Source organism: Panthera pardus, unplaced genomic scaffold (genome assembly GCF_024362965.1).
Source record: "Panthera pardus isolate Hobbes unplaced genomic scaffold, ASM2436296v1 HiC_scaffold_16, whole genome shotgun sequence".
Lineage (NCBI taxonomy): Eukaryota > Metazoa > Chordata > Mammalia > Carnivora > Felidae > Panthera > Panthera pardus.
Window position 1 is genome coordinate 21,692,630 of NW_026526721.1, and position 144,179 is coordinate 21,836,808.

A 144,179-nucleotide genomic window follows, 5' to 3' on the forward strand; every position below is an offset into this window, starting at 1 on the left:
GAACTTCCCTATCTACAGCTGCTAATATTATTATCACTTTCAAAGAAAAACATTATTGCTAATAAAATGATCCGTTGGTTTACACAAAGGTAGCAATGAGTTGTTGATCACCTCACAAGCAAATTAGTTATTGATCAATTCTGTTTAAAAAAAATCACATAACTCTCTTGCATTTTTTTTCTTTATAATCTGCTTTTTACCATAGAATAAAAATTATGAAAATATCTACCTTTGTGGAAAATAACTACTTATTGTCTTATATTTTAATTTGTCTAGTTTTATAAGAAGATTAACTATAGGACAGATAAACACAGGAAATATTTGAGACTGAGTCCATTTTAAGAAATGTCCTAATTATAATGCTGATGCCAATCAGTGCTCATTTGAATGGAATTAAATTAATCCAGATTGCAGTGGTAATTAAGTCCCTTGTCAGTACCTATTGAGACTACAGAACCTTTGCCTTCCCACCATAAACATATTAAGTTGGATCAGGAAACATTAGTTCTAAAAGAAAAAAGGAGGGTTTGAACATGCACTGAAAGAACAACAAACGAGATATTAACCCTACCTAATATTTTCAACTAAGTGTAAATCATCTAGCATTATATAATTTACTTTACGCACATCTGATTTCAAACAATAATGGAGGCATTTGATATGCAATAAATCACTTATAAAACAAGAGATATCAGAACTTCAGTAGTCTATAGGAGAGCTCAGTGAAATCTTAATTCTGTACGCAAAGGCCATCTTAGCTGGAGGATGGGTATTTAAAATCTCAACTGTTGTTCATAATAAGACATAGCTTGTGTTCTAAGCTACTTTTTGATCTTAATGCTTCATCTTGTTATAAAGCTAAACTATTTTAACTCTGTCAGAGGTTGTTTTCTCTTTGAACCTAATCCAGTACATGGATCATCCTAGCCGTCCCCCACTGCTTGACTATAATCAACCTGTCAACATAAAGAAACAGCTCCCACCATCCACCATCCATTTATGTATTTTTCAGTCCTCACTGCATATGTACAGGCATGTTAGAATTATTACAACTTATTCCTGTGAAAAAAGATTTTACCAAGTAGAGTACAGTTGTTTACATTCCCTTTTGTTTAGTATTAAAATAAACAATGTAGGGGCACCTGGCTGGCTCAGTCTGTGGAACCTATAACTCTTGATTTCAGGGTTGTAAATTCAAGCCGCACATTGGGTGTAGAGTTTTTTAAAAAATTAAATCAAATTAAAAGTAAGCAATATTTTCCAAAGTTAGTTAGGTCAGCACCATTCTCTCCCATCACCTTCAATGGGGTTCTTACGTATTTGTAATATATTGATTCTGTTATACAGTCTGCATTCTATTGAGATCCTTCTCTATCCTGGATATTTTTTTTAGATATGCAGAAAGTTCAGTGGGCTTTAACAAATGCTTAGTATCTTGGATCCACACGACAGTGCCCTATATAGGCCATTCTTTTTATTCACAGTGGTTATGTTGAGTAAAGTCACTGTGAACACTGAAGTTTTGCATATTGAGCTATTGTTTCTAGGAGGAATTAAGGGTGAGGTTTCAATATTTTGGTCACAATATTTTTTTAACCAATCAATACATACCTTTTCCAAATGTGTGTTTCTGTTTATAGGCACTGTGTGTGTGTGTGTGTGTGTGTGTGTGTGTATTGTGTGTGTGTGTACATGCGTGCATATGATTCATTGACTTTGAACTCAAAGTCAACAGCATTATAACTCATGTCTGAATGAGCGTTTCTAATACACATATTTAATCTGTAAAGAATAACAAATCCTTTTTTCCTTAGGAACACTAGTAGTATCTCTCACAAAGCAAAAGCTGTACTTTCGTAAAGTTTATCAGTTTTTCTTTCAGATGGTGAATCTGATGTTCTATCTGAAAACTTATATTTTCTCTTATAATTTTTCTATAAAGTTTATATTTTTGAATTTACATCTATGTCTACGGTCCATTTTAAGTTAAATTTTGTGTAAGATGCAGGGATTTAGTTGAGTGTTTTTTATTATTGTTTGCTTCTTGTGCATGTGGACATCAAATTTTTCCAGCATCAGTTATTAAAAAAGGCTATCTTTCTATAATGAATTGTCTTTGTGTCTTGGTCAAATATCCATTCACTTTATTTGGGTTGGCCTATTTTTGTGTTGTCTTGTCCCATTAATGTGTCTTTTCTTTTGCTAATACCACACTCCATTGATTACCATGACTTTATTGAAATCAGGTTATTCTGAGCCCTTTCACTTTGATTTTCTTTTTCACATGATGCTTTAGAAATTTCCTTTTGCTTTAGCCATTCCAGGACCTTTGCCTTTCCACATATTTTTAGAGACAGTTTGCCAATATAGACAGAAAGCTTCCTGGGGTATTGAAATTACATTGAATCTATAGATAAAATTAGGAACAAATGGAATCTTAATATTAAGTTATTTCCTCCATGAAAACAGTCTCTCTCCAACTTTATAGATCTTCTTTAATTTCTTCATCTGTTTTCTAGTTTTCCATAAAAAAAACTTTGTACAAATATTTTGTTAATTGACACCCAAGTACTTTCTTTGATGCTTTTATAAATAGTATTATTTCCTTAATTTCACATTGCAGTCATTCACTGTTGATACATGGGAAAGTGATTGACTTTTATATATTAATCTTGTATGTTAAGATATTACTAAACTTGCTTAACAGTTCCAGCAGATCTGTTGTAGATTCTTAGAGATTTTCTATGTAGACAATGGTGTTGTTTTTGAAAAATGAAGGTTTCATTTCCTTCTTTTGAATCAAAATGGCCATTATTCCCTTTTTGCCTATCGCCCTCGATAGTCCTTCTGGGAAAAAAAAAAAATTAGTGGTGATAATAGAGTAGGACATCCAAATCTTATTCTCAGTCTTAACAAAGAAACATTCATTCTCTCACCGTTAAGTATGCTGTACGTTTTCTTTTTTTCACATGTATCTTTCTATTATAAGTGTATTGCTTTGCCAATGGGGCTGTAATAAAGCAACACGAACTGGGTGGCTTAATCGAAATTTCTTGTCTCACAGATCCAGAGAGTAAAAATTTATAATAAAATGAAAAATATAAAATATATTTTCATTTTTATGAGGGGTCCTCTATAAATATTTTAATTTTAAATATTTTATATTGCATGTTAACTTTTTAAGAGTTTAATTTCTAGAATTTGTTCATTGTTCATTACAACACTATAAATATCTCTTTTGATTTGCAAAAGGTAAACATTTTGACAGTATTTTCTATCAAGGGTTGGCAGTTTGCTGATAATCTCAGATAAGTAATTATAGGAATCATCACATAAAATACAGAATACAAATGAAAGCTAACTAATTATGGCCATAGGCATAGTGTCAGAGAAACTAGTTAAGCTAGAATTGGCATTCCATTAAGTACTAAACTCTGATAAGTGGCATACATGCTTCTTCTATTTAACTTAGAATCATCGTAGTTAAAAAGGATTTATATAAATAAATGGGTTTTGAACAGTTTTAACAAATGTCAAGAAAAGCTGTACCTGTGTTCCAAAGGCAATATGTTTATGAAATGATAAGTATTTTATTTCCAGATCAAAACCTGGGTATCTATCTGCTCAGGAGAAACTGGACTTAGAGCAAAAATTAATTTAAAACATGCACATGGCAGATGTTAGATGGGATATAATTTGGTAATTCACATCTGCCCCTATGCCCCACATTCTGGGTAATTCATTGATCTTTTATATTTTGTATTTGAAACATTCATTATTTAGGGGTGCCTGGGTGGCTCAGTCGGTTGAGCGTCCTACTTCGGCTCAGGTCATGATCTCTCGGTCCGTGAGTTCGAGCCCCACGTGGGGCTCTGTGCTGACAGCTCGGAGCCTGGAGCCTGCTTTGGATTCTGTGTCTGTCTCTCTCTGCCCCTCCCCCACTTGTGCTCCGTCTCTCTATCAAAATTAAATAAAATTTAAAAAACTTTTTTTAAACATAAATCATTTAATATAAAATAATATAAACTGACAGGAAATTAAAGAACAAGAGTACTTACGTCTCAGTGAATTTGAAAAATTACCAAATTCCAACATTCAAAATTACAAGACAGAAATGTTGTTTTTATATATATATACATTTATTTATTTTTGAGAGAAAGAGAGAGAGAGAGAGAGAGAGAGAGAGAGAAAGCACAAGCGGGGTAAGGGCAGAGAGAGAGGGAGACAGAATCCAAAGCAGGCTCCAGGCTCCGAGCTGTCAACTCAGAGCCCGTCGCGGGGCTTGAACTCAGGAACCTGCGAGATCATGACCTGAGCCGAAGTCCGACGTTAACTGACTGAGCCACCCAGGTGCCCCAGAAATGTTTTAAAATAAATATTTTTATAGAAAATAATTTTTTTATGAATACTTTCTGGGGCACCTGGGTGGCTCAGTCAATTAAACATCTGACTCTTGGTTTCGGCTCAGGTCATGATTTTGTGGTTTCATGAGTTTGAGTCCCGCATCAGGCTCTGCTCTGAAAATGCAGCCTGCTTGGGATTCTTTGCTTCTCTCTCTGTCTCTCAAAATAAATAAATAAACTTAAAAAAATAGTTTCTGTAAAAAATGATGTAAAAGTCATTGAAAAGAGATTTCACAACTTTCTATTATATAACAAAGGTTGAAAAAACTGGTTTACGATATGTTCAGTTCACTTCTTGTAAAATAAGGAGGTAGACTAAATATATAATTATTTTCAAAAAGAACATGTGTTTTTTACTGGTAAATGTGCCTCTTTTCACATTACCCGTGTCAGTTAACAGTGTCACCCGCCTCACAATTATTTTAGATCCAGGATTGGAGTGATTATTTCTGGATCAGCCCCCTGAATATTCATCCTCATATAGTCAGCTGTAAGCCTTCTGGATTCATAACCTTCAAAAACTCATCATTTTTGCTTTTTCTGTCTCTCTTGTCTCAAATAGTCTCACTGTGGAAAATCTTTGTATAAAAATATCACCAGGCAATTGAAAATATGAGTCTAACACTGAGAATAGGAAGCAAGCTTAGCTACCTGAAGGAAAAGGAGGCCCATGGTGAGGGCTGTGTACTCTCATGCAAGCCTGGATACTCTACAGGAAGAGATACGGGCACAGAATCCCTTTCTTTACTTTCTTCTTTGTAATCTTTTTATGTTTTTATTTTATTTTTGAGATAGAGAGACAGAATGTAAGTGGGGAAGGAGCATAGAGAGAGGGAGACACAGGATCCGAAGCAGACTCCAGGCTCTGAGCTGTTGGCACAGAACCTAACATGGGGCTCCAACTCACTGACTGTGGGATCATGACCTGAGCTGAAGTTGGACATTTAACTGGCTGAGGCCACGCAGGTGCTCCACACAGAATCCCTTTCTAAGGAGATTATGATGCATATCTGACAATACTAATAAACTCCAAGGATACTAATCATCTATCAAGGTATATATATATATATATATATATATATATATATATATATATATATATTTATATATATATAAAGGGGCACCTGGGTGGCTCAGTCAGTTAAGTGTCCAACTTGCGCTCAGGTCATGATCTCATGGTTCCTGGTTTGAGGCTGGTGTTGGGCTCTGTGCTGACCGCCTGGAGCCTGCTTCAGATTCTGTGTCTCCCTCTCTCTCTATCCCTCAACTGCTCTCACTCTGTCTCTCTCTCAAAAATAAATAAACATTAAAAAAAGATATATACATAAAAATGGATAGCGTTAGCTATATATATCTGTTTACAAATATAACATATATATATATATATATATATAGTATATATGCTAGTAAATTTGAGAACCAAAAATAGTATGTTTCAATGTATATTTAGGTATGATGTGCTTCATAAACCAAGAGGTAAATGTTGCATTATTTTCTCATGACTAACACAAAATTTCATAGTTAATACATTAAAATACAAAAATTCATGAGTGCCCATTTAATGAATGAACATTAAATAAACTACAAATTTACTTATCTCTATTGGTTTAAATAAGTTTCTCTGGAACATAATGCAGATTCTACAGTATAAAGGATAATTGACTGCTTTGTAAATAAAATAAAAAAAGAGAGAGAAAAAACATACAGGGTATTTTTTTCGAGGTCTCTACTCATTTTGCTATATTTGAACCACAGAAAGTAATACAGTTTGTTCCGGGAAATGCATAAGAGTAGAGTGGAGTTTGCAGGCGTTGGGTATATACATCCTAGTTCTCCATGAAAAAAATTGCTTTAGGAAGGTTCCGTAAATCATTTACAGACTTACCTCATTTTTCATTGATCTCTCTCCAAATGTGATGTAAGCTTACTATAACACATTTATTATACAAAATGGAGATATGTGCACACTAATTTGGCCCACATTTATATTGAACCCATGTGGGATCTCACTTTAAATGGAGAAATAATTAGGAGAGTGATTCTTAGAAGAAAAAATTGGTAGCTATTTATTCTGGATTCCTCAAAGTGATTTCTATATTGCTGTAGAACATTGGTTCTCAAAGTTGGTGCCATGGTGAGAATCATTTGTGAAGTTTTTTTAACATACTAATACTCCAGCCACAGTTTGGTCATAAGTATTTTGTAGTTTCCTATATAGTGTCAAGATTTCATAATGCTAATGTGTATAAGTCTTGCCAGAAGTTAATGGGTTGAAGAATTTTAAATGGTGGAAAAAATACATGTCCATATTTTAGAATTTTATTTTTTCCCATATTTTACCATTTTAAATATTTAAGTTATGATATAACATATGCATGTATAAGTGTCAAACACACTTATGTATGCAATATGTCATATCATCTCCTAATGTTATTTTTAATGAAGGTCATGTTTGGGAGATGGACATATTTTATAAGCATTATTAAAGTTATTATTGCTTACTTTCTATTAAATAGCCCCAGTATTCTGTATAAGGATAAATTTATCTCAATATTTATAAAAGTAATTTAGTCCTCATCCATCAAATCTGAGATACACTATTTGCTGTGATGTAAGAATAAGATGGATAAAAAGGAATTATCGCTCTTAGGACTTTTACTTACAAATTCCACTTACTACCCTAGCTCACTTATGCAAATTCATGGCAGCACTGAACTTAAGACATGGGAGCTGTTTGAGTCAAACCCATTTGAAATGTCATTGCTAATCTCTCTCTGTGCCAGTCCTCATCAAGGTTGACCTTCCTGATTGCCTGTTACAGCCTGACATAAATGTAGTGTAACCACCCCAGTGCTATAATTGACCTTTAACTGCAGTCTAGCCATGATCCCTTTCAGTGATCTAATAATTCCATGGTACAAATATCATTCATTTGTTTCAATAATTATTGCTGACACCTTGCATTGCTTGTGTCTCTAAAACAAGCTGAATAAGAACAATGAGTCTTGTATTTCATCCAGAGGGTATTACTGAACTATGATATTTTAAAGCATTATTATAAAATAAATTCTATTTATTTTCTTTTGTGCAAGTAGGGGATAATGGGGAGATATATGAGTGTCGGACTGTACCTTTGGTGTGTGTGGTGAGAGCATTTAACCTAAGATTTTTCCTCTTAAATACTTAAGTGCACAATTCAGTATTGTTAAACTACAGGCACAGTGTGTTGTGTTTCAGATCTCTAGAACTTAATCATGTTGCATAACTGCGACTTTATAATCTTGAATAGCTGGTCCCTGTCAACTACCATTCTACTTTATTTCTAGTTCAGCTATTTTAGATTCCACATATAGGTGAGATCACACAGTATTTGTCTTTCTCTGGTTTATTTCACTTAGCATTTTCACTCAGACTATATGCATGTTGTCACAAATGGCAGGGTTTCTTTCCTTTCTGTGGTTGAATAATATTCCATTGTATATGTGTGTGTGTGTGTGTGTGTGTGTGTATTATATATATATATATATATATATATATATATATATATATACACTACATTTTCTTTCTCCATCGTCCATTGATGAATACTTAGGTTGTTTCTATGTGGTGACTATCATGAAAAATACTGAAATGAAAATGGAAGTGCAAATATCTCTTCAATAATTTTTTCATCTGCATGGTTTTCAGTGTGTCTTTCATATCTTTGGTTAAGTGTATTCCTAAGTATTCTGTCTTTTTTGGATAATATTATACATAGATTTGCTTTCCTAATTTCTTTTTCAGATAGTTCATTGTTATTGTCTAGAAATATCACTGAATTTTGTGTGCTAATTTTATATTCTATAACTTTACTGAATTTGTTGGTTAGTTTTTATATATAAGATCATGACACATAAAAAAAATTGACTTCTTCCTTTATAATTTGGATGCACTTTATTTCTTTTTCTGCACCTAATAGTTATGGCTATTACTTCTAGTACTATGTGAACAGAAGTCTGAGAGTGGGTATCCTTGACTTGCTCCTGATTCTAAAGGAAAAGCTTTCAGGTTTTTGGCATTAAGAATGGTGTTATTTTGTGGTCTTTTGACCTTCTATGTTCCTTCTATACCTAGTCGGAGAGTTTTCTAATAATGAAAGTGTTTTCAACTTTAACTGATTTTTTTGCATCCATTGAGACGTTCATGATTCTTATCCTTTATTAGTGTGATGTATCACATCAGTTAATTTGTGTATGATGAATCATCCTGGCATCCCAGGAATAAATCCCACTTGGTCATGGTGTATGATCACTGTAATGTGCTTTGGAATTAAGTTTGCTAGTATAGTGTTGAGGACTTTTGCATTTCTATTCATGATGATATTGTAATATTGGCCTGCAGTTTTCTTTATTTGTAGTGTCTTTGTCTGCCTTTAGTAGCTGGTTAATGCTAGCTTCATAAAATGATTTTGGAAGCGTTCCCTCCTCTTCAGTTTTTAAGAGTTCAAGAACTATTGGCTTTAATCCTTTAAATATTGGGTAAAATTCACCAGTAAAGCCGAAAGCTCCTGGGCTTCTCTTTGTTAGTGGGGTGGTTTTGATCACTGACTTCATCCTCATACTAGTTGTAGGTCTATTCAAATTTTCTATTTCTTCATGATTTAGTCTTGGTAGCCTGTGTGTTTCTGAGGTTTGCCATTTTTGCTTACCTTTTCAAAAAAAGAATCTTAGTTTCATTGATTTTGGTCTATAGTTTTAGTCTTTATATTGTTTATTTCCACTTTAATCAGGATTGGTTGCAATAAAATTTGCATCAAATTCATGGGATGCCTGGGTCACTCAGTCAGTTAAGCATCCGACTTCTGCTCAGATCATGATCTCACGGTTTGTGAGTTCAAGCCCTGCATCTGTTCGCACAAAGCCAAGAGCCTGCTTCGGATTCTGTGTCTCCCTCTCTCTCTACCCCTCCCCTTCTTGCACTCTTGTCTCTCCATCTCTCTCAAAAGTAAACATTAAAAAAAATTAAATATATATATTTATTTATATATAAATATTTATGTATATTTATATATAAATTTATATATATATTTATATTATTTATATTTATATTTATAGATTTATATTTATACTTATATTATATATTATATTATATATTTATATTATTATATTTATATTATATATATTATAAATTATATTTATATTTGTTTTATATATTTATATATATATTTATATTTATATATACACTGTGCACAGTGTATAACTATGTATAGTGCTATCTCTTAATGCATTTTTAGAGGGAGAATTTAACAACATGTATTATATTAGCTTTTTCTTACCTGTTAAATAATTTAAAAAATATATTTAAGCAACATATTTTATTTGTCCAGTTTTATTGAGGAATAATTGACATACATCATTGTATAAGTTAAAGATGTGAAACATGATGGCTGGGTTTATCTATACTCTGAAATGATTACCACATCTCTATCTTCTCACATAAATATGACAAAACCAAAGAAAGAAAATAAGAAAGAAAAAATCTTGTAATGAGAAATTGTGGGATTTACTCTTAACTTTCCTCTATATCCTACAGCAGTGTTAGATATAGTAATCATGTTGCATAACTGGAAATTTTGGAGTGCCTGGGGGGCTTAGTCAGTTAAGTGTCTGACTCTTGATTTTGGCTCAGGTCATGATCTCAGGGTCATGGGACTGAATCCCACATCAGGCTCCGGAGGCTGCTTAAGATTCTCTTTCTCCCTCTCTTTCTGCCCCTCCCCTGCTCGTGTTCTCTCTCTCTCTTTCAAAAAAGAAAAAGGAAAAAAGAAATAAAAGAAAGAAAGAAAGAAAGAACAAAAAAGAGAAAGAAAGAAAGAAAGAAAGAAAGAAAGAAAGAAAGAAAGAAAAAGAAAGAAAGAACAACAAAGAGAAAGAAAGAAAGAGAGAAAGAAAGAAAGAAAGAAAGAACAACAAAGAGAAAGAAAGAACAACAAAGAGAAAGAAAGAAAGAAAGAGAAAGAAAGAAAGAAACTATATCTTTTGACCACCTTCCTCCAATTCCTCTTCCCTCTACCATCCAACTCTGGTACTATAAGTCTTGATATCTTTTTCCAAGAGTTTGGTTTGTTGTGGTGCTTTTTTGTTTGTTTTAAATTACACGTATCAGTGACTATATGGTATTTGCCTTTCTTTGTCTGACTTATTTCATGTAGCATCAATGCTTTCAAGTTCCATCCATGTTGGTGCAAATGGTAGGATTCCCTTCTTTTTTATGACTGAATAATATTCTGTATACATACCACATCTTCTTTATCCATTCATCCACTGATGGACATGTAGGTTGTTTCCATGTCTTGGCTATTATAAATAATGCTGCTATGAACACGGGGATATAGATATCTTTTATTTCCTTCAATTATCTTCCTAGAAGTGGGATTGCTGGATCATATGATAGTTCTATGCCTAATTCTTGAGGACCTCCATACTGTTTTCCATGGTGGCTGCACCTATTTGCAATAACACCAGCAGTGTGCAAGGGTTGCTTTTTCTCCAGCCAACGTTTGTTATCTCGTGTCTTTTTGATGAGGACCATTCTGAGAGGTGAGAAGTGATACCGCATTGTAGTTTTAATTTTAAGCAACATTTTGTAAAGGAGAAAACAGATTGTTGTTCTACCCTGTGCTAAAATGTGAGTACAGATCTGTCAAAAATTTTTGATGTGTTCACTGTATAGTCTTACATTGTTTCTTAGCAAATATTATCATTTAAATAGCACTCGCATGGTAAACAAAAGTGCCTGATTAAGACTGATTTAAATACTAACATCTAAAATGTAAACAAAGAAAACATGTTTTCTTTATGTAATGTGAGGCATCAATATAGGTATTTAATCAAGCGTTATTAAGGTCCTGTGTAGAATAGCTTATAGACTGTTTGCAAAGCTTAGGGGAAAATTGTGCTACTATCTCACCTAATCAGTGAATTAATTCTGCCGTTTATATCTGGTTATTTGTACTACAGGTTTAATTGACTAGTTTTCTTTTTTTGTCAGTTGTTTTTGAAGACTATAATGCTTTTTAGGAAAAGTGTCCCTAAAAATCTCTTCAGTTTTTTTTTTTAAACCAAAATAAGTACAGCAAACAAATTGGAGCATTGATCAAAGGATTTCCCACACTGCTTCTGTAAAATGTTGATAACTCCTCAGTCACAGGACTATTTTTATGTTTCAACTGGATAATAGCTATAACTCTAAAACAGAATATAAACATTTGTATATTCTTTCCTCGAGAGTGCTTGGGTGTCATCTTACAAGAACACCAGCCAACGGTGGGGGCCAGGAGGCAAGGGTCAGAGAGAGAGAGAGATAAGATCTATTTATATACAGAGATGGCAGCGAATGTGTTTGGTATGTATGATGTCCAATACCTTCTAGAAGTGATTTTCCCGCTGAATCATCTACAACGTCTCTTTACCACTCACCCATCTTCTTGACATTACAACTGAAAGAAATTATGGTGACGCTGTCCCAGACACTTGGGAGCTGATAATAGTGAATATATCATAGGGAAATGAAATGAGATGAGAGAGGTAATTTCCAGAATACCTAGGAAGATGTGGCAGGGGGATAAAGCACTAGCTCTCTCAGTGGCACTCTTAGGATATTTGATGAATATTCCAGGTGAAGAAAACAGATACAGAATATGTTTACTTTTAGTTAAAAACTTGTAACCACAAAAATGACTTTCGCATTCTATTGGGCAAAATAATTGTTACTTGGATGAGCAAAGAATAAAATTGCAGTACCTATTCTGGAAACATGACTTTCCTTTAATCTATTCACAATATCCATTTATTTGATGCCACGACTGCTCACATAATTCAATGTGACCGTAATTTTAGTCATTTCAGATATGGATACATGACATCTGGTTGCCAGGTAAATGCCCATGAAATCATTCTTCCATGCCTTCTTTAAACCATTTATGCAAGTTATCACTTTATACAACTATAAATTTTATGCCCACCTGTGTTCTAAATAAAAATACTATCACTCCATGAAGAATTGTTAGTTTTCAGTTATAACAGTCAGTGCTTGATGTTCAAACTATATGCCAAACCTACTGATAATGAAAATCTGTTTCTCTCTCTCTTTTAATAAATGCTTTCCTATATCAAAAAGCTCTGAATGGTAGTGAATTATAGAATTTCAGTAAAATCTGAAAATGTACTATTTAAAAACCCAGTCTGAAATATGATTCTCCAAAGTTCTTTCCTATTTGGAGTTGTGACGTGTTATATATGAAGATTACTTAACAGAATGTCCAGAATTTAGGAAGTGCTCTATAATATTAGTAATTACTATATATGCTCACCAATGATTGTTGCCCAAAGTTGTTTAGAAACTTTTTTTAATGTGTGTTTATTTTTCAGAGACAAAGAAACAGAGCATGAGTGGGAGAGGGGCAGAGAGAGAGGAAGACACAGAATCCGAAGCAGTCTCCAGGCTCTGCCCAACATGGGAATGGAAACTCCAAGCCGTGGGATCACGACCTGAGCCAGAGACGGACACTTAAACGACTGACCCCCCCCCGGGTGACCCCCAAAGTTGTTTTATATTGGTATGTCCTGTCACAGAGAACTGCATAGAATAATGCTGTTTATAACACAAGTCATGACTCATTATTGGCTCTTGAAGGCAATTTAATGAGTTGCAATCTCTATTTTCAATTTTAAAAAATATGAACTAGAATAGACTCTAATTGGGTAAAATGGAAAATAATGTGTTGCATAAAGTATGGATTTTGTTTCTGAAGTATTTTCTTTCAGACTATATCTCCATATCATAGGTGTGCATGACGTGTGATTACGATGTGTATTATTTTTCTTATTGTGGTCACAAATAGATAAAAGTCTCAAGTCTAAGTAAAATCGTCTAATGAGTTAACCTTAGGAATGTTAGAAATATTTGATATTCTTCCTGAAACTTTAATCTCTTTAAAGTGAAGTTATCTGATTTTATCTTGAAGAAATTTTTTTTTCTAATTAATTGACAATAAAGTGTATATGTCAAGAGAAAGGGAAAGAATTTGAAGACACTTTTTTTTAATGTTCATTTATTTTTGAGATACAGAGTGAACTTTAGTGGGGAAGGCGCAGAGAGAGAGGGGGACAGAGGATCTGAAGTGGGTTCTGTGCTGACAGCAGTGAGACTGACGAGGGCCTCAAAGTCACAAACTGAAATCATGACATAAGCCAAAGTCAGAGGCTCCACCGACTGAGCCATCCAGGTGCCCCTAAGGATACTTTTCACATATTTATTTCTTATTGATTTACTATTTTAAACATGATTATTTTCTTTGCTTTAATTTTTTAATGTTTATTATTTATTTTTGAGAGAGAGAGACAGAGAGACAGAGTGCAAGCAGGGGAGGGGCAAAGAGAGAGGGAGACACAGGATCCAAAGCAGGCTCCCGGCTCTGAGCTGTCAGCACAGAGTCCACCCGATGCAGGTCTCAAACTCACAAACCATGAGATCATGATCTGAACTGAAGTTGGTCGCTTAACTGACTGAGCCACCCAGGTGCCCCAACACATGATCATTTTCAAAAGGACTAAATAAGCATTGGGAAAGAGTGCAGTAGGAATATTCTTAAAACTTCCTGATAATATAAAAACACGCTTTGCAAGTATACATTTTTTCTCCACATTTTGATCATTGAGAATTAGATTTCTATCTGGTTGTTTGAGTTTACGATCTCTGTGAACAACTTTTGCAAGTTTCAAGGTATTTGTCTTAATCCTAACCTACCTTTAAAAGAAATTGTGTTGATGATATAGGAGTATGGAAAAGATAAGGCTCATATTTTTAGGGTCGACTTGACTTTTAGGAGGGATAAACTGTCCTTTTGATTGTCCCAAGTAAATTGAATTATTGCTGTCAAAAAAAGAAAGAAAGAAAGAAAGAAAGAAAGAAAGAAAGAAAGAAAGAAAGATGCAGAAAAGGGTGAGGAAAATAAAGGTTACAAATCAATTAATCTACATTGTAATGTATATAATAAAAATTTGTGAACCCAAAACTTATCTAAAATATAAAGCTTGCTAATTAAAGAAAATGAAAGTTGAAATGACCCATTGGTTCCAAATAACTTAATTTAATATCATTATAAATTATGTAAAATGATGCAACAAATCCAATATCCAACAACATTCAAGCATGCATAGCACCCTTGCCAGGCATGCAACCAATAGGAAATTATGACCCATGTACATGTAAAAAAGAAGAAGTCATTAAACCAAACTAAGAAATGAAGGAGGACAGAAATAGCAGAAAAGGACTTTGAAATAACTCTCTAAACTTGATACTTCTTATGCCCAAGAAGATAGAGTAAACACGAGCATAGGGAGAGCAATAGAAAAACAAAATCTCAAAGGAAACACTGAGTGATTAAAATTATAATATCTGAAGTGAAAACGTCACTGGATGTAAGTCCTAGATTAGACACTACAGATAAAAAGATCAGTGAATTTGAATGTATAGTAATAAAATCTACCCATAATTAAAGACAGAGAAATATAGAGAAACCAGTGACATGTGAGACATATGAGTCAATGGAGTCCCAGGAGAAGTCAGAGAGGAGGAGCTAGAAAAACCTGAAAATTTAATGCTTTCATATATAGAGATAGATAGATAGATAGGTAGATAGATGGATAGATACACAGATTGGTAAAAATTGGTAACTCACAGGTCTAAAACCTCCATGAACCCAAATCATAAAGTACCTAAAGAAAGTTGCTAAGGGCCATGGCAATCAAATTGGGAAAAATAAATATTAAACACTTAAAGACAGAGAAAAATAACACATTAGTTATAGAAGAGGAAAGAATAACAAACGCAAAAAGTAGAGTGCAAGCAAAGCATTGATATTCTTAAAATATTGAAAAAAAAAGATATTGTCAACCTACAATTTGTTAACAGCAGAATATCTATTGAAATCAAGGCAAAAGAAGTACTTTTTTTGGATACAAAGACTGAGATAATGCATGTCTTAGTCTACTCAGTCTATTACAAAATATCATAGCCTAAGGGGATTACACAATAACCGTTTATTTCTTACAGTCCTAGAAGCTTCAAGTCTGAGATAAGGGTGCCAAGCAGGTTCAGGTTCTGAGGTGAACTCATTCTAGCTTATAGACGCTCACCTTCTAGCTGTTTTCTCACATCATGGGGGGATGAGAGAAAGCTCTCTGTTTTGTTTTGTTTTTTCTTATAAGGGCACTAATTACATCATGAGGACCCCATCCTCCTGACCTCATCTAAACCTACTTCCTTCCCCAAAGCCCCATCTCCATCCCATTGGGGGTTAGGGCTTCAACATATGGATTTTCTCGAGACATAATTCAATTCCTAGCTATTCATTATGTACAGACCTTCACTACAATAACTCTATTTCTTTCTCCATAGTAGTTGATTCTGATTGATGCGACCTTCTTTTTATATACTAGTCTCTTTTTGTTCATTTCCAGTATTATCACCTTCGTTGTAGTTATAATCATGATGCTTAATTTATTAAACTCACACTCATCTGTTATATTATACTCAAATCGCATTGACTTTTTTGTTACTGAAACACCATAAGGTGTTCTTACTTATGGCTCCTTTCTCACTGCTGGTGGAAACCGTCTCTCATATCCTGCCATGGCTGACCTACCCGAGTTAATCAGATCATATATATCACTCATATAATCAGATCATCAAATCATCACTACCTCCACTGAGGAGTATTCTTTGTTCCTCATGTCACTCACTCATAGTCACCATATATCCCATTTGTAACAGCTGCTACTATCTGTACTTGTTCATTTACTTGTTCACGTTTTTAGCTTTAGTTATTTTCCCTTCAATGGGTATCAAGGTAATAACTATATTATCTATATTCCTGGCACTCAGAAAAATACCTTGGAAGAAATTGTGGTTACATGATTATTGAGCAAATTTTCTTTTCATTTAGTTTATGTGTGTTTTTGCTTTCTAGATTTGACTCTTTTGTTTCATTCTTTTGTATTTCAGTTGCTTCGACAGCTTTTGAACCATAAATATGGTTGGGTCATCATCATGCATTTTTTTAAAAATTCAAGTTAGTTAACATATCGTGTAGTATTGGTTTCAGGAGTCAAATCTAGTGATTCATCACTTATATGTAACACCCAGTGCTCATCCCAACAAGTGCCCTCCTTAATCCCCATCACCCATCTAGTCCAGCCCCTCACCCACCTCCCCTCCAGAAACATTCAGTTTGTCCTCCATATTTAAGACTCTCTTATAGCTTGCCTTTCTCTGTATTTATCTTTATTTTTCCTTCCCTTCCCCTAGGTTTATCTGTTTTGTTTTTTTAAATTCCACATATGAGTGAAATCATATGATATTTATCTTTCTCTGGTTGAATTATTTCGCTTAGCATAATACACTCTAGTTCCATCCATGTGGTGGCAGATGACAAGATTTCATTCTTTTTGATCACTGAGTAATATTCCATTATGTATATATACCACCTGTTCTTTATTCATTCATCATACATCTTTGAGTACTGAAGTGGGTGGAGTTTACTCTGCCTTTTAGAAAGCCCAACCTGATCCAGTACTCACAGATGTGTATTCATATGCACATACACATGCACACACACACACACACACCCACACACACACACACATACACATACACACTTACACCCATGCATTATTCTGGGATATTACCTCAGCGTCAACTTATTGCAGCTTTCCCTAAACTCCGCTTTACCAAACCATCCCTCACCTCCATTGTAGAAGGTGATTCTTTACGGTCCCTCATAGGTTACTCTGCTCTACATTCCCAGCCACACAAATCACTCTGCAGTTTGTCTCCACACAAAATCATAAGTTCTTGGAGTATGGATCTTCTATTTTCATTTCTTCCTTCTTGTTATTCTTTGCACTTTGCATGTCATAATTAATTAATGTATACCCCATGTATTAAAGTATGCTAAAACTCTATTTTACCATCTCCTGTTTTTGATTATAAGAAAACTGCTTTGGAAAGGAAGGAAGGCGGGAAGGAGGGAGAGAGGAAGGGAATGCTTCAGTGACATCTATCTTCTTCTAAAGATGTATCACATCCTCCTCTACTTATCATCATTGATGCAAATTCCTTACATACAAAACCTCTCTGTTCTTCCTCTCAAGTGTTTACTTATTTTGATTTAAAAAACAAAACCAAAAAACTTCAGGCTTGAATTAAGGTTTTATTTCTTTATTCTGTGGTCATTTAATCATCTATCCAAAATGCAATGTCCCATCCTCTGAATTCTTTCAGTTCTTCTTTCTTTTTTAATATTTATTTATTTATTTATTTATTTACTTTTGAGACAGAGAGGGAGAGTGCAAGCAGGGGAGGGGCAGAGAGAGAGGAAGACAGAGAGTATCCCAACCAGGCTCTGTGCTGATGTGGGAATTGAACCTGAGCCAAAATCAAAAGTTGGACGCTCAACTGACTGAGCCACCCAGGTGCCCCCAGAATTTTTTACATATTAGTATATTATATTTATTTGTGAAAATTGATTGCTTCACGTATAGTTAATTTGTATTTGAAATTCTATTATATATATAAATAATTGACCTTATTTAGGCTGTAAATTGACATTGACATTTTATGTACTCAAGGTAAGATGAAAAAAAATTAAAGGTAATTTTCTAATTTTGTTTGTTCTTTAGAAAGAAATTCTAAAAACATTTAGTGCCCTAGTCTCCTAAACAGAATTACATGATATCTTAATATTCATGTGATTATAACAATGGTTTAATAGAAAAAAAAGATTTCAAATAAAATCCATTTTTTTAAGTTTATTTATTTTTGGGAGAGAGAGAGAGCATGTACAAGAGCGGGGGAAGAGCAGAGAGAAAGGGAGAGAGAGAATCCGAAGCAGGATCCACACTGTCAGAGCAGAGCCTGATGCAGGGCTCAATCTCATGAACTCTGAGATCATGACCTGACCCAAAATCTAGAGTCAGATGCTTAACCAGCTGAGCCACCCAGGTGCCCCTGAAATTCTATTTTTTTAAGTAGTCTTGTTTCAGCAGCTTTTGCTCAGAAATGATTACAATATAAGTGAAACAGCAGGACTTTGTAAAGAAGAAAAGATGTTGGATTTGATAACTTTTAATTCAAATTAGTGACAATTACATCAAAGACTGCATTTCATTGTACTGAAGAGGCCTAGTCCTTTCAAACTATCCATTAAAAAGATTATGTTTAATTAACAAGACTTTTGCTTGTATCAATTTGTAGAGTTTGTTCAAAGCCTTGAAATAAAATTAAAAAAAAAAATATGTATCTGTATGGAATGATCCAGACGGCTGGCTAGTTTGCATCACTTCTGAAATGCTTCAGCTGAACCTATGTAAGTAAGCACTCCTCAGGCTGGAACGAGCATCAAAGGTATTGTGACTCCATCTGTCCAAGTGATATCTTGGTTACAGAAAAACTTCCATCTACATCAGAAATCCATTAACCACTGAGCCTAAACATCAACCAACATAATGGACGGCTGAGTCTGCTTGCACTTGGGGTTGGCTTAGAAGGCTGACTAAGCAAGCATAGGGAACTGAGGGGAGCCAAGACTATGATAAGGTTTTATAACTTAGACAACATAGCCCAGCCAGCAATGGGTGAAGTATTACTTAAAATATAAATTGATTGCCATTTTAACCTCAGAATATAGAATTCCATTCGGTTATGAGTTCTAACAGCTTTACAGCTTTACAGTTATGAGCTAATATAAACCCCACAAAAAGCCTTTGAGGGTAGACACTTTACTATCCCTATGTTACACATAGAGGAACTGAGACCCAGAGATTGGAATTGTTTGGCCCAGTTCACAAAGCTAGATGGTGGAGGTGTTAAGATTTGTTTCCAGACATTCTGGTTCCAAAGACTATGCCCTTAACCTTCTTATAGTACACTCTTTCAAATTAATCATTAGTAAAATGTGTTTGTAAAACAGTGGCAGATTATGTTTCATTTAAAATAAAAGATCAAACAGGACAGGGTACATATATGCAATGTATGCATGCTTTTTATGAGAATGAGCTAAAATTGTAAAGCCTTGAAAATCCAGGACCCTGACACCATATTCTATGTGCGATATGGTAAAGTAGTAGTAAATTTGGCAGATGAGGATTATAGCACAATTGAAATTCAAAATGGTAGTCAGATATTTCCCAAATGTACTGAAGTGAACTGAAGATTCAAAGAAATTGGTCACGCTGAATGATTATTAAGGAGCCATTTGCTGTGAACAATTTAGGATTGGCTATTAGCCAAGGAGTTATGGCATCTGGCTCTGTGTCTCTGGGATAAGACAGACTTGGGTTTGCTTCCCAGGCCAGGCACTTACTATAAGTGTAGGGAAATAATTTTCCCTCTCTTGGCCTGCTTCCTTATATGTATATTGCCAGCAGTATTTACCTCATAGAATGGTTTTTATTACTAAATAAGTGAATGTAAAATGCATAGCTTAAGGCCTGGTACACAATTAACACTCAATAAATGCTAGACATTATTGTGCTTATTAGTTAAAAGTTTTTATTAATCTAGGAGACAACTCGTGTAATGAAATGATAATGTTTAATGATTAATAATCATATTGGTTTGATTCTCTGTGTAATTTTGTATTTGTTTGAATTTAAAGTGCTTCTATACATTTACCCAAGTCTTTTTATATGTACCCAATATATTTTACAGATGGTGTATTTAGTCAAATATCACCAGAAATCAAATATAATGATGACAGACTGAAATTGATGCCAATGAAGAAGTTAGCAGGTGTTAAGGTGACTTTTGAATGTTGACCTCTTTCTTGGAATACTAGCAGCTCAGTATCTACATGCAACCTGCTCACCCTTAAGTCCTGTATTAGTGAGCATTCTCCAGAGAAACAGAACCAACAGAATGTGTATGTAGAAAGATTTATTTTAAAGAATTGGCACAGGCAATTGTGGCGGCTTGGTAAATCCAAAATCTGCAGGGTAGACCAGCAGGCTAGAGACAGACCGAGGGAAGAGTTCCACCAGTCTGAAGAGAGTTTGCTGGCAGAATTCCTTCTGGATCTGGAAGAGTAAATCCACAAACGGATTGAATGAGGCCCACCCATGTTATAGTGGGTAATCTGCTTTATTCAAAGTCTACTTACTTAATGTTAATCTCATCCAAAAAAATACCTTCACAGAAATAACCAGAATGTTTGACCCAAACTTGGAACACAATGGCCAAGCCAAGTGGACACCCAAAATTGACAATCTTAGTCCCCCTTAAAGTGTATAATCTTCTAGTTTTCATTTTTAATGTCATAATGTTACATTGAATACCATGTCTAGATATTCAGGGAGACTTAATTTTTCTTTGCAGTGAGTAATTTTGAGCCACAGCTTCTCATCCAAAAGATATCCTAGTGACCCCAACATTCTCCCAATTCAATAGTTTTAATGATACACAGGGGTAATATTAATTTTTAAAATTTTATATACACATTCATATTCAAATTTATGGATAAATATGGAATCACAATCAGTGTTATTGAGACACACGTTTCACTTAAAGCAGTAACAAAAACAAATCCCAGATAGTATCTTCCAGCATGTATGCAGTAAGTGCATACATGTTACATTTGTTAATAATGAGGATTTAATAATGTAATTGTTCTGTTTTGTTGCATTTTTAGTGAAAGCATTGTGTTCGAGTTGTATTGAAAATATAGTATGTAGAGCACACTAGATAATTTCTTGGATATCAGTGTGTGTGTGTGTGTGTGTGTGTGTGTGTGTGTGTGTGTGTGTTTCTATGTGATTAGAGCAGCAAACAGCATTTCTAGATTTCTATACTAGAGCTTGGTGGTTATTAATTATATCTTAGTTTGTACAATGTGCTCTGACGCTATTATATGTTTTTTATTTTGTATTCAGCCTAGAAATAAATAGTAGACTAGTTCAAAGAGTTAAAGAACTGGAATTTATAAACCTGTCATTTTAACAAAGAGATGAACGCCTATCCAGTTTGTGCCAGACAACGCGCTGGAAAGAAGGTTAATGTGGTAAATAAGAAAAAAAAAATACTGTCTTTCAGAAGTTAGCAATCTTGGAAATTCAGCAAGATTTGGTATACATTACATGCTCTACTTAATATATTCACAAATAGATATATTAAAATTTTGCAGAAAAAAAGCCAACTTTATTACTATGAGAAAGGGTTCCCAGAGGTATGTAACTCTTTGCAAAAGCTTAAATGGTAATTTCCCCAAGATTACAAAGAATTGTATATGTCCAAATGATATAGAGTAACCTGACCTCTTTCAAAAGAGTTAAGTTAGTTTAATGACACTAACTGGTGTGTGTGTATATATGTATAAATGTATATGAATATATGTGCATTATATATATAATGCATGGATATACATACACCATAGAACAAAATCCAACAAGTTTTTGAAAAACTCTCACTCTCTATATGTTACTCTATTTCTGTCTCAGGTCCCCTGGGGGAAGACACAGAACTACTGATATACTCTATTAAATGTAAATGTTGTTCTCTTCTACAGGAAATCCCAAAACTGGGTAAATTCCACCCATGACGATTCTAAAACTTTTATAGGCATTGAAATGCGTCAGGAATTTTTTTTAATCGGATCTGTACGAATTCTGGATGCTCTTGGACAACCAGATAGCTTACAATAACAAATAAGTGAGCACTGAATAAAATTTATTCACAGGTATCCAGGAGGAAAATAACAAACACAAAACTCACTATTATCTATGAAGATGGTAGAGCAGAATGAGAGACTGTATTTAGTACTTTAGACATAGAAAATTGATTTACAGTGAGATTATATTTAAAATTCTGTACTGGTCGTTAAGGTTTTATTCGGCAAATTGCAGATGTAATATTCACTGCTGTGATCCATGCTGGAAGGGAGATAGTGCCAAACCTGCACAGTGGGGTAGATATTCGGATGGTAACCTACATGTCATGCACAATAGAGACCTGGTCTAATACATTGGTGGGTTCTCAATGATAATTATTATAACTGCAATTAAGTACAATACATTGTATTTTATGCAATGTTTCCTTCCCATTCTGTTTCACTCCCTCAGTCTGTCCTCTTTCTCTCTCAAGCACACACACTTCTACACGTGTGTATATACAACCTTACAATCAGGGCAGTTATTTTATTTTACTTTTTAGGGTTTATTTATTTCGTGGGGGATGGAGTGGCAGAGAGAGAGGGAGGTGAGAGAATTTACAGCAGGCTCCTCACTGTCGGCATACAGCCCGATGTGGGGCTCAATCCCATGACTGCAAGATCATGACCTGAGCCGAAATCCAGAGTCAGATGCTGAACTGACTGAACCACCCAGGTGCCCCTGAGAGCAAGCATTGCACTTTTATTTCATTTATTTTTTTTTAAATTAGTATTCATTATGAGGGAGGAAGAGAGTGCAAGCAGGGGAGGGACAGAGAGAGAGAGGGAGAGAGAGGATCCCAGGCAAGTTCTGTGCTGACAGTCTCAAACTCACAAACCAAGAGATCATGACCTGAGCTGAAACCAAAACTCAAACGCCTAACCGACTGAGCCACCCAGGCATCCCCCTGAGAACAAGCATTTTAGAACAAAATATCCAAATTTCATCTTCTGTTTTGCCAAGGCAACATTATCATTGAAAGCCCAGAGATGAGTTTGATGGTGAGTGTTTTTTTTTTTATTTTTTTAATGTTTATTTATTTTTGAGAGAGAGAGAGAGAGGATGTGAGCAGGGGAGAGGCAGAGAGAGAGGGAGACACAGAAACTGAAACAGGCTCCAGGCTCTGAGCTGTCAGCACAGAGCCCGGCGTGGGGCACGAACTCACGAGCTGTGAGATTATGACCTGAACCGATGTCAGATGCTTAACCGACTGAGCCACCAAGGCACCCTGAGGTAAGTTTTTAATACAGCAAATCATATCTTTTTTTACCATCTGGTTTAAAACAGAGGGCTAAATTGATTTTTATTCCCATTTGTATGATCCAGCAAGATTGCCTTTCTGTGTGCCTCAGTTTATATGTGTCTCTGTGTTTAGGTAAACAGTCACACTGCATTATAGTTGGGTGCATATAATACTTATTCACAAAAGTTTCTGTAGCTTCTTGATTGATTTTTTAATTTAATTTTTTTTAAGTTTTTTAATGTTTATTTTTGAAAGAGAAAGAGAGAGAGAGAGAGAGAGAGAGAGAGTGTGTGAGTGGGGGAGGGGCAGAGAGAGGGAGAGAGAGAGAGACAGAATCTGAAGCAGGGTTCAGGCTCTGAGCTGTCAGCACAGAGCCTGATACGGGGCTCGAACCCATGAACCGGGAGATCATGACCTGAGCTGAAGATGGACGCTCAACCGACTGGCTTACCAGGCACCCCGATTTTTTTATTTAAAATTAAAAAGAATTTACAGCATTCTAATTTGGGTGAGATTTACGTAACTCGGTAAATATTGTTGAATGGAATTAAAGCTCATTTACAAAATCAAATGGTTTTATAACTCTTATAAGCATGTCCCACCTGTGTTCATCTTCTTATCTTTGGTAGAACTCTGATGCAATAAGAAAAAATATTTCTTTTAAATAGTGAATTCTATGATTTGTATCTATATTTGCTAAGATAATGCAACCTTCACTCTTTAGAATCCCAACAGGATGGTTCACTAATGAATAATCATTGTGCATTACTATCTAATAAAATGACAATCTAAAACTTACTACAATAACACACGCTATTTGTAACATAATAAAGCCTAATGATGAATATTAGAAAACACATTGGTTTTTATGCAAGAATATTCTGACCTCACTTGTATGCCAAGTAATTCATCATTACAGAATCTGTGTATCCTGCATAAATACTTTTTATTTCTACCACTAATGAAACCTTCCTTTTGAGACCAATTCAACAGGGTAGCAGAATGATAACTGAATTTGAAATTATTGTCCATCTGTTTTACATGTATATAGTAGATTAGAAATTGTTCTTTAACATCCCACATGATTTCTGAAAATTTACCATATAACTTTATATGCCTTCTTTTATTTTTAAGAATCTTTTGAGAATATTAAAACATGAGAGTTTTCATTAAGCACATAAACATTTATGAAGCTTTTCTTTTATATTCTTATTATGAGGGAGTTGGGAATACGAAAACAAAATTAAAATCGAAGATCAAAAGCTTATGACTATTATGGAGGCACCAAAAATAAACAATTTAAACCCACATGTAAATATACATATCTACACATACATACATTGTCAATTGATATGTATATAGATGGCATGCTGGGTAAAGAAAAAAATAAGTAAAAAACTAAACAGTAAAAATAATTAACTAAAAAATCTGCTTGATAAGAGTGAAAGACAAGAGATCTAGAAAAGGAAATACTTGAGCTTACACTTTTTGGGCTAGTTTTCTGATATGGTATGATGTGTAGATAGTATTCAGGAAAGGAGAAGGAAATTAAGTATAAGATTATAGATATAAGTGCTTATTATATAAATATAAGGATCTTAGTATAAAAATGGGTTTTCCTGGACACTCTTCAATGACAAGCTGATAATTGGATTATGAAGCGTCTTGTGTAACATGAGAAGAAATGTTGGCTTTTTACTTATAGACTGTGTGGAAATACAGATGGAGAAACCCATGGATATAGTATATACCCATATGTATATATGAGTGGATTATAAGGTCATATACATTGTTAATATTAGGATAAATATGGTAGTGGTGTGGAAGATGAAATAAATTTGTGTGTGGTGAGTTGTTAGGATGTCACTGAGAAAATATGGTAAAGTCCTGATTTCAGGCAGAAATAATGGGGATAAAGAGTCACACAAAATTTGGGGCGCCTGGGTGGCCCAGTTAGTTAAGCACCTGACCTGAGCTCAGGTCATGATCTTGTGGTTCATGAGTTCAAGTCCCACATTGGGCTCTGTGCTGACAGCTTAGAGCCTGGAGCCTCCTTCAGATTCTGTGTCCCCCTCTCTCTCTGTCCCTCCCCTGCTCACACTGTCTCTTTCTCTCTCAAAAAAATAAATAAATAAATGTTAAAAACAATTAAAAAAAAAAAACAGTTGCACAAAACTTGATAAATGTTAGTTGGGACATCTATCAATACTTGATCATTGAGAAGGGAAAAGGAGAGAAATATGAAGAAAAATTGCAGATCTGTTGATGGGATGCATATCAATGTCTTTCTTTCCTCCAACCTGCTTATTTACTTTCATGTGATTTTCAAATACATAAAGTTAGTCAGCAAGCAAGGTACTTATTTCTGATGATTTAGTCATTGAGTACATTTTGAGGAAACTCAAGTTTTCTATTAGTATATATATATATATATATATATATATATATACACATAAACACACACACACACACACAATCTTGAAAAGGACCAAAAAACCTGATTTTGAGAAAACTGCACCAAAGCATTGTATATGCAATTCTTTATCGTTATTCCTGACATTTGATATGTAATTATTTTGCATAAAAGTGATTTTAAAATTATAGTCAGCCTGTTTTTCTTTTCTTCTCATTGATAAGTATTTAAAACTATGTAAGAGAAGTAGTATTTCCTAGTCAAAGCACTGCCACTGTTGCAATAGTTATGTATTCTTAAATAACAGAGCTTAAGACTTCTTTCCCTTACTATATTAAATAATCTGATTAAGGGGAGCCTGGGTGGCTCTATCGGTTCAGCATCTGACTCTTGATTTCAGCTCAGGTCATGATCTTGGTTCCTGAGTTCGAGCCCCACCTCGGGCTCCGTGCTGACACCATGCAGCCCGCTTGGGATTCCCTTTCTCTTTCTCTCTCTGCCTTTCCCTCACTTGCACTCGCTCTTTCTCTCAAAATTCAAAACAAAACAAAACAAAAACGTTAAAAAAAGAATGTAATTAAGTAATCTATGACATCAATTTTAGGTAACCAATATCATGCTCATTTAAATATTCACATCACAAATTTAGGGAATCAAATTTTCCATGTAAAGTAGGACTAGGACTTAACTATGTCAGAAATAAATATCTGAATAAACTAAAAATGATTTGGAAATGAATATATACGCCAGTTGATCTCAAAATTATTTCCATTACTTAAAAAGAAGTTCAGGAGGAAATTTTCCCTAGGCCCTTTAAATGTGAGACACATATCATTTTCTTTGTGAAATTTGCTCATTCAGTGATTTGAAAAATATGAATAATATATCTTTGGAAGACAGTGTGATAACACAATTAAAAATTTATTGACGTTACTGCCTTTTAACTTTTAACATACATATAAGGAACTAAAATATGAATAGATAACTTTTATCCTAAAATGTCCTATAAAAGAACAGCAGGCTTTTAATCAGAGCACATAACACTTTAAATATTTGAGGTGGAAGGTAGGGGAGAAACCCAAATCAAACTTTTAATGGCCTACTTCATGCAGAGGTCAACTGAATCCAACTGTAAATTAAAAGGGCAAGGCAGCATCATTAGTAACGCTTAAAGATTTCATTTGTTTTTAACTTTCTGAATCAAAAATACATCTTGTTGGCTTTTTGGGAATCTCACAGCAAACAACAACAATAAAAATGACCTTGATGGGTGCAGTGGTCAGGGTGAAGTTACAAGGTATATACAGGATACACTTGTTACTCAGTGCAACAGGGAGTGAATGTATTTTGGGCACCAAATCAGTCACGGAAACAGTGAAGGGGATGCACAGATAGACTCACTTCCAGCAATCACTCTCTAAACCATATTTGCTGCTTCTTTTGCCAGGAGGAAGGACTGCTTTCTGAAATGAGAATATGCCAACAATACAGGTACAGTCTGCAAAACCACCCTTCTTGCTACAGTCCACACTCACAGGATGGCCTCGTGCCCTGCATCTCTCCTCAGTTACCACCAAGTGAATCCAAGTTTCACCCCAGGAGGAAAAACATCACATCCAGCACCCTGGTCGTAAGGGATCTTTGAAATGCAACTCATATTTCCAAACTTAGCAGCCTTACTCTCTGAATACTTTTTTTAGCAGCCATCTTTTGGAAGATATATAAAAGACGACATGCTGAATAAGCCCATTTATATGATCTGCCAAACGGGTCAACTTAAGTCTCCTTTTTAAATGGCTTAAAACATAATTTCCAAAATAATTTACAGAATAAATGCTTTTCCTTAGAGAAAATTAGTTGCCATGATCTGTATTGTTTTTGTATGCTTGCTTTTTCTTTTTTTTTTTTTTTTTTTTTTTTGTGGGGAGGGCGGGGTTTGTTTTGTATTTAGAAATGATAAAATGGCTTTTATACTTTCTTTTGTACCATCTGTGTTTATTGGTAACAGATAATCTCTTCTGGCTTTGGCAGAATACTATTAAAATCAGTGTTCTATATACAGTACCCTATTTTCATCAATTATTTTTCTACACAGTAAAGAACATAAAGAATAAAATGATAAGGAACATCATTCCTTAATATTGATGATCTATTATAAAAATGAAAAAAAAATTGTTTCAGAATATTTTCACAAGATACAGCATAATAATTCCTTGACAAATATTAAAACAAAATGTTACCTTATTTTGTGTATATTCTTTATTCAAGAATAAATTTCAGAATGTTCATGAGATTATTTAAGAGGACCTAAGACCACCACAAACATTTAAACACTGATAAACAATATATTTCTTACAGGAAACTCTTCTGTATTTATACAGAAATATATCATGAGAATTTATTAGTGTGAAATATGAAGGACTTTGCCTTGTGACTTTACCAGAAGAAAAATATAAAATGGCCATAAATATTGTGGTTTGTAACATAAGCTTGAAAACACATTTAGAATGATTGAATTTTAACAAGAATCGCACAAAAGTTAAATGTTAAAAAGAGTTGGGAAAAAAAAAAGAACTTACCATAATGCTGATAACTTTATGTAACTCAAACATTTAAATTATAAATTTCCAAGTTTATAAATCTTAGAACAGTGTCATTGAATCTAGATAATTGTCATCTTTTATCCACTCGTCTTCTGTCTTCTAAGTAAATTTTTGCAAAGAGATGATGCAGATATTTAGCTGTATTATTTCTTGCCACAGAGCATTGATAAGTACACAGTACAAAAGTGCAAAAAACTATTTGTTACCGATTATAGTTACCCCCTTCTATTAACATTCATCATAATAATGACATCAAAAAAGTGTGCATACATTTAAGGCACAAGTATAATGAGACATGTAGACATTGATGTTAGCCTCTTTAATCAAGGCTAATGATTTGTTTAATCTTTTAAACAAAAAAGTTAGCCTCTTTAATCACCAATTCAAATTTTCTTGAGCTCCAAGTGGAGAAAAGTGGCTACATTCTTTTTCCTGCACAAGTATCTTTTAACAATAATGTAGCTGCACTTTAAAAGGTACAGATTGCTTTCTCCTTTTTAAAGTATTGTCTTTAAGATTTCAACATGTTGACATATCTAAGCAATATTTCACATTGCGTCGGGTAGTAGCTCTATTTTCTTAATCTAATTGACATCTCTTTTTCTTGATAGACTATCTTGTATTCTAGACCTGTCAGTCAAAAATGCTTTCATTTTCCATGGTGTACATGATAAAAATTCAAAAATCTGGCGTTTAATGGAGAGTGTAAGTTCAGACCTAACTCTGTAGTGATCAGGTGAAATAAAGGAAGCAGTGGTTTTGGAAACTGAAATTGGAAAGTTAATAGGAATTTTGAACTTTAAATATTTTTTTTGTATTTTTAGTTGGTACATCCTGTAACCTTTGGTTCATCTGTTTATGTTGGATTTGGGAGTAAAATGATAAGCAGGTAGTAAGACGTGGTAAAAATTGCTAGTGAAATGATTTTATGGTTATGACTTTTAGCTATAAAACAATAACAATTTTGCATGATATCAATATTCTCAAATACTTTGTCTTTTTTTTTTAATTTAATTTTAACTACTATGAAGAAGCTTATTAATAAGTTAAAAAATCTGAATGTTAGGTACGGTATGTCTTAATACCACTTAGATGATGCCTGGTGTATTCGTTGAATTTAAAGCTTTTGACATTGTACGTAAGCTTCATAAAATCAAAGGAAGAATGTGTTTCTTTGGTTGTGCTGTGTGCTGTCCCTCTATTATGGCATTGTATATTGTAAATATTTAAAACATGAACACATGCCAGATTGTTACATCCTTTAAGAAAATGGTGACACTTTGAAATTCTAAGAGTGAAACACAACCATTTAGACCTAAATTACAACCTTTTCATATTTCATAGAAAATTATAACTAAGACCATTAGAACTTGTCTTTTCAGGTACCAACTACATGAATGTTTATCAACCCCAAAATATATATTCACAATTCATTTCTTATCTTCTTTTTGGAGGTTTTTTTGTTTTGTTTTGTTTTGTTTTTTTTGTGAATTGACTCAGTACTAATACAGTTATATAAAGAATCTTTTTGGTCTCTGATCTAGAGTATATATAGTTCCTTGGAAAGTAAAACAAAAATGCAAATGTAGAGACTAAAGAGGGTCTAGGGTGATTCTGGAAGTTAGGTCAGAGACTATAACAAAGATTGAATGTCTATCGTGTTGCAGATGTCTTCATTTGGTTTATCTCATTTAGTCTTTAGTACATCCATTTGAAAGATACTGTGCACTGTCTAAATTTCAGGACAAGCAAAGTGAGTATAAGGAACTATTTACAGTCATTTAAATCCACATAAAGATTATTTTAGGAAACTGACCCAACCCACCATGCTAATTGATCAGGCAAATTAGAAATTTAAAAATCTCGGGGTGCCTGGATGGCTCAGTCAGTTAAGCATCCAATTTCGGCTCAGGTCATGATCTCGCAGTTTGTGGGTTTGAGCCCCGTGTCGGGTTCTGTGCTGACAGCTCAGAGCTTGGAGCCTGCTTCGGATTCTGTGGTCTCCCTCTCTCTCTGCCCCTTCTCTGCTCATGCTCTGTCTCTCTCTGTCTCAAAAATAAGTAAAACATTGTTTAAAAAAATTAAAATCTCTTTAAGAAAACTCTTAGAATGGGAAGAATCCCAATCTGGTATCATATCATAAGACAATAAGGACAATACAGAATAATATTGAGATTGCAGTGAGATTTTAGAATGTACTTAAATCTAAAATTAAGACTCAAGCTTTCATTTGTACATAACACATTTAATAGGATTTTTCACTAGAATAGTTTTCCCACAGTAAAGTAGCTCATACATCTTTCAGTAGCCAGCAATATTATTTTTTTAATTTTTTTAATGTTGATTTATTTTTGAGAGAGAGAGACAGACAGAGCATGAGTGGAGGAGAGAGAAAGGAAGACACACTATCTGAAGCAGGTTCCAGGCTCTGAGCTGTCAGCACAGAGCCTGATGCGGGGCTTGAACTCAAACTGTGAGATCATGACCTGAGCTGAAGTCAGACGCTCAACCAACTGAGCCACCCAGGTGCCCCATTAGCCAGCAATATTATTGCATATTATACATATTACAATAATCATTATAGTATATAGTCACTTTCTGGGTATTAGATACTTTGTTAGATATTTTACTTTTCGTTGTGTTCATTTCCAACCTCTCTAAAAGGGAAGTTATTACCAATATTTTACAGATGTAAATGCTGATGGTTAGAGAGGTTAAAATATCATACGTAGTTTTCTCCATTTCTGGAGGAACTGGAACTTAATCCAAGTATATTTAGTCATAACATCTATGCATTTTTTCAGGTCCTTTTTTTTTTAAATTAAATTTTTTAAAAATGTTTATTTTTTGAGAGAGACAGAGACAGAATGTGAGCTGGGGAGGGGCAGAGAGTAAGACAAAGACTCCAAAGCCAGCTCCAGGGTCTGAGTTGTCAGCACAGAGCTCAACACAGGGCTCAAACTCACGTACCACTAGATCATGACCTGAGCCAAAGTCAGAGGCTTAACGACTGAGCCACCTAGGCGCCCCTTTTCATGTCCTTTCTAGAGTATCTCTGAAAACTGAAGGAAACTACGAGATTGAGTGACAAAAACAAATTTTACTGCTCAGCTCTAGTTGACTCAGGACGAAAAATAAACTGCGAAAGAAAGAAAAAATGATTTCACTCAAGTGGAATCTAAAAACAAGACAAATGAAAAAACAAGCAAACAAAAAGTAGAATCAGACCTGTAAATACAGAGAAGAAACCAATGGTTGCCAGAGGGGAGGTTGGCAAAATGGATGAAGGAGGGCAGGAGACGCAAGCTTCCAGTTACACAAGGAGTTAAGTCACAGGAATAAAGGGCAGAGCATGGGGGATACAGCTGAGGATATTGTAACAGGTTGCATGGGACAGAGAGTAGCTACCCTTGCAGTCAGCAGGGCAAAACAAATAGAGAAATTGAATCACCCTGTGTACACTTGAAACTAATGTAACATTGTGTGTCAACTATACTCAAACAAAATAATAATAATAATAATAATAATAATAATAAAAGGAAACATGAATGAAAAGAGTCACTTAAAAAACAATTTCTAAAGACCGGCTGTAAAAGATTGTGCTTATATTTAATAATACCGCATTGTATGTAATAATTCGTTAAAAAGGGTAATGTCATGTTAAATTTTCTTGCCACAAATAAAGGAAAAGAAAAAAAGATAATAGTTGAAAACGAAGTATGGTCAAGCATTAATGAAAATGTTGCATCTTATATTTAAATACTGTTAAGTCTTTATGTGATTACCTTGTTAAAACTCGACTTTTTGTCTATACAGAAAGATAATATTGTTTCATTATAAGCTAACTGTTCAATCTCCTTTTATATTTATTTTTAGGGGAAAAAAAGTTTGTATTTAAAAATAGGCAATGTATTAATCTTGGGTTGTATTGCATTTCCATTCACAGTAGTCACACTTCAATATATACAATGGATATTGATTTTCAAATAAAGTACTACAGGTAAGAATAATGTCACATGTCCTAGGAATAGAATAAAGAAATTTTAAAAGTATAAGATACTTTAATGTATTAGAATTTGTATGTGGATCAAAAGCTACTTTGGTCACCAGAAAGTAGCAAAAGTTAAATCATGTTCATGAATGCAAATCAATTAATATAGGTGTCCAAAATCATAATGTCAGATCATTCATAATATTGGTTGCAAATATAAGAACAAACTTAAAATTAGCTACTTTGTGTAGCCTGTGTTAGTAATTTTGGATCCATTTATCCATTCGATTTTTATTTTTTTAACTTATTATTATTATTATTATTTTATTTTATTTTTTCAGAGAGAGAGCAGAGGGCAGAGAGAAAAGGGGACAGATGATCCATAGCTAGCTCCGCACAGATAGCAGACAGCCCAATGAGGGGATCGAACTCACGAACCACGACACCTGGTCTTTTGTCTCCTTGGTAAACTTATTCCTAGGTATTTTATTCTTTTCTATGCATTTATAAAGATTTTTTTAAAATATTTACTCATTTTTGAGAGAGGGGGAGAGAGAGAGAGAGAGAGAGAGACAGAGCACTAGCAGGAGAGGGGCTGGGAGAGAAGGAGACACAGATTCCAAAGCAGGCTCCAGGCTCTGAGCTGTCAGTACAGAGCCCAACATGAGGCTTAAATTCACAAACCATGAGATCATGACCTGAGTCCAAAGTCACACGTTCAACCAACTGAACCACCCAGGTGCCCTTATTGGGAGTTTTTTGATTAGTAATTAAATTTTGTGCTTGGTGATTGGTTTGTCCAGATTTTCTATTTCTTCTTGATCCAATCTTTGAAGATTGTATGTTTTGAGGAATTTATTCACTCTTCTAGGTTTTACAGTTTTTTGGCATATAATTTTTCGTAGTAATCCATTGTATTTCTGTAGTGTTGGTTGTCACTTCTTCCTTATTTTTGATTTCAGTCTAATTTTTCTTAATGAGTCTGGCTGACGGTCTATCAATTTTGGTTATCTTTTCAAAGAAAAAGCTCTTACTTTCATTGATCTTTTCTAATTTTTTTTGTTATCCGTTTATATCTTCTATGATCTGAATTATTGCTACTAATGATAGTAGAATTATTCTTCTATTCTGTGGGCTCTCTCTGTTCTTTTTCTAGTTCATTTAGGTGTAGGGTTGGATTGTTTGAAATTTTTTTTCTTAAAGTAAGCCTGTATTACTGTAAAATTTTCTCTTAGAACCACTTTTATGTGTCCCAAAGATTTTGAATTATTGTGTTTCCATTTTCCATTGTATCCAGGTATTTTTTAATTTTCTTTTGATTTCTCCATTGACTCATTATTTATGGAGCAGCATGTTGTTTAGCCTCTTATGGATATGTTTTTTCTATTTTTTCTTATAATTTATTTCCCATTTCATATTATTATCATAAGAAAAAATGCTATCTTCTTAAATTTATTGAAACTTATTTTGTGGACTAACGTGATTTATCTTGGAAAATGTTCCATTTTCAATTGAAAAGATAGAATGTTCCATCTAGTTGAGGATGGAATGTTCTATGTGTTAAATCCATCTGGTGTAATGTACTGTTCAAACCCACTTTTTTCTTATTAATTTTCTGGCTGGATAATCCATCCATTGATGTAAGTGGGGAGTTAAAGCCCTTACTATTTTGTAATACTGTCAAATTTTCCCTTTATGCTTGTTAATATTTACTTTATATATTTATTTAGGTGTCACTGTGTTGGGTGCATAGATACCTAAAATTGTTACATCCTCTTGTTGGATTGACTCTTTTATCAGTGTGCCATATTCTTCTTTGTCTTTAGCTAATCTTTTTTTTTTTTTTTAATTTATGCATTTTGAGGCAGAGACAATGTAAGTGGGGGAGGGGCACGGAGAGATGCAGAGAGGGAGAATCCCAAGCAGGCTATGCACTATCATTGCAGATCCCAATGTGGGGCTTGAACCCACGAAACCAAGAGTTGGAAGCTTAACCAACTGGACTACCCAGGTGCCCTGCTAGTCTTTGTTGTAAAGTCTATTTTTTCTCATTTACGCTTTGCTCCCCCATCTTTGTTTTATTATTTTTGCTTCCATTTACATAGAGTTTTTTTTTTCTATCACTTTACTTTCAAGTTAATATGCCTTTATATCTGAAGTGAGTCTCTTGTGGACAGTATATAGATGAGTATTGTTTTCTTTATCCATTCAGTTATCCTTTGACTTTTGATTGGAACATTGAGACCATTTACATTTAAAGTAATTATTGATAGGCGTCTACTTATTGTCATTTTGTTCATTATTTTTTGGTTGGTTTTGTAGTCATTCTCTTTTTCTTTGTTCTCCTCTTGCTCTTTTTCCTTGTAATGGATGACTTTAATTCTATTAATTAATTAATTCAAAGAAATTCTATTTCTTTGTCTTTACTTTTTGTGTATCTATTACAGGTTTTCAGTTTATGGTTACCATGAGGTTCACACACAACATTTTAAGTATATAACATTCTATTAAATTGATTGCCACTTCAGTTGGAACACATTTTTTTTAATTTACATCCAAATTAGTTAGCATATGGTGCAACAGTGACTTCAGGAGTGAATTCCCTAATGACCCCTACCCATTTAGCCCATCCCCCTTCCCACAACCCCTACAGTAACCCTCTGTTTGTTCTCCATATTTGAGAGTCTCTTATGTTTTGTCCCCCTCCCTGTTTTTACATTAATTTTGCTTCCCTTCCCTTATGTTCATCTGTTCTGTGTCTTAAAGTCCTCATATGAGTGAATAATATGTTATTTGTCTTTTTTCTGACTAATTTAGCTTAGTATAACACCCTCTAGTTCCATCCATATTGTTGCCAATGGCAAGATTTCATTCTTTTCAAGTGCTGAGTAATACTCCATTGTATATATGTACCACATGTTCTTTATCCGTTCACCTGTCGATGGACATTTGGGCTCTTTACAGACTATGGCCAAGATCAAAGAGGTTTTTGCCTGCTTTCTCCTCGAGGATTTTGATGGTTCCTGTCTTACATTTAAGTCTTTCATCCATTTTGAGTTTATTTTTGTGTATGGTATAAGAAAGTGGTTCAGGTTCATTCTTATACATGTTGCTATCCAGTTTTCCCAGCACCACATGCTGAAGAGACTGTCTTATTCCACTGGATATTCTTTCCTGCTTTGTCAAAGATTAGTTGGCCATAAGTTTGTGGGTCCATTTCTGGATTCTCTATTCTGTTCCATTGATCTGAGTGTCTGTTCTTGTGCCAGTACCATACTGTCTTGATGATTACAGCTTTGTAGTATGGCTTGAAGTCTGAGATTGTGATGCCTCCTGCTTTGGTTTTCTTTTTCAACATTGCTTTGGCTATTTGGGGTCTTTTTCTGGTTCCATACAAATTTTAGAATTTTTTGTACTAGCTCTGTGAAGAATTCTGGTGTCATTTGATAGGAATTGCATTCAATATGTAGATTACTTATGGGTACTATCGATATTTTAACAATATTTGTTCTTCTTATCCAGGAACATGGGATCTTTTTCCTTTTTTTTTTTTTTTTTTTTTGTCTTCTTCACTTTCTTTCATAAGCATTCCATAGTTTTCAGTGTATAGATTTTTCACTTCTTTAGATTTATTCCTACGTTTTTTATGGGTTTTTGTGCAATTGTAAATGGGATCAATTCCTTGATTTTTCTTTCTGTCACTACAATGGTGGTGTATAGGAATAACTGATTTCTGTGCATTGATTTTATATCCTGCAACTTTGCTGAATTCATGAATCAGTTCTAGCAGTTTTCTGTTGGAATCTTTTGGGTTTTCCATATAAAGTATCATGTCATCTGTGAAGAGTGAAAGTTTGACCTTGTCCTGGCCAATTTGGATGCCTTTTATTTCTTTGTGTTGTCTGATTGCAGAGGTTAGGACTTGAAATACTATGTTGAATAACAGTGGCGAGAGTGGGCATCCCTGACTTCTTCCTGACCTTAGGGGGAAAGCTCTCAGGTTTTCCCCGTTGACAACGATATTAGCATCGGGTCATTCATATATGGCTTTTATGATCACAAGTTATGCTCCTTCTATCCCTACTCTCTTGAGGGTTTTTATCAAGAATGGATGCTGTATTTTGTCAAATGCTTTCTCTGCATCTATTGAGAGGATCATATGGTTCTTGTCCTTTCTTTTATTGATGTGATGAATCACATTGATTGTTTTCTGGCTATTGAACCAGCCCTGCATCCCAGGTATAAATCCCACTTGGTCGTGGTGAATTATTTTTTTCAATGTATTGTTGGATCCTGTCAGTTGTATCTTGTTGAGGATTTTTGCATCTATCGTCATCAGGGAAATTGGTCTATAGTTCTCCTTTTTAGTGGGGTCTCTGTCTGGTTTTGGAATCAAGGTAATGCTGGCTTCATAGAAAGAGTTTGGAAGTTTTCCTTCCATTTCTATTTTTTGGAACACCTTCAAGAGAATAGGTGTTAACTCTTCCTTAAATGTTTGGTAGAATTCCCTTGGAAAGCCATCTGGCCCTGGACTTTGATTTTTGGCACATTTTTTGATTACTAATTCGATTTCCTTACTGGTTATGAGTCTGTTCAAATTTTCTATTTCTTCCTGTCTCAGTTTTGGTAGTGTATATGTTTCTAGGAATTTGTCCATTTCTTCCAGCTTACCCATTTTATTGGCATATAATTGCTCATAATCTTCTCTTATTATTGTTTTATTTCCACTGTGTTCATTGTAATCTCTCCTCTTTCATTCTTGATTTTATTTATTTGGGTCCTTTCCTTTTTCTTCTTGATCAAACTGGCTAGTGTGTTATCAATTTTGTTAATTCTTTCAAAGAACCAGCTTCTGGTTTCATTGATATGTTCTACTTTTTTTTGTTTGTTTGTTTCGATAGCATTAATTTCTGCTCAATCTTTATTATTTCCTCTCTTCTGATGGTTTTGAATTTATTTGCTGTTCTTTTTCCAGCTCCTTAAGGTGTAAGGTTAGGTTGTGTATCTGAGATCTTTCTTCTTTCTTTAGGAAGGTCTGGATTGCTGTATACTTCCCTCTTATGACTACTTTTGCTGTGTCCCAGAGGTTTTGGGTTGTGGTGTTATCATTTCCATTGGCTTCCATATACTTTTTAGTTTCTTCTTTAACTTCTTGGTTAGCCCATTCATTCTTTAGCAGGATGTTCTTTAGTCTCCAACTATTTGTTACCTTTCCAAATTTTTTCTTGTGGTTGATTTCAAGTTTCATAGTGTTGTGGTCTGAAAATATGCACGGTATGATCTCAATCTTTTTGTACTTTCTTAGGGCTGATTTGTATCCCAGTATATGGTCTATTCTGGAGAACGTTCCATGTGCCCTGGAGAAGAATGCATATTCTGCTGCTTTAGGATGAAATGTTCTGAATATATCTGTTAAGTCCATCTGGTCCAGTGTGTCATTCAAAGCCATTGTTTCCTTGTTGATTTTTTTATTAGATGATCTGTCCATTGCCATGAGTTGGGTGTTGAAGTCCCCTACTATTATGGTATTACTATCAATGAGTTTCTTTATGTTTGTGATTAATTGATTTATATATTTGGGTGCTCTCATATTTGGCACATAAATCTTTACAATTGTTAGGTCTTCTTGGTGGATGGACCCCTTAATTATGATATAAAGGCCTTCTTCATCTCTTGAGACAGTCTTTATTTTAAATTCTAGATTGTCTGATATAAGTATAGCTACTCTGGCTTTGTTTTGTTGACCACTAGCATGATAGATGCTTCTCCATCCCCTTATTTTCAATCTGAAGGTGTCTTTAGGTCTAAAGTGGGTCTCTTGTAAACAGCATATGGATGGAACTTGTTTCTTTATCCATCCTGTTACCCTATGTCTTTTGATTGGAGCATTGAGTCCATTGACATTTAGAGTGAGTACTGAAACATATGAATTTATTGCCATTATGATGCTTGTAGAGTTGGAGTTTCTGGTGGTGTTCTCTGGTCCTTTCTAGCCTTTGTTACTTTTGGTCTTTATTTATTTGTTTGTTTGTTTGTTTATTTTCATCTTTTCTCCCCTCAGAAATTCCCCCTTAAAATTTCTTGCAGGGCTGATTTAGTGGTCACAAACTCCTTTAATTTTTGTTTGTCTGGGAAACTTTTTATCTCTCCTTCCATTTTGAATGACCGCCTTTCTGGATAAAGAATTCTGGGCTGCATATTTTTCTGATTCAGCACACTGATTATATCCCTCCACTCCTTTCTGGCCTACCAAGTTTCTGTGGATAGGTCTGCTGCAAACCTGATCTGTCTTCCCTTGTAGGTTAGGGACTTTTTTTCCCTTGCTGCTTTCATGATTCTCTCCTTGCCTGAGTATTTTGTGAATATGACTATGATATGCCTTGGTGATGGTTCGTTTTGTTGAATCTAATGGGAGTCCTCTGTGCTTCCTGGATTTTAGTGTCTGTGTCTTTCCGCAGGTTAGGAAAGTTTTCTGCTATGATTTGCTCATATAACCCTTCTACCCCTATTTCTCTCTCTTCCTCTTCTGGGACCCTTATGATTCTGATATTGTTCCTTTTTAATGAGGTACTGATTTCTCTAATTCTTAAATCGTGCTCTTAATCTTCCTCTTTCATTCTGCTTTATTATTCTCCATAATTTTTTCCTCAATATCACTGATTCTCTGTTCTGCCTCACCCATCCTTGCCACCATGGCATCCATTTGAGATTGAGCTCAGTTATAGCATTTTAAATTTCATCCTGACTAGCTTCTACTTCTTTTATCTCTGCAGAAAGGGATTCTAATCTATTTTCGACTTCAGCTAGTATTCTTATTATCGTGATTCTAAATTCTTGTTCAGACATTCTGCTTGTATCTGTGTTGGCTAAGTCCCTGGCTGTTGTTTCTTCCTGCTTTTCTTTTGTGGTGAATTCCTTTGTTTGTCATTTTGAAGGAAGAAAATGAATTAATGAGGTAAAAATTTTAAATTAAAAAAATTAAAATTAAAATATTAAAATTCAAAAAATTTAAAAAGCACACACGAAAAAAATCGAATAAATGATGCCAAATCCTAGTTGTATTTTAATCTGGGTGTTGAAAGGGGCTTGATAGATTAGAGGAAAAAAGGGGAAAGAAAGGAAAAAAAAGGAAATCATTTGAAGATTTGAAGAAATTGAATACATTGAAGTAGACTAAAATGAAATGATGGAAGTAAAATATAATTTGAAAAAATTTACACAAAAGTAAAAAATATAGCAGAAAAAAATTAAAAATATTTTAATAAAGATTGAAAATAAAAATGATTTTTTCTCTTTCTGTATTCAAGAAAAAGAAAAGAAATGAAAAAGAGAAAAAAATTAAAAAAGAAAGAAATTTGAATAGATGGACCAGCGAACAGACTGAAATATGACTGAAAGTACATAGTTTTCCCCTACAAGTCAAACTATGCAGAGCTTTATAGTCCATAAACTAAGCAGGTGGAGAGACTTGTTTCTGAAGAGCGAGGTTGGCCCAGTTGGGCAGGGCTCAGTGTAATGGCTCCGTTCTCCACTAGATGGGGCTGCTAGCCTACTGGGGTAGAGTGTTGTAGTGCTCTTAGGTGTATATGCACATGCGCAGGAGCGGTGAAAATGGCGTCACCCATCTACCCAGTCTCTAGTCTCGGAACTCTGTTCTCCCGACACAGCAATCGCGCACCCGTCCTTTTTTTTGTCCACTCCCCGCTTTTACACAGTCCCTGACCAAGCCCCAGGCAGTACCTCTCTCCCGAGTTTTGTCTCAGATGCGGCTGTTTTTCCCGACCCCTCGCTTCTGAAGGACTGCAGCTTTGACCCGTTCTGCCCCTGTGCGGGAGGGTCTCACGGAGCCGTGGCTGGGTGCCAGCCGCACCAAGGAACGTTTGCGGGTCTGTGCTGCTGTGGACGCCCAGAGACCATGGCCCAGTGCCAGCCCGCCCCAAAAAAGTTCGGGAGATAGTGTAGCAGCAGCGTTTCTGGGACTATGGAAAATCACAACACACATCTGGGAACACACATCTGGCTTCACCCTTAATGACTGTTCCAGCACCAGCAAATGTGGTTGTTCCCCTGGGGCCACTGGGGCCTTGCCCCTGGGGGACCCACACAACCTCTGCCAGGTGCCCTCCCAGCAGAGGAACCGGCTCTCTCTGTGTGGCCCTAAGACCTCCGGACTCCACTCTGTTCCTGGGGATTCGCCCTTCCCACCAGAGCACCACCAGGTATGGAGCTGTGGAGTTGCAGACTCTGTGCTCCCCCTGTTTTTAGAGTCTTAATGGAATTTAAACCCTCTCCTTTCTCCTTTCTCCTTTCTCCTTTCTCCTTTCTCCTTTCCTTTCTCCCTTTTTAGTTCAGTCCCTGCGGCTGTTTCTGCTTTTCCACTTTCTCTCCAGTTGCTTTTCCCAGATGCTCCCCCCATCTCCGTCCTCTCTCTGCACGCCAAAGCAGCTCCCTGCCCGCTGCGGCTTCTCTCTCCCCCACTTCACCTCTCCGTGCCGCATACCTGCTGAGTTTTGTGGTTCAGGTTGTACAGATTGTTGTGTTAATCCTCAGATCAGGTTTCTAGGTGTGCAGGATGGTTTAGTGTTGGTCTGGGTGCATTTCATGGACACAAGACACACAAAAAACTTCCATGCTCTGGAACACATGCTAAAAGCACCACATTTTCCTCCCTCCTCCACATTTTATGCATGTATCATTTTTAACATCTTTTTATTGTGAATGTGTTAACAAATTTTTTAGATATCACTGATTTTACACTATCATTCTGACTTTATAAGTGCTTGATTTACTCCTTTTACTATTTGAATTTTTTTTCATAATTTTCTCCTAATTATGGCCTTTCTTTTCTGCTTAAGTTCTTTTTACATTCCTTGTAAGTTCAATTAGTGATTACTAACTTCTTTAACTTTGGAAAACCCCCTTTGTTTAAATACTATTTGTTTATTTTTTGGAGAATGCAAGGGGGAGAGGGGTGGTGGTGGAGGTGTCAGAAAATCCAAAGAGGGCTCTGCACTAACAGGCTGACAGCAGAGAACCTAGTGCGGGGCTCAAGGTCATGAACTGTGAGATCATGACCTGAACCAAATTCGGATGCTCAACTCACTGAGCCACCCAGGTGCCCCTGTCTGGGAAACTCTCTTTCCTTCAATTCTGAATGATAGCCTTGCGAAATAGAGTATTATTCGTTGTAGATTTTTTCTTTCAGCACTTTAACTTCAGCTAATTAAATATTTCTTTAACTCAGCATTCATTTGGGCCTTGCTGTTTTATCCAGTCTAAAATCTCTGACTTCTAATTGTGTGTAGAGAATTTAGACTTACTGTGATCTTGATATGGTTGACTTAAAATCTATTATATTGATATGTGATGGGTTTCATATTGTCTCTTCTGTTTTTTTATTATTTTATCCACTTTGCTTCTATACACAACTGCATAGTTTTAATAATCCATTTAATCTCCACTATAGGCTTAGGAATTATATCTCTATTTATTTTAATTTGCATTTTTAAAAGTTCTGGCCTAAGGTTTATAACGTGTCTTTAGCTTATACATTTTAACTTGCTACAATATTATACTATTTCAGGTGTAACATAAATACCTAATAATTTTACATTTATATCTCTCCTGTGGCTCTTTGTAAACTAGCAGTCACACATTTTACTCCTATATAAATTATAAATTCCACAATGCAATTATTATAATTATTTTTCTCTAAGCAATTTGCTTTAATTATCTATTAAGTATATTTATCTATAGAAAAACTTGTTTTATTTAACTTTCATATTTACCATGTGGTGTTCCTCTTTGCTTTATGTAGATTAAAAAAATGTTTATTTATTTACTTTGAGAGAGAAAGAGTGAGCAGTGGAGGGGCAGAGAGAGAGAGGGAGACAGAAAAACTCAAGCAGGCTCTGGACTGTCAGCACAGAGCCTGATGCAGGACTCTAACTCACGAACCATGAGATCATGACCTGAGCCAAAATCAAGAGTCAGATGCTTAACCGACTAAGCGACCCAAGCACCTGGTTTGTGTAGACTTGAAGTCTCTATAGTACCAATTTTCTTTTGTCTGATGGACTCTGTTTAACATGACACAGCATGGATCTGCTTGTAATAAATTCTCTGAGCTCTGTTTTTCTGAACAAAATCCTGTATTTTGAGAATTTCTGGTGGTTTGTCATAGTGCTATGTCGGTCCTGATGCTAACCTATATGCTTCAATCTTATACTTTCATTATCCTAATATATTTACATAATTATTAAAAATTATATAGCCAATCCTTATATTGTTTTAATTACTTTTAAATTTTGATGTGGAATCATAGGAGGTTGCAGAGAAATGTACAGAGGGTTCTGTGTACCCTCCACTATTCCTCCCCCCACTGTTCACAACTTGCATAACTATAGCACATTGACAAAACCAAGAAATTGAAGTCCATACAAACCAATGAGCCTACTCAGATTTCACCATTTATGTCCACACCCATTTAGGTATGTGGCCCGTGAGTGTGTAATTTATGCTTTCTTATCACATGCGAGTTTCATGGAACCACCTAGACATCAAGATAGAGAACTTTTCCCACACTTCGAGCCTCCCTCATGCTGGTCTTTCATGCACACTCCCCTTCCATAACCCCTGCCCACCCATCCATAACGCCTGGAAACCACTAATCTGTTCTTTATCTCTCTAGTTTTGTTATTTCAAGAATACGGAATCACACGGTATGCAATATTTTAATATTGGATTTTTCCCCCGTTGAGCATAATGTTGTTGATGCCCATCCAGGTTGCTTGTAAGGATTATTTATGCATTTTTAGTACTGACTAGTGCTGCGTGGCATGGATGCACCACAGTTTAATTTACCCACCGAGAGATAGGTGGATTGTTTCCAATGTTTGGCTATTACAAACTAAGCTCTGTGAACACTTGTATAGAGTTTTTGTGTAGACATACGTTTTTATTTTTCTGGGAGTAGTGCCCAAGTTTGCAATCGCTGGGTGATATGGTAGATGAATTTTTATTTTAGAAGGAACTGCCAAATGGCTTTTTTAGAGTGGCTGTACCATTTTTCAATCCCACCAGCAATGTATGTGATCCATTTTCACCACATCCTCATTATTTGATTTTATCACAGTTGTCAGCCATGTTGGTAGTTGGTAGTTGGTAGGTGTATGTCAATACCTGATTTGAATCAGCATTTGTCTAGTGATTAATGCTGTCGACCATCTTTTCCTACACTTATTTGATGTCTATAGTTTCTCTTCAGTGAGACATCTTTTCGTGCCTTTTGCCATTTTCTAACCGGATTTTTAAAAATTTTTGAGTATCGAGAGTTCTTCACTCTCAGTTTTGAATTTTATGTGTCATTTGTTTCTCAGTATTTTCTCCTCCCTCTCTTTTATTTGCCTTCCTTTAGGAAGAATTTTTAAAATTCTGTCTTGATTTATTTATAACATTTTCTTTTTTTTAATATAAATTGCCTTGTTTTTAAAAGTTTATTTTGAAAGAGGCAGATACAGTGTGAGGGAGGGAGGGGCAGCGAGAGAGGGAGAAAGAGAAAGAGAGAATCCCAAGTAGGCTCTGCACTGTCAGTGCAGAGACCGATGCAGGGATCGAAGTCTTGAAACCAAGAGATCATGACCTGAACCGAAACCAAGAGTTGGATTTTAACCAACGAGCCACCCAGGTGCCCCGATAGTATTTTCAAGTGTATTTCTTTGTGTAATTTTGTTAATGGTTCCTCTAAATATTACAATATATGTGTGTAACATCATACCCTCTACTATACTGTACAGCATACTGTTTTACTTCTTCAAATGAAATATGAAATCCCCACTTTCATTTAGGACCCTCTACCCTCCCCACTTAAAAATACATAATTGTCCTAAATATTCCCTTTATTTTCATTGGGTACCCACATTAAATTTTAGAATTTTTACTTCAAAGATCTAGTATCATTTAAGAAAATTGTAGGGAGAAGAAAAAGTTATTCTCTTTACCTCTACATATTCCATTTCTTTAAAGTTCTAAGCCTCTTCTGTTCCTTTCTGTTTTGAGAGATTTCTTGAGCCATTAATGATGACAGACAAATCTCACTGCAACGCTTCACTCTCTCCTTCCACATCTGTGGTTGAGAATACCTGATTTCTGTTTCGTTCTTGAAGAAATTTTTTTCTGAGTATAGAATTTGGGGCTTATAATGCTGTTACTTCCAGTCCCTGAAAAACATTGTACTACTTTTTTTTTTTTTTTTTTTTTTGGTCTTTCTCTTATGGGTAAGGTCATTATTCTCTTGCTATTTTCAAGATTTTATCTTTTTATTTTTAAGAAGTTTAATAATGGCATCACATGGTTTTTTGGGGGGGCTTATTTTATGTGGATTTTCTCAAGTTCATGAATGTCTAGGCTTATGTCATTTGCCAAATATGGTGAATTTCCAGCTCTTACTTCTCTCAGTAACTTTCCAGCCTCCCTCTTTTTCTCTTACCATCCTATGACTCCAATAATAACAACAATAAAATGTTAGATTTACTGTTTTATTCCCACGGGTTCCTGAAGATTTAATCTTTCTTTCTTTCTTTCTTTCTTTCTTTCTTTCTTTCTTTCTTTCTTGATTTATTTATTTCTTTGTTTCTCTTTGTTGTTCAGATTGAGTAAATTCTATTGATCTTTCCTCAAAAGTTCATTGATTCTGTCCTGTCATCTACACTCTATGGAACCTAGCCAATGAGTCTTGTTTGTTTGTTTGTTTGTTTTAATTATTTTACTTTTCAGTTTTATAATTTTAACTGAGTGTGTGTGTTTGTGTGTGTGTATATACATATATATATATAAATTAAATTATTTATATATATACACACATATATATATATAATTTTATTTTCTTAATGTTATTATCTACTTATTTAACTTTTGTTTTAATGGAATTCAAAATTGTTTAAGTAACTTCATTTTGGCTGCTTTGAAATATTTATCAGATCGTTCCAGCACCTGACTCATCTGGTTTGTGTCAGTACAGGTATCAGTTGACTGTCATTCCTCATTCCATGTGTAATTTGAAGGTTCTTGGTATTGTGAGAGGTTCTTTATGATATCCTTATCCTTGATATTTTAGAAATTATGTTAGGAGACTGGATCTTCTTTCAGTCCTAGTAAACAAGACTCCTTGGATTAAACTTTATGTTAGACATGTAGGTTAGAGAATACTTTTGCAGGCTGTAATTCTAATTCAGCATCTGAGGCCTGGCAGTGTTATTCTAGTCAGCTTTGCTCTTAGGGCTTCACTGGGTACATGCTAGTTCCATCTGTGTCAGTGGCAAGGTGCTTTCCTTGGCCACCACGTATTTCTAGGTAGGGGAGGAAGTGGACTTGCAGAACCAAGAGCATGTACCCTGGCCTGTTCTCCAGCCTCTGGGTTCCTGTAGCTCCTCACTGTCTGTCTCTCTGCCATTACCCTCAGAAGAAGGAAGCAACTGCTCAAGATGCCTGCTGACATGGGGCAGTGAGGGGGGTGGGGAGCGTGTGGTATGGAAATGCTTGGCTTGGGTGATCTTCTGCTGTTGGGTGGTTGGCCAGGAGAGGCTAAATCTAGATATGTATGTAATTAGGTGGACAGCCATGGGGCACTGGGCCAGGTTCACCTTCTGCTGCTAGGTCGAGGTGTAGGACACACCGGACCTTACCAGCCTCTATGCCTTGGGATGGTGAGTCAGAGGAAATGAGACCTATGGTGATTAATGTTGAGTTTAAAGTGCCTGCCTATTTCTGCCCGTTATAAAATGAGGTATGGTTCTCCCAACTGGGTTCAGTGGCTCTGTGGGGTGCATGGATCAGGCCTACCACACTCACTAAGTATTGGATAGAGAGCAGGTTGCTTGAGCCTGTTCTTAGGATACAGTCTGCCACTGAAGACATAGGATCTGACATGGCCATCTTCCATGGGGCAGAGGATGGGTTTGCCCACTTGGACTACACTGACTCTATAGCTGCAGACTGATGGAGTCTAGGGTGTGGAGTAAGTAAGGCATTGACCCAACTTGATATGGTTGATTTTAGAGAGTAGATTAGTCACCTCTGTTGGTGGCTGTGGCACACAGAGTAGATCAGCTCAGCCAGGATCTGCTGGCACTAATGCCTACGGGAAGATCAGGCTCACAGTCATGACTGCATGTGGTCATAAGATGCGTTCCTTTACTTGATCTCCGTTCGGGTTTTATTCTAGTCTTTAGACCAAAGAGACTTGTTTTTTCTTATTTTTGTTGTTTGTTTATTTTTAAATTTGTTTTTATTTCAATATAATTTACATATAACATTGTTTAAGTTTAAAGTGTACAACGTGTTGATTTGAGACATTTATATATCATAACAAGATTATTACCATAGCATTAGCTCACCTCTTTATCACATCCCATAATTATTATTTTTTGTGTGTGTGTGGTAGCAACAAACAAGATGTAGGCTCTTGAAAACTTTGAATTTTATAATACAGTATTGTTGACTATAATTGCTATGCTGTACATTAGATTCCCAGGATTCATCGATATACTAGTTTCTGGTTTGTACCCTTAAACAAGCTGTCCCCATCTTCCCCACCACTAGCCCTCTGGTAAACACCATTCTAATCTGTTTTTATGAGTACAGCATCTTATTTTTTTTTTAATTTTTTAATGTTTATTTATTTTTGAGAGAGAGAGAGAGCGTGGGTTGGGGAGAGGAGAGAGAGAGGGAGAGACACAGAATCCAAAGCAGGCTCCAGGCTCTGAGCTGTAAGCACAGAGCCTGACGTGGGGCCCAAACCTGCAAACTGTGAGATCATGACCTGAGCAGAAGTCAGACACTTAACTGACTGAGCCACTGAGGCACCCCATCAGTTCAGCATTTTAGATTCCACATATGTGTGATATGATATAGTATTTGTCTTTCTCTGTTTTACTTATCTTACTTAGCATAACACCTTCAAGGTTCATCCGTGTTTTAGAAATGGCAAGATTTACTTCTTTCTCATGGCTGAATATTATTCAGTATATTTCCAGTATATATATTATTACTTTTGTATATGTGTGTGTGTGTGTGTGTGTGTGTGTGTGTGTGTGTATATATATCATTTATTCATTGATGGATACTTAAGTTTCCATATCTTAGCTATTGTGAATAATGACTCAGTGTACATGGTAATACATATATCAATTCAATATTCTATTTTAATATTCTCAGAAAATTCCATGCTATCTTCCATAGTTGCTATACCACTTAACATTTCCAACAACAGTGCACAAGTGTTCTCTTCTGTCAATATGCTGAATAAGACTTATCTCTTGTTGATGATAACCATCCTAAAAGGTATGAGGAAATATCTCATTGTAGTTTTGATTTCCATTTCCCTGGTGATTACTAATGTTGGGCATTTTTTCATATACCTGTTTGGCATTTGAATTTATTCTTTAGGAAAAAAGTCTGTTCAGGTCCTCCACTCATTTGTTAATCAGATTGTGTGTGTGTATGTGTATGTGTATGTGTGTATGTATATGTGTATATGTGTTACTGAGTTGTATAAGTCCTTTATATATTTTGTATATTAATTCCTTGTCTGATATATGGCTTAAAAATATTTCTCTCCCATTCTATAGACTGTCTATGCATTTTGTTGATTGTGTCTTTTGCTATGCAGAAGCTTTTTAATTTGATGTAGTCTCAACTCGTTGATTTTTGCTTTTAGTTTTTTTTTTTAAGTCAAATCCAAAAAATCATTGTCCCAAACTGTGTCAGACCATGTTTTCTTCTAGAAGTTTTATGGCACCAGGTATTTTTTTATATTGTCCATAGATATATAAAATATATATATAAATTTTATCTAGGTTGGAATACTCACAGGCTTAGTTTTGTGAATATAGAAGCTATAATGGGAAATAAATCAAACAAAAACAGGAGAATCACCAAGGCATCATACTTCAAGCCCTGAGCTCTCTATTCATTTACTTTTTTCTTTTAATTTCTCAGTATCCTTTTATGGTTATCTTTTGAATTATTTCCAGAATATTTAGTTGTACTAATGATTGGATGCAGGAAAAATTGAGTATGTTCCATTTTTTCTGGGACCAGATACCTGAGACAAAATAGTACTCATTCTGAATCCATGTGTAGTTTTTCAACAGATCTGTTTTTTTGTAGTTGATGGTTTCTACTACATATGGTTATATATTGATGTAGATAGATTATTAAGAACAAAGCAACAAAATTATATAATTACATAATTTATTAAGGAAAAAAAAACCTGTCCAAAGTCAATGACAGAAGAATCTAGTCTTGAATATCATTCCAGATCTCAAAAACTCTGGCTTGTAGTTATGTATTTATACAAACCCCATAAAGACTTTTTGTCCTTTCTCTGTAGCCAGAATTTCCCCTTTCATTGTTTCTGTGGAGGAGGTGTGCTACTTACATCTGGACCTTATTAGCCTAGTATATCCACATCTTTTAATTAATGCATCCTTAAAATATGGGGAAGGGAGGGGCGTCTGGGCGGCTCAGTCTGTTGAGTGTCAGACTTCTGCTCAAGTCATGATCTCGCGGTTTGTGAGTTTGAGACCCCCATCTGGTTCTGTGCTGACAGCTCGGAGCCTGGAGCCTGCTTCAAATTCTGTGTCTCCCTCTCTCCCAGCCCCTCCCCTGCTCACACTCTGTCTCTTTCTCTGAAAAACAAAAAACAACAAACAAACAAAAACATTAAAAACACATATATATGGAGGGGAAATAGTTTGGTCTTCTTGATAAATTACCTTTGCATCTGTTCAGTCCTTATATTAGAGATAGCTTTACTTTATGGCTTAATTCCATTTTGGCTTTTGTGATCAAGAACTAGACTTTCATTTTCTAAGACTGCATTAAATCAAATTATCTGTTTTCTGCCCTCTCTACACATTGTTTAGTGAAAGATTTTTTTCTTTCAGATTATGATTTAGTTATTTTTTTTGAAAAAAAGCATTTGTATCAGTACATATATATAAAATTTATATATATATGTGTGTATATATATATATATATATATATGTAATGTTTTTAAAGTTGAACTCTCCTTATTTAATGCCTACCATTTTATGATAAAGCCCTTCATTCTGTTTTCTTTGTTCTTTCTCCAGATATTATAATAGACAGATATTGGTTTTCCCAGTTCTTTAATTCTTTCCTTATCTCTCTTTTATTTGGTGTTTATTTCACATGGAGGCCTGTCTCTCACTTGATAATCTGAGTCTTTAAATGATTTATGGCTATTGGCATTTTATTCCTTTTTACTATTAGAATTCCTGTAATACCACTTTGATAGTGTCTTGAGAATTGATAAACATATATGGTTGATCAATAGCTTTATGTAACTAAATACTATTGTGAAAAAATAAAAAACAATTCTGATGGGCAAAAGAAAGATGGATCTATTGTGTAATAAAATGAAAAATGGCAATTAGGCATTAACAATCACAAAATAATAGCCATATACTTTACTGAGTTTTGACTTTGGAATAAGTCATCTGAGACAAAAGATACAATACCTAAAATAATAACTCTAAAAAAATTGTTTTGGAGTGCCTAAGTGGTCAGTTAGGCGTCCGACTTCAGCTCAGGTCATGATCTCACAGTTTGTGAGTTCGAGCCCTGTGTTGGGCTCTGTGCTGACAGCTCAGTGCCTGGAGCCTGCTTTGATTCTGAGTCTCCCTTGCTCTCTGCCTCTCCCCCCACTCCTGCTTTATATGTCTGTCTGTCTCAAAAAAAATAAATAAACATTAAAAAAATTGTCTGTTTTGCATCCGAGGAAAGTGGTTAGCATATACTGAATATTTCAGATACTTGATATTTCATGAAGTTTTCTCCCTATATTTATTGTTCACTTATTCAGTTCTGTGTTGTGAAAATTTCCTAAAGTCAGTAAATATAACTATACACAATTTTGTCTTACATACTAACCTTACTTTTTTGCCAATAATGTTTTTACGTTTTTCAATCACTTTGGGCTTCTCTAAGTTTTCCTATTATAAATAACCATTAGGATTGCACAAATTATCATAAAACCTATCCTATTTTAAATTCAAAACCACATTGGGTAAAACGTGTTTTTTTTTCATGTAAATTGGTGTATCTGCCAATGTTTACAGAACAAAGGAAATAGGTTATCTTGTTTAGTATGTCTTTGTTTGTACTCAAAGCACCATATTATGCATAATTCCATGGCACTACCATCAGAATTAAAAATAATTACATTTAATTTATTGTATTGGGGAAATCATACCACATTTTGATCACTTCATCACCTTTTTATATGTATGTAGGTATAAAACTACTTTTTAATAAAAATAGCCATTTAAACATTTTAATTGTCACATGAATTAATGAAAATAATTTCAGGGAGATATATATACAAAATACCTGACCCATAATATTCAAAGATCATTCTCATGAATTTCCTCACCTGAGTTTTGCGTAACCATGTATTTATTTAGGATTAGAGTAAATCTTGTCATGATATGCTTCTGTATATAAGGCTTTTTTAGAATGCCTGAGCATGAAGTGGTTTGCTTTGTTTGTAAACGTTTGTATCAGAGGTACATATTTTCATAGTTAAAATAGAGTTCTACCCAGCAGATCAGAAAATCTCAGGCCTCCCGTACCTTCCACCACTCTGATTCCCATTATCCAGAGGCAAAAGCTTGATTATCTCCAGTTACTCTTTTTAATTTGTCTCCATTTCTCAAAAATAGCACACATTTACATTTTCCAACTTAACTTTTTTGAAATATTTTTACCAAGGGTAGCTAAGGATTCCTACTAAGGAAAAGTACAACTAACTCCCTTGTATCTGTTCCCACATGTACACCACCCCCATATATTATATAATTGTATTATGATTTTGTGCTACTTCGGTATTACATATTAACATTATAAGACCTGATAATTAATTACTACTTATAGGTGCAAATCTACCATAGTATTTTCTTCCCTCACATGCATAATTAGAAATAATAATAGACTCATTTTGTTTGCCAGATTTTTTATGTGTCTGTAATATACTTAACTTTCTTTTTTTTTTAATGTTTTTTTAATGTTTATTTCTGAGAGAGATTGAGAGAGAGAGAGAGAGAGAGAGAGAGAGAGAAAACACATTAGCAGGGGAGGAGCAGAGAGAGAAGGAGACACAGAATCCAAAGCAGGTTCCAGGCTCTGAGCTGTCAGCACAGAGCCCGACGTGGGGCTCAAACCCACAAACTCTGAGATTGTGACCTGAGTAGATGTCGGACACTCAACCAACTGAGCCAACCAGGCACCCCAATATACCTTAATTTTCCATAAGAAGTAAAACTGTCCTCTCCATGCTTCCAGCTAGTTTAGAAATTTTGCTTATTGGGACACCTGGTTGGCTCAGTCAGTTAAGCATCCAACTTCAGCTCAGGTCATGATTTCATGGTTTGTGAGTTCGAGCCCCATGTCTGGTTTTGTGCTGACAGCTCAGAGCCTGGAGCCTGCTTCAGATTCTGTGTCTCCCTCTCTCTCTGCTCCTCCCCCATTCACACACTGTCTCTCTCTCCCTCTGTCTCTCAAAAATGAAATAACATTAAAAACATTTAGAAAAAAAAGAAACCTTGCTTATTACTTGTAGAAAGTCTTATGCAAATAGTTTTACTATTTCTTTGTAAAGTCCACTAGTATTTTACTTGGATAACCTATCTAATAAATATTCCTTTCTTCAGGATGTTAATGTTATTTAATTACCAATTCTTTTGCTTCTTTCTATTCCCTGTTTTCTCTCTTTTGTTGGATTCCTTTCGTGGGTCTGTTTGCTTTGATATCTGTGTTTCAAGTTAGAAGTTTCTTTCAAACCTCTGCTCAGCCTTGCTTCTCTCTTCATATTTAAGTGTAAGACTGTGTCTAAGCTCATTGGAAGTTCTGGGTAGGTTGATGGGATTTTCTGATTTGTTTTGTTTTGTTTTGTTTTTTGGTCTTGTCGAGTGATCTTTCTAGTCCCTTATAGAAAGAATATCTAAAAAAGGGAGGTTCTCACAAAAGGCCCTGAATAGCCAAAGTAATTTTGAAGAAGAAGACCAAAGCAGGAGGCATCACAATCCCAGACTTTAGCCTCTACTACAAAGCTGTCATCATCAAGACAGCATGGTATTGGCATAAAAACAGACACATAGACCAATGGAATAGAATAGAAACCCCAGAACTAGACCCACAAACGTATGGCCAACTCATCTTTGACAAAGCAGGAAAGAACATCCAATGGAAAAAAGACTGTCTCTTTAACAAATGGTGCTGGGAGAACTGGACAGCAACATGCAGAAGGTTGAAACTAGACCACTTTCTCACACCATTCACAAAAATAAACTCAAAATGGATAAAGGACCTGAATGTGAGACAGGAAACCACCAAAACCTTAGAGGAGAAAGCAGGAAAAGACCTCTCTGACCTCAGCCGTAGCAATCTCTTACACGCCACATCCCCAAAGGCAAGGGAATTAAAAGCAAAAGTGAATTACTGGGACCTTATGAAGATAAAAAGCTTCTGCACAGCAAAGGAAACAACCAACAAAACTAAAAGGCAACCAATGGAATGGGAAAAGATATTTGCAAATGACACATCGGACAAAGGGCTAGTATCCAAAATCTATAAAGAGCTCATCAAACTCCACACCCGAAAAACAACCCAGTGAAGAAATGGGCAGAAAACATGAATAGACACTTCTCTAAAGAAGACATCCGGATGGCCAACAGGCACATGAAAAGATGTTCAACGTCGCTCCTTATCAGGGAAATACAAATCAAAACCACACTCAGATACCACCTCACGCCAGTCAGAGTGGCCAAAATGAAGAAATCAGGAGACTATAGATGCTGGAGAGGATGTGGAGAAACGGGAACCCTCTTGCACTGTTGGTGGGAATGCAAATTGGTGCAGCCGCTCTGGAAAGCAGTGTGGAGGTTCCTCAGAAAATTAAAAATAGACCTACCCTATGACCCAGCAATAGCACTGCTAGGAATTTATCCAAGGGATACAGGAGTACTGATGCATAGGGGCACTTGTACCCCAATGTTTATAGCAACACTGTCAACAATAGCCAAATTATGGAAAGAGCCTAAATGTCCATCAACTGATGAATGGATAAAGAAATTGTGGTTTATATACACAATGGAATACTACGTGGCAATGAGAAAAAATGAAATATGGCCTTTTGTAGCAACGTGGATGGAACTGGAAAGTGTGATGCTAAGTTAAATAAGCCATACAGAGAAAGACAGATACCATATGGTTTCACTCTTATGTGGATCCTGAGAAACGTAACAGAAACCCATGGGGGAGGGGAAGGAAAAAAAAAAAAAAAAAGAGGTTAGAGTGGGAGAGAGCCAAAGCATAAGAGACTGTTAAAAACTGAGAACAAACTGAGGGTTGATGGGGGGTGGGAGGGAGGGGAGGGTGGGTGATGGGTATTGAGGAGGGCACCTTTTGGGATGAGCACTGGGTGTTGTATGGAAACCAATTTGACAGTAAATTTCATATATTAAAAAATAAAATAAAATAAAAAATAAAAATAAATAAAAAATAAAAAAGGGAGGTTCTTTAAGTTTTGTTTTGTTTTGTTTTTTTTTGTTTTGTTTTGCTTTGTTTTGTTAGGCTATTAAGGGTTCCTGAGAGGAAGTCTTTAGTCTCCTGTGTGAGATTTTAAGCCTGGCTCCCAGATTCTTGTAGCCAGCGGCAGCTAGTGTCTTGGGAGGAGTTCTTTTATTTTGAAGGTAGACTTTATAAATCATTTCCATGTTTAAAGTATAGTAGTTTGAATCTCACTTTGATCTCAGCTTTAATGTCAGACCTCTTTTGAGTCTGTCTGTTTCAGTTCATTTCTCTACAGAGAAAATTTGCTATCAAAAGGAAAGGGGGCAATTTACCAGTGTGAAGGTACAGTGAAAACTACCATAGATCTACTTTCTGTTTTTTTTGTTTGTTTTTTGCTTTTTGTTTGTTTGTTTACATTTTTATATTTTTGTAGAGAGAGAGAGGTGAGAGGGGCAGGAGGCGCAAGAGAGAATCCCAAGCAGGTTCCACTCCCAGACAGGAGCCCAACATGGGGCCTGATCCCACAAACCCAGGATCATGACCTGGGCTGAAATCAAGAGTCAGATATTCAACTTACTAAGCCACCCAGGCACCCCTCTACTTTCTATTTCATATGATTTCTCCTATTGTGAGCTTCATTGGCACCCTACAGTATCAGAGGAAATCTGCTCATCTACTTCCTGAGGCATTTGGAGAATCTCAGCCTTATTAACAGTTTCCCTTAATGTCAATTTATTTATTTATTTGCTTTCTTTCACCCCTTTGCTTTCTTGTTTCCAAAGCTTGGTTGTGTTTTTTGTTTTCATTTCTCCCTATCTTGGTCATTTGGGTTTATGTATTGTTAAACCCACTATTTTCATGTAAGTTGAGTTTGTACAAAGCAGCTGTAAACTGGTGTGTTCATTCCAGAATTTTTAATGCCTTTACACACACTCTTGTAGTGTTTTACTGATTTTTTAAAACTAATAAGCTACCTTATTCTGAGATAATACCAGGACACAACAAACGGAAATTTTTGTGAGATAAAAGATACTTCTTACCATAAAGAATCGTTATTTATTCTTTTTTTTTATTTTTTTTAACATTTTATTTATTTTTGAGACAGAGAGAGACAGAGCATGAAAGGGGGAGGGGCAGAGAGAGAGGGAGACACAGAATCGGAAGCAGGCTCCAGGCTCTGAGCTGTCAGGCCAGAGCCCAGAGCCCGACGCGGGGCTCGAACTCACGGACCGCGAGATCGTGACCTGAGCTGAAGTCGGACGCTTAACCGACTGAACCACCCAGGCGCCCCATCGTTATTTATTCTTTGGGAAAATTAATTTCGATTGTATTTTCATATATTCCAAGACTCAAGTAAATTCTAAGCCAAGATATATTAATTCATTATTTGATCATCTCCTGTGGAGCATGTACTAAGTCAATGCTGGAAACACACCTGTGCACTAGACATTATCATCCCTTCCTTTGTAAAGCTTACACTTTAGTGTGCTAGACAGTCAAACAAATTATGAAATGCGTATTAGAACATGTATTAGAACACGTATTAGAACATGTAAAATGCAGCATGCTTTGAGTCCATATACTCTGGCCACTCAATCGATTTTAGAGGTCAGTAAATGCTTAATTATAAAGTAGCATTTAAGCAGATATTTAAATGTCAAATCAGAGTGAGTCACCATAAAAGTACAGAAACACTGTTTAAGATAGTAAGTAAAGCAATCCCTGAATCCAGAAAGAACATATCATATTTTTCCCCAAGGAATGCCTGCATGAATACAAATGTGTGACCAAGGTGAAAATATGCTGGGAAGGTAGGCCATGAAAATTATGGTTTATCATGTTAATAATAGATAGATAAATTAAAGGGTTTTTCAGATGTGAAGCCCTTTAACTATAGTAAGCACAGGAGTGATAAAAATATCACTCAACAAACAGTGATAGTGAGTGACTGTGAGAAGTGTGAGTTCATTGGGGAAGTCAGTAAAAAATAGCAACTGTAGTGGTTAGAGAGCAGATTTTGGTGGTTTTGGGCCAAAATAGAGAAATGAAGAATAGATGAAACTCTAGATTATGAGAAAATGGAATCTACAAGAATCTGTGTTTATTGGAAATGGGGGTAATGGAGAAAGTGAGATCAAAGACGACTCCCAGTTTCTAGCTGAGTGGGGAAAAAGCCACACAGGGTTGAAGAAGGTGTAGCCAGAGAGGCAGAGGGCAATCAGGGGAATGTCAGGACTGCCCCACGGGCCCGCCCCCAACTAAGAAGGGGTAAGAAGTATGCAACAAAGTGAAGTTAGAAACAACCTAGAAAGGGGTGCCTGGGTGACTCAGTTGGTTAAGCATCTGATTTCAGCTCAGGTCATGATCTCATGGTTTGTGAGTTCAAGCCCCACATCAGGCCCCGTGCTGACAGCTCACAGCCTAGAGTTGGCTTCAGATTCTGTGTCTCTCTCTGCCCCTCCCTCACTTGCACTCTCTCTCTCTCTCTCAAAAATTAAAAAAAAAAAAAAAAAAAAAAAAAAGACCTGGAAAATATCTGACTACCAAAGAGCTAGTGGCCCTGACTATACTCAGTGACCAACTGTGAATTCAGTTTTTGCTACCTACATTCTCTCCTCCAGTATATTCACATCAGTACATAGAAGTGCAACATCCATTAAGGATAACTTAGTAATGTAGAAAAAAGAAGTAAGTGTTTTGTTTGAACATTATTTTCTACATGCACATTAGGCAAGTGTGGAAACATGAATATTATTTGTGTATTAATGAAAGGCCTAGTTGTTGGTCTAATGACCTACTTCTGTTAACTGATCAGCTCTGATAACAGTAAAAGCTATGGTTCTAGTTTGAATGCTAACAGTCCTCTCAGACCTTTGAAATCCCATTTAAATGATCTTATCTTTTTGTTTAGAATTATAACAAATAATCAACTCATTCGTGAGCACTAGGGAACGCTGATTTTCCCTTAAGTAGGAACATTTTTCATATTTAAAAAAATAAAATAAAACTCCAAAGACATCACTTTAAAATATGAAAAACATGAAATGAAATGAGATTTTGTCATTGTTTACAATGAAGTGGGCAAAAAGCTTAGTCCTACCAGTAATGGGTATAGATAGATGAAGACACAGACATCTGTGGTGTCAAATTCTCCAAACTGGATTCTCCCCTTAACCAGCCACCCCTTCCCTCAAAATCTAAATGGGACGTTTAAGAACAGATGGTGAAGCATGACAGGATGATACTTTAATTCTGTCTCAAAATTATACTCCTAAATTCAATATGGCGTGTGACTGGGCCCTGATGCATAGAATGGCCTCATATTTCGCAGGCAATATTGATCTCAGTAGGCAGGTTTGCCTTCATCTAACCCAACCCCACGAGCTCAAAATGTGGATCAAATTCCATCAGTGAAAAGGAAACAAATACTAAATACATCTAACATCCAAAAAAACCTTAGGATAATGTGAGTACATACCATATGCATTCAGGTCAACCTCATTAAAAAATTCACCTTAGAGAAAATACCTAAATCAAGGCAGAGAAAAACACATATAATCCTTAGCATTATCAATGCTGAATGATATAACAGGTGAGAAATAAAATAGGAACCTTGAAGTGTAAACCAAACCTTATCCTGTCTAAGTGACTGACAGATTGGCTGATAAAGATGTTTTTTTTCTTCTTAAGTAACCCCAACAGTGCTAACAGCTGAGCCCATTGTCCTCTGGGAGTGTGTTCAATGTCTAGTATCTGCCTAGGAAGTGAGAAACAGTCAGTGTCAGAGAAATCAGATACTTTTTGGATACATTTCCTTGTCTGACTCATTGTTTCTTTTTGATTCAGTATCGATTTTGCTTTTGCCCCCCTCTGTCCCACCCCTGGAAAAGACTGTGAGATGAATTAGAAGAAAGTGATGAACAAACTAATCCTATAGCTTATTTTAGCCAAGACAAGCAGCTATTTGAAAAGTTACATAGTGTAGGTCCTGTAAAAGAAGAGCCAAAGAAGACGTTTACTAAGGCAACTTCTTGTCCCCACAAAGAGACAAGTCTTACAAAATGTTTCCTCCCTTCCTTGTACCTGTAGATACATCCTAAAGGTTTCCATTCCTTAGTATATCTTAAAATTCTGTTTCAGTTATAAATCTACTTCCTCATTTCTAAAGTTGTTTTACTCCAAAACTGTTTTTTTCATTGTGTCTTAGGTTTCTAAACGTGCCAGAAAATTAATGGAACACAATTTTGTCTTCTCTAAAGAGTCATTTAAATACTCTCATTTTTTTACCTCTCATTCTCATATCAAACCACTAAATACACTTTGAGTTCCATCTTCCCTTTGTCACCAAGATTATTATTTTTTGATTACCAGTAGCTTCCATATTGACAGATCCCAGCGGCCCTACTTTTGATACAGTGTAGTCAGTCTCCCACCATTATTGATCCAGAATATAGTTCATATGCCCTTGAAATATTTTATCTGCTTCTAAGATGCCCGGATTATACCTTCCCTTGCTATCCTTCTCAATGTTTATTTTATTTCTTTTTTTAAAAAGTTGAAATATATATATATATATGTGTATATATATATATATATACACATATATATATACACATATATATATACACACACACAAATACCTACAAGCACATTAACATTACTTGGCTGTGACAGCTGAGCATATATAGAATACAAATATATATAGAATACCAATTATTTTTATCTGAATTAACATGCATTAAAAGCAAAACTTAATGTATTGGAGAATAGATGAGTTGTAAATCAGCAAGAAATAAGCTAAGGTAGAAACAATCACAGTCAGCTCAGGAGATATTGTCTACATTTGTTTTCTACCCTTATAAAACTAGCCTGCTAATAATCTTAAATTGTTAAAGTAATATAATTCTGCCTGATGCCATTGGTCACAATACCTGGAGATAATTGCTACTAAGTTAGCCTTAATCGCCCATTTGCAAAGAAACACTGACGTTAATTCAGTTTTCTTCTCAGTTTTTAATTAGGTTGTAGGAATCTAAAATGCTTTGAGTTATCTTCATATCTGAATATCTCCTCTGAAAATAATAAAAACATAAAACGTTGATTGAAAACCTTAATCCTACTGCTTAGTGCATGCAATAAAAGTTAATGTAAAAAGTTAATATTTATCAATAACGTTTGAATGTGTTAAAATTATATTTCTGTTAACTTCCAGAATGAACTTTAAAGCCAAGAGTATAAGAATCTTGAATTTCCTCGCCAGAAGGACTTTTTCCTCAAAGATTCCTTTTAGACTTACTTTGGTGTTCAGGATGTCAAATGAATTCACTCACTTCCACGGTCTCCTTATCAAGTACGTTATTCACTGGTGGGCAGGTATTAAATATAACGGTTGGCTCCCGTGTCTACAGTCCTGCAGAAAATGACCCACCCTGTGAAGGGTGAATGGCACGGTCACAGAATGCGGAGGAGGAGGCATGACAGACTTTGTAACCTCCAAACTAAATTGATGTTTGTATCCAGAAAGGGCTGACGTCTTCACAGGCACATGGCATCGTGAAACCTCAGAGAGCTACGGGGGCATCAGAGCATTGGGGGGAGCCCTGCGTGTGACCAGAGGTCAGAACTAAAGTCTTACTGCATCCCCCCAAAAACTAGCAATGTAAAGGTGTCCATTTCTTTCTCCACACAACAGACCCAGGTCTGTGATCCATTTTTACTTCATGTTTCTCTTTATGCAGCACGGTAGAGACTATGTCTGTGTTGTTGTTGTTGTTGTTTATTTTCTCTTGCACATTTATCTCTTCCAGCCGGGAAAACCTTTCTTCATCCTTGTCACTGATTGCTTGCCCCGCCCTATTCCAAACTTGTTCTGGATGCTGTCTTCTTTTTATGCCCATTTTCTTTTGTTAAAAAGGTGAGAAAATTCAGTACTTTCATTTTTGTAATAGCTTCTCTTGTACTTCTAGTTTGAGGGGACCCGAGAACCAGGATAACATCATCTCCAGCTATTCCTGCTGCCTAGATAAGGAGAGTAAATGGATCCACGTAAACGTAGAAATAAACACAATATTTTGTTTTCAGCGGTTTATAGAGGGAAGCAAAGGTCACAGAGGAGCCACTCATTAAAATGTGTTGCAAGATGTCATCATTTGACTAAGGGTTTTTTGTGGTTTTTTTCCAGCCATTTTCTTTCCTTTCCTTTTCTTTCTTTCTTTCTTTCTTTCTTTCTTTCTTTCTTTCTTTCTTTCTTTCTTTCTTTCATTTATCAGCTCCAACATCAGGAACAGTGTAGCCATGGTGAGGCAGGGTGGAGCCAATGAAGACAGCTGAAAGAACAGAACTAAATGGAGAATTTGAGATTCCGTGTACTTTGAGGCAAAGTAATTTCTCATGGCCTACCATGTTGGGCAAGACCTCGAGCCTAGTCCTCTCTTTCCAATGATCTGTCCAGATAAAGGGTGGCAAAGAGGTGAAAAGGTGTAGAGTGTTAATACTCCAGTGCACAGGTAACTCAGTACTTTCTGAGGATGGAATCCCAGATCCAGAGGCCGGTCCATGTGGAGTTTGGAGGAATTCAGTAACTGTTTCCCCTTCTGAGATCTACTTACAAGTCTTGGGAAAAGCAAAGGCTCAGTCCTCTTTCCCTTCTTCTCTACTATCCACATTCTTTCCATAGGTACTGTCCTATGGGTCATATTATATTTCAATGACTCTCAAATTTATGTCTCAAATATTTATATCTATACCAGGAGACTTGTATATCCTAACTGCTGCTTGATGTACTTACATGATAAATTTTAATTTTTCCCAGATCTGCTCCTTTCCCAATCATCCATGGTATGGGATGGATTCAGTTAAGAAGAGAAAATATGTGATAAACTGGAGACAATAAATGAAGTTCTTTCAAAGAGATTTGGGTGAAAGAAATAGGAAAATGGGTAAATATCTGGAAAGGAATGTGAAGAGAGACGTTTTTGCATGAGTGCATGTATGTATACACATGTGGTTGTGTGTATATATTTCCTTATAAAAGATATCCATGTATGTCTGTATGAAGCTGGAGAAATCTAGAAAAGGGAGAGACTTGAGATGCAAAAAAGAAATGATTTGCAGAAACTGATATTCAAGTTCATGATAGCCAAAGCAGTTAGATCTAGAGGGCAAAATCATAGAGGGGAAAAATCTTTGATGAAATTAACCTCATATTATGGCAGCTCCCCCCTCTTCAAACATTAGCTTACATGTAAATTATGCATATATTGAGACACCAAGAATTCCAACAGAAAGAAATTGTGGAGAGGCTAAAGCAAAACAAAATATTCAGCAGCCATGAGCTACATAGAAGACAGAGGATGGGATCCAGACCACATGAAGCTATAGGGAGCCTGGTACATATCTCAGATATTCAGCAGAAACACAAAATGAGCACATCTTGCTTGAACTATCTCTTAACTCTAAGGGGGAAATACAGACATAAAAGTCTGAACAATGCTTAAAACCCATTCTGAACGGAGTTCAATTTGTATTGTCTATTTTTGGAAAATAATCCCAATAAAGATTTTTTTAATTTATGTTTTCATTTTGTTTAACGTTTATTCATATTTTGAGAGAGAGATGGAGACAGAGCACAAGTGGGGGAGGGGAAGAGACAGAGGGAGACAGAATCTGAAGCAGGCTCCAGGCTCTGAGCTGTCAGCACATAGTCTGATGTGGAACTCGAACTCACAAACTGCGAGATCATGACCTGAGCCAAAGTCAGACGCTTAACCAACTGAGCCACCCAGGCACCCCAAGAATTTTTTTTTAATGTGAGGTTGACATACTGATTCTAAAATGTAAAAGTTAATCTTAAATATGAAAAAAAATTGTAGAATTTACATGACAAGACTTGCTAACAAATAATGAAGCTATAATAACTAAAACAATGTAGTTATGGATGCAAGGATAGACAAATAAACCAATGGAACAGATAGAGAATCCAGAAACAGAAGTTGGAAAATATGGTCACCTAATTTACAACAGTTACCACTTCATTTCAGTTAGGAACATATGATCTTTTCAACAATTTGCCCTGGATATATAGGCTATCTTTGACTGAAAACTATGAACCTTTATTTTTAACTCACTTCACACAAAAACTAATTTCCGATGTTTGGTAAATATAAAGCTTATATGTAAGGCATTAAAACTTATGTAAAAACATTTAAAGAATATCTTTACAAACTTGTGGTAACTCGGGATAAGGTTTTCTTAAATAGCATGTAAAAAGTATTACCTATGAAAGATAAAATTAACCAAATAGATTACAGTCAAGTTAAGAACTTCTGTTCATGAAAATACCCAATTAAGAGGATGAAAAGAAGCCACGAGTATTATTATCCCTTTCTGCAAAATACTTGCATTTTTTTCTAATACACATATTAGATGCTGTGTTAGAATATATTTTAAAAAACCCTAATGTACCCAAGAAAAAGACAAAGGTAATAAAATGAGAAAGAAAAAGGCATTCACAAAAATACTATTTCAATGGTCAATAAACATATAAACTTATTTTCAGTACAACTTGTCTTTAGCAAAATGCAAATTAAAACCAACATGAAATACCACTACACAAATACCAGATTAATTAAAATTCAAAAGACAGAAAATTCCAACTTATGATGAGAGTACAGAAAATCTTGACGTGAATGTTGAATAGCTGAGCTTTTGGACAATGCTGGCAAGATTGTAAATTAGTGCAATCCTATCAGAAAACACTTTAGCATTAAATATTCTCATTACCTATGATCCTGGATTTTTCATAAGGGATCACCTAACAGATATGAATGAAGCACAATATGCCCATCAAAAGACATACACACACTTCTTTGAAGCTTTATATACAGTACTACAAAACTAAACCTGATCCCAAAGACTTTTAGCAGTTGAATGGAGAAATAAATGTTCCCGTATTTATACAATTGAATACAACACAGCAACAAGTAGAAAAACAGCTACATGCAAAACATAGATACAACATGGAATGGAAAATGTAAGAAATTCCAGATCAGTCAAAACTAATCTCTGCTGATAGAAATAAAAGTAGTCATTATCAAAAACAAAACAGGTGAATATGTGGGAAAGGTTTAGAAGAGGTGAGAGGAAAACAAACCACAAGAGACTCTTTTTTTTTTTTTTTGAGGGAGAGTGTGCACAGGAGCATGTGCATGGGGGATGGGCAGAACGAGAGGGAAGGAGAGAATATTAAGGAGGCTCCATGCCCACCCAGCACAGAACCCAATGCAAGCTCGGTCCCAAGACCCTGGGATCATGACTTGAGCTGAAATCAGGAGTTGGTTGATCAACCAACTGAGCCACCCAGGGACCCCTCAAACTGTAAGAGATTCTTAATGATAGAGAACAAACTGAGGGTCGATGAAGGTGGAAGTTGGGAGATGGGGTTGTTGGGTGATGGGTACTAAGAACGGGCACCTCTGATGAGCACTGGGTGTTGTATGTAAGTGATAAACCATTGAATTCTATTCCCGAAGCCAATATTGCACTGCATGTGAACTAAAATTTAAATTGAAAAACTAAAATAAAAATAAAAAAAAAAAACAGGCGAAAAAAATAGTCATTATCTTCACCAGGGGAACTGATAGTGCCATAAAGAGACAATCAGATAAGATTCTGAACTGCTGAAATTATTCTATCGTTTGAGGGAAGGTGTCAGGGGGATTACGTGAGGATATATATCCGACATCAAACCATACACTTAAAATTTGAATATTGTTTGTGTAAATGCCACATATGAACTGAGAAACAAAAAAAACTTGAAAACCGTATTCTTCCCTTGGATTAGTTAGACTAGGACTATTATTTGAATTAAATGTAGCTAAACTGGCTTATTTCTCCTTTCATCATATGCAAACAAGCCACTAAACCCTGAGTCTCATGGGAGGGAGCAAAAGCTTTGTTCCTTCATGAATTCGACTTATTTAGTAGTAAGATTTAAAAGGTATTACAAAATGAGTGTTTTCATGACTCAGTCTTTCGGGAGAATAATTCTATCTTTTAAACCACCATTTCACTCTATATAGTGTAAATATGAATAACCTTGGAGATGGTTAAAAAAACACGTTTCAAGAGTTAAAATTTATCCATTTATTAAGTCTTTGAAGTTGAAAACATACAGAAATCCAAGCAGTTACCTCAATTCTGAAGGTTAAGTAACTTTTATATTATCTATCCATCTTATAAACTATCCTTCAATATTAAAATTCGTATCTTTTCACAAATTTTGTCTATATAGTAAAATTTAATAGGTTTGCACGAACTTTGCACATGTATTGTTGTCCACTTTGTTCTTACAAAATGTATAATAATTTGCATAAAAATTAAGGCCCACGATATTCAAAGTCGGGATATAAAAGATGGAGAATGAAGGCGAGAAGGAATTCCCCAAACTTCCCCACTCTAACAGTCCCAGAAAGCAGGGACTGCTTTATAAATCCATAGATTTATAAAAATGACTACAGATAAGTCCACAGCTGTCTTTTCTATATCCCTTAAGCTCTCCCTGAACTATAGGGACATTGTCTTTCAGTGTGAACTCTGAAATTCCCACCAGTGTGACTGTTCCCGTTTACTTATCCCAATAATGAGCTACAGAAAAAATATATAAAATATATAATAGAAATGTATAAATCTTTAGGTGGGTGGGGCCAAATTGCACTTTATAAGTGGAAAATGACTCAATTAGTAATCTTCTCTTTGAGCTGTACAGATGCTACTTTTCCTTGCCAAATCAGAAGGATTTAACATTCGCCAATAAGATTTCAGGACTGGATGCAACATTATTTAGCAAACCAGGCAAATACCATGTGATTTCCAGTAAATTCATTTCTAACTCAAAAATTTGTGCTTGTATAGTTCGCATTGGTAGATTCGTCTATGATCTGTTCTCACGCGAGTGCTATTTTAATTTTTACTTGAATACTTTCCCCCCCTTTCTTAATTTTAGACTTAAAGGGTACTGACCCTGAAACTTTAATTTTTCTTCTTTGTTAGCTTCATGAGGTATCCTTACCTGCAGTGTCCAATTGACATCTTTTATCTAGAATAACAGGTGTATTATATGTTCCTATAGTCTGCAGTGGGATTTAAACTAAAGGTCGCATAAACCTTCCCAGTGTCATTTGATAAGTATTTGAAGATGGGCAAATTGCAAGTTGTACTTGGAATTGACATATCCTGTCTCTTAGATTTCCATACTTAATCATCTCACTTCACTACAGGTCACCAGTACCCCTTATATAATGCTAGTATTACCATGTTACTAAATTTACAATTAAGGTATCTTGTATTTCTATGACTCTAACTGTCTCTAATTCAATCTGTCTGGTAGAGGGGATATATTTAACTACCTAAGTCCTAAACTTTATGCCTTTCCCTCAGTGCCACTTTGTGTGCCTTGAGAGGAATATGACAATTGTTCAAGCTTCCTTGGAGAGTTTGGGGGATGGTAAGAATTTTATCTCCCAGACATGTTCATTTAGTCTCACAAGTGTAACACCCTCTACTGTAGAACGTTTTCAAAACCCTTTCTAGGTTCCATTTTGGTCTTATCTGTGCTCCCGTCTCATACCCAGGCAACAGCCAGACCCATTCTCCTAATTCAGAATGTTTTTAGTTTCTTTCTACAATGGTTTAGCTCTTGTAGAATTCCTCTTATTTTCATTTTTTTGCTTTAAAATTACCATATTATTTAAAATTTGAAATTTACTTTGTTTTAAAAGAGTTGTAAATAACTTAGTTTGGGCTTAAACACTCAAAACTCCAAGATAGTATCCCATTTTTAGTAAATATTTCTTATATTCTTTATGATGTCCTATTTTCCATTGTTCTCCTTTGGCACAGAAAAAAAGAGCTAGATGGAAAGGGAAAAGCGATAGAAGAAAAGAGGAAAGGAAGCAAAAGAAACAGCTGGAACAGAATTCTGTACATGCTGCCAGAGCATAACAGCTGACACTTGATGTGACATTTGATGGTTGTGACATACGTGAAATCGTGGGCTCTGACCGCATTGGATTTAGAAAGATTTTAGGAAAGGATAGGCGTGCAGACTCATAGGAGTCATGTGATTCCAATTTACGTGTGTTAGATAGTGAATGGATAAAATTTTGTTCAGTTTCAACCTTTGCTACCATACAAGTTTAATATTTGTCTGACCCTTATAATGTATGGATTTCAAAAAATGAAAATAAACACAAATAATTAGTATAGACCAATTACCAAGTTTTTATTGCCTTAATATAAAAATTAGCTCATTTTATTAAAAGAAATCAATCACTGAGACATTTGGAAAGAATAAAACACAAGTCAATAAATCAGTGTCTGCATATAGATATGACTTCAGTTGGAAGATACGTAGTCTATTTAAAGTGCATGCCGAACAATTACCCCATTAATTTGATGAATGTAGACAGTAATTTGTGATGATTTAAGCCTCAAAGTGCTATTTTTCTCTCAGATTCATAGGGTTTGTTTTATTTTAATTATTTGGGTCATTGCCTTAATTCCCCATTTAACATTACTTGTAAAAAGGCCTTCCTATTTCTAAAATGTGGCCTTTTTAATGAAGTTCCTTCTACTACTGACTTTAACCTTTAAGCTTACCATGTTATGGCACTATATGTAAATAGCCACCCTTAATAATGATATTTGGCACGACTCCAGAAAGAGGAGTAGCAGGAAAGCAGTGAATTGAGGTTTTTCTCCCTTTGATTTTAAATGTGTATTGCACTGTAACATCATTTCTCTTGCAATGGAGAAAATTATTCTTAGATATTTTTCTTTTAATTCCTACCTTCCAACCTCCCTCCTCCATCCTATAGTATTTTAAAGTGCAGTGTAAAACAAGACCCAATTATACAACAAATTTTGGACTTCTGTTTGCTCATATCTTAACATTTCCTGAGCAGTGTTTTAATATATGCATTAGTTTATAAATTGGTATTAACAGTTAACATTGATTTCTTCATTAAGTGTGTTTTAAATTTTATATTGAATTTTCTAATAAACTAGAACACCAGTGTATTTGCATTGTCAAAATTAAGGGGAAAAATGGAGTTTAATAATTTAATAAAATGTGAGGCTTGGAGTCAAATTAATATTCATTAAAAAAGAAAATTTTGCTTTAAATTGATACTTGTATGCCATAATTCTTTAATCCCTTTCAGTTTAAAACTTTCACTTTAGGATTTTCTTATTTCTTCCACTCTTTGCCTTTCTGATTGATTGATATTCGTACATTGAGAACAAGAGTAATGAATTAATTTTTATGTTTAATTGTGATATAATTACCAAGGATAAATTGACACAAAGAATTAGGGTGTCAAGCTTATTAAGCTGAATTTTAGTTTTAATTTAGCTAAATTTGGATTTTCTATCTTTATTATGAGACAGAATAGCAGGAATATTTTCTTCAGGGTCATTAAGCAAGATTTTACAATATCTCAGGTGATGGTTATACTTCAGGGGTCCAATTTGATCACTTTGTTTTATTTTTATGAGATTCCTCACTTTTGGGGAGGAAATTTACTCTGAGGAAAATAAAAGTCAATAAATTTATAGTTGATGTAGCTACACAGATTATGCATCATCACAGCCTTGAACTCATGCCCAAATACCTTTTCCTCTTGTCTACTTACCCATTATTACATGGTGAAACCCTTGATCTTGTCAGTTTCAGTTGTACTACTTCCGTGGTGCTCAAGCGTCCCACATTTCAGCCTGCATGTGTGACTTTTTAGTACATCCCTTTTGGTCTAGTATTTCAACTCCAGAGGTGGGTGGATAAAAATGATGCAAAACTCAAACACACAAAACTATTAAAATTCTTAGCTTCCTTGCCTCTTGACTGGATGATGAATCATTTGCTGTCCTGTGGAAGGTCAGGTGCTCTTGTGTAGTGGATCCAGTGCATGTTGGATTATTTGATCACATTACATATGCAATTATTCCTGTCCTGTTCAAATCTCCATGATTGTTTTATCTTTAGTAAATCAGTCTTGTCATTGTACAAGCCAGTGCATGAAAAAACAAGAAAAGAAGAAAAATCAAACCCCTGTCCGTCAATGGTGAATGGGTAAAGAAGATGTGGAATACATATACAATTGAATATTACTCATCCATGACAAAAAGAATGAGATCTTGCCACTCGTGACAACACAGATAGACCTACAGGGCATCATGCTAAGTGAATTAAGTCCGAGAAAGACAAATACCATGATTTCCCTTATATGCAAAATACAAAAGAAAACAAAACAAAACAAATGAAAACAGAAAAGAGAAAAACTCTCACAGAGAACAAACTAGGGATTGCCAGAGGGAAGGGGGTAGGGGGGATAGAAGAAATAGGTAAAGGAGATTAAGAGACACAAATTTTCAGTTATGAAATGCCTTAGAGGTGAAAAGTACACACGTACACACCCATAAACACACACAAAAGAAAAAAAAAAAGGAAATCTCTCTGAGGATTCCCCATCTCCTCCAACTATTGGCTCGTTTCTCTGCTCATTTTTGCAGCTATATTTCTATTCTTTTGATTGACTCTGGACAGGCCTTTGACTCCATCATTTCTCCGAAGCAGCAATTAACCTCTAAATGTTGAATCCAATTGTCATTTCTCAGAAGTCATCCTGGCCTGTGCATTTGACACAATTGATTCTCCCAGTTAGGAGAAGACAACAATTTATAATAAAATTGCTTCTGTCTGAAGTCCCCTTCTGGCACAAGATATTCCTGCCCATTTACCCCTTTACTATAGCACAAGATACTTTGTTCTAAATTCCCTTTTTAAGTCCTCTTATGGCATGAGATATCCCTAATTTTCTGTGGTATAAAATACCTGTGCCCAAAAGTGTACCTGTGTCAAAAGACACAGAACAAATAAGAACTATTTAACTACAGTGTCGTGTAATCTTGTAAGAGATCCTTCATTAATTCCAGTCAAAGACTGCCAAGTATTTATTGGCCATTTGTTATCCTTGAATAGATACGATAAAAACACTTCTCAGTTTTGTTCTGCATTTAGCTTAGTGCCAGATGACTGTGTTCTGGTCAGAATTACCTAGGAAGAAGTGTATATAATTCTTCAGGCGTAGCCATAATGATTCCTACATGCTCTTTCATATCCTCTATTGCCTGCCATGGTGGCTACCCAGAACATGAGTTTGAGATGACAGCTTCACACATCTTCTTTATCCATTCACTTATTGATGGATGCTTGGGCTGCTTCCATGTCTTGGCTATACTGCGAATAATGCTGCAGTAAACATATGGGTGCATATATCTTTTAAAATTAGTGTGTTCGTTTTCTTTAAGTAAATACCCAGTAGTAGAATTATTGGACCATATGGTGTTCCCATTTTTAATTTTTTATACTGCTTTCCACAGTGGCTGTATCAGTTTACATTCCCACTAATAGTCCACAAGGGTTCCTTTTTCTCCACATCCTGGCCGACACTTGTTATTTCTTTGTCTTTTTGATACTAGCATTCTGACAGGAATAAAGTGATATTGCATTGTGGTTTATGTTTGCACTGTCCTCATTATTTGGGATGTTGAGCATGTTTTCATGTGTCTGTTGGCCATCTGTATGTCTTCTTTGGAAAAATGTCTATTCAGGTCTTCTGCCTAATTTTTAATTGGATTATTTACAGTATCCAAAATATGGAAGCAGCCCAAGTACTCACAGATAGATGAATGGATAAAGTAGATACGGCGTATGTACACAATGGAATATTATTCGGCCACAAAAGATAGGATGAAATCTTGTCATGTGCAACAACATCAGAGGGTTTAGAGGGCATTAACCTTTGTGAAATACGTAAGATAAAGACAAATACCATATGATTTCAATTATGTGGAATCCAAAGTAAAACAAACAAAAAGAAGAATGAGACCTATAAATACAGCGAACAAACTGGTAATTGCTGGGGGGGGGGGGGGTGCATGGTGGATGAGCAAAATGGGCCAAAAGGGTGAAGGGGATTAGAAGATACAGTTATGGAATGAGTAAGTCATAGGAATAAAATTCACAGGAATATAAGGAATATAATCAATGGTATTGTGATAGCATTGCATAGTGACAGATGGTAGCTACACTTGAGGTGAGCACAGCGTAATGTATAGTTGTTGAATCATGTTGTACACCTGCAACGAACATAACATTGTGTATCAAGTATACTCAACTTTAAAAGAAAAATTAAAGATGAGAACACAAAATGAGATAAGAACACAGTGCCATTTCTTGGAGAGTCATAAGAGTACTGAACTGTGATTTAACAAATAATCTATTGTTAAGACACAGATCTGGGGGTTGGTTGAGTAGCCATATATACATATAAAATCTCATACCTGCATCGGTATGTTGACACTCACATATCTAACTGCCATCTGAAATTCTGTTCTTGGAATTTTAATTAGTATCACAATTTGAAATGACCAAAATCTAATTCCTGGTTTTTAGTTCTGTTCAAAAAAAAAAAAAAATAGGTTTTTCCCACAATGTTCCCTCATTTTTTTGTATGCAGTTTAGGCCAAAAAGCTTGAGTCAGCTTTGACTCCTCTTGTGCTCTCATCCTATATGTAGCATAATCAAATTATTTTGGCTAAAACTTGTTAATATTTATAATCTCTATCTAAACACTGTTCCTTCCCTTTGTCATTACCCTAACCATATTACCTCTTACCTAGCACTTCTTACCTAGACGTCTAACTAATCTATTTGTTTTGAATACATCCTACTTCTGACCAAATCCCTGTAGTGAGTTTTCATCTCTTTTAAACTGGCATCCATACCATAGTCTAAAAGTCTATACGTGAAATTGCGCTGATCTCCTAGGGCAACATTTGCAGGAGTCACAGGAAAAGATTTCGGGGACCTAAGAATCAGATACAGCTTACGAAGGATGGGTAGAAGCAGGCAGCAAGATTCTGTATGAATGTGAGTTTCACCTTGCTTTTTTTTTTTTAGTTTTATTTATTATTTATTAAAATTTGCATCCAAATTAGTTAGCATATAGTGAAACAATGATTTCAGGAGTAGATTCCTTAATGCTTCTCACCCATTTAGCCCATCCCCCCTCCAACAAGCTCTCAAGCAACCCTCAGTTTGTTCTCCATATTTATGAGTCTCTTCTGTTTTGTCCCCCCTCCCTGTTTTTACATTATTTTTCTTTCCCTTCCCATATGTTCATCTGTTTTGTCTCTTAAAGTCCTCATGTGAGTGAAGTCATATGATTTTTGTCTTCTCTAATTTCACTTAGCATAATACCCTCCAATTCCATCCATGTAGTGGCAAATGGCAAGATTTCATTCTTGTTGATTGCCGAATAATATTCCATTGTATATATATACATCACATTTTCTTTATCCATTCATCCATCGAGGGACATTTGGGCTCTTTCCATACTTTGGCTATTGTTGATAGTGCTGCTATAAACATGGAGGTGCATGTGTCCCTTTGAAACAGCACACCTGTACCCCGTGGATAATTGCCTAGTAGCGCAATTGCGGGGTCATAGGGTAGTTCTATTTTTAGTTTTCTGAGGCACCTCCATACTGTTTTCCAGAGTGGCTGCACAAGCTTGCATTGCCACCAGCAATGCAAAAGAAATCCTCTTTGTCTGCATCCTCACCAACATCTGTTGTTGCCTGAGTTGTTAATGTTAGCCATTCTGACAGGTGTAAGGTGATATCTCATTGTGGTTTTGATTTGTATTTCCCTGATGGTGCGTGATGTTGAGCATTTTTTCATGTGTCCGTTGGCCATCTGCATGTCTTTCTTGGAGAAGGGTCTATTCATGTCTTTTGCCTATTTCTTCACTGGATTATTTGTTTTTTGGGTGTTGAGTTTGATAAGTTCTTTATAGATTTTGGATACTAACCCTTTATCTGATATGTCATTTGAAAATATCTTCTCCCATTCTGTTGGTTGCCTTTTAGTTTTGCTGATTGTTTCCTTCGCTGTACAGAAGCTTTTTATTTTGATGAAGTCCCAGTAGTTCATTTTTGCTTTTGTTTCCCTTGCCTCTGGAGAAGTGTTAAGAAGTTGCTGCGGGCAAGATCAAAGAGGCTTTTGCCTGCTTTCTCCTCGAGGATTTTGATGGCTTCTTATCTTATATTGAGGTCTTTCGTCCATTTTGAGTTTATTTTTGTGTATGGTGTAAGAAAGTGGTCCAGGTTCATTCATCTGCATGTCGCTGTCCAGTTTTCCCAGCACCACATGCTGAAGAGACTCTTTATTCCATTGGATACTCTTTCCTGCTTTGTCAAAGATTAGTTGGCCATATGTTTGTGGGTCCATTTCTGGGTTCTCTATTCTGTTCCATTGGTCTGAGTGTCTGTTCTTGTGCCAGTACCATACTGTCTTGATGATTACAGCTTTGTAGTATAGCTTGAAGTCTGGGATTGTGATGCCTCCTGCTTTGGTTTTCTTTTTCAACATTGCTTTGCCTATTTGGGGTCTTTTCTGGTTCCATACAAATTTTAGGATTATTTGTTCTAGCTCCATGAAGAATTCTGGTGTTACTTTGATAGGGATTTCATTCAATATGTAGATTGCTTTGGGTAGTATCAACATTTTAACAATATTTGTTCTTCCTATCCAGGAGCATGGGATCTTTTCCCTTATTTATTTATTTATTTATTTATTTATTTATTTATTTATTTTTGCTTCTTCTATTTCTTTCATAAGGTTTCTATAGTTTTTCAGTGCATAGATTTTTCACCTCTTTGGTTAGATTTATTCCTAGGTATTTTATGGTTTTTGGTGCAACTGTAAGTAGGATCGATTCCTTCAATTCTCTTTCTGCCTCTTCCTTGTTGGTGTATAGGAATGCAACTGATTTCTGTGCATTGATTTTATATCCTGCAACTTTGCTGAATTCATGAATCAGTTCTAGCAGTTTTTTGGTGGAATCTTTTGGGTTTTCCAGATAGAGTAATATGTCATCTGTGAGAGTGAAAGTTTGACCTCCTCCTGGCCAATTTGGATGCCTTTTATTTCTTCGTGTTGTCTGAATGCAGAGGCTAAGACTTCCAATACTATGTTGAATAACAGTGGCAAGAGTGGACATCCCTGTCTTGTTCCTGACCTTAGGGGGAAAGCTCTCAGTTTTTCCCCATTGATAACGATATTAGCGTTGGGTTGTTCATATATGGCTTTTGTGATCTCGAGGTATGCTCCTTCTATCCTTACTTTCTTGAGGATTTTTATCAAGAAAGGATGCTGTATTTTGTCAAATGCTTTCTCTGCATCTATTGAGAGGATCATATGGTTCTTGTCCTTTCGTTTATTGATGTGATGAATCACGTTAATTGTTTTGTGGCTATTGAACCAGCCCTGCATCCCAGGTATAAATCCCACTTAGTCGTGGTGAATAATTTTTTTAATGTATTGTTGGATCCGGTTGGCTAATATCTTGTTGAGGATATTTGCATCCATGTTCATCAGGGAAATTGGTCTATAGTTTTCCTTTTTAGTGGGGTCTCTGGTTTTGGAATCAAGGTAATGCTGGCTTCATAGAAGGAGTTTGGAAATTTTCCTTCCATTTCTATTTTTTGGAACAGTTCCAAGAGAATAGATGTTAACTCTTCCTAAAATGTTTGGTAGAATTCCCCTGGAAAGCCATCTGGCCTGGACTCTTGTTTTTTTGGCAGATTTTTGATTTCTAATTGGATTTCCTTACTGGTTATGGGTGTGTTCAAATTTTCTATTTCTTCCTGTTTCAGTTTTGGTAGTGTATACGTTTCTAGGAATTTGTCCATTTCTTGCAGATTGCCCATTCTATTGGCATATAATTGCTCATAATCTTCTCTTATTATTGTTTTTATTTCTGCTGTGTTCATTGTAATCTCTCCTCTTTCATTCTTGATTTTATTTATTTGGGTCCTTTCCTGTTTCTTCTTGATCAAACTGGCTAGCGGTTTATCAATTTTGTTAATTCTTTCAAAGAACCAGCTTCTGGTTTCATTGATCTGTTCTACTGTTTTTTTGGTTTCGATAGCATTAATTTCTGCTCTGATCTTTATTATTTCCTGTTCTGCTGGTTTGGGGTTTTATTTGCTGTACTTTTCCAGCTCCTTAAGGCTTAAGGTTAGGTTGTGTGTCTGATATCTTTCTTCCTTCTTTAGGAAGGCCTGGATTGCTATATATTTTCCTTTTATGACCGCCTTTGTTTGTCCCAGAGGTTTGGGGTTGTCGTATTATCATTTTTATTGGCTTCCATATACTTTTTAATTTCCTCTTTAGCTTTTTGGTTAGCCCATTCCCTCTTTAGTAGGATGTTCTTCAGTCTCCAACTATTTGTTACCTTTCCAAATTTTTTCTTGTGGTTGATTTCAAGTTTCACAACGTTATAGTCTAAAAATATGCACGGTATGATCTCGATCATTTTGTACTTACTTAGGGCTGATTTGTATCCCAGTATATGGTCTATTCTAGAGAACGTTCCATGTGCCCTGGAGAAGAATGCATATTCTGCTGCTTTAGGATGAAATGTCCTGAATATATCTGTTAAGTCCATCTGGTCCAGTGTGTCATTCAAAGCCATTGTTGCCTTGTTGATTTTTTTGATTATATTATCTGCCCCTTGCTGTGAGTGGGGTGTTGAAGTCTCCTACTATTATGGTATTACTATCAATAAAATTATTTATGTTTGTGATTAATTGATTTATATATTTGGGTGCTCTCACATTTGGCACATAAATCTTTACAATTATTAGGTCTTCTTGGTCTATAGACCCCTTGATTATGATATAATGCCCTTCCTCATCTCTTGAGACAGTCTTTATTTTAAATTCTAGATTGTCTGATATAAGAATGGCTACTCCGGCTTTGTTTTGTTGACCACTAGCATGATAGATGGTTCTCCATCCCCTTATTTTCAATCTGAAGGTGTCTTTAGGTCTAAAGTGGGTCTCTTGTAAACAGCATATAGATGGATCTTGTTTTCTTATCCATTCTGTTACCCTATGTCTTTTGATTGGAGCATTGAGTCCATTGACATTTAGAGTGAGTACTGAAATATATGAATTTATTGCCATTATGATGCTTGTAGTGTTGGAGTTTCTGGTGGTGTTCTCTGGTCCTTTCTAATCTGTTGTTGCTTTTGGTATTTATTTATTTTTATTTATATATTCTCATTTTTCTCCCCTCATAAATTCCCCCTTAAGATTTCTTGCAGGGCTGGTTTAGTGGTCACAAACGTCTTTAATTTTTGTTTGTTTGGGAAACTTTTTTATCTCTCCTTCTATTTGAATGACAGCCTTGCTTGATAAAGAATTCTTGGCTGCATATTTTTCTGATTCAGCACGCTGAATATATCCCGCCACTCCTTTCTGGCTTGCCAAGTTTCTGTGGATAGGTCTGCTGCAAACCTGATCTGTCTTCCCTTGTAGGTTAGGGACTAATTTTTCCCTTTCTGCTTTTATGATTATCTCCTTGCCTGAGTATTTTGTGAATTTGACTATGATATGCCTTGTTGATGGTCAGTTTTTGTTGAATCTAATGGGGGTCCTCTGTGCTTCCTGGAGTTTGATTTCTGTGTCTTTCCCCAGGTTAGAAAAGTTTCCGCTATGATTTGCTCACATAACCCTTCTACCCCTATTTCTCTCTCTTCCTCTTCTGGGACCCCTATGATTCTGATGTTGTTCCTTTTTAATGAGTCACTGATTTCTCTCATTCTTAAATCATGCTCTTTTGACTTAATCTCCCTCTTTTTTTCTGCTTCATTATCTTCTATAAGTTTGTCCTCTATATCGCTGATTCTCTGTTCTGCCTCGTCCATCCATGCTGCCGCTGCATCCATCCGTGATTGCAGCTCAGTTATAGCATTTTTTATTTCATTCTGGTTTTTTTTTTACTTCCCCTATCTCTGCTGAAAGGGATTGTAATCTATTTTCGACTCCAGCTAGGATTCTTTTTTTTTTTTAATTTTTTTTAACGTTTTTATTTATTTTTGAGACAGGGAGAGACAGAGCATGAACAGGGGAGGGTCAGAGAGAGGGAGACACAGAATCTGAAACAGCTCCAGGCTCTGAGCTGTCAGCACAGAGCCTAACACGGGGCTCGAACTCACAGACCGCGAGATCATGACCTGAGCCAAAGTCGGCCACTTAACGGACTGAGCCACCCAGGCGCCCCTCCAGCTAGTATTCTTATTATCATGATTCTCAATTCTGGTTCAGACAGAATTGTATCTGTTTTGGTTAAATCCCTGGCTGTCTTTTCTTTGTGCTCTTTCTTTTGGCGTGAATTCCTTCGTTTTGCCATTTTGAAGGGAGAAAAGGAATTAATGAGGTAGAATAATTGAAATTAAAAAATTAAAATTATAAAATATTAAAATTAAATACACACACACACACAAATCGAATAGATGATGCTAGATTCTAAGTGTGTTTTGGTCTGGGTGTTGAAAGTGGTTTGACGGTTTAGAGGGGAAAAAAAGGTGGGGGAGAAAAAAAAAAGGGAATCGTTTGAGAATTTGAAAAAAATGAATATACTGAAGTAGACTAAAATGAGATGATGGGGGTAAAATAGAATTTGAAAAAATATACACAAAAGTAAAGACTATAGTAGAAAAAATAAAGAAAAATATTTTTAATAAAAGTTAAAAATAAATATGATTTTTTTTCATTTTCTGTATTTAAGAAAAATGAAAAAGAGAAAAAAGAGAAAAAAGAAAAAAAAGAAAAAAGACATCGTTTGAAAATTTGAAACAATGAATACACTGTAGTAGACTAACATAAAATGATGGAAGTAAAATAGAATTTGAAAAAATTTACATAAAAGCAAAAATATAGTAATAAAAATTAAATAAAAATATTTTAATAGAAATTTAAAGTAAAAATGAAGGTTTTCTCTTTCTGCATTCAAGAAAAAGAAACGAAAAAGATAAAAAAAGAACAAGATAGAAAAAAAAAGGAAACTGTTTGAAAATTTGAAAAGGTGAGTACAGTGAAGTAGACTAAAATAAAATGATGGAAGTAATGTAGAATTTGAAAAAAATTGACACAAAAGTAAAACATATAGTAATAAAAATTAAAGAAAGATATATTTAATAAATATCGAAAATAAAAATGAATTTTCTCTTTCTCTTTTCAAGAAAAAGAAAAGAATTGTAAAAGAGAAAAAGGAAAAAGAAAACAAAAAAAAAAGAAAGAAAATAGATTAGATGAATCTGCTAATAGATTGAAGTAGGATGGAAATTGCTTTGTTTTTCCCTAGAAATCAGTCTACACAGCTCTTTATAGTACTTAAATTAAGTTGGTGGTGAGACTTGTTTTCTTGAAGAGCCAAGTTGGTCCAGTTGGGCGGGACTCAGTGTAACAGCTCCGCTCTCCACTAGATGGCGCTGCTAGCCCACTGGGGTGGAGTGTTGGGTGCTCATAGGTGCGCATGCGCACGCTTGGGAGCTTTGAAAAATGGCGCCACCCAGTCTGTTCTCCCTGATCACCAATCGCGCACCGGTCCTCCGTCTTCAGCTCTCGTCCACTCTCCGCTTTTCCACTCACCGTGACTAGGCCCCAGGCAGTACCTCTCTCCTAAGTTTTGTCTCAGATGCGGCTGTTTTCCCCAACCCCTTACTTCGAAGGACTGCGGCTTTGACCCGTTCCGCCCCTCTGCCGGAGGGTCTCACCGAGCACTGGCCGAATGAGCAATGGCCGAATGCTGGCTGCACCCAGGAACACTTGCGGGACCCTGCTGCTGCCGGTGCCCCGAGACGGCGGCCAGGAGCCAGCCCGCCCCAGAAAGACTTCATGCGATAGTGTAGCAGCAGCATTTCAGGGATTATGGGAAATCACAACACACTTCTGGCACCAGGCTTCAGCCTTAAGGACCTTATTCCAGTATCAGCGAATGCTGGTGGCCGTTTTCTGGGATCTGCTGGGACCAGGTGCCTTCAACAGACTCTACCAAATGTCCTTCCAGCAGTGGAACCGCTTTTCCCTGTGTGGCCTGAGAACCTCCCAGACCCCACTCTGTTCCTGGGGATTCGCCCTTCCCACCCGAGCACCACCAGGTAACGAGCTGTCGAGTTGCAGCCTTTGCCTTCCCCTTGTTTACAGTCTTAATGGAATTTAAATCCTCTCCTTTCTCCTCCCTTTTTACTTTTAGTTCCTCACCTTGCTTTTGAATGGGCAGTTCCTACAGACACATAATCAGTAATATAGAAGATATTAGTGCAAAGTCGCAACCCTATTTCTAACATGCTTGTGGCATTCTGTGTATTGTCCATGGTATCCAAGGCCAAATTTAATTACAGTAGAGGCCACAAAAGTATCAATTATCATCATGAAGTGGGGTATTTTAGAGATCTATAACTGGGGGAAAAAATGGTGTAAATCTTTACATGTAATGCTACAGTTACAAAAACATTGAAATCAGAAGAGTGATACATTTTATGAAGATCATTTTGCTAGCTGGTCAGTGAGATAAATTGAAAGATTCAAGGCTAATGATGAGAAAAGAGTTAGCAATCTCCTGGAGGAATCCAGCTAAGAAATAATGAAGATTTGAATCTCTGTAGAGCAGTGGTGTTATAGAGGGGGTGATTGATATGAAAACTATTAAAGAAGGAAAATTATCAGAATTTTGTGATTTGGGGGAAGATTAGACATGGAACAAAAAGAAGGAAGGTACTACAATACGAAATAATGCTAGCTTTTAGAAATTTGGTGGCTTGTGTAACCATTATCTGATATGGAGCCGGTGAGAGGTAGAAAACATTTTCTCATATATATTTCCAAGGATCATTCTAACTTATATTGCAAACATCAGCTTGGAAATTTAACTGCTACTCATAATCTAAATTTGAGTAGTGGAAAATGGAAGTTGGTAATATGTATGGTCTGAAAACCATTTTATCCATTACAACTCATTTTTCTTATTGTTCCAGCCACATGAGCGAACAGCTTAACATACTCTACGCAAAATAAAGAAAAACCCAATATTAAGAGAAATATCAGGTCCATGATTCAAATAACAGTTGGATAGTTGTCTTGTCTATAGCTTTTAAAGTAAAAATCTAATACCTTTTCATCTTCAGTTAAGCACAATTGCTAGGTATAATTGTCCATAATAACTGATCTGGGGGATATACATGCACACACACACACACACACACACACACACACACACAGGCTTATATTTCAGAAAGTATTTAGCCTTACACTCAAAAGTCACTGATGGGAGATGTAATTCAGGCCACTGTCATACAGCTGAAAACAAATGTGAAATACAGATGTTCTAAAATGCAAGGTACCATCATGGAAAAAAAAATGAACATTCTAATTTTGTAAAATCAAGACAAAACTTGGTAAACTTTTGTTTCTTAATATGTATTAATAGTTAATATCTTCCTTTACCAGTTAGTTCCTATTTAATTCTCTCAACTAACTATAGGTTCTCATTGCTTTACCAGGCTAATCATCTTATTTAAAAATAATAGTAATAGAAAATCGATTTAATTCTGTTGTGAAATATATCTGCTGGAAGAATCAGAATTAAAAGCAAAAATAGACCCCATGACAGATCCATTATGGCACATTCTGTCTTGATAGTGGAAGGAAGATGATAATAAAAGAATACAACTATTACTACTAATATTATTAATGAATATTAAGTATTAATTGCCTAGATGCCAAGCACTCTTCTAGATGGCTTATGCTTATTATGTGGCAATCCCCAGAATATCCTTAGGTAGTAGTTGTGTTTTGTTTTTGTTTTGTTTTGTTTTGTTTTGTTTTCAGTGTGGAATGGAATTTTTAATTAGCTTTTTCAAGGACAGACAGCTGATCAGTGATGGAACTCAGTTTTACAAACAATTATAATATTATTTTTTACTTGCGATATTTCTAATATTTTGTTGATAGAAACCATTTCTGACTTTGGTCATTATGGTATTTAATACCAATGCTTTTAAGATTTACTTACAAAATATGCCTCATAGAGTTCATATTACTATTTAATTGTTCCTTCAAGCAGTTAGAGTAAGTGAGAATCCTGCTTCTTGTAATAGTAGCTGACATAGTTTTGATCTCCTATGTGCTTTGTTTCATCTAGAGCAGTGATACCCAGGCTTACCCCTAGAGATTCTGGTGAAATCTGTGTGGAGTGATGCTTAGGGACTGGTGTGTGTGTGTATGTGTGTGTGTGTGTGTGTGTGTGTGTGTGTGTGTGTATGTGATGAAAAATGGTAAAGGTATTTAAAAACCAAAGTCCAGATAGTTCATTATATAATTAGTAATATATGTATAATATATATATATATACATAGTCAATAATATAGCTTAATTATATAGTTAAATAGTTAAATATCCAGATATAAATGCAGCCAGGATTGGAAACCACTAAATTAGAGATTTAACTTGAATATTTGTTACAGTGCTTATGTTCTGGTAGTAGAATGAAGACAATAAAAAAGTAAGGTATAATATAAATACCTGAGAGTGGCATTGGTGATTTGTATATTAAAAAACTTACATTTGTAAGAAACTCCCATATATCTTCCCAAAGTGGTTGTATATTTCTCAATTTCACTAGCAATGAATGACCAAAAAAAAAAAAAAATTCCATATCCTTGCCATACCTATACCTAAGTAGGTACTTAGTCTTATATATTTTTTTTAATTTTTTAAGTTTATTTATTTATTTTGAGAGAGACAGATAGAACATGTGTGTGAGTAGGAGAAAGAGAGAGAGAGGGAGAGAGAGAATCCCAAGCAGGCTCCACTCTGTCAGTGCAGAGCCCAACACGGGGCTTAATCTCATGAAACATGTGATCATGACCTCAGCCGAAATCTAGAGTCTGATGCTTGCTACTCACCTTCCTTTGTGTAGAATATGACCTGAGGTAAAATATGCACTGAATTATAAATAGTAATTGTTTGATGTATGGTCATGAACTTGTTGACTTGGGTTCTGTGACAGTTTTATGTTAATAGTAACATAGATATTCAGAGCACATTTAATGTTCTATTTGAATGTACAGCAAGTTAACCCACTGTAGAGGAGTACCTTGATCATCAGGAATACCAACTATGCAGTTATGTGATTACCACCTTGTTTTCTCAGCCAGACTGTACTGGTTCATTAAGTCATAACTAGCCATAATATCTATCACCTTTTCTGAGTGCCCCTCCTGTCAATGGTAGAGACGAATGCTGATCCACTTATATGCCACTTTTCCATGAAAGAATAAGCTGGGTAACTAGTGGCAGGTTGATGACACTGAGCCTCTTCCAAAAGTGTCAGAGCAGTAATTTGTTCTTGGAAAAGTGAATTAAACTTAATAATAAGTGAATTAATATCACTTTTCTGGGTTTTGATGCTTTTGTTTATTTTTTTATAACTGGATTTAGTGACTATCTTATTCACTGTCCTGCTGCCTCACACAGCGTCACTTTTGACAAATCAGTCATTCTATGGCAAAAGGAACCATTCTAAGGTAAGGAACACCTCATGGCAGTTAGTAGTCTTAGTATATACATATCATCTAGAAAGAGTTGTAAGAGTTGATCTTGATTATCATGAAGCAGTAAGAATGCTATGGGGTAAAGGATGCATGTTTGGAAGACAGAAGTTTCTTGGGGGCATCCAGAGATGGCTCTAGTGATTGATGGATTTTGCACCTGTCCTTTTGAGGAAAAGGGTGATTGTCTAGTCATTGTACAGTGATACTTGTACCATATAAAATGGAAACATGGTTTTGGTTATTACTGTTTCTTTACTTTTATGTGTGTATAAGGGTGGTTGAAAGCAGAGCATCCAAAGAGAACTGATTGCGTAGGATGCTTTCTTTTGTAGGAAAGTCTACCCTTGCCCTTCTGATATCTTGTTGTGTAGCAAGGCCTAGACACCTGGAAACTACGTTTCCCAGACTTCCTGGGCTGAAAGATTCCAAATTGAAATCATATACATAAGGTTTGGAAATTGGAAGAAAAGCAAAAGCTATTGTTCTACACATGCAGACATAGTTAAGTGTTTGGGCAAATGGAAGAAATTATATTTATAGTGACTTTCTGGACATTTTCCCTGAATCTTTTAAGTGATGCAGGCAGCTGGACCACTGGAAGCAGCTTCCCATGACTACTACATTTCCAGATTGTCTCTTGTTTGTTTATGATATCTCTTTCCTATCCCTTTGCAATGGTTTTGAAGGCAACAGATTTCCTCTGTCAATCCCATTTTAATAAAATACCTGGAGTGTTTTCTGTTCTCATAACAAAACCTTGATTTATATATCAGTTGTATCTGTTTTGGAAATCAATAGCTTTGATATATGTATCCGTTCTCTTTAGATTGCTTAGCAGGGACAAATATCCATAAAACTCATGTAAGTTGAGTTAGTATCTAAATGAAAATAAATTAAAAAATAGCAAATAAATAAATGACTCTAAACTGCAAAATTTTGCTGAGTAACATGTTGAACTCAATGCACAAAAATCTTCATTTTTTTATGTCAGAGATTTTCAAGTTCTCAAGTAGATCAGAATCACATATAATACTCACCAGAACAGATTTCTGGACCTCCCTCTCAGATTCAGTTTCCATAGATTTAGGATGGAGTATTAAGAACTTGGATTTCTAAAAGATTCCCAGATAACGTCAATGCTGCTATTTCATGGACCATATTTGAGAAACACTGTTCTCTCTCTATTTTAATACTCCACTGGTTTCTCTTCTTTTTCAAATAAATACTTCATTGATTATTTTACAGTTATTTAAGAGACCTTATATTTTCTCTTTCTTTTCTAATTCAGACTTACTAATTGTCACCAGTTCCTCAAGGAATTCCTCCCTCCGCTAGCTCACTTACCCAATCCTAACAGTCTCTGACTTAAATCTTTGCATTATCAACTAGTTATTTTAATGAAACAGCTTTGTGGGCATTCAAAACTATGAAACTCTCATGTTAAAATGATCTATAATGAACAAATTAAGCAAAGTGAACAAAACAGGAATCTCGGTTTGGAAAACGTGTATGTGTACTTCTGTATAGGTATGTCAGTTTTCAGACCTACCCTAATATTCTTTGATATTCTTCTTCTTTAATCCAGTCTTTGTGATTGTTCTTCAAAGATGTATTTCCTTGAAGTCAAATCAACTATGAAAATTAGTCAATTCAATGTAACAGTCAATAAAGTTGATTAGATGGTCCTATGAAGAAGTGATTATTAACTCTGAAAGTATAATTTGTCCTATAGCAGTTCAATATCCTCTAAGGAACTTTTATAATTGATCTTTTCTTTCATAGATTTTATTTCACTTCAAGGTGGAACAAAACTGATCAACTTCATTGATTGGAGGCAATATAGTATGTTTAAAACATAAAATGTAACACTGATCTACCGTTTATACATTGTCACACAGAGAGTAAAGGTAATGTGTCTGTTTCAGCTCTCTTGTCTAAATGGTGATGATTTTACTAATAATAAGTATTATTAATACATGTTATCATGATTCTATGAGTAGATATAAAATGCTTAGAGGTTTTAATAAACATTAGTTATTAGACAACAACCCAATCTGGTCAGATAAGACTTTAAATATAAAATGTCTGGATTATACAATTTATTCCCTGATTATAAAAAGGAACCACAGAAATTTATAATACAGAAATTAATAGTGGAGTCTAAATGCCATATTAGCTTATAAACATACTTTATCTCTAGTAATACTGAACCTTTTTTTTGGTCACAGGATTTGCCAAATTTAATCATGATTTTTACACAAATATTTTCTAAATTTTAAAATTAAAATTAAAAAATTAAAATATTAAATATTTCCTAAATGTCTCGGAAAAATAGGTATCTGGGAAAACTGAGCCTTGTTGCCAAATTCACAGCTGGCCACATTCTCCCGGAAGAGCAGTCAACTCCATTTATTTTCATGACTGTCTCAACTTTCTGTGAACCTGTATTTTAAAAATGTGCTGAAAAAAAAAATGTGCTGGCAGAATGTTCAATGGTTTAGGTCTAGTTCCAGAAAAGCAGGGCCTGTGACCAGGATCCAGTACATCAGTTTTGTTGGGAGAGTTTTCTTCAGGAAACACCTACAGGGGATGAGACAGAGCAGGATTTGGTCTTAGATAAAGTCTATCTTTTGCCTTATCCACAGAGAGACTCCTCTGGGGTATCAACTGCCCACAAAGCCATCCCCACTGAAGATCAGATCCAGTCTTTATCACCCTATATCAGGCAGCCATTGACTGAGGGCTGCTGTTGGGATTGGAATTTCCTTGATGGCCCCTCCATTCAGCAGGGGACAGTTCTCCAGGGAAGGTGAACCTATGAGGTACAGCAGCTGACAGCATGAGACAAAATCAGGGGTTCAGAGATTACAGTTTGCTTCCTTATTGCTTCAGTATAACACCTTGTAGTGATGAAGGTTCAGTTTAGTGTTCAAGAGTATAAATGCTTGAAGCATGTGTCTGAATTAAAATTCAAACTCTACCACTTAGGGATTGTTAGGGGCAGGTTAATTAACCTTTTGTGTCTTACATTTTTGAATCTGAAAACATACAGTTGATATTGGGATAATATCTTTATCACAGTGCACATGTAAAGTTTAAGTAAGATTATAAATGTTAAGAATTCAAAACTGGCCTGAATTAAGCAATACATAAACATTGTCCATTATCATTATTATTTTTAACTTTTTTATGAAAGGTGATGGGTAACCAGAAAGTGTATTAGATTAGGTACCCCACCCTAAAAATAGAATACTGGACATACTTCTTTGAAAGCTGCTTTTATAATTAAAAGTACTATATTTAGTGTCTTTTAATATATTCATAATTATAATATTTTATCCATTTCCCCCAAATAGTAACTTTGATTATTTTCATTTTTTTTTAAAGATTTTTGTTGTTGTTTGTTTTTGAGAGCAAGAGAGAGAGAGAGACAGAGCATGAGCAGGGGAGGGGTAGAGAGAGAGACACACACATGGAATCCCAAGCAGGCTCCAGGCTCTGAGCTGTCCGCACAGAGCCTGACCTGGGGCTTGAACTCACCAACTATGAAATCATGACCTGATATGCTCAACTGACTGAACCACCCAGGCGCCCCTGATTATTTTCTATTTCAGCAATTGTTAACAATTTTGCAATAAAATTTTCCAAATAATTGTTATGGAAAAGGAAGTATATTTTTATTAAAAACCTAGAACTGGATTTTTTTTTGGAAAGCATATTTTAAAGTTTTAAGTGACTTTTATCAGATAGTCTTCTGGAATACTGAACAATATTTTACTATAAATGTATTATAATGTTTAATTGCCTTCAAAATATACACTTTTCCATCCATGTACATACTATATATTTTTTTTTCTTTTTGTAAATCTAGTAGGTCAAAAATATCTTTGACATTTCAATACTGTTGATCTTTTTTACTATAGTGTTATTACATATTTTCTATGGCTTTCTATTCTGTTATGTAAATTTGTAAGTTTTCTGCATCTGTTGCGTATAATTATAACTAGTCTCCATTTATTAATTTATAAGCATTTATATATGTTAATATGTTGACTACTATATATCCATGCTGTAGTGACTCCTATAATTTTGAAACGGAAATAAAAACTTTAATCATATCCCCTACCGCCAGCCATTTCTTTTCATGGACAGCGTATTTCTCTTAATATATTTTGCATACTCACTATCTCTGGTTACTCACCTCCATTCTCTTTCTTTGTCTTAAGTCTACATGATTTTTCACTTTTAACGGTGAAAGAGAAGAACATAAATTTTTAAAGTACAATTTACTGCATTTATTATTAATTAGCCACTTGTCTAATTACCACATGAAAAAATAAATAAAACATTCTCAGGAGCCCAAACCATTCCACATATCTCTTCTCAATCTTACTCCTCCATTGATCTATCCTGACTTCTATGTAATTACTCTGTGGATTTTCTTGAGAGTGTTCTCACTTATGTGTTTACACTTAAAATTTCAGGTTAGATTTTCTTCTTGATAACTGTACCTAATGGAAAGCATGAAGTGTGTTTTTGTGTGCCTGGTTTCACAGATTATATTATATCTCTGAGATTTATCTTTGTCAACAGCTTGAAGAAGTTTATTACTTTTATTGCTAAATAGAATTCCATTATATGACTATATCCCGATTAATGTTTATGTTATATTATTGATTGACTTTTGTGTTGTGTCCAAGTTTTAGCAACTGCACTTCGGTGTTGCAGAGTTTTATTGTACATGTTCCTTAATGCAAATAGGCCTACAGATGTCAACTTCAGTAGATATTCCTAAACTTGAGTAGACGTTTTTACAAATGGATTGTACCAGTTTACTGTTTCACCAAAAGATCCATTGATCCATATCCTCATGAATATTTATATTTTCAGCCTGTGGAATTTCAGTCATCAGGGTAGGTTCATACTATTTTTAAAAATTTTAATTTTCCTCATAAGTAATGATGTTGAGGACCTATTCATATTAGATGTTATGACATTCTCTTTTATAATATTGGCTGATAAAGTCTCTTGTCGATTTTATGGTTTGGTATTTTCCTCATATTGTTATGTATCTGTATAGTTTGCTGATACTATTTGAGTTAAATATGCTACAAATCTGTTTTCACTTCTTGGTCTTTTAATGATGTTTTTAATATGCAACTCATTAATCATTTCACTTGTGATAAACGAGTTTCTGTATATTGGTTTAAAAACATCTAGAGGTCAAGAAGATATTTTCATATATTATGATATGCAATTTAGATGTGCAATTTAGATATGAATTGAGATAAACAATTCATTTAGAATTTTTTTCGGGCAGAAGATAAGAGCAAGTTTTTATACATGAATATTCAGTGGCCCAAGTACCATTGATTGAAAAGTATTCTGTCTACTGCTCTAATCAATTATTCTTTTTTCATTTATCCATGTCCCAATCTACACTATCTTAATTATTTTACATTAATAATAATTCTTGATATCTGGAAGAGCAATTATTTTCTTTTTTCTCTTCTTTAAGAATATTTTGGTTTTTCTTGTTCCTTCCCCCTGCCCCCAATTTATGCTTTAGAATCTACTTGTTAGAGATTTTGCTATAATTAAGTTAAATCTTAGGTTAATTTAGTAACGATAACATCACATCTTGTACAAAGATTTTTCTGGGTGTTTTATATATTTTCTTGAAATTAGAATTTGCATGAATTTATAGTTCCATGTTTGTGTAGTTTTATAGAAACTCAACAGAAGTTTCTATTTTAATCTTGTATCATATAAAATTTCTAAACTCAGTCTTATATCCCTAAATTTATCTTTAGTTTTAAGTGTTTCACATCTTCATGTTCTAAATACTCATGAAAAAATGGGAGCTTACCTATTTTTATAACATAATTTATTTTTCTTGCGTTACCATACTACCTAGAAACTTCAATATTGAATTGAAGTGATTTCAATTGGTATCTTTGTCTTTTTCTTGAAATATATCATTTTAGTCTTTTTAAAAACAAGTATTTGATTTTATTTTCTATAGTGTAGTTCTTTTTATTCTATTTTTGTTCTTACCTTTTTATTTTCTTCCTTCCACAAATTTTCCTAACTTCTTAATATGGATATTAGTTCATTAACTAAAAATGTTTTTTTTTTACTAAGAGTTGCCTCTAAGGTTATAGGATTTCTTTTAGCAACATTGCATAAGTATTCATATGTATTCTTTTTCTTATCATTGGTTAAATATGTTATGTTTCCAATTAGGTTTCTTTGATTAATTTAATTTTGATTAATTAAATTTTGATTAATTTTTATTTAATAGGATATTTTGTTAATTCACCAAATCATTTCTGGTTTGTACATTGGATTTTCTAGTTATATATTGGATTTTGTAGTTATTAATTCAAATTAATTGTTTTGTATAACAAAACGTATACTGTGTGTGTTGCAATTTGTTTCCTGGACAGTATATGGTCACTTTTTTTTGCAAATGTTCTGTATATTTTGTAAAAGAACGTAAATCTGATGATATTAAGTCTAGATCTCTACGAATTTCCATGTAGTTTTTGCTTCAAATTTCTTAAGCCATATTAATATGCAAATTTAGTATGTAAATCTAAATTTAGCATGTAAATATAGTAGTAAAATCCAAATTTAGTATGTTTTGCTTTGTATTATTACCAGTATGGTTTGTTAGAAATTATATCATCCCTAAATATCTTAAATTTAACACATCTGTGTGTACTTTTACCATCATCTCAAGTACTGCATTAAACTTTGGATGCCTTATTCCACTATCCTCATCACCATCACCATGAATATTCTATTACTGTGCTGTATTTTACTTAAATAAATAACTTAAGTCCCACTTAAATTACAGTAGAGTAGTCTAATTGTTTAGAAGTAACTATCATAGTGATTTACATACATATTTACACATATGTAAATACATATTTACATATATATTTATACAAATTTCTGTTCAAGTATATAAATTACATATATTTTATATCTGTAATCCAGTGGCAATTTCTCTAAGTTTTATTTCTGTGTTTGAACTAAAGATCTCTTTAAAATTTATTTACTTATTCCTTCCTATATGGGGGCCATTTGGGTGTCTTAATTTTGTTGATATCTTTGTAAAATTTTGCAAAAATTTAAGCTGTTATCTCTTATTAAATTACTTGAACCACATTTTCCATTTTGCTTCTTACTGAGAATCCTGGTACATGCATATTAAGCCTCTGTAACCCTACCTGTCTCCTCATGTCTGAGGAGACCATATAGTTTCTTTTTTTCTTAATTTTCTTTATATATATATATATTAATTTGAGAGAGAGAGAGAGCATAAGCAGGGTAGAGGGGCAGAGGGAAAGAGAGACACTCCCAAGCAGGCTCCATGCTTAGTGCACAGCTCCACATGGGACTGGATCCTACAACTCCAAGATCATGACCCTCCCAGAAATCAAGAGTTAGGCACTCAACTGACTGAGCCGCTCAGGCGACCCTGAAATAGTTTCTTATACTCTTATTTATATGAGACCCTTCCCTCACTTTTTTGAGAGAGAGAGACAGAGCACAAGTGGGGTAGGGACAGAGAGAGAGAGGGAGACGCAGAATCCAAAACAGGCTGGATGGTCTGAACTGTCGGCACAGAGCCCAACGCAAGGCTCGAACCCACAAACTGCGAGATCATGACTTGAGCCGAAGTCGAGGCTTAATCGACTGAGCCACCCAGATGCCCCATATGAACCCTTTCTCTTAGTCTTCCTAAGATATTGTCTGACTTATTTCTTTATTTAGTAGTTATTAGCTGCAGTCCAACATTAATTATATGAGAGCAAAGATTTAACACATTTTGTTCTTCAGTGTATCTTGAGGGTGTAAGAAACTAACAAATACTGAATATGCTGTAAGTAAATACAGTTACAGTGAGAAAAACATAATTATTATTGAAAGTTAAACTAATCTGGGGTGCCTAGGTGGCTCAGTTGGTTAAGCATCTGACTCTTGATTTTGGCTCAAGACATGATCTCACGATTGGTGACATCAAGCTCCTAGTCGGGCTCCGTGTGCTGAGAGCATGGAGCCTGCTTGGGATTCTCTCTCTCCCTCTATCTCTGCCCCTGCCCCACTCGTGCTCACTCTCTCTCTCTCTTTCAAAATAAATAAACTTAAAAAAAATGCTAAGCTAATTTAAGATCAAACAGGCAGTGAAGTGTAGTATATTTCAAGAGACCATATCAGTAACTAACTTTGCCAATAAATAAACCTGTCTTTACCAAATCACTTATTGTTTGAACTTCAGTTTATCTATAAAATGAGGATTAATAATAACTTCATCAAATATTGTAGGATTACAATAATGAATGTTCATATATCATTTAATCTAATTTCTGCCACATAAGTAAGTTTTAATTCATTTTGGCCAATGCTAGAATAATATAGAGGCATACACTGAGACAAAATTGTCATTTAATAAATTTGAAGATATGATAAAAGTTTAATTTTTTACCTTAGAGTTGTAGGTAACTTTTTTGAAATGATTAGTTTTAACAAGTTCCTTCAGTTCTTATATCTATTCCAGTTGATAAAATAAAGAAACAGGACTATTTCTAAAACTTAACTTTCAGCAGTTCATGGCCTTTTACTTTCCCACATGTATGACTTGTCATGGGCAGCTCAATAACATGTTCTGTGATTTCATTTATGTTCATGGCACAAACATTATTCTAAGCAGGCTTTTACTTGGTAGCGTTCCCAGACTTGCTTTTGAGGTTAAAATAATAACATTCACTTTGAATGTTACTGAACTTTGAAACTGCATTTTAATCCAACAGCCATACTAACATCTGCTTCTGTCGAGTGCAAATTCTGTAAAGCAAGATCCAAGTTGGTTTTAAAATTAGACTCCCCTTCAGTGTTTTATTGTTGGCTGTCAAAGAATAGGGACTTTAGTGCAATAGAGATGTGAAAAAAAATGCATATGATTATTATCATGTAAATTATTAACAGTGTCACCATAGAAGCCATAAAAAAATATGCCACAGTGGAAAAACAAACAAAAAAAAAAGAAACAAGTTGGTGAAGGGATTTATCCGCTCATGAAGACATGTAAAGCCTATTTATTTTAATGGCATATTTTAACACAAACAAGGAGACATATTTTGTGGCAAGAATGTCAATTAATTTGTTTTGGTCAAGCTGTATTCCTTTCTAAATTTAAAAACAACAGCAATCAGAATATTTAAAATAATTATGATCATTCACATTATTCACTACCCACTTTAAAATGCCAGCCATCTTAATCACTGAATCATTTCCATGTGACTGGAGCCATGCTGAGAAATTCCATTTATAACAATTTGATAGCCTCATCACATTCATTAAACATATTGTACACAGTACAAATATTTACCACAGTATATGTGGCCCTGTACATTTATATATGCTTGTGCTAATACCTATTATTTGAATCTAAGAGACAACACTATTTAGATGAAATTGCTTATACCTATCAGTAATCAGTTGATCATAAAGGCCTACTAGTGGACAATATTCTCAATTTGGAAAATGATACAATGCAGAATTGGTTTAAACTATATCAGAAAACAAAGTTAAAAATACTTGTCATTGATTATTACAGTGGTGTAAGTTTCAGTAGAATCAATTTATCTCTTTCAGGCAACCTTTCAATAAGAGATAAAATTAAACCATTGTTCCTACAATCACAGGTTTATTGCCAGGCTAAAAACTCCAGCCTGACACCCGTTGAGACAGTTTTACATTTATCTAATACCCCATTGCCTGGAGCATATTTCCACATTTACCCACCTAGAATTTAAATTCATAATTATAAATACATACATATATTTGACAGACTAACATATTAAGGACCAAAACTGCTGGATAACTTACTGTATCCTCATTGTCAAAATCCCAATATTATGTCTACTATAAAATTAAAATTTATGTTCAAACAGGGCACCTGGATGGCTCAGTTGGTTAAGCGTCCCACTTTGACTCAGGTCATGATCTCTCGGCTCCTGAATTCGCACCCTGCATTGGGCTCTGTGCTGAGAGCTCAGAGCCTGGAGCCTGGAGCCTGCTTTGGATTCCGTATCTTCCTCTTTCTCTGCCCCTCCCCTGCTCTCACTCTGTCTCTCTTTCTCTCACAAACATTAAAACAACATTTTAAAAAAAGAAAACAAAACTAAGCAGAAGTTTTTTAAAAATTTATGTTCATCAAGTATTTTTTCTCATTTTTAAGTTTAAATAGTATGTTTAATATTATCTGATTTGTAACTCATGGCTAATGCAAATCTACTCTTAGCTCTAAGGCCATGCAAAACCAGGCCACAAAATGGATTTGCCTTGTAATCCATAGTTTAATGACCTATGTAAAAAAAGAAAAAAGAAAAAAGAAAAAAGTACCCTTCATCTTTGTGTTTACTTACTTCAATTATAAGCAATAAAGGATGATTCGTAGACTCCTTATCATCACAAATTGATTGTTTCTATTCCATGAAATAATGTGTATGCATTTATATATACATATACGTATGTCATCTTCATGTTACTTAAACTTAGGATGAATGTTTTTCTTGGAACATTTGTTTCACAGAATAAACCCATTAAATAAATAATTTATTTAAAGTTGCATATTTTGCCTTAAATTGGAAATCTGAAAAGCGGCAACTTTCTATGTGTCTCTTGGGTTTGAATTATTTAGATGGCATATCTGCTCTTGTGACCCTCCAGTGTCTTATTCCTGATGCTTCACATATTTGTGATAGTTACCTGTCCTGTGTATGCGTTTGTGTTTGTAATACCTGGTATAAATGGGTAAAAAAATTTTTGCCTAAAACAATTTAATGCCTTTCTATTTTTCTCTGGATAAAAATACACATTCAATTTGTTTCTTCCCCATCTGATTCCTTCCATTCCAAATTGTCTTGGGTGTCTTCTGTCCATGTTCTGTGTTTCTGACATACTGGAATTCCTTTAATTTTTCTAATGCACTTTGCAACCTGCATTTCTCTTGTCTTTGAATGGTTCTCCATAGCATTTTTTTTCCTAGTTACATTCTATTCTCCATATCTCACCACGATCCCCACAACCTAAGAAATAGTTGCTTGAAATCCCAGATGCTATAAATAATAGTAATGATTAATAGCTGTAGTCAGTATTTATATTCTCTTACTAAACACTAGATGGTGTTCCCAGCACTATGTTTGCATGAACTCATTTCATCCTAGCAAAATCCTTAAGTAGTTGACACTATTATTATCCCCATTTTTTATGAACTAAGGAAAAAAATAAAATTACTTTCTCAAGCTTGTAAGTAGTAATTCAAATTTTGAGCAAAGGTCTCGTTTAGGAGCTCATGGTCTTACTACTAGTTCATGATCAGCAGCAGCAGCAGCATACCTTTTAAAAATGATAAAAATAATTTTTAAATAATACTTATTAAGAACTTATAATACTGTGGGCTCGGTCTTCAAATATTCATATTTTCACTTCATCTTTGCACAGATACTCGAGAAGCTAAATTCCTGTTAATTTTTTTCCTCAAAGAATTTAAATTCACATTGTTATTAAAAAAGCAAGCATCTTGATATCTCATTTTTTTTACTTCCTAAAATGTAGTGACATTTGTTTCATGTCACCTTAGCCACTGAAACTAATGTTTCATATTAAATCTTCCCCTCAACAGCAACTGTCCCATCTTTTAAATCAGAATTCCTTCAGAGAAGCCTAGGAAACCTTCAACTTCAAAAAGAAGATATATATTTTTTACCTTCTCTAGAGAATTTTCTAAGCAACTGAAATTTTCTGGATAAAAGCCCATTTCTGCCCATTCAATATAGAAAGAGGATAATACACCATGACTCTTAGTTTTATTCTATTCATTCAAGTTTGGTTTAATAAAAGAAAGTAAAGAATAAAATCAATATGTTAAGGAAAAATTTGTTAAGGAAAATATGATATAGCTGTCTTGAGAATCAAGGGGGTGGGGAAAGGACAAATATGGAGTCTATTTATGATTAAATACTCTTAACAAACCAGGAATAGAGGACATCATTCTTAATATGGGCAAGAGATGTCTAAAAAACAACATGTAGCCATTACTATACTTTAGACTGAAACTTCGATCTCTCTCATACATTTAATCAGGCAGCAAGGATGTCTGTTCTCACCCCATCCGTCAACATTTTACCAGAAGTCACAGTCAATAAGCCCATACCATCAAGTCTTCCTTTTACTTGATCTTTTATCCGTTTTCTTCATATACTTCTACCTTAGGTGCTCTGACACGACTTCCTCCCACTTTTCCTTCTCTGGTTACTTTTTGCTTTTCCCTCTCTTTCAAAATTTATCATTATTGTCAATGCTGTACTACTACTGATTTCCATTCCTTGCCCAGATATTTAAAGTCACAGACCCTCCTGATCAGTTGGCATATTTAGATGTCTGACTAATATCAATATTTTAACATACTAAAAATGAACATTTGGGTCTCCCCTGAATGGGCCTTGCCCCAAACTACACTATTTCTCTAAACTAGCCATCTACACAGTTACTCAAGTCAGACAAACAGAAGCCATCCTTGATTTCTCCATTTCTCTCACTCATGTTCAGTTCATCTAGTTCTCCTAGTCATAGATAGGTAGATAGTTAGCTATGTAGGTGATAGAAAGAAAAGGAAGACATGTATGCATATTTACATATATAAAGTAAGACATATATCATAGCTGATACCAAGCATTATCTGTAGATAGTAAAGATATATTCTAGACACTAAAGTATCATTTTAATATTACATAATTATTGTTTTATCGTCAAGAAGTTCCAACTTGAAGGTAATTAAATGTGGTATATTTTAAACATTAAGTTGAAATTATAAGATTCCATGCCGGCATGAACAGTAATCAACCAAGTCAAAAGGTAGCTTCAGTGGTTGTTTATATTTTTAGAAGCTGAATAAAAATAATACGGCATGTTTTTAACATGGGTACATAAATATACAAATACATCTGTGCTTCGCATTCCCAGCACAGAGAATATCTGTGTAGACTCATCTAATTCTGGATTAATGGAGTGATCAGCTTCTGTTTTCTTAAGAAATGCAGTATGCCATGCAATTTAGCATACTTGCAGCTCTCATGATAACTAGAAGGTATTTCACATGAAAGTAAAACTTTAAAATATTGTGGTGATAGGTGAAGCAAGATAATTGTTGCTCAATAATGCAGAAAATAATGTCTACCACCAGCATAAATTCTATACTAACACCTGAAGCACATTTCTTTGCTCTCTAATTTATTAGTACAGTTTGCATGTTATGCCATGGTTAAATAGCATTAAAAAAATTGCTAGGCTCCAAAACATAAAAATAGATTTAATTTACACCTGTGTTACATGCCCTATATATTTGCTTCTGTTTAGTATGATTGAGAACATGAAACTATGTGATTTTCCTGTAGTACCAATTTTTATAAATTCAAATTACATAGGGAAAAAAGTTAACTTTTTCTAAAATGTAATTAAGATTTACAAAAAAAACATTCAAGTCCTGCTTTGTTTTATGTGTGTATATATATATATTTGTTTCATTTGTCATGTAAAGAATTACTGTTTCTCACATAACAAGCATCAAGAAAAATAAACTATGAAACCAAAATATATTGATGTTGGAAAACCAATATATAAGAAATAATGTTAGACTATATAGTTTAGAAAACTAAAATCCCTTTTATATCTGTGAAATCTATTTTGCAGAAAAGAATTTAACAACTTCTAGTTTTACTTTTCAATTTCACTGTCATTAATTCGTGGAAACATTTAACACACATTTGACTACTTATACTAAAACTTTCATACCCATATGCATATTTTCATGAAATGAACATTTTATAATAACCATTTGCTATTTGATTGTTTCCTTTGAGAATTGTGATATTTCCTGTAAATGTTTTTCCCTTTTTTCTTCATTATAGGCTATACCACTTAAAAAGGTAAGAATCCAGAAACGAATTACTTTTTATAGATCCAGAAAATGAGGGTTTCTCTCTGAGAAACAATTGTAAAAATTATAATAGCTTAAAAATGAATTTTAGGTCATAGGTAATAAATTAATGAAGAAATTGTTCAGTTAGAAAAGTTAAACCAATGAGCAAAATTCTAGGTGTTTCTGATTTTAATGGTATTTTCTATATTCAAAAATAAATTCTATAAATTTATTAATTGAAAGAGAAGTATCTTTAAATGCAACACTTTTTGTGGAAAAATAAAAACATTTCCCTCATGGTTCTTATATTCTCCTTATTTTACAAATCAATTACCATGTTGCAAAATTCCCTGTTCTGAACTTCCTGTCAAATTATCTTTGTTCCTGAAGTCATGTGGGGAAACATTTGAAGGAGAATTAGATGAATAAGTTCTGGGAATCTAGTGTAGAGAACATGGTGACATTATAATCAATAATACTGTATTATATACTTGAAAGTTGCTAAGAGAATATATTTTAAATGTTCCCACCACACAAAAGAAATAGTAATTATGCAGGTGTGAGCTAACACTGTGACGGTAATCATTTTGCAATATATGTGTATCCAATCAACATGTTGTTCACCTTAAACTGACATAACATTATAGGTCAATTATATCTCAATAAATCTGGGGAATTTATAAAACAAAAATAAATGATAATAATTAATTAATGTGTTTTCCAATTTGCCCTGTGGATATTAGGTTTCTCACCCTTGGTTTCGTACCATCATTTCTTCTTCAGTGCTGGAGCCGTGAACTTCTAAGTGTCATATAATAGATGTATAAGGTAAATGAATCAATATATTATGCAAATACTTCAAAGTCACAAAATCAGTGAAGTGTAGATAATTTTTCAAAGACGTGACTGCCTTAAACCCTTTGCCCTTTGAACACTATAGTGTGTTGTCTTCATAATCAGGAAACTACCTAACTTCTTGTGGCCAAGGAGATCACACCAGGTTTTTGAACACTGTCAGATTTCATGATTTGTTATAAAAATCCTAAATTTCATGGTTGAAGTTAGTCTTCGTTTCTAAATTACTTTGTAATGTAGACATTTTCTTATGAGTGAGGGATGACTCATGAAATACCCCAAAAATAAAATTCTCACAGAGAACTAAAGATATTAACTGATCTGCAAATTATATCTTTTTAAAACATCATCATAGATGGTTTTGTCTAATCCAATATTATGACAAGTTTATTTTGTGATTAAATTTGAAGTGATGAATAAAATAAAGCAAAAATTGTTTAAAATATTAGAACAGTTTTCACATATAATTTATAGTTTATTTACCTGACTGGACTAGAATCATTTAGCATTCTTTAATCTTTAGCCTAAAAGAGTACATTACATCTAAGAAACACAAAAATGTCATAATATTTCCTAAAATATTGTACAGGAAATGAATCATGAAAATTAAGACAGAGATAAGAAAAAATTATATTCATTACATGATAAATATTTACCTGAGATGGTTGCCAGACAAAATAAGCATATAGCCAGCTTCACTTATGATAGACAGTCATTCACTCATCTACTCATCGATTCAACAAATATGTAGGAAGTACATGTAAGTTACCTATGAACCAATGACCATGATAGAGAAAGGTAGTGATTCATTTCAAAGAGCTCAGTTAGTTCAACTACTGACCAAAACAACCCGTATGTATTACCTGTTTTGTATTGGTCAAACACAATTTCATATGTTGAAATTCATTTTAATACATATCCAGTTATCATTTGTAACTCTCAAACCAAAAATGGTTATAAAAATCAAAAACAGTGAGAAAAAAAAAAGTTGATAGTTGTTGGACTTAAAATGAGAGAAGAGAGACAACCATTAAGTGGATTTTCTGAATTTATTAAGAGATTTGCTCACATTTGTAAGCTGTGTAGTTATTTGCAGTAATTACGGTAGATTGAATGAATAATCTATTGTCCTTACATTCATTTTGCTTCTGTGCTATTGTCATGAAAACAATGTTTTATGAACTCTCTTTTTATTGCTTTGAAAATTCCACTTATTATAGTTGCATACAACTGTATCAGGGATTGCTTGTCTGAAGACTTCTGAGGACAAGTTTTTCTGTATGTGAAAGTCACAAACGTGTTGCAAGAAGCGTGAAGCGTGCTGAAAGTAAAAGTGACCACAGAGCATGTACCTCCCCAGTTATCACTTCAAGAGCAAAGGATAAAACACTGCTATTAGCTTCGTCACTTACAGTAAATCACTGTATAAACCAATTTAATAATTTATAATCCACCCAAATATATTAAAATTATCCTGTTTAAAAACATGCCTTATTAATGTAAGTGTAACGTAAATGTGCACCTTCCTAGACCCCAAACTTTTACAGTTGTCCAAAAGCAACAGTTGTTTGTATAAATTTAATCAAGACTGCATAACACATTTGAAGATAATGTTGGAGCAGAATAGACTATGCCTTCAAATTTAGTAAGTATAACTCTTTGTTATAGTATTATCTTTATAACTACTATACCAAAGTGGAAGCCTGGTCAGGGCAATCTGTGTATTCATACCAACTTGAAATGGACCTGTGCAAGATGATTCCAATTCCTCTGAAAACCAGGTTACAGCTGCTTTTGCCTTTGCAGCTGCTAACCTGGAATTACATTACTGTGAGATCTGCAAACGGTGGTTGTTCTTACACAAATGGTAATTCAGGGGATAAAAATAATTACATAAAAATATTTTTATGTCATATGTAGCATTTATGTTTAAAAAAATTAACATTTATTCATTTTTTGAGCAGGAGAGGGGCAGAGAGAGGGGGAGACACAGAATCTGAAGCAAACTGCAGGCCCTGAGCTGTCAGTGCAGAGCCAGATGTGGGTTGGAACCCACAAACTGTGAGACCATGACCTGAGCCAAATTCGGACGCTTAATCAACTGAGCCACCCATGTGTCCTTGTAACATTATATGTTTTAAAATGTCCATAAATACAGGGCTTCTGGGTGGCTTAGTCAGTTGGACGACCGACTTTGGCTCAGGTCATGATCTCACAGTTCTTGAATTCCAGCCCTGCATCAAGCTCTGTGCTGACAGCTCAGAGCCTGGAGACTGCTTCAGATTCTGTGTCTCCCTCTCTCTCTACCCCTCTGTGGTTCACACTGTGCCTGTCTCTCTCTCTCTCTCAAAAATAAATGAACATTAAAAATTTTTAAATGTATGTAAATACAAATATACATGTATTTTTTATAAATCTATTGTAAACACATAAGGTATAAATAAAACATATTTTATATAAATATATTTGTACAAAGATATTTACATACATTTGTACAAATATATTTGTTTAAAATATATAAACATATAGGGGCGCCTGGGTCACTCAGTCGGTTGAGCATCAGATTTCGGCTCAGGTCACGATCTCGTGGTTCGTGAGTTCGGGCCCCGCATCGGGCTCTGTGCTGACAGCTCAGAGCCTGGAGCTTGTTTCGGATTCTGTGTCTCCCTCTCTCTCTGCCCCTCCCCTGCTCATGCTCTGTCTCTCTCTGCCTCTCAAAAATAAAGAAAACTAATAAAAAAAATTAAAATATGTAAACATGTAAAACATATATAAATACAAATATATTTTATGTAAATTTTTTATATTTTATACAAATATATTTATATAAAGCATATATTTTATAAATATTTATACATCTATATAATTTTTAAGAACTTTTAACCTCTTTGTATAGTAATAAACTGAGTAACAAAGCATAATTAACATTCCCAAATTGTTGAGAGCCTTTAAATGGGGTATCTTCAGCTGTTATTTTTGAGTGAATCTTTTAAGTGCCTTAACAGGATTTAAATTTTTGTATTAGGTGAATATTCATAGTTTAATATTTTCCAAAAACTAAATGAAGTAGTAAAGTGATCATTTATGGTCTTTGTCTTCTGGTCTTCAGCGCTCACCTTTGCCATGGCTCCTGTTTTCAAACAAATGAGGTTGAAGATTCCTTGTCAGATCTTTGTACAAGGAGGGAGAAGAGAAGGAGAAAATGGTAACAAAAGTTACCATTTCTCAGAAGCACATTTTTTTTTTTTTTAATTTTTTTTTTCAACGTTTTTTATTTATTTTTGGGACAGAGAGAGACACAGCATGAGCGGGGGAGGGGCAGAGAGAGAGGGAGACACAGAATCGGAAACAGGCTCCAGGCTCCGAGCCATCAGCCCAGAGCCTGACGCGGGGCTCGAACTCACGGACTCACGGACCGCAAGATCGTGACCTGGCTGAAGTCGGACGCTTAACCGACTGCGCCACCCAGGCGCCCCAGAAGCACATTTTTTTTTAAAGGTGCTCTTATGTTTGAGCTGTGCTGCTGACTTTGAAGTCAGCATGAGTCCTTAATGAAAGTGTTTGTAGTTGAGACATTTATTTTAAATGGAAATAAGAAATATGGGAGAAAAGAGGAAGAGATAAAAGGGAACTAGATGATGTACTTGTAATAACCTTTTGTATGTCATTCAGGCAAAAGTCGTGCTGGAATTTAACCAGTCCTAAAGCTGAAAGTAGCTTACTTTATTTCATTTATCTATTGATATACAAAAGCATATATCTTTATGGTATTTGCTACTTAAACTGTGATCAGCAGAAGAAAATAATTGGTATCACCATGGAGTCTGAAATTAAGAATCTTAGCCTCCCCCCTCCACGTGCCAAATCTGCCTTTTATAGGATCCAGGTGGTTCATAGACACATGAAAATTTGAGAAACATTTTCTGGAGGGCCATGACGGTTCGGTAATTTAAGAAAGATAAAATTTAACTCTCAAATAAAGTCTATGGTTTCTTATACCATTTTTCTTTAAGGTGGATCAAAGTATACATATACCTATGACACCAAACAAAATTATATCAGTGCCATGTTATTAGAGATAGTTATCAATATAAAATTAAAATTGTTTCAAGGATACAAATTAAAAATATACTTTCTATAACCAATTATAGTCTTGGTATGTTTCCCTGGCCTTAACTTATTCATATACTTACATATAATATAATTTAATATAATATAATATAATATAATATAATATAATATAATAATATAATATAATATAATATAATATAATATAATATAAAAGTCATATAGCAGAAAAATAAGCGTGGCTGGCATATAATTAAAAAAATTGATAGTAGAGGAAATTTAACATATTTGTTCATACAAGAGGCAAAAGATATGTGGTTCTTGCTTTAGAGCTTTTCTCATCAAGTTACTCTGACTCATTTGCCCTTGGTGTCCGTACCCATGTTGACCACAGGAATAAGTCAAACTTCACTCTGGCAAGGTGAATGATTTATAGTTTTCATCCTGAAATTTAATACCTTGAAGTGATTGCATTGTCACAATAAACCATTCTCAGACCATCCCTGTCATCTAGTGCCATATACCAATTGTTTATTTTACAACAAAAGCCATTTAAAGTTTTGACTCAACTAATAACAGTTCTCTGAAACAGTGAATCTAGGAAGAACTGTCCTCAGTCTTTATAGTGGAAACTATTAAGATTCGAGAGAATGCCCTTATTTTAAAGCACCTTTTCTATTCTAGACACAATATAGCAGTTATTATTTCAGTGACTGGAATGCAAATGGACAGAATGCTAAGTCCCATTCTCTCATCCTCCACCCTCAGTAGAAAAGAGTAAATCTTCGCAGATGAAATGTTAGAGGAGCTCAGTGGTCCATCCCTTCCCCATAAGAGTGTAATTCATCCAGGTACATTCTCTCCATCTGAACATTCATAGAAAAATACGAGTTGTTTTGACATTGTGAAAAGAAAGGGGTGAACTTTGAAAACTGTATTCTTCTGTAAAAGTTTTTCAGCAAATACACTTCAGAAAGTACACAGTTCCCTATTATGTTCAGAAAGGTATTCTTTTTAATGATAAAATGGTCACTAATACCTATCATATCTCCTTTCTTACTCTACTTAGGTTTTTATCAATTTCAGCTATAGTGGAAGCAATAAACTTAAGCACAGTTGTTTATCAAAATTTAAATAATTTTTTCTAAACAATTTCAAATAAATTTCTCAAAAACATGTTCTTAATCTCTTTTTGAATTAACAGGGTTTGAAAAGAAAACAATTTTTACAAACAGCAATTAACTGTATTGATTTCAGAGAGCTTGGGCCCCTGGGTGGCTCAGTTGGTTAAGGATTAGACTTCTGCTCAGGTCATGGTCTCAAAGCTCATGAGTTCGAGTTCCACATGGAGCTCTCTGCTGTCAGCACAGACCTTGCTTCAGATCCTCTGTTCCTCTCTCTGTCCCTCCCCAGCTCGTGTGCTTTCTGTCTTTCTAGAACATAAATAAACATTAAAAAAAGGGGTGTGGGTCAACCAATGAATAAGGCCAATCACATATCCAGCATTTATAAAAATCTGTACGATAGAAGAAAATTGAGCAGAAAGTGTGATGTATAGATAAAGAGTATAAGATGTGTGTGTGTGTGTGTGTGTGCGCGTGTGCGTGTGTGCGTGTGTGTGTGTGTACATACTTTGCCTTACAGCCCGCTAGTACCTATTTTGTGTATTCTTTCTTCCCCATTAAACTGTACTGTTCAGGAACTTCTGTTTATTTGTCTTGTTTCTACCTTCATTACTATTTAAAGTTTATATATATATATATGTATATTTAGTTTTTCTTTTCATTCTATAATCTCTTTCAGATTGTTACTGATAGAATTTATAGATGAATGATTATACATGCAATGGGCCTAAAACCTCAGGAAAATAACTAAAATAATTTGAAGTACCCTTCTGCATTATGGACCTGCAATACAATAAGCTTCATAAATGATTTTTATCTCATTTACTTTCACTATATGCACTATCCCATTTTGTCAACTTTCTTATGTATCTATATAATGATTATATAATTATATATATATTTCTATATCTATATAGATATAGATATCTATATATATTCTATATATCTATATGTATTCTATATGTGTATAGAATATATATAATTATTAAATATATCTATGTGTGCATGCCCATGTAAAATGCCTCACCACCCTTCAGTATTAAAGTAAAATTACTTTTCATTAACGAAATTGTATGTAATTATATGAAAGTACCAATTGTTATATTAATCACTTTGAAGGAAGTTGCAACATAATTGATTAAAAGAAACATTATGTGATAATTATGAAGCTTTTAGAGGAAATAAATACTGTGGTTTAAACTGTGCTCAAAGCCAAAAATAATTTGGACTCTTATTTATTTTTTAGTAATTTCCTTTTCATCTATTCAAAGAGACATGTATTATTTGTTATCTTAATGGCATCTTTGGACACTGTGAATCATTGTCTATCCTTATTAAACAAATTTTTGCATAGTATTTTTTCTAACTCTTGGCAAAATGGGTGGGGATGATTCACAACTGAATAACAGCACTTTTGTGGATATAGTAGATAAAGACAGGTCAAAACTGTTCAGTGAGCAAGAGGAGTAAAAAGAGAAAAACCATCAACGATTCAAGGTTAGGGGGGACTGTGAGGAAACAATATTTGTGTGACATCAAATACTGAAATGACATAAGTTTCCGAAAAAAAGGTCATCTTTTTATACACGCACTAGTTATTCACATCATTTTATTAATAAACATAATCAAACTATATATTAGTAATAAACATGTTTTAGAACAATTTTGAATTTACAGAAGTACTGAGAATATAGTACAGAGAGTTCCTGTATACCCCATGCCCATGCCTGTTTCTTCTATTTGAATATTTTACATTACCACAGAATTTATTTGTCACAATTAACAAACCAATATTGATGCAGTATTTTTAATTAAAGACTATTCTTCATAAAGATTTGCATATTTTTCCCTAACGTGGTATTTTTGTTCCAGGAGCCCATGCAGACCATGTTGCATTTAACTGTTAGGTCTTTTTGGACTCCTCCTGGCTATGACAATTTCTCAGACACTCCTTGATTTTTATGACATTGACAGTTTTGAGGAGTACTGGGAAGATACTTTGCAAAATGTCTCTCAACTGGGATTTGTCTGATGTTTTTCTCATGATTAGACTGCAGCAGTTTTTTATTTTTATTTTTATTTTTGAAAGGCGGACCATGGCAGTAAAGTGTCATTTTTATCATATTGAGTACATACTGTAAGCATTACTTTTACTTTTCATGGTGACTTTGATTACTTGGCTGAGGTAGTGTTTGCCAAGTTCTTCCCTATTGAAATTACTTGATCCTCTTTCCATAATGTACTCCTTGTATGGAAATCACAATGTGCAGCCTATACTTAAGGAACTAAGGAGTTATACTTTACCCCAAGAAGGACAGAGTGTCTACACTCAATATTTGGCATTTCCCTGCACATAAGACGTGTCTACATTCTTCCTTGTATTTATTTATTCCATGATTGATTTATTTTAGTATAGACTCATGTTAAATTATTTTAAAAGCCCCATTATGATCATTCCAATATCCCAACCATCTCTGGTTCTGATGCTTGCTCTGGCTTTCCAAATTGTGTTTTTTGCCTTTTGTTATGGTTTGTAACTTTTTTCTTGATAGCTGGACATTGCATTCTAGGTAAAAGGAACCACTCTAATTAGGCCTTAGTATGTTTGATGGTGAGATGTGCAGGGAGGGGAAGCATTGTATAATCCCTATGATTAGGTCTTCGGCTTGGTAAGCTTCTGCCTCTGGACTGTGAATTTCACAAATGTTTCTCAAACTTTTTTCCTGGTGCCTCCCACCCACAGAGGATCAGATGGCCAGAACAGGCTAGAGTTGGGTATTTCCCTTTCCTTTCTCTAGGTCAGTTAGCTTCTGGTTAATTAGTTTCCCCTGAGGGCAGCCTTGTTAAGAATAGAGTGCTCTGGGATGTTTCAAAATAATTCCTTTTCCCCTGTGCAGGAGCAGGAAGGGGATTTTCCTTGATATTTATTGCAGGACCTATTTGAGCTTCTGGAAGGAAATCTCCCATTATTGTCAGACCACCCATCCCTCCCCCTGCTCCCCCCCCCCCCCCCACCGGCCCCAAGGACTGGGTCCCCTGGAGTTTTTAGCTCTCTGACTTGTCTGCACTGAGCTTCCTGTAATTCATATTTACAGTTAAGTTTTCCTCCTCCAGTACTGGTTCCCATGGCAGTCTTCCTGTTGTGAGTTTCTGCTCTGGTAAACTATGTTTTTCTCTTCATTCTCCTGAGCAGAGTTTTGCCCTGTGTCGTCTTTTCTCTTACTGATTTAGGAAAATTTGGCTTTCATTCTGTTCAGGTTTTAACTTGTTGTTAGGATGGAGTAATAACTTCCAAGCTCCTTACCTGCAGACCCAGAAATAGAAGTCTCTTAAATTATTTTAAACCATCTGGGTGGCTCAGTTGGTTAAGTGTCCAACTTCAGCTCGGGTCATGATCTTGCAGTTTGTGGGTTCGAGTCCCACGTCAGGCTCTGTGCTGACGGGCAGTCTGGAGCCTGCTTCAGATTCTGTGTCTCCCTATATCTCTGCTCCTCCCCTGTTCACACACTCTTTCTTTCTCTCTCTCAAAAATAGATAAACATTAAAAAAAAAATTAAAGGCGTCTCTTAAATTATTTTATACATTAGTTTATAATCCGATACAAGTGTATTTATGTAGTTCTAATTTTACTAGCTTTGGCTATTTGAAATTCTTTCAGTTGGTTCTTGGGTCCCTTTGACATACTCTATCACTGAGATTTGGTTTTTAAAACTTTTACTACTTTCTGGTACTCCAAGACACTTCCTAGATAAAATTGTATCTTTTCTGCCCAAAATCTAGATTCAGCAGATATTCGAAGGATGTCTAGTTCTTTTTTTTTTTTTTTTTAATAGTGGTATCGAAAACCAAAATCTGAGGCTAGCTGTGATCATTGCGACAGGAATGCCTTGTATATATGTCTATACATATTTCTATATGGAACCATCTGTGTCCATTGTTATGCCCAGAATTCGTGATCCCCAAAGACCACCAGGGAGCCGAGTCTGATGCAAAAGCAAAGAGCCTTTATTCGAGCTAGCTCAAGCTCAATCCCCTACCTGCACCGACGCAGCGGTGAGATGCCAGGGAGAGAGAGCGAGTTATAAAAGCACAAAGATTTTATGGGGGTCTAGGGGCAGTTGGTGAGGTAATGGCTGTGGCCTCCGCCGATTGGCTGGGGAAGGGTCGGAATCCCGTTACGCAGGTCACCAGGCGTGTTTTGATAGGGAAGTTTGAACGGGTGAGCTGGAGGTTACTCAAGGGGAGGAGGCGTGGTCTGAGGTTTTTGCGATTTTCCAGGAAAGGGGCCATGTCACTCAAGGTGGAGGACACAGAACAAGATGGAGTCGGCTGGCGTAGGTTTGCTCTTTCACATATGAAGCTAAAGTTCATACTGATGGTTTCAATAGATTAAAATCCATTATCACATGGAACATTTTAGCCTGTTCTTTGTGCCTTCTGTAAACTCTTACCGTAACAATGAAAAACTTGGCCCACAATGAGAAACAATCAATTTAGTTACTTGTTCAATTCCAGTATGTATGTATAGTAGATTCAGAATATTTAACCTGTACTCAGTGGGAACCAATACTTTTTCAGGGCTTATGTGAAGTTCCATTCCCTTTAGTCTTACAGATTCCATTCATTTTCAAAATTGGTTGAATTGTTATTTTACTGTCCTATCGCCATAACTGATATAGTTTATTTATTTTAAGACATTCAGATTATTTTCTCACATTCTTTAATCCATCTTGAAATATCTAAATGAAGTTTTAAAAAATTGCGTTCATTAAGGGAATTTTTGGGCCGTAAATTTCTCTAGATTTTGACAAATCTCATTAGTTTTGTTTTTTCTGGAAATGCATACAATTGAAATCATATACTATGCACCTTTTTCAGACTGTCTTTTCTCACTTTGCAATATGCATTTAGGTTTCTTCCAGGTCTTTTCATGGTTTGATGGCATATTTATTTTTATCACTCTGTTATATGGATATACTAAAGTTTGTTATCCAGTCACATAATAATGAATATTTTGGTTGCTTCCAGTTTTGGGTAATTATGAATAAGCTACTGTAAACATCTATGTGGATTTTTTTTTTTTTTTTTTTTGGACATAAATATTCAACTCAGTTGGAGTTCTCTGAGCCTGATTTCAGGACTATATGGTAAACTGTATCTGATTTAATAACAAACTACCTAAATGTATGTCTGTGGCTGTACTACTTTGCCTTATCTGTAGTAATGAATGAGAGTTCCTATGCTCTGTGACAGTGTCAGCTCTTAGTATTGTCAGCTTTGGATTTTGGTTATTCTAATATTTATGTATGATATCTCATTGTGATTTTAATTTGTAGCTTTCTCCTAACAAATGATTTGAACATCTTTTCATATGTTTCTTTGTGATCTGTACACTTTCTATTCAGATCCGCCCATTTTGTTAATTGGATTATTTGTTTTCTTAATGTTGAGTTAAAAAAAAAATTATATTTTAGATACGAGGTTTTGATTTCCAGATATGCATTTACAAATATTTTCTTTTAAGGTGTTTGTTCTCTATTTCATTCCCTTAAGAGTGTTTTTTGTAGAGAAGTTTTAAATTTTAATAAAGTTATACATCAGTTCTTCTCTTTGAAGGGTCATGCTGTTGATGTTGTATTTAAAAACTCAAACTGGGGGCGCCTGGGTGGCTTGGTCGGTTAAGTGTCCGACTTCGGCTCAGGTCATGATCTCACAGTCCGTGAGTTCAAGCCCTGCGTCAGGCTCTGTGCTGACAGCTCAGAGCCTGGAGGCTGTTTCAGATTCTGTGTCTCCCTCTCTCTCTGCCCCTCCCCTGTTCATGCTCTGTCTCTCTCTGTCTCAAAAATAAATAAACGTTAAAAAAAATTTTTTTAATAAAAACTCAAACTGAAATGAAAGTCATATGTATTTTCTTTTATGTTCATTCAAGAAATTTTATAATTTTAAGTCTAAGACCCATTTTTACTAAATTTTTGTGAAAACTATAAGGGCTATCTTCATATCTTCAGATTCTTTTTTCTTTTCTTTTTCTTTTGTCTTTCTTTCTTTCTTTCTTTCTTTCTTTCTTTCTTTCCTTTTTTATTATTTTTTTTTTGCATATGGTTGTCCATTGTTCCAGCAGCATTGATTTAAAAGACTGTATGGGCTGCTGGGTGGCTCAGTTGGTTGAGTGGCCGACTTTCACTCAGGTCATAACCTTGTGGTTTGTGGGTTTGAGCCCCACCTTGGGCTCTGTGCTGACAGCTCAGAGCCTGGAGCCTGCCTCAGATTCTGTGTCTCCCTCTCTCTCTCTGCCCTTCCCTCCACTGTCCTTCAAAAATGAATAAAAGTTAAAAAAATTTTAATTAAAAAAATAAAAGACTATCATTTTTCACTGACTTGCCTTTATTCCTTTTCAAAGATTCATTGATTATTACATGTAGGTCTATTTGATCTATGTGTCTATTGTTTTGCCAATACAATGTTATAGTGATTACTGTACCATTAAAATCTTGAAATCAGGTAGTGTGAATACTCCAAATTTGTTTTTCTTCCTTAGTATTGTGTTGAATATCTAGGTCTTTGCCTTCTTATATAAATTTAGAAATAGTTTGTCAATAATCACAAAATAGCTAACTGGATTTTTTACTAGGATTGCATTTAACCTATAGATCAAGTTGGGAAGAATTGAATCTTAACAACTGTATGTCTTCCAATTCATGAATAGAAAATATCTTTCCATTTATTTAGATCTTTGTTTTTTTTCCAGTATTTTATAAATTTATGAATATAGGTTTAATATATTTTTGTTAGATATGTATCTAATTATTATATTGGGGGCTGTGTGTTTGCAACTGGTAGTGTTTGCCCCTCTAATTTCAAATTCCTATAGTCCATTTCTAGTATGCAGGAAGGGAATTTGCTTTTGTATATTAACCTCATAACATGCAACTTTGCTGTGTATATTTGTTCTTTCTGTTTGTTTTTTAGTTAATTCTTTGTGATTTTCTCCTTAAACAATATTGTTATCTGCAAGTAGAGATAATTCTTCCTTTTTCTAAAGTACATGTCGTATTTCCTTTTATTGTACTGTTGCACTAGCCAAAATTTCCAGTATGATGTTGAAGAATAATGATGAGCAAAGGACATTTTTGCTTGTCTATGGATGTTTGAAATACATTGATTAATAACTGAGTGGCGCCTGGATGGCTCAGTTGGTTGAGCATCCAACTCTTGACTTCAGCTCATCATGATCCTAGAGTCGTGAGATAGAGCCCCACACTGGACTCTGTGCTGAGCATGGAGCCTGCTTGAGTCTCTCTCTCTCTCTCTCTGCCCCTCTCCCCTGCTCTCTCTCTAAAATAAATTTTTAAAAAATAACTGAACGTTTAATCAGTCTTGCAAACTTGGTGGGTGGTGGCACATAATTATTTTATACATTGTTGGTTTCAATTTGCTAATATTTTGTTGTTGTTGTTGTTGTCGTTGTTGTTAAGGATTTTTGCATCTCTGCTTGTGAGAGATATTAGTTTGTTGTTTTTCTTCTTAGTAATATATTTTTGACTGGCTTGTTTCTCCTCAAGATGGTGAGGAGATTAATTCCAAGTATTTAACATAAAATGTAATGTTAGTTTCAGGTGAATAATATAATGATTCAATAGTTTTATACTTCACCCAGTTCTCATCATGAGAAGGATTCACTTCTTAAATCTCATCTTCTATGTCACCCATCTCCCCACTCAATCCCCTTCTGGTAACCATCAGTTGGTTTTCCATAAATAAGAATCTGTTTCTGGGTTTCTCTCTTTCTCTCTTTTTCTTTTTTCCCTTTGCTCATTTGTTTTGTTTCTTAAATTCCACCTGTGACTGAAATCACATTGCATTTGTCTTTCTCTAACTTATTTCATTTAACCTAATGCTCTCTAGCTCCATCCATGTAGTTACAAATGGCAAGATTTCATTCTTTTATGTCTAAATTATATTCCATTACACACACACACACACACACACGCACACGCACACTACTTCTTTATTCATGTATCGATAGACACTTAGGCTGCTTTTACTGTTAAGCTATTGTAAATAATGCTGCAATAAACATAGGAGTGCATGTGTACCTTTAAATTAGTGTTTTTTAATTCTCTGGGTAAATACCCAGTAGTGCAATTGCTGGATTATCAGGTAGTTCTATTTTCAACTTCCTAAGAAAGCTTCATACTGTTTTCTATGACTGCACTGGTTTGCATTCCCATCAACACTGCATGAGTGTTCTTTTTTCTTCACATTCTTGCCAATATGTGTGTTGTTGATTTTAGCCATTCTGACAGGTATGAGGTCATATCTCATGGTGGTTTTGATTTGCATTTCCCTGATGATGAATGATGTTGAACATCTTTTCATGTGTCTGTTGGTCATCTGTATGCCTTCTCTGGAAAAAATTCTGTTCATGTTTTTTGCCCGTTTTTAATTGGATTATTTATTTTTGGGGCGTTGAGGTGCTTAATTTCTTTATAAATTTTGGATACTAACTTTTTACTGGATATGTCATCTGCAAATATCTTCTCCCATTCCATAGATTGACTTTTAGTTTTGTTAATCATTTCCTTTGCTGTTCAAGAAGTTTTCTATGATGTAGTCCCAATAGTTTACTTTTTTGCTTTTGTTTCCCTTGCTTCAAGTCACCTGTCTAGAGAAATGATGCTATGGCCGATATCAGAAAAATTACTGCCTGTGTACTTTTCTAGGGTTTTTATGGCTTCAGGTTTTATATTGAGGTCTTTAACCCTTTTTTTTTTTTTCGGTATGGTATAAGAACGCGGTCCAGTTTCATTCTTTTGAATGTTGCTGTCCAACACCAGTGTTGTTTTCCCAACACCATTTTTTAAAGAGGTTGTCATTTTTCTATTGGATATTTTTTTCCTGCTTTATGGAAGATTAATTGACCAGATAACTGTGGCTTTATTTGTGGGTTTCGATTATATTTTGTTGATCAATGTGTCCATTTTTGTGCCAGTACCATAGTATTTTGATCACTATAGCTCTGTAGTACACCTTCAAGTCTTGAATTGTGATGCCTCCAGCTTTGCTTTTCTTTTTCAAGATTTCTTCAGCTATTTGGGGTCTTTTGTGATTCCATACAAATTTTAGGATTGTTTGTTCTCGTACTGTGAAAAATGCTTTTGGTATTTTATAAGGATTTCATTGAATGCTACTTTATAAAGATTTTTTTATTTATTTATTTATTTTTTTGGTTAGTACAGACATTTTAACAATATTTATTATTCCAATCCATGAGCATGGAATATCTTTCAATTTTTTGGTGTTGTCTTCAATTTCTTTCATTAATATTTTACATAGTTTTCAGAGTAGAGGTTTTCACCTCTTTGGTTAGGTTTATTCATAGGTGCCTAATTATTTTTGGTGTAATTTTAAATTTTTGCCTAGTTTTGATGTTAGTGTAATGCTGGCCTCATGTGTTCATATAGAAATGTTTCCTCTTCTTCTATCTTCTGGAATAGATTAGAGAATTGATGTAATTTTTACACTTAACGTTTGTTAGAATTCACTGGTAAAATCTTTTGGGTCTAATGCTTTTTTTTTTTTTTGGAAAATAACTAATAATTGATTCTGTTTCTTTAAGAGATATATACCTATTCAGGTTATCTGTTCCTCATTTAGGAGTATTGGTCGTTTTGTCTTTTGAGAATTTTTTCCATTTCATTTAAGATATCAAACTTGTGGGCATAGAATTGTTCATAGAGGTCTTTTATTATCCTTTTCATTTCCATGAGATTAGTGGGGATATTCCTTCTTTAGTTATGATATTGTTAGTATTTTCACTTTCTGAATCTTATTTTTGTTAGCCTTGCTACAGTCATAGCAATTTTATTAATTTTTTAAAAAGAACTAGCTTTTGGCTATGTTGATTTTTCTCTGTGTGGTTTTTTTTTTTTTTTTTTTTTTTTTTTTTTGAAGAGATGCATAGCGAAAGGTATAGGGAAAGGGGTGCAAAGCTTTCATAACTCCTCTGGACACACCACTCTCCCACCACCTGTACATGTTCACCATCCCAGAAGCTCTCTAAACTCTGTACTTTTGGGTATGGATGCTTCATTACATAGGTACGATTGATTAAATAATTGGTAGTTGATGATTGCACTCAAGCTTCCGTGCTTCTCCCTTCATTGGAGGTGTGTTCTGGGGAGCAGCTGAAAGTTCCAATCCTGGAATCACTTGGTCTTTATGTTGACCAGGCCCATCCCAAGACACTTTCCAAAAGTCACCTCATTAACATAAGCTGGGTGGGGTTGAAAAGGGATTGTTGTGAATATCCAGCCAACTTTAACACTCGTATAACTTAGGAGATTCCAAAGGTTTTAGGAGCTCTTTGCCAGAAAGGGGAGGATGATTAAACACATATTTATTATTACAAATTCCAATACCATGGAAGTTTAGATTATTGATTTTATAACTTTCTGCCTCTCAAATATCATTATTAATGATAGAAATTTCCTCTAAGAACAGATTTTTCTTCATATCAAAAATTTAGACAACTTTTTTTTCATTTTAATTAAATTAAAAAAAAATTAAATTTCTTTTGAAACTTTTTCTTTGACCCATGTGCTATTTAAAAATGTGTTGTTTAGTTCCAACATATTTGAGTATTTCCCAGCTATATTCCTGTTGTTTACTAATTTAATTCCACTGCAATAGAATATACTTTGTATTTAACAATACATTTGACAGTACATGAATACTTTGTATTTAACAATAATTTTTATTGTTTTTAATTTGTTAAGATATGTTTTATGTCCCATAATGTGTCATATCTTTTAAAAGTACCATGCAAACTTGAAGAATGTGTATTCTGCTGTTAATTAACAGAAGTGTTAAACATGTCAATTAGATCAAGTTACTTGATAATGCACTACAGACCAACTATACCCTTGTTTCAATGGGTCTTCCATGTATTGATTATTAGCAGAGGAATGTTGTTGTCTCCACCTAAGACCTTGAATTTATATTTCTACCTTGAATTTTATCAGTTTTGTGGCCACATATTTAGATATTTTGTTGTTAGTTGCAAGCAGGTTTAGAATTGTTGTGACTTCTTAAGAATTAACCTCTTTATCATTTTGTGGCCCTTCTTTATCCCTCATAACTTTCTTTGTATGGAAATTTGATTTGTCTGCAATTAATATAGCTATCCCAGATTTCATCTAATCATCATTAGCATGGTATATTTTTATTTATTCCTTTGCTGTTAACCTATCTGAATCTTTAAATGTAAAATGGGTGTGTCATAAACAATATACAGTTAAGTCTTTTTATTGTATGCATTGTGACAATCTTTGTTTTTATTGGTGTATTTACGATTCCTATTTAAAATGGTTATTTATATATTTGGATTGATATCAACCAATTTTGTGCTATGATTTCAGTTTTGTTTCAGGTTTTATTTTCCTTTTTGTGTAGTTCAGGAAACGTATGTCTATAATGTGTCGATTTCTTTTAACTCTCAGTATTAAGAATACAACATCATTCCCCCAAACATGGGTAATTTTGAACAGAGAATTAATTGAAGAAGATATCCAGATGACAGATAACATGAAAAACTGCTTACCATAATTACTCTTTAGGGAAATGCAAAATAAAACCAGAATATACTATTACACACCCACTAGAATGGTAAAATGAACAGCATCTTTACACCAACTGTTGGTGTGAAAGATACTTGTACACTTTCAAACTTTATATAGGAAATGTCAAGTGAAATCAATAATACTTTTCTCCAGAGATGTGCATAAATAAGCTTTATTATGCATGCTCTCAAACAGAACATTACTTTTATTTCTTTTATTTTTTTAAGTTTTTATCAATTTCACAATGTCAATTTGTTCTCTATAGTTAAGAGTCTGTTTCTTGCTTTGCCTCTCTCTCTCTTTTCATTTGCCCATTTATGTTCTTTCTTAAATTCCACATATAAGTGAAATCACATGATATTTGTATTTCTCTTCCTGACTTATTTTGGTTAGCATAATACTCTAGCTTCATTCATATTGTTACAAATGGCAAGATTTCTTTCTTTCTATGGCTGAACAATATTCCATTGTTTATATGTACTGCATCTTCTTTGGATAAAGAAGTGGCTCTTTGGTTCATCAGTTGAAGGACACTTGGGCTGTTTCCATAATTTGGCTATTGTAGATAGTACTGCTATAAACATTGAGGTGCATGTACTCCTGTCAATTAGTATTTTTACAGTGGCTGTACCAGTTTGCATTCCCATCAGCGGTGCAAAGTGTTCCCCTTTCTCCACATTCTAACCAACACCTGTTGTTTCTTGTGTTGTTGACTTCAGCCATTCTGACAGGGAGGAGGTGATATCCCATTGTATCAAAATGAAGATTTCTAAAGAAATATATTGATCAGATTTCTGTCACTATAGAATTTTTATTTTTAGAATCTTATAATGTAATCATATAGTGTGAAATGATTTTTGTCTTTTGACAAATGACAATGTATGAAATAGATAAAGAACTCCTAAAAATCATTAACGAGAATAAAAACAACCCAGTACAAATTTGCGAAATATTTGACCACATACTTTACAAAAGAAAGTATAGTTACATGAAAAGTTGATCAACATAATTATTTTGATTAATCCTTGTGGGTTATTTTATTTTTTCATTCCTGGAAGTCCATTGTATGTATACTAAAATGTTTTCATTCATTCAACTTTTTTTTTTAATTTTTAATGTTTATTTATTTTTGAGAGAGACAGACAGAGTGAGAGCAGGGGAGGGGCAGAGGGATTGGGAGACAGAATCCAAATAGGCTTCAGGCTCTGAGCTGTAAGCACAGAACCTAACGCAGGGCTCAAACTCACAAACTGCGAGATCATGATCTGAGCCAAAGTCGGACAGATGTTTAACCAACTGAGCCACCCAGGTGCCCCCATTCACTCAACTTTTGATGGGCATTTAGGTTATCTTTTGTAATGAATGAATGAATAAATAAATAAATAAATAAATAAATAAATAAAACTGCCATGAACATTTGTGACCGAGACTTTATGTGAACATGACTTTATGTGAACATATGGTTTCATTCTCTTGGGTAAATTTAATGAATGCTGGACACTTTAATATATTTTTGTGTCTTTGCACAATATCTTTTTCCCTTTGTCAGGTGTTGAAGTTAGTATTGGCAGAAAGATTAGTCACTTGAAAATTATGTTGATCCTTTGAACATTTATATTAAGGTGTGATAAGATGGATCTAGAGTAGACATTGTTTTAAAGCTAATTAAGCCCTAAGATTAATGAATGACTTTTTATGTTCTATGCTAATTTCATTAGGTTTTTAAAAAGGTGTCTCTTTTTTGATTAGACAGAAATCAAACATCTTCTATTCTAGTATGATTTTGGAGTATTTTGCTAGGCTTCATGGAATTTTCCCTTACATATGTGTAGTTTACTACGCAGCCAAAGACTTAAGAGGACACCTATAAAGATTTTGGAGTTTCACATCTTCAGAAACGACTTCTCTTTAGTAGTCTACACTTCAAATTTCATCACCTTCAGCCTCCAAAAACGACCATATTTGTGTCCTCAAGTCAGTGGGACAGCAGTACTCTGTTTAATTACTTCCTTATGTGCTGCAGTCCAAAAATTGGTTACAGGCAGAAAGTCTTGGTGGTAACAGGGCTTACCTTGTTACTTTCTTCTCAAGGTCACAGTTCTGCAATGTTTATTCATTTTCTAGGGTTGCCGTAACAAGGTACCACGGACTGGGTGGCTTACACGACATAAATTTCTTTTCTCACAATTCTGGAAACTGGAAGTTGGAGATCAGGGTTGGCAGTGTTGCTTTCTTCTAAGGTCTCTCTCCTTGCCTTGTAGATGACTGTCTTTGTTTAGTGTTGACCACCTTCCTATGACACCAGTCACATTAACATTAGGACCCACCCATATTGCATTAGAAACCACCATTATTTTACCTCAATTAACTTGTGAAAGCCCTATCTCCAAACACAGTGACATTTGAGGTACTGAGGGTTAGGACTTCATCATCTGAATGGGGAGCATAATTTATCCAATTCAAATACCAATTGTCTAAATATTTGAAAATGAATGTTTTATATACATTTGTCTGTTTTTAGTTTGTTGTGATGGTGAAAATTCCTTACCACCTGTTGCTCTTGCCTTGAGTCATATGTAAGCCTCATGATATGAAAAATGTTCATTTCCTTTTTTCCCCTCCAAATATCTGTACTTCATTGGTATCTCGTCCTGAAATATTTAAAACTTTATGCAGTTAAGCCATCCGTTCCTGGATGTGCTTTACAGAAACTATTTTCATTATAAAATCATTTTTTAGCAGATACAAGGCTTACTCTTCAGTTTCTGAATTCTATTTTTTTTCTTATTTCAGTGTTGGTAAGAAGTATTTGCAAGGAATTTATCAGATTTGCCTACATTGTCAATGTACTAACATAAAGAATTTAATATTCTGTTTTCTTCTTTATCTATAGGATTCATGATAATATATCCTTTTTCAATTTTGATATTAGTAACTGAAGTCTCTCTCCATGTGCCTTTCTCCTAACCAGTCTTGTTAGATATTTTTAAGTCAGTTTTGAGGGATATACTTTCTATACAGTAAAATACAGTATTTTACGTATACAGTCCTATAAATTGTGCATAAAAATTATACACTGATTTAGCCAACACAGAAATCAAAGTATAGAACATTTACATGTTCTTGTATCTCTTTTAAGCAGTTATCTCCATCTCTCCAGCTCCTGGAAATCACTTAGTTTGGTTTGGCTTTTCCAAATACCATGTGCATTAAATCATATATATGTACACTTTTGCATTGAGCTGTTTTCACTTAGTGCATGGAATTTATCTGTTGAGGTTCTCAGTTTGGTTTTTATTGGTATTCTTTTCATGAATAATGATGACACACCTATTTTTATGCATATATTTGCCACTCATATATCTTATTTTATGATGTGTCTGTTCAAATATTTCTTTTGTTAACTGTTTATGTTATTATTACTAATGTATGCTTAAGTGGTTTTTCGGATGTGTTTTCAAAATATTTTTTCTACTATTTGACTCATTTTTTTAATTTTTAACAATGTGTCAAAAAATTTTGTTTTATTTTTGTGAAGTCCAACTTACTGATATTTTTCTTGTACAACTTGTCCTACCTAAAATATTTTTGCCAAATCAGTTAAAATGATACTCTTTCACGTTTTAATCTGGATATTTTATAATTTTAAGTATTGTATTTATATCTATGATCCGTTTTGAGTTTTTTAATTCAATGTGAGTTTGGGGTAGAGATTTTTTTCCTTATGGATAAAAATTATTTTAGAATATTTTTAAAGGATTATTTTTTAAAATTGAATTGCCTTGACCTTTGTTGAAAAATACAGTTTTTATTTTTTTTAATTAAAAAAAGTTTTTTAATGTTTATTTTTGAAGGAGAGAGAAACCTTGAATGTGCAGTAGAGTGGCAGAAGAGAGGGAGTCACAGAATCCAAAGCAGTCTTCAGGCTCCGAGCTGTCAGCACAGAGCCCCATGTGGGGCTCGAACTCATGAGCCATGAGATCGTGACCTGAGCCAAAGTCAGATGCTTAACTGACTGAGCCTCCCAGGCACCCACAAAGCTTCTTGATTTTTACAAAGACAGATTACTGAGATATGTCTTCTTATTTCCTAGGATTTGTTTTTAATCTATACTTTCACAATGGTATATGCTAATTTAGAAATACAGCTTGGTATGGTTTGACATATATAAATAGTGAACATATACAAAAGTACAAGAAGGTTTTTTGTGACTAATACCTCTTATTATTCCATCTCTCCTACCTTCTGACTACAGGCAACAACTGATCTGTTTTCTGTCCCTATAGATTAGATCATATCTTCAAGAATTTTATATAATGTTTTTGTACACTACATGCCTTTTATTTAACATTTAAAAACCTCAACATAAGTGTTTTGAAATTTATCCTTGTTTATATCACTACTTCATTCTTTTTCATTGCTGAGTAGTATTCCATTGTATGGATAAGCAAAATTTTGTTAGGTTGGTTCTGGGTTTTTGATTTTGCAAATACAGCTGCAATTAATCAAGTCTTTGGATGGGCATATTTATTTATTTGGAGTAAATATGTAGAATGTAATAGCTAAGTGATTTGGTAGGTGAATATATACATTTCTAAGTAACTGTAAAATTGTCTTCCCAAGTGTTTATGCAATTACCCCCACAGTAAATGAGTGTTATAATTGTTCCATATCCTTGCCAATAGTTAGTACAGACAATCATTTTACAGTTTTACTATTTCAGAGGAATTGTAGTGGTATAATCTAATGATTTTGTTTTGCATTATCCTAAAAAAATTATTTCATGAATAATTTTTCACTTGATTACTTGTCATACATATGTATTCTTTGATGAAATGGCTATTAAAAAATTCTAATGTTTAGATGTAGTTTTATGACTTCTTTCTGAGTTGTAGGATTTTAAAATATATATTCTGCATATAAGACTGTTACATATATTTGCAAATGATTTCTCCCTTTTTTGTGAGAATTCTATACACAGTGAAAATATTTTTTTTTCTTTTTAAATGAAGGAAATATATAACTTTCAGATACACAAAAACTGATAAGATTTATTACCAGCATATATGGAATATTAAAGGAAGTTCTACAAGGAGGAGAAATGTCATACAGGTAGAACCTTGATCTATTAAAAACAAATATTTTAGGAAATGAATGAAATGAATTTAAATGTGAATGATATTTATTATGTTATTTAGCACTCCACAAGTTAAGCTGTCATATAAAAAATAATTTTTGATGATGTAAAATGCCATAATGGGTGGAAGAGAGGATTAGCATATGATTTAAACTTTAAATCTCTTTCATTATAATTGAAGACTTATCTAAGATTGTTTGAAGGTAGAGTCTGATTAATAATAGTATACCTATCTCTCAAATATCTTTACAATGCAATTTGAAATATATATTCATTTTCTCTAATTCTTTCAGTGGAAGTATTGGCCTGTTGTTTCTACTATACCCTCCCTGGAAGTAGATATTATCACACAGTATTTACCTTGTAACGGAAGATAAATATGATACTGAAGATCTCACACTCAAGCACTACAAAAACAATGCAACATATACACCTTACAAATCAAGTTTACCACATAATCTGGTTTTATATGGTAACAAAATTTCTCATTTCAAAAGAGCTAAATCTAACAGTATGGTTTATAAAACAACATGAATTAAAATATGAACAAATAAAATACATGTAACAAATGTATTCATGAACAAATAAAATACAAGTAAAATAATACTGCTATAAAAGTATGAGTTGATTTAAAAATTCTTTCTGGAATAAAATTTGTAAATATCAATCAAGACTGTTGTAAACATTTTCTTGGACAGCAACAAAAAATTCCATATACAAGAATTTATACCAAAACAAAACAAAAATAGGCAGTGCAAGCCAAATTTACAGAGGAGATTTTTCATTGTTTTAGCTTATTTAAGTAATATATTTGAAACTACAGAACTTCTAGCCAACATTAGTAGACTAGAATATTAATTAGAGCAAGTATTATTTTCATACAATTTCAAAAATAACAGAGTCCATTGCTTGTGTTTGTTTGTTTATTTTTGAGAGAGAGAAAGAGAGAGAGAGAGCACAAGTCAGGGAGGGGCAGAGAGAGGGAGACATAGAATCCAAAGTGGTCTTCAGGCTCTGAACTGTCAGCACAAAGCCTGACCCAGGGCTCGAGCCCACAAACTGCAAGATCATGACCTAAGCTGAAGTCAGAGGCCCAACCACCTAAGCCACCCAGATGCCTTTAATAGAGATAAGAGATATTAAATAGAGATATTTTGACACAAGTTACTTTCATAATGAAATTATAACTATGTATGTATAACTGTGTGTATAGAAAGAACTCTACTTTGAAAAGAATTTAAAAATATGCAAAATAAGTCCATAGTCAGTACAGCACTAGCAAAAACACATGCTATTACTTAGGAAAACATTTTAAAAAATCCTGTGGAGTAATGTCTTATCTTGCTAAAGTTTGGGTTTGTGCTCTAGTCATTGTATGAGATGGGTTTTAAAAATAACCTGGACTATTTCAAGTACTTTTTCAAGGTAATTTTCTATATGTTGGTAACTTATGTATAGATTTTCAAGCAGGACATAGTGTACAACTTTTGGTATATTTCTTAATCTCTTGTTTCAAAAATTTTAAAACTAGTTATTTGACCTTGTTTTCAAGTACATTTTGAATCTTATTGGTAGTATTTCAAAGTTAGGAATTATAAATTGGGAAATTATAAAATAATTTAAGTCCATGTATAAATCACTGTTCGTTAATTATGAGCATACCATGATATGAAAAGATAGGCCAAGATACCCAAATCTACACCCATACTTGAATTGGTAGAGTGATTTCAATGGGTAATGCTATAGGGCTGAGACTTGTAAGTGAAAAACTGAGTGATGGATTTAGAGAATATTGTAGTTTTCCATGTGGTTTCATTATATTTATGTAGCTATGTTGACATATGACTGTAATTTCTGGTATTTATTCTAAGAAAGAATATTTCACAGAAAAATTTTATTCCAGGACTCCTGGGTGGCTCAGTCAGTTAAGAGACTGACTCTTGAATTCAGCTCAGATCACCATCCTAGGGTCATGGGATCTAGCCTGATGTTGGGCTACTAAATTCTCTCTTTCTCTCTCTCTCTCTCTCTCTCTCTCTCTCTCTTCCTCACTCTTACTCTTTCTCTCTCTCCCTTCTTCCCTCTGCTCTTTCCCCACTTGTGCATGGGCTCTTTATCTCTGTCTCAAAAAAAAAAATGTTTATTCCGAATGGAAGCAATTTTGTTCTTTAAATCTAAGTAGGGTTATATCCCTATTTATTTCATACCAGGATATATTTGATCAAATTATAAAGGTGGCAATAAATATTGTTGTCTGAGATTAAGGACCTAAGATTTTTTAAAGGGTTGAAAATAAAATCTTGGGGTAGAATCTTTTTTCCTAAAACTGCAAAAAATAGTATAGTACATATATACTTATAAGTCTCCTAAATCCCATCAGCAAGTTTCCTTTGAAACTATTCCCTGTCAAAAATGAATGTTTTTCTAAAAAAATAAATAATACAGTTTAACTTAACATACAATTTTTATGTCAATGGTTCTTTAATATATTTACAAAATGTCAAAATACTTTCAAAAGAAGTTGAAGCTGTATGAGACTTAATGACCATAATTTCCTGTCTGCACTTTTAACAGTTATACTCTTTGAAACTTTTGAATATATTCACAGTTGTGTTCTCAGTAAAATTGAATATGCTGAGTTGATTGAATGTCCAGAGGAACCAATTAAAGGTGAGATATTAATATTAACAAGAATGTTTCATAAATGATGAAATTATTCTCTATTTTTTCCGTATTGGATGGTAGATTGCTTTCCCTCTAGAGCTAAAAGCTTTAATTTTTTTTTTAAATTTATTTATTGAAGTATGGGTTTTCTTTAAAAGTGAGGCTAGAGTAACTCTACATGTAATCATCCTAGTTGGAAGTAGGAGAAAATGAACCTCTATAAAGTCATATTTAATCTATCTATCTCTTGGATTCATGCAGAGAAGTGTTGCCAATGGAAATTCAATCAAAGAAGGTTGTGCATTGAGGCCAAGTTCCACTTTAGGAAATAACATTTCCTGATTATGCATTTGGGACCATATCTTATAGAGGAATTTACACAAACAGGATCATTCAACCCAAGTTTTCTGTCTAGCTTCCCTATTTGAAATGTCTGATATTCACTTATTTTCACATCACAGGAATGTACAATACATAGTGGAAATATAAATTTATATAGTTAAATAGTTTTAAGGAAAATTTTAGTTTTTTTGATATCTAGATACTCCTAAATCAAAATATGTATAAAAACATTCCTGAAGGTGAAGGAAGTGATAGTAGGAAGGTATGTAAGACATATTTAACTATATTTCTAAGACTACTGCACTGGATATTCACTGAATCTACAGATTCACAATTGCCATCCTGCATTCTTGCCCTCAGTATACTTGTTATTTAGTGGAATTAAGAAAATTGGCTCTGGTAAACTTTATTTTTAGGTAATCACAAAAAAATCATGTATCACCAATTTATTATGTTCAGTATAACAGCTTAAAATGCCATTGATTCATCTTAAACATTAAAAATCTTCATTAAAGTAAAAGAAAATTAAACTGGAAAACATTTTAAGGTGATTTTAAAGTCATATTGGATTGATTTGTGATGCATCTTACAAACTAATAAAAATGCTGTTTAACAGTACTAAAATCAAAATTAAATTGGCCAAATAATTCAACCTCATTATCATGTCACATGTTGTGCTTTGTTCATGATTTAATATTCTTCTTAATTGTGTCTATGAATAGGACCTAAGTATCACACTCCCATCCTTAATCTCAATTTATTTCTTGTTATGTAAACATCCTTAAATTATATTCCATGTCTTCGTATGACTTACTCCTCCATAGGTTTGTTATATTTTTCTTCCATCAATCACCATTATCAGCAGTTATAATTAGAGTAGTTTGGATTTGCTCTTAGAATATTTAAAAACACTGATTTGGCTGTCTTGAGCCATTCTTTCTCTACTATGATCTTTTCCTAAAAAATCTCTTTCTGTATCTCTCTTTTACACACACACACACACACACACACACACACACACAATTACAACTTTTCCCCTTAGAAAAATTTTTATATTTCATTTTTAATAAAATATATCTAGTGTCTGAGAGAAATATTGACATGTTATGAAATCATGCTGATGCTATGAAAAATTTAAAGCAATTCAACCATGTGTGGCTATCAAGTTCTATCATTCATTAAAGTTACTAAAGCAGAGATACCAATATTTCATGGGTTATAACTACCTTAGTTTCTCAATAATTGTGTTTTTTTTTTTTTTTTTTTTTTGATACCCAGACCAAAACAGATAATAGCTCCTTGTGTGATGTAGTTGTAAAATAGAATGCACAGAATCCAAATATCTCACTGGGTTTCACTAAAATTTTAAAATATTATTTGGTGTTTCTGTGAGTTTGCTATAGGCCTTGGGATACTTTCTCAGAACTATGGGATTAACTGGTGAAATGCCTGTAATTATTAGGAAATTGTTAGAAAAATATCTATTTTTTTCATGGATACAAATGGAACATCTTATATGAAGGGTTTGCTAATTATATACTTGTTTTTATTTTTTTTAATTTTTTTTAATGTTTATTCATTTTTGAGAGAGAGACAGAGCATGGGTGGGGGAAGGGCAGAGAGAGAGACACACAGAACCCGAAGCAGGATCCAGGCTCTGAGCTGTCAGCACAGAGCTTGACGTGGGTCTTGAACATACAATCCGTGACATTATGGCCTGAGCCAAAGTTGGATACTTACCCAACTGAGCCACCCAGGCACCCCTAAAACATGCTTTTAAAAATACTGTGTCATCACGAAGAAAAGTTTAGTTCAAGACTGAAAGCATGACCTAAATCTAAAAAAATATATTCTTAAACATTTCAGTGATCAACTAAAATGTGATAAAATTATGTGATCTCAAAGCAGTCTAATATATGCTTATAACTGAAAATGTTTTTTAATTAGAAAATAATATACATTAACCTGATAAGAAATAGGTATGAATAGCATAGGAAACCACTTCATTAATCTGTGACTTCAAAAAAAAAACAACCAAAAAACAGGCAGGGGTGCCTGGGTGGCTCAATTGCTTAAGCGTCCAACTCTTGATTTTGGCTCAAGTCATGATCTCAGGGTTTGTGAGATTGAGCCCCACATCAGTCTCCGTGCTCAGCCTGCTTGGGATTCTCTCTCTCTCTCCTTCTGCCCCTCCCTGACTAATCATGTGCACAAGCACTATCTCTCTCAAAATAAATAAATAAAACTTAAAAATAAAAGTGTTTTTTTTAAAGGAGCAACACAATGGAACAGAGATAATTGTCTCTTTAACAAATAGCATTGGAAAACCTGAATAGTCACATGAAAAAATAAAATAAAATAAATTTAGATGCAGATCTTACACTGTTTACAAAAATTAAACCAAAATGAATCATTGACCTAATTGTAAAACATAATACTCCTAGAAAATAACATACGAGAAAACCTAGATGACCTTGGGTGTGATGATGCCTTGTAGATATAATACCAAAGCATAATCATGAAAGAAATAATTAATAAGCTGGATTTATATTAATAAAATTAGAGGCTTTGTCTGCGTGAAAGACAATTGCAAGAGAATGGGTAGACAAATGACAGACTAGGAGAACATATTTGCAAAAGACACATCTGATAAAGGTGTGTTAGCCAAAATATACATAGAACTCTTAAAACTCAACAATAAGAAAACAAACAATCCTACTCAAAACTAGGCTGAAGACCTTAATAGATTCCTCGCAGATGATATACAGAAGGTAAATAAGCATATGAAAAGAAGCTCCAATACTATGTTGTTAGAGAACTGTAAACTAAAACAACAATGGAGTACTTCTATGCACCTGTCGGAGTGGCTCAGATTGAAACATTGAAAACCCCAAAATCCTGATGAGGATGTGGACCAATAGGAACTCTCATTCATTGCTGGCTGGTGGGAATGCAAAACAGTACAGATACTTTGAAGGAGAGTTTGGTAGTTTCTTACAAAACTAAATATGCTGTTGACATATGACCTAGAAAACATGCTTATTGGTGTTTACCCAAAGGAACTGGAAACTTATAACCATGCAAAACGTGCACACAGATGTTTATAGCAGATTTATTCATAATCATCAAAATGTGGAAGGAACCAGCATGACATTCAGTAGATAAATAAATAAACTGTGGTGCATCCAGACAATGGAACATTGTCCAGCACTAAAAAGAAATGAGCTAGCAAACTCTGAAAAGACATGGAGGAAACTTAAATGAATATTGCTAGGTGAAAGACCTGATCTGAAAAGGCTGCATACTATATGCTCCCAACCATGTGACATTCTAGAAAAGGCAAAACTATGGAGACAGTAAAAGATCAGTGGATGCCAGAGGTTTGGGGAGGGGGAGGGTTGAATAGGCAGAGTACAGAGGATTTTCAGGGCAATAAAAATATTCTTTATGGAACTATAGTGATGAGTACAGTGTCAAAATAATGTCAGTATCTCTTTTCCTTAACAGCATGTCCTTGCATCCATTTCTGATAATTTTCCACTTTTTGAGTTGTACCTGATGGTGAGTGGGAGGAGTTTAAGGAAGGAAATACAAAACAGTAAAGGGTCAAGGGTGTTCTTACACTAAAATCACCACCTCTTACAAATAGAGATAAAGTGGTAAAATTTCAAGACCCAAAGAAAAGATAGAAAGCCTTAAGGACATTAGAAAGGAAAAGATTCTAAAATACAATTCATTGGACATTCCATCAACAGTAAGAGATACTGAAGACAACATGGCAATTATTTCAAAGGGCTGAGGGATGTAATTTTGAATGTAGTACTAGACATGCAACCAAATATTCATTTCAGAATAAAATAATGTAATTTTTATAACACAAGAAGTTAGATTATAACTAGCCCTAAAAAATTAACAACTCAAAAGTTAGACCCAGAAAAACAAGAATGATAACAAATCCAGGAAGGTAGTGTGAGAATGTAAGACATAATATTGAAATATGTCTTAATCAATTTTTTATTAAATGTAAGAATTACTGTCAAAAGTTGATATTGCAATACAATATTATTATAAGTTCTAATTTTGGCTTAAAATTCTAGATAACCTATACTGAATGTGAGAACTAGGCAATGGGGAGAATAGAGAGAAATAAACCTCATTTTGATTGGCAACAAAAAGATGGTTGAATTCCAGAAGTTATGTGACATGTGAATTTTAGATTTTCAAAGGAAAAAGAGAAGGATAAACACTAAAAATAAAATCTAAAATGTATGTTCAAACACATTTGGATGACCTACTGTGATAATTTATCAAGTCATGGCTGTGAGAAATCTACCTACCACTCTAATTAAGAGACCACTGCCCGCCTTGGATGGGCCAGATGTCGGCAGCCAGGCTGTGGGGCTGATTTGCCCCCGACGGATATGTGGTTCTTGGTTGCTACAGGCCCAGGTCCTTACAGCAGTGCCGGGTGCAGGGCTGAAGATGGTGATGGTCTGCTCACTGCTACTGAGCTGAGTGATTCCACCATGTCGCTGTCTCCCCTTGGCCAGCAGAGCTTCCCTTTTGACTACAACGATGGTGACAGGGTGGATGAGGAAGACCTGGATGAAGATGCTCATGATTCAAAGGCTAAGGTGGCGAGCCTGAAAGGAGTGGAGTTACAGCCGTACGCCAGTGTGGTTGAGTCAGACAACAACCGAGAAGAGCAGAAACAGGTGCACCTACCAGAAAGCCTCCTGACACCATGGGAACTGTGGTTCATTGGCAAAGAAAAAGAGGAACGAGACCATCTGCGACAGAAAGCACTGGAGGAATTAAGTTAGCGGCTAGAAAAAAAAAAAAAAAGAAAAGAAAAGAAATTGAAGAACGTTGAAAAAGAAAAGTAATTGCTGAAGAAAAGCATAGAGAATGGGTTTAGAATGGACAGAACCAAAAAGAGAGGGAACCAAAAAAATTAATGAAATGGAGAAAAACGCAGCAGAAGAACTGGGGAAAGAACATTTCCAAGAAAAGGCAAAGAAAAATATCAAGAATGATTAAAGAAAACAAATGCTGAAGGATGTGAGAAGAAAGAAGAAAAGGCTAAAAGAAAAACCAAGGCAAGCTGAATTACACAAAAAAAAAGGAAATAGCAGAAAAAAAGTTTAAGGAATGATTGGAAAATGCAAAAAAATAAACCTTGTCCAGCTGCAAACAGCTGTGGCTATGCCGATGGAAATCTTACAGAGTTTCACTGTGGAAATTCTGATCTAGAGCGAGCTTTTTATAATCCAATTCCAAAGACACCCATCCATATGCCTCCTTCCAAGGAACCTAAGGACCTATCAGGAAAGAAGACTAAAAGGACTATGATAAGTCGGTCAGGTGGGTCATTGTCTCTGGTGGTTCAGAAAGCTGGAAGCAGTGTTTGCCTTGGGAATCTGTGCAGAATACAAAGATAGTGGCATTGCATGATTTTACCTGGAACTATGTAATTTTAAAATTAGAATCATTTTTCCCTGCTCAGTCAGCCTGTCCATATTTGATGTGATTACTGACGAGTTCAAATTTTTGCTTTGTGTATGTTGTCCTTGGACTTAATTTAGGAAGATATTTTATATATCTTCATTTTTATAAGTGCTTTAAGGTTGATATTCACATATTGTTTCACAGGATAAGTGTGTGAATAACAATTGTGTTTATATGTAGTTTGCATTAAAACTATACTATGATACTAAGAAAACCAACAATTGATACTGTGTTAAAGAAACCACTGACTATGAAGACATACGTGTTTAAATACATACATACATGCTTTATTGAATGTTGTATAATAGTGTTTTATTAAATGTTCTACTTAATAATACAAATTCATTTTTCCACATACTGTATTCACTCTGAAATTTAACATAACAAAATTGAGATAATTCTGTTCTCTCTGCAAATTTTCACTCATTCATTTGGCCTAAGTATTATCTTTAATGACTATTTAGGTCACCCTTGAAATCTTTTGCAATTGACAGTTATAAGCCTTTGTAGGTAAGATAAAAAGTAATTAGTAAACTATTGTTCCCTACACAAGGAACAGAAATCTGTCACACAGAATATTACTATTAATCTTAATCATTGATATCCTTATTTTTATTTTCAGTATTGATAGAAAAAATAAGTTATTTCAGGATTTTAACTTTTATTATTTTGAGACGGCACAACATTTCATTATTTCATTATATTAATATTCAAGTATTTTGTTATTTCCCTGCTAGAAAGTGTTGAAATAATTATATTCCTGTTGTAGTTATGCTGCTGTGAATATTCAGGTTTACTTAAAGCAGTGTTTATATTAGTGAATACTGAAGTTCAGTTCCTACCAATTGAATTGGTCTGTAAAAGGCCATGAGAAATCTCATGCTTAGATTTTTTTTAATTGTGAAAAAGTGTAAATTACTTAATTACCCAGATATAATTAGTTGAGACATTGTTGACACTTTCAGTATTCCACTTTATTTTTTTATTTATTTTTTTATATTAAATATAATTTGTTGTCAAATTGGTTTCCATATAACACCCAGTGCTCATCCCATCAGGTGCCCTCCTCAATGCCCATCACCCACTTTCCCCTCTCCCTCACCCCCATCAACCCTCAGTTTGTTCTCAGTATTTAAGAGTCTCTTTAGTATTCCACTTTAAAAGATACTGCATACACATGAAAAACAAAATCACTCTAGAGAAAATTGCAAGTTAATGTTTCCTATTCTGTTCTTCAATGGAAATAAAAATGAAAGGTACAATAAGACGGTCAGTGACCTAAAGTTAAAATGCAATATCTTTTGAGGGGAGAAAATAATAAGCCTAGCACTGAGTAACCTCTCTATACTTCTGTGGCCGGACTAGTAAATTCAAACCCCAGGATGGCATTCAGAGTAGCTCCCATTATTCTCTCCAATATTGTTTTACGCAAGGACTCATGAATTTTTACCTGATAGCTTCACCTAAAAACATTTTTAACAGCTTACAAATCATATCCCAATATGTCATTTAATATTTTGATGGAATAAAAGGACAGATTTGATATTTCCAGGAACATTTAAACCAGTATTTTTCCTTATATATTATGTGCTGTACATATCACACTGTTCAACATTTCTTTTTTTTTTTTTTACAGATTTGTTCTCTTTAGAAAAAAGAAAAAGAAAAAAGCTGTAATCAGTATTCTTTCGTAAGTGTTTTTTGTAGAAGAAAAACAACTAAACTAAGATGAGAATATATTTCATTCAACTGAAAACTTATTTCCAAAGTATCTGTAGTATTTTATATACCAATTAGCAATGCATAAGAATTCTGGACTCTACTTTCTCATTAATATTTAGTACATCAGGGTGCCTGGGTGGCTCAGTCGGTTGAGCGTCCAACTTTGGCTCAGGTCATGATTTCACAGGTCATGAATTCTAGGCCCACATCAGGCTCTGTGCTAACAGCTTAGAGCCTGGAGCCTGCTGCAGATTCTGTCTCCCTTTCTCTCTGCCCCTCCCCCCATTCTCACTCTGTCTCTGTGTCTCAAAAATGAATAAACATAAGAAAATTAAAAACAATATGTAGTGTATCAGTCTTTTTTCGTTAACCATTCTGTTTTGTCTTTTGTTGTGTGTTCCAATGTTTTGTTTTTGTAAATTAAACTATTCTGTTTTCATTGTATATTCATATAAATTTAGGAAGCAACTTTTCTTAGTTATTTTAAATGTTTATTCATTTTGAGAAAGAGAGAGAGTGCATGAGTCCGGGGAGGGGCAGAGAGAGAGAGGGAGAGCGAGAATCTCAGGCAGGTTCTGTGCTGTCAGTGCAGAGCCCAGCGAGGGGCTCCATCTCACGAACTGTGAGATCATGACCCTGAGCCAAAACCAAGAGTCGAATGCTTAACTGACTGAGCCACTTAGACACCCTTCTTATTTATTTTAGAAAAGCTTTCTGGAATGTTTATTAGGGTTGCTTTTAATCTATAGGTAAATTCGGGGAAAACTGACATCTTAGTAGTATTGTTGTCCAATTCTTGAACATGGTATATGTCTCTATTTGTCATCTTTCATGTTTTGGTGGTATATTTACTATTTAAAATTCTATATTTTTGCATATATTTATAATTTATTTTTAAGTATTGATATTTGTTGGTGGTATATAGAAATAAAATACAATTGTATATATAATTATACATGTATAGAGTTATGTATGTATATTGTGTAGACAAAATACATGCATTTATTTATATTGTGTAGACAAAATACATGCATATATTAAAACACATACAAGGAGAAAGAAATGGGTCATGTTTTACCATAATTGTATGCTATTTTAGAGCATTAAAAGAGGATAATTCAAAAGTTTTTTTAAAATGCCATTTACTAAAGTTGTAAATTCATAGATCGCAAATCTTTCTTGGTAAGTCTTTAATATTGTTTTACTAAATTTTGTCATTTAATCTTGGAAATAGAAATATTCAAAAAGACCAGATCCTCCTCCTGAGAAGCAACATTTCATTTCTTTTTGTCAGTATGTGCACTTGAGAAATGAATAAGATGCATGCTGATTCTTCTGTGAACATTCAAAAATAAAAGGGGATGTGCTATGTTTTATGTGTTTTTCAATACGTCTGTTATATTTATCTGATAATGTATATTTGAAATGTATATTTGAATGTGTGTACTTGGCCTTTGATTCATTTCCACATGTGTTATCATCATAGTAAGGAAGCATGTTGGCTTGTGTTTTAAATTCTGTCCTCTCTTGACCTAACCTGATACTTGCTATCATATAATTTTTACTTCTCTTTGTGAGAGCTTCCTGATGACTCAGTGAACATAACTCATTACTATACGATGTTATATTTCTGAGAATGTCTCAGTTACTGCCATTCCTATTCCCTGACCAGCTAAACATAAACAGTTGTTCTTTATGTAATGATGTATTCTGTTAGGCACATAAAACAGCCTACAGACATAATTACTAAGCTTCTGCCAGCAAGGCATTCTATTCTTGGTATGAGTAGATAGAGAAAAAAAATACAAAAAAAGTTATTTTACAGCATTGTTATTTGGTTTATCATATTAAATTATAGTGTTATTCCAAGTTTCATTATTTTTACTCCTTGACATGGACACTGTTATCGGAAATTATGAAAAGATAGGAACAAGTTACAAGATACAGATATGTGTGCTAGTTAAGAATATTGCCTTAAAAGTTAGACCTAGGTTTGAATTCATTTGTACGTTTTTCTAGTTGTGGAAACTTTGGACAACATTTTAAATCTCTCTTGATGTTTCAATATCTATAAAGCAGAGATAAGAAAAGTACTATGTTTATTACCTTGAGGATTATTAGAGGCAATAAATGTAAAATGTTTAGCACGTCATGTACCAATGTATATTACTTACTTTTTATTTTTACCTATTATTCAAAAAGACTTTATCAGGGTCTCCTGAACAGATTTAATTTTATTTCAGAAGCCAGATGTCTTGGAGATATACCAGTTATCCTTTCCTGTATAGCAAATTAACACAAAACCCTAAGGCTTTAAAAAACCAATTTATTTACTCATAATCTTGTATGTCAGCCCTGCAGAATGGGCTCAGATGGGCAGCTCTTTTGGAAGTTGTGCCGCAGGTCACTGGTAAGCCATAGTCATCTTGTGACTCTATGATGCTGGATGTTCTAAGATAAACTTAGATGTCTGATGTTGGTTGTTGGCTATCAATAGGCAGTCTGATGGTAGCTCTAGAGGAACTCAGCAAAGATGGTCCTTCATGTGGTCTATAATCCTTCAATCCAGTGCACAGGGATTATTTGCCTGGCATCTTGAGAACCACTTGCCAAGAGAGTGAGAGTAGAAACTTCCAGTCCTCTTCAGGCCTAGCATCTGAATTCCCTCAATGCATGTCCACTACATTTTGTCAGTCAACACAACTTACAAGACCAATGCTGATTGATGCTGCAAGGTGGAGAGATAACCTCCATCCCTTGCTAAGAAAAGCAGCAGGAAAATCCCATGGCAAAGGGAAAGGAGGAATCTGTAGTTATTTCCTGTTTCAATTAAATACACAAGCTTTATGTCTTAGACTCTGTTTCACAGAATATATACCCCGGACTCATTATGCTAACAAAGTATTTGCCAGTTCTTTATTCTCTATTTCAATGGAATAACTCTAAAATATTCTGAAAATGTCAGAAAATTCATGAAAATCGTCTTCCTAATAGAGGTGAGAGGGTGATGGTTGGTACTGTTAGAGTATTATTAAGAAAATTTAGCTTTCGCTTTTCTGTCAAAAATAATCTCATTCGCATCTGCAAGGATTACTTTTATGGAATTATTTTCACCAGTGTAGTTGTATACAACAGAAATCTATGGAAATCAATCAAAGGCTTTATATATAAATTATAATAAACCAGTAATATTTAACACTCTGACCCAGTAAATTGTCTTTGCATTTACACAACTATTTACTTTTGTTAGAAAATGACAATTGTGGTGTCGTTTTTTTTTTGTTTGTTTTTTTTTTGTTTGTTTTTTGACAATTGTATTTTTGTGCTCTCTCTGTGCTGATCGTTTTTCTGATTTTTCTAGGATCAAGTTATCTTTTTTAAAAACGTTTTTATTTAAATTTAAGTTAACATGAAGTGAAATATTAGTTTTAGGTATACAATATAGGAATTTAACAATTCCATACATCACCCAATGCTCATCACAAGTGCCCTCCTTAATCCCCATCAGCCATGGAACCCATCCCCCCACCACCTCCCCTCTACTAACCATCAGTTTGTTCTCTATAGTTAAGAGTATGTTTCTTGGTTTGCCTCTCCCTCTCTTTTTTTTTTCTCTTTGCATGTTTTATTTCTTAAATCCCACATATTCATATGGTATTTGAAATCATATGGTATTTGTCTTTCTCTGACTGACTTAGAAAATGAAACCATACTTTGGAAGCATGTACATTATTTCACAATTTTAACTATAATCCCTCTTTATAAAAAATTTAAAGAATATGACATTTTCAGTAACCTAACTATTAAGAGATAGCCATAGCTAGCATACTATTTAAATAGCCTTTAAGTTTTTCAACTCCATAGGTTTGTCTTTTATACACTTTAGGTTTTTACCATATATTAACTTGTATATATTGCTATTCTTTAACTTTAGGACACTTTTAATATTCTACATATTTCTCTCTTATAGCACTTTCATTGTTGTAATTCTGCATTTGATGAATACACCTTGCTTTCACTACAATGAAAGCTTTCTCTGTCAAGAATGTATTTACTCTATGATCATCATTGTTCCCTGTGCCATGCATAATACTAACATATAGTAGCACAAAATATATATACTTATAAATGTTGAACGAAAAGGCAAATTGAGTAGTTTAAACCCAACTTTTTCTTTTGAAACTTGAAAACAACTTTTATTTTCCTAAAAAAGGAAATATTTGCTTATTAGCAAGCATCTGGTGGTCATGGAATTATGGTCACAGTTCTCTATAATGAAGGAATAATGAGTTAGTAAATGGTTTACATTTGTGATGTATTTCTCAGTACCAGGAGACCAAGCTGCTGTTTGTTTTCCTGCAACTTGGCGGTGAATGGGAAGCTCAGAAAGGCAATTGGCTTTTTTTTTTTTTTATCTTTTTTTGGTAATAGGACAGTCATTACTACCTTTCTATTGTTCTGCTTTTCTTGTCAAGGGCAGGCCTCTTGACTCTGTATATTTGCTACTTATTCCATCTAATAGTTGTGGTCAAGCAGAAATCAGGCTGGATATGACTTGTGCACTTGAGCTTTCCACACCCTATTTACCAAAACACAAATTGATTTAGCCTTTGACATGCTTTCTTTGCTCACCCAGAGATGTGACAGGATCAGTAACTCTAAGGAGCTCTACAGGTTACAGCAAGAGAAAAGATTGAGGCCACAAGAGGCTGTGTCCAATTTGAGCTTCCAGCTTGCTCAGTGAGCTCTGCCCCATAAGTGAGAATACATTTTTGGCTTCATGAATATTTTGAAATTGTTATTATGTCAGATAATAGGGTCTGTGAAAAACTGTGGTATAGACAAATGGGGTATAGGATAAATGGTATCCAGGATTTATTTTTAAAAAATAAATAAAAGGATCATTTTAGAGTCATGTATCAGCCATATGTGCCACATCTCATGGAGTTTGTGAACTGTTGGGTAATATTCCTTTTAATAAAATTTTATGAAAGCATTAATTTTGGTTTTTCTGGAGAAATGATGCTGGATAACGAGTTTAGAAAAACACGTCTTTTTCTATTCTACTTCTTCTTATATTGTAATATTTTCTAATCTCAACATAGCTTGCAATCCCATATAGTATATATACAGACAGTACACTGGGAAGAAGTCCAACCCTCATCACATAATCATGCATGATTTTAACTTTAATATCTTATGATTAAATGCCCAGCTATTCTCATATACCTTAAGTGAACATATTCCTGGAAACAAAAACAATGAATCAAAGCAAAACAGACACTAATAAACTTTTAAATTTATTTTTATATTATATTATGGAAAAATTACACTAGATAACTTAAACAGGCAAGGTAAACTTTACTCAATTCTGTTGTAATAAAGGAGAGAGATTGAACTCGGCTCCACTAAAAGAAAAGTAGTTGGAAAAATTTATTGTATTTATTTTTTGGAAGAATTTTTCTTAAATGTTTATTTTTCTTAAGACGGGGAGGGGACAGAGAGAGAGAGACTCTGTTATCTCATGAAGATAACATATTAGCATTTCTTAAAAACCTGGTAGCTCACAGAAGAACAAAAATATTATATAACTTATAACTTATACTAAATCCTTTGTCAAAGGACTGAGGTACTGATTTATGTATAACACCATGAAAATCCGTAATTATAAACTCATACCCATAAATCCATTTGCTTCTGGATGAGATACTAATGATGAAAACAATATAATAGCCTCAAAATAGTGTGTATATGTTTAGTTTTTATTATATGCTAAATACTCTTTTTAGTATTTTATGTGTATTTGAAATAGATAATCTCTTATTCTTATTGTAGATGAGGAAATTGAGGTGCTAGGTGGTCATGAAAATTTTCCAAAATCTGATAAGTGGCAGAGGAAGTGTTTAGTCTCATGACTAAAATAGAAATCATTATTAACTACCCCAAAGAGATCCCCCTGTATTTTATATTTTAATGGATAATGTTATTAAGTATTCTTTTGCTTACTGAAATCATGGATTTTACACTTTACATTTTATGTTATTGTCCATCTCCAACCAACTACTAAGCCTGGTTGATTCTATCATCTTAATAAGCTCTTGGATTCATTCATATTTTACCACCCTCTTGCTTTTGATAAAATCCAGGTTCTTGATGGCATTTTTACAATACCTTCCTACTGAATCTTCTTTCTCCATTCTTGTAACCTTTTCATTAATTGCTTCAAAAAATATTTAATATAAACTGCATGCCATTAAATAAACATTAATTTAATAATAACTAATGCATTGTTTTTGGCCTACATATTGGTAAATGCCTTAGAATAATAACAGGGAATGTGACTCACATTCCCTGTTACTGTGACAGGTGACACAATACTGCGACACAGTGATTGAAGAGTGTTTGCAAATGTAAATAGCACAGTTAGGAAAAATCTGAGATACAGAGATTTGTGCAAATATCTAAAGTATCTGAGGAAATGGTCAGTAATTTAATGTGATTCCAGTAAAAAGGACAACAATTTAAGTCCATTGTTAATGGTGTGGCTTTTACTCTGAGGTGGGATGAAATGTTTACGGGCAAAGGGATGACTTAATAATACTTGAATCTTAAAGGATGTTGAAAATCTTAGTTTCATGTTGAAGAAAGACCACAGGAGATGTAAGAACTAATATGAATTAAAATAAGAGTCTTAGGGGCACCTGGGTGGCTCAGCCTGTTAAGCTTCCAACCCCTGATTTCGGCTCAGGTCATGATCTCACGGTCCTGAGATCAAGCCCCCTGTTGCTCTCCATGATCAGCGTGGAGCCTGCTTAAAATTTTCTCTCTCCTCTGCCCCTTCCCCACTTGTGTGCTCACACTCACTCTTTCAATAAATAAATTAATTAATTAACTAATAAGAATCTAACTTTTCCTGTTGAAAATAAGAAGAGACTTCTCCGTCTTTCTTTTTCTTGGAACATTAATTTAACCAACTTTAAGTTCTCAGAAATTGGTTTTTGAGAGAGAGAGAGAGGAAGAGGTGCAAGTGACTGAGGGGCAGAGAGAGAGAGAGAAAGAATCCCCGGAGGGGCAGAGAGAGAGAGGGACGAAGAGAGAGAAAGAGAGAGAAGCAGAGCTCAACTGAAGCAGGGCTCCTGCTCTTTTGATGCAGGTTTGAGCTCACATGATGGGGACTCGAACCCATGAACTGTGAGATCATAACCTGAGCCATAGTCAAATGTTTAATAACTGAGCCACCTAGATGCCCAGTTCTCAGTAATTTTAGTCTAAGCAATTTTTTTTTTTTGAGAGAAAGAGAGAGAGAGAGAGAGAGAGACCGACCATGTGAGTGAGGGAGGACTAGAGGGGAAGGAAGAGAGAAAATCCCAAGCAGTCTCTATACTCTCAGTGCAGAGCCTGACTTGGGGTTGGTTTGATCTCACAGCCATGAGAACATGACCTGAGCCACAATCAAGAGTGGACGCTTAACCAACTGAGCCACCCAAGTGCCCCTCTAAGTAAATTGTTGAATTGCTTCTTTGTGTCTGAAATATATGTAAATCTTATTTAAAGATGAAGCTCTTTTTTCTTGAATTTAATGAACACCCAGTAATGTCTTTCTCAAGGACCTAAGCACCATCGCTTTTAAATCATCAAAAAATATAAGTTCCCTACTGTTTAGTTTCTGTGGGGAGCTAAGTGCCTAACTTGAAGCACCTTGCTTCTAGTTATAAAAACTACCGCCTGTTGTAAAGACATGAAAAATTTATTTTTCCTAAGGATAAGCAAATTAGCAAACATAGATAGTTGTCTCTGTTACCAGGTGAATCTCAGATAAACTGTGTGTGATAAATGATGGTGTCCATTTGTTACTTGATGACTAGCTGTTGTTTATCATGACAACTTGAATGCAATGAGTTTATCTATTTGGCTATTTAAAGGATGGGATTTCTTCCATCTTGGCAATCTCTTAGAAGAGAGCTCTCATCATTCACATCATATTCTAGCTTAATACTCAGATAAATAGAGAAGACATACAGATGACAAATAACATTTGAAAATATGTTCCACATCATATTTCATGGGGGGAGATGCAAATTAAAACAACACTGAGATACCACTACATACCCACTAAAATGGCCCAAATCCAAAACATTGACAAACATCAAATGGTGTCAGAGATGTGGACCAACAGAAACTTCCCTTCTTTGCTGGTGGGAATGTGCAGTGGTACAGCCACTTTGGAAGACAGCTTGTTGGTTTCTTAACCAAACTATAAACACTTTTACCAAACAACCCAACAGTCACACTTTTTACCATTTATCCAAATGAATTAAAAATCAAGACAAAAACTTGCATACAAATATATATAGTAGCTTTATTCATAATTGCCAAAACATAGAAGCAGCCAAGATGTCCTTCAGTTGGATGATGACGTTTGGTACTTCAGACAGTGGAATATTATTTAGTGCTAAAAGGAAATTACTCATAAAGTTGTGAAAAGACATAGAGGAAACACTATGTGCATATTACTAAATAAAGAAGCAAATCTGAAAAGGCTGCAAAGGTTATGATGCCATCATATGACATTCTGAGAAGACAAAACTGTTGAAACAGCAAAAAGAGCAGTGATTGCTAGGAGTTAGTGGGTAGGGGGAGATGAACAGAGAGAGCACAGGTGAGTTTTAGGGTATTTTTCAAAAGAAAAGAAAACTTAGGTTCATACAAACATATCTCTGTGGATGTTTTTAGAAACTTTGTGGGTGTCTGGGTGGCTTAGTGGGTTGAGCATCCAACTCTTGATTTGCACTCAAGTCATGATCACAGGATCAGGGTATCTAGCCCCTCATCAAGAGCCTCTTCTGCCCCTGTCACACACACACACACACACACACACACACACTCTCTCTCTCTCTCTCTCTCTCTCTCTCTCTCTCTCTCTCAAATTAAAAAAAAAAAAAGTAAGGAAGGAAGAAACTGTGTTCACAATTGCAAATCAGAAGGTCACCCAAATGCCCTACCATTGGTGAACGCGCAAATAAACTGTGGTGAATCCAGGCAGTGGAATATTACTTAATAATAATAAGGAACACACTCTTGAACATTCAACAAAATGAATGTTAAATGTGTCCTAATTTAGGGATGCCTTCTGTGCCTCCATGTTTTACGATTCTATTTTTGTGTAATTCTGCAATAGACAAAATTACTAGGAGAAGAAACAGATCTCTGGTTTCCAGTGGACGAAACTGGGGAAAAGGTTTGACTAAAAAGCGTCAGCACAAGGGACACTTTTTGAGAAGTGATGGAACTTTCTCTATTTTTATTGGGTATATGGTTATGCAGCTCAGTAATTTTATCAAAATTCATAGGATGACGTATATTAGAATAAATTTATTATAATAAGTTACATACATGCACCCCCACACACAGAAAGGGTGTAGGTTCTTTGTATCAACATTTCCTATTTTTCAGGAAAAAGCTGTAAGTTGCTTTTTTACCCACTGATAAATAATTATGGCTTATATTTGAAACGTTCTGTAGACCAAATAGAGGAGATCTACTGGTCAAACACAGAGTTCATAGGCTATTAAATTGTAACGATCTTGTTGAACATTGTATTTCAATTGCTTTTATAAATGTACTCTCTTAAGAACAGGTTTTTATTTTAAGGCTGCTTTGTTCACTTTACACACTTAGAATGTAATGTGGTGTTTCAAGAAATCGGTGAAGCTCAGGGTGTGGGTATCCGTAGAAGTCAAGGTTTATGTATGCACTGACTCTAGAAGTGCACACACAAATAATTTTATCACACAGTTGCTGCCGAGAAGAGAGAAACTATGTTCAAATGAAAGAGGATGGAGGGGAAGTTTTCACTTCATAGTCTTCTGTGAATTTTGAATTTTGTAAAACATGTTACAATTTAAAAAAAGAAAGCTATAGGATTTTATTTTTAAAATGTAGTTGGGAATGGAACCTCACACAAATTACAATCCTGATGCCATTTTAAACATATTGACCTGAGTCTTGGGATGTAAGGTGACAATTTTGCAAAAATCTAGAAGAACCGAGAAATCCATATCCTAACAAAGTATATTACATTGTACTTTTAGGAAATTTGCAGTACAGAGGAATGATTGTTAGAACTGAAAGCTTACGTGAATATAAGGATATGGAGACAAGAGCCAGACCACAAAGGGATTTATATGCCATGCTAAATTGTTCCTATTTCAGCTCAAAGGTAATAGGGCATCCCTGAAGCATGTTACACGACAATGACATAATCTGGTTTGTCTTTAATAATGAAGGATCCAGCCATGGTGAAATGGAGGACCACATTATAGTAGCCTAAGTGAGTGACAGGAAGATTAATTTAAAATATATTGTGTAAGTCCAGTCAAACCAAGAAGAGAGCCCAAGTTGCTAACTTAGCAGCGTTACATATAGTTATTTAAAGTAATTATTTTAAGATTTTAAACACCATTATGAGACACAACACAAAGATATTGAATTATTTAAATTAGTGCCAAATTTCAGAACTACAGAAATACCTTAACTTAGATATGCTAAGTAACAACAATTGGTTTATTCATAGGGTTTTGTTCTGTTGGGTTTCTGGCATTCAACTGAATGTGTTTAGAATTATACTACTGAAGTATGAATATTATATTTATATATCTACCTAAATGTACATTGATAAGTTTATACCTATATTTGTTGATATATATTTTAATAATCTGGTGACTCTTGTATTACCTCACACTTGCTTTTAATGTTCGCTTTCTAAAAGTTCTAGGGAAATTTGAACAAGTTAGTTCGATTCTATGAATTCACCTATGATTCTCCACTTTCCTGTTACCCTGTGACTATCAGTTGTTAATGTCTTATGCAACCACCAATTGAGAAACATTCCCACCAAGAATAATCTAAGGGAATAGTTTCTTCCACTAGAAACAGTATGTCATTTTGTTTCCCCTCACATGCACCACAACACCTACGGGTCTTACCAGACTGAGGGCATATGAGTTAAATTTTCAATATAAATACACCAAATTTTCCTATGAGCATGATGTTCCTATTAAATATGAAAATTTCAATTTCTTTAATAGTACAAATAGTCTAAGCCACCCTTGGTGGGAAAATCTTCGTTTCCAGAAGGCCCATGCAGTGTTTCAGATTAAACCACCTACCAAAGCTCTGTACACAATGGGGCAATTTTTGGCATATGCATTAAGGCACCAATTGCCTTTCTCCATGAGAATAGTTATTCTTCTTGTACTTCAGTATCCTTCCAGGGGGCCAGAAAATGTGAATAAAACTCTCTGTTGAATAAATCCTAGTAATGTCTGGTAGGTACGAGATGACAATTCATCAGCAGAAAACAAGCTTCAGCCAAAAATCTGAACACAGATACATTGGGAGCAAATTGCTTCTGAGGCCTAATGTTTGATGCCCTCAACTGTCAAGTGTTTCTTGTTAAAACGTTGATAAAGTTGGGGTGGAGAGAGAGGAAGAGACAGACTGGCTGACTGACCGACTGTTTAATTAAAAAAAAAAAAAAAAAAAACAACAACCCTAGGCACCGTGCCCTGATTACTGCAACCAGCGTTCTTGTTACTTGGTTTTGTTTGCCTCCTTTCAGGAAAAGTCACCCTGCTGGGGCTCCTAGGGGGCATACTTACAGTCAGTTAGGCCTCTGACTCTTGATCTCAGCTCAGGTCATGATCTCACAGTTTGTGAGTTCCAGCCCCACATTGGGCTCTATGCTGATGGTGTGGAGCCTACTTGGGATTCTGTCTCTCCTTCTCTCTGCTGCTCCCCCCTTTGTGTGGGCTCTGTGTCTCTCTTTCAAATTAAACAATCTTTTAAAAAAAGAAGTCACTCTGCTGCTCCAAGTTAATAGGCAATTTGATACAGTTTCCCAACAGTTGACAACTGATTTCATCTTATTTGGAAATTGAGCACCTCTTTGATGTGTTTATATTTTTCTTTAATTAAAAAGTGCAATCACGAATTTTCAAATTTACATTTGAGTACTTCTAAATAAATTTCACTTACAAAATTCTGCTTTCAGCTAGAAAGTAAACAAAGGAGGGAAACACTGAATTCTCATGTATAAATAATTTTGCCCATTTTTTCTCTCTTGACATCATTTTTGGTTCTTGCTTGCATCCTCAATAATTCCTCATCTTTATTAGAAAAATAGAGCCAAACTTAAAAAATTAATGTTTATTTATTTTGAGACAGAGAGAAACAGAGAGAGACAGAGTGGAAGGTGGTGAGGGGCAGAGAGAGAGGGAGACACAGAATTTGGAACAGGATCCAGGTTCTGAGCTGTCAATGCAGAGCCCGACATGGGGCTCGAACCCACGAACCTCAAGATCATGACCTGAGCCAAAGTCAGGAGCTTAGTCAACTGAGCCACACCGAGCTCGATTTTTTAATTAAATTAAATAAATATCTAAGCTGATTATTTTAAAAGGACAAAAGAGTATGTTATAGAAAGATATTATAGGGGTGCCTGGGTGGCTCAGTTGATTAAGCTTCAGAATTCAGCTCAGGTCATGAACTTGCAGTTTGAGAGTTCGAGCTCTGCATCAGGCTCTGTGCTGACAGCTCAGAGCCTGGAGCCTGCTTCAGATTCTGGGTTTCCCTGTTTCTCTGCTCCTTCCCCGCTCACACTAGGCCTCTCTTTCACAAAAATAAAAACATTAATTTTTTTTTGAGGATATAGAAGTAAATGATGGGTTGGTGTGAGGCTTTAAGGAATGAGATATGATGCAAGGGACAGGTTAAGGGAAAGCAATGAGAGAGTGAGCATAAACCGGAAAACTTGTAAGAGATTTTGAATGAAAAGGTAGGAAAAATATTTTTGAGGAACACATAGCATAATGTTTGAAATTTGGGGAAACATAATGACTGCTGGGCAATCTAATTTTAGCTCTTTTTGGAAAATTTGAATAAAATTCTAAATTACGTGCCTATGGTTTGGATGTCTGCCAAGTGTCTGGATGAGCCCCAAAAGTAAGAACTTCATATTAACTTGATTATATTTATTAAATGCTATTATAAGGGTGCCTGTGTGGCTCAGTCAGTTAAGTGTGGACTTCGGCTCAGGTCATGATCTCACAGCTCATGGGTCGGAGCCCCACGTTAGGCTCTGTGCTGACAACTCAGAGCCTGGACCCTGCTTTGGATTCTGTGTCTTCCTCTTTCTCTGCCCCTCCCTCACTTGCACCCTCTCTCAGTCTCAAAAATAGTAATAATAATAATAATAAGAAGAAGATCAAATGAATCCTATTTCAAAGTTTTATCCTATTTTTTAAAAATTTATACTGTCCACAAATTCTATATAAGAAAAGATCCAGCTACTCTTTTTTTAAAATTTTTTTTAATGTTTATTTATTTTTGAGAGAGGGAGAGAGACAGAGCATGAGTGGGGGTAGGGTAGAGAGAGAGGGAGACACAGAATCTGAGCTGTCAGCACAGAGCCTGATGTGGGGCTTGAACTCACAGACAGTGAGATCATAACCTGAGCCAAAGTAGGACACTTAACCGACTGAGCCACCCAGGGGCCCCAAGATCAAGCTAGTCTTTACATTAAACATAATTTCAGATTTTATTTTTTTAATTTAATTTTTTTTAAATTTACATCCAAATTAGCATATGGTGCAACAAGGATTCCAGGAGTAGATTCCTTAATGCCCTTGACCCATTTAGCCCATTCCCGCTCCCACACCCACTCCACTAACCCTCTGTTTGTTCTCCATTATTTAAGAGTCTCATGTTTTGTCCCCCTCCCTGTTTTTATATTATTTTTATTTCCCTTCCCTTATGTTCATCTGTTTTTTTCTCTTAAAGTCCTCATATGAGCGAAGTCATATTATTTTTGTCTTTCTCTGACTAATTTCACTCAGCATAATACCCTCCAGTTCCATCCATGTAGTTGCAAATGGCAAGATTTCATTCTTTTTCATTGCCGAGTAATACTCCATTATATATATATACCACATCTTCCTTATCCATTCATCCATTGAAGGACATTTGGGCTCTTTCCATACTTTGACTATTGTCTATAGTACAGCTATGAACATTGGGGTGCATGCGTGCCTTCAAAACAGCACACCTGTATCCCTTAGATAAATACCAAGTAGTGCACTTGCTGGGTCGTGGGGTAGTTCTCCTTTCAGTTTTTTTGAGGAACCTCCATACTGTTTTTCAGAGTGGCGGCACCAGCTTGCATTCCAAACATAATTTCAGATTTTAAACTGCCTACTCTCTGATCTTACAGTTACTCCCAAAAGCTACAAACAAGTACATATCATCCTTGCTTTACTATCAATAAATTGCTATTTTGCAAAAAACTAGAAAGCTTCTCCATCTTAAAGACTGAACTGATGAAATCTTTTAAAATACAAATAATTATGATTATGTAAGATATGTAACTATATATAAAATTATAAATATACTCATATTCATATACATACACACACCCGTTTTGAACTTCATATATTCCAATAGTCCTTCTGGTTTATGTTTTCTTTTGCTCCTGCTTAAAGTGTTAAGTACACAATTCCAGCGAATAAATACAGCTATTTTTACTTATTAGTGTGTCATAGCAGTATATGTGAGTGTCTTAAATTAATGTTACATATTTGTAAGAGTATATATCTTAAAATATCCATATTGTTTGAGCATATCTGGTTTACATCTTGTAATATTAATTATTTTCAGATGTAAATCACTAATTAAGGTTCATTATACATAAGATATGTTTGGATAGTTAAGTAATCTAACTTTATCATTTCTGCTTGATAAGGTCAAAATAAAAGCATCTGATGCAACTTTTGTCTCCTTAAAACATCCATATTATTAAGTGTAATTTCAATATGTCAGCAAAAATCGTAATTTTTGAAATGAAAACAAAGTTATCAAAAGTCTGAATGACAAAGGGGCAAGTGCAAAGGGGCAAACTCATGGTGAAAATTCAAAAATCAAAAGAGACACAGCTTATTCTAATGTCCCTGCAAGGCTCATAAATATAGGTTAATATACAACAGCCAATACTTTTAACCCACATACATGTGCTATTGAGGCTTTGTTTTACCTCTCCTAGAAAAAGATCATTCAGTTCACATTAAACAATTACTTTTTTTTTTTTTTTAGTGTTTATTTATTTTTGAGAGAGAGAAAGAGAGAGATAGAGAGACAGATTCCAATCTGGGGAGGGGCAGAGAGAAAGGGAGACACAGAATCCGAAGCAGGCTCCATGCTCTGAGCTGTCAGCACAGAGCCAGACGAGGGGCCGGAACCCACAAACCGCAAGATCATGACCTGAGCCGAAGTCAGACACCCAGCCGACTAAGCCACCCAGGCACCCCTGAAGAAGTACTTCTACACAAACTCCTACTGCCCCATTTATGTCAATTACAATATGTAAATTCTCATTAAAAATTCTAACTTTCCTTTGGAGCTCCCAAATCAACTGTATTTTTCATCTATTTACTATGTATCTCCCCAATTAGCTCCATGAGTTCAAAGAGCCAAGTCTGACTCCTGGAAATCAGGAAAGTCAATGCTGTATTTTCTTCTTATATAATTTATTTTGTATTATTCTTTATTAAATTATTTCTTCAGTTACTTAAAATAAGTCCT

General features: G+C 34.7%; 1 pseudogene; it reads left to right on the forward strand.

The window, feature by feature from the left end:
- The first annotated feature begins 125,737 nt into the window (after positions 1–125,737).
- Positions 125,738–126,757, forward strand: LOC109277891 (coiled-coil domain-containing protein 34-like; annotated as a pseudogene).
- Positions 126,758–144,179: the final 17,422 nt, after the last annotated feature.